Source organism: Macaca fascicularis, chromosome 3 (genome assembly GCF_037993035.2).
Source record: "Macaca fascicularis isolate 582-1 chromosome 3, T2T-MFA8v1.1".
In the NCBI taxonomy this organism is placed as follows: Eukaryota; Metazoa; Chordata; class Mammalia; order Primates; family Cercopithecidae; genus Macaca; species Macaca fascicularis.
In genome coordinates, this window is record NC_088377.1 from 60,467,502 (window position 1) to 60,611,680 (window position 144,179).

Consider the following 144,179-nt stretch of genomic DNA (forward strand, 5'->3'; position numbering starts at 1 on the left):
AAACCCTGTCTCTACTAAAAATACAAAAATTATCCAGTTGTGGTGGTGAGCACCTGTAATACCAGCTTCTTGTTAGGCTGAGGCAGGAGAATTGCTTGAACCTGGGAGGTGGAGGTTGCAGTGAGCTGAGATTGTGCCACTGCACTCCAGCCTGGGCAACAGAGCGAGACTCTGTCTTAAAAAAAAAAAAAGAAAAGAAAAGAAAAAAGAAAAAGAAAGAAAAAAATGTTGGATAGTATCTGTGTCTCTGAAAAAAACAGATCAGGCTGGGCGCGGTGGCTCACGCCTGTAATCCCGGCACTTTGGGAGGCCAAAGTGGGCGGATCACGAGGTCACGAGATCGAGACCATCCTGACTAACATGGTGAAACCCCATCTCTACTAAAAATACAAAAAAATTAGCTGGGTGTTGTGTCAGGCGCCTGTAGTCCCAGCTATTTGGGAGACTGATGGAGGAGAATGGCGTGAGCCCAGGAGGCAGAGCTTGCAGTGAGCCGAGATTGTGCCACTGCACTTCAGCCTGGGCGACAGAGCAAGACTCCGTCTCCAAAAAAAAAAAAAAAAAAAAAAGGAAACAGATCAGGATGCTGATGAATAAGATCTAAGAGTCTATGAATAAGACTTATAGAAATAAGAAGATGCTGGCTGGGCATGGTGGCTCACGCCTGTAATCCCAGCACTTTGGGAGGCTGAGGCTGGTGGATCACTGGAGGTCAGGGGTTTGAGACCAGCCTAGCCAACATGGAGAAACCCCTTCTCTACTAAAAATATAAAATTAGCTGGGCGTGGTGGCGTGTGGCTATTGTTCCAGCTACTCGGGAAGGCTGAGGCAGGAGGATCGCTTGAACCTGGGAGGCGGAGGTTGCAGTGAGCTGACAGCATGCCACTGCCCTCCAACTTGGGCAACAGAGCAAGGCTCCATTTCAAAAAAAAAAGAAGATGCCAAATGATTCCTGAGACCCTTTTGTGATATTTTAAAAATGCAATAAAATATGTTTCCAGCAGTTTGGGAGGCCAAGGCAGGTGGATCACTTAAGGTCAGGAGTTTGAGACCAGCCTGGTCAACATGGTGAAACCCCGTCTCTACTAAAAACACAAAAATTATTATCTGGGCATGGTGGCGTATGCCTGTAATCCTAGCTACTCAGGAGGCTGTGGCAGGAAAATCACTTGAACCCAGGAGGCAGAGGTTTTGGTGAGCCAAGATCGCACCATTGCACTCCAGCCCAGAAAATCAGAGCGAAACTCCATCTCAAAAAAAAAGAGAAAAAGAAAAAAGAAAGAAAGAAAAGAAAGAGGATGTGTCTCTTCTTTTCAGCAGCTGCAAAGTGGTAGACAACATTTCATGTCATAAAATTGATTCAAAGAATCTTATCTGAATAAGGTGTGTAACTGAAATACTCATGAAATTTGTTCTGTTTTCTGTTGCTAAAAATGGTCCTTGGGAACAAGATACTGAAACATACAGGAAATGGATGAATCTCAAAAACATGCTGTGTGGAAGAAACCAGACCCAAAAGAGCATCCCATATAATTCTACTGATGTGACATTCTAGAAACACCAAATCTAATCCGTAGTGACACAGAGCAGATCAGTGGTTGCCTGGGTCAGGGGTGGGAGGTGGATTGACTGGGAGGGGTCAGAGGCAACTCCCTGGAGTAACAGGAAAGTTTTCTTTCTTTCTTTTTTTTTTTTTTTTTTGAGTCGGAGTCTTGCTTTATTGCCCATGCTGGAGTGTAGTGGCTTGATCTTGGCTCACTGCCACCTCTGCCTTCCAGGTTAAAGCAATTCTCCTGCCTCAGCCTCCTGAGTAGCTGAGACCACAGGCGTGCACCACCACACCTGGCTGATTTTTATATTTTTAGTAGAGACGGGGTTTCACCGTGTAATCCAGGCTGGTCTCAAACTCCTGACCTCAGGTGATCAGCCTGCCTCCCAAAGTGCTGGGATTACAGGCATGAGCCACCTCAGAGCCCTAGGGAAACTTCTTTTTTGTTGATTTGTTTTTGTTTTTGTTTTGAGACAGGGTCTCATTGTGTTGCTCAGGCTGGAGTGCAATGGCGCTACTCACTACAGACTTCCCCACCTGGACCCAAGTGATCAGCCTCCCAAGTAGCTGGGACTACAGGCCTTTGCCCACACACTTGGCTAAATTTTAAAATATTCTTTGTAGAGATGATATATCACTATATTGCCCAAGCTGGTCTGGAACTCCTGGGGACAAGCGATGCTCCTACTTTGCCTTCTCCAAGTGTCAGGAGTACAGGTGTGAGCCATCGCTCCTGGCCTTAATTTTTTTTTTTTTTTTTTTTTTTTTTTTTTTTGTGACAGCGTCTTCCTCTGTCACTCTGACTGGTATGCAGTATTGCAGTCACAGCTCACTGCTGCCTCTAATTCCTGGCTCAACTGATTCTCTTGCCTCAGCCCCCTGAGAAACTAGGACCACAGGTGCATGCCACCATACCTGGCTAATTTAAATTTTTTTTTTTTTTGAGATGGAGTTTTGCTCGTCGCCTAGGCTGGAGTGCGTTGATGCAATCTCAGTTCACTGCAACCTCTGCCTCCCGGGTTCGAGCAATTATCCTGCCTCAGCCTCCCAATTAGCTGGGATTACAGGCATGGGCCACCACGCCTGGCTAATTTTGTACTCTTAGTTGAGACGGGGTTTCTCCATGTTGGTCAGGCTGGTCTTGAACTCCCAACCTCAGGTGATCCACCCGCCTTGGCCTCCCAAAGTGTTGGGATTACAGGCGTGAGCCACCGCGCCCGGCCGTTTCTAAAAAATTTTGTAACTGGGTGCATTCATGTTGCCCAGGTTGTCCTGGAACTCCTGGCCTCACGCAGTCCTCCCAATTCAGCCTCCCAAAGTTGAGATTACAGGCATGAGCCACTGCATCTAAGCAGAAAGTTCTATATCTTGATAGTGGCAGTGGGTATTCAGATATATCCATTTGCTAAGCCTCATCAAACTATACAGTTCAAGTGAGATCCTGTCTCAAAACAACCTATACACTTAAAATGAGTGCATTTTATTGTATGTAAACTTCAATAAAGTTTATTTTAAATAATAAAACAATTGTCCATGGAAGTATTTATGCAAAGGGGAGGAGGTCTTTGAAGACACTCATAATTCAGAGATTAGTTTTAGATATTGCCGAAAAAAAAACCCAAACCAAGAAGACTTTAACCTCAAAAACCACGCAAGAGGGCGGCTGAGGCGGGAGGATTGGAAATGCCTGTTATTCTAATTGGGTGTTGTGCTTGATAATTGCTGTCATCGTATTGATATTAAAATATTAAAGTAGCAATTAAAATATCAAGAGTCATCTCTGTAGATATAAAAATATAAACACTTGTATGTATATATATATGGGCCAAACGTGGTGGCTCATACCTGTAATCCAGGCATTTTGAGAGGCAGAGATGGGAAGATCACTTGAGGCCAGGAGTTCGAGACCAGCCTGGTCAATATAGCAACACCCCATCTCTATTAAAAAAAAATCTGACTGGGTGCGGTGGCTCACACCAGTATACCCAGCACTTTGGGAGGCTGAGGCAGGTGGATCACGAGGTCAGGAGATCGAGACCATCCTGGCTAACACGGTGAAACCCCGTCCCTACTAAAAATACAAAAAATTAGCCATGCATGGTTTTTTGGGATTACAGGCATGAGCCACTGTGCCTGGCCAACAAAATGTTTTAAAAATTAGCTGGGCATAGGGCCTGGCATGAAGGCTCACACCTGTAATCCCAGCACTTTGGGAGGCCAAGGCAGGCAGATCACCTGAGCTCAGGAGTTTTGAGACCAGCCTCGCCAACATGGTGAAACCCCGTCTCTACTAAAAATACAAAAATTAGCCAGGCATGGTGACGCACCTCTAATTCCAGCTATTCAGGAGGCTGAGGAAGGAGAATCGCTTAAAGCCGGGAGGCGGAGGTTGCAGTGAGCCGAGGTTGTTCCAATGCACTCCAGCCTGGGTGACCGTCTCAAAAAAAATAAAATAAAATAAAAAATTAAAAAAAAATTAGCTGGGCGTGATGGCATGTGTCTGTAGTCCCAGATACTTGGGAGGCTAAGGCGGGAGGATCACCTGAGCCCAGGTGGTCGAGGCTACAGTGAACTGTGATCCAGCCTGGGTGACAGTGCAAGACACTTTCTCAAGAAAAAAAAGTCTTTGCGAGGCGGTATGGCAGACTGATTTACAGTGACAGCAATAAGCACTTGGAAACAGATTGATTAGGTCAGATCCCCAGTTCTGCATCTTACTAGCTCTGTGGTGTCAGGAAAGTTACTGAATCTTCATGTGTCTCAGTTTCCACATTTGAGAAATGGTAATAGTAATAGTCCCTATCCTGTGGTTTGGTTATGGTTTGTTTGACCCCACCAAGTGTTGTGTTGAAATTTGATTCTCAGTGTTGAAAGTGGGGCCTGGTGGGAGGTGTTCAGGTCATAGGGGCAGGTCCCTCATGAATGGCTTGGTGCCATTCTTGTGGCAGTTAGTGATTCTCACTCCTCCTCCTCTTCCTCCTCTTCTTCTTCCTCTTCTTCCTTCTCCTCCTCCTCCTCCCCCCAGGTTCAAGTGATTCTCCTGCCTCAGCTTCCTTAGTAGCTGGGATTACAGACACCTGCCACCACACCTGGCTAATTTTTGTATTTTTAGTAGAGACGGTGTTTCACTATGTTGGCCAGACTGGTCTTGAACTCCTGACCTCAGGTGATCCTCCCGCCTCAGCCTCCCAAAGTGCTGGGATTATAGGCGTGAGCCACTGAGCCTGGCCTGAATTACTGATTTTTACATACTGTACAAACGTCTGCATCCTACTTTTTCTTACTTTTGTTAAATTTGGCCTAAAGCTGCCTCATAAACAATGAACTGTATCCTAATTTAATTAAGCATGTCAACATTTCACTAATGGAATATAAAAGTAAAATTAAAAAATAAGAAAATATGACAAAAAAAAAAAAAAAACCGTGTAAACATTTGGGAAAAAGCCTTCAGGCCTTGTCAGTTCCTAGAATGTATTTATTTTCACCGCGCTGGGGACTCCATTTCCAGTATTAAGGTCCATTTTCAGAAGGTGGGTTTGGTGAGTGTGAAAAAAGGGGGTGGGGGAGTAATCGTACAAACAATTGTGTCCAGGCCAGGTTCTTAGGACCTGAGGGACACCTCCGTATGGCAGAGGCACCTGACATCCGTAACTGCTGTGCACCCTGCGAATGACTTCATGGTCTAAGAAGAACGTGTGTTCAGGGCCCCACCTAAGGAATCAGGAGTGGCAGTATCCTGGTAGGATGCCAGCCTATGAAACCCCGAGTCTAGAGGTCAAGCTGGGCACTTAGCTTCTTTCTTTTTTTTTGAGACGGAGTTTCACTCCTGTTGCCCAGGCTGGAGTACAATGGTGTGATCTTGGCTCACTTCAACCTCCACCTCCCAGGTTCAGGCGATTTTCCTGCCTCAGCCTTTCCAAATAGTTGGGATTACAGGTGCCCGCCACCACACCTGGCTAATTTGGTATTTTTAGTAGAGATGGGGTTTCTCCATGTTGGTCAGGCTGGTCTCGAACTCCCAACCTCAGGTGATCTGCCCGCTTCGGCCTCCCAAAGTGCTGGGACTACAGGCGTGAGCCACCGTGTCCGGCCAAGGCACTTGATTTCTTAGGTCACTCACTTGGCCCTCTTCCAAGTTATACTTTCTTTCTTTCCTTCCTGTTCTAAAGTTTTTTAATAATTTTTTTTTTCTGAGATGGCATCTCACTCTGTAGCCCAGGCTGCAGTGCAGTGGCATGATCTCAGCTCACTGCAACCTCTGCCTCCCAGGTTCAAGCATTTCTCCTGCCTCAGTCTCCCGAATAGTTTGGACTACAGGTGCCCGCCACCCGGCTAATTTTTGTATTTTTAGTAGAGATGGGGTTTCTCCATGTTGGCCAGGTTGGTCTCAAACTCCTGACCTCAAGTAATCCTCCCGCCTTGACCTCCCAAAGTGCTGGGGTTACAGGTTTGAGTCACTGCACCTGGCCTGCTTTTTTTTTTTTTTTTAGACTGAGTGTTGCTCTGTCGCCAGGCTGGAGTGCAGTGGTGTGATCTCGGCTGACTGCAACCTCTGCCTCCTGGGTTCAGTAGATTCTCCTGCCTCAGCCTCCTGAGTAGCTGGGACTACAGGCGCATGCCACCATGCCCAGCTAATTTTCAGTAGAGACAGGGTTTCACCATATTGGCCAGGCTGGTCTCAAACCCCTGACCTCGTGATTCTCCCACCTCTGCCTCCCAAAGTGCTGGGATTACAGGCTTGAGCCACAGTGCCCAGCGCTGGCCTGCTTTTTAATAAACTTTTACTACTGCTCTGCAACTGGCCTTCCTCTGGCTTTCTGCCTTATACCCTTCAGTGCAATTCTTTCTTCTGAGGAGGCGAGAATTGAGGTTGCTGCTGATGTGTAGGGACTCACCACCTGGAACTCCACCAGTAACAGGATGCTAGTTGAAAATGTTATGTAAGCTGCATGCTTTTTACAAATCGTAGTGGTTCTCATGTCCAGCAATGACCACTGAACCGTCCCTATGTGAAAGTACCCTCCATAAACCTATGTCTCCTTTGCTGTCTCCAGATCTCCTCCTCTACCTCTCCCACACGGTGCCTTCCCTACTGGAGTAAAGTGGGGTCCCGCAGGGCACCCTTTCCCTGCAATTTTTTTTTTTTTTTTTTTTTTGGAGACAGAGTCTTGCTCCGTTGCCCAGGCTGGAGTGCAGTGGTGTGATCTTGGCTCACTGCAGTCTTTGCTTCCCGGGTTCAAGCGATTCTCCTACCTCGATTTTCCGAGTAGCTGGGATTACAGGTGCGCGTCATCACGCCCCGCTAATTTTTTTTTTTTTTTTAATTTTTACAAAATAGGGACGGGGTTTCACTGTCTGTTGGCCAGGCTGGTCTCGAACTCCTGGCCCCAAGTGATCCGCCCCCCCACCCCGCCCCCCACCTCGGGTTCCCAAAGTGCAGGGATTACTGCACCTGGCCTCTCTCCCTGCATCTTTATGTGCCTGCAACACCAAGAGGGAGCTCTTGGCCCCTGGGTTAAGGTCAGGGCTCCAGAATCCCAGGGTCAAGGCTATGGCCGCATCCCAAGGACGGGCATCCCTGCAAGAGGCTGCATCACACAGGCATGGAAGAAGCTCCCATGGGGCCAGCTCAAATTCCTGCTGGGGAAAGCAAGTGGAGGTGCTCCTTGACGAAACAGGGGGATCCCACCGATCTCAGGGGTTCTGTTCTGGCCTGCGACCCTGGATCGTCCAGCCTGGGCCGGGGTGGGGAGCAGACCTCGCCCTTCTTGGCTGGGGCTGAGGGTGAGGGTCCCGTTTCCCCAAAGGCCTAGCCTGGGGTTCCAGCCACAGGCCCCACTGGGCAGCTCCCGGCCCCGCCCCGCCCCTCCAGGCCTGGCACTCGTCCTGAACCAAGATGGCGCGGACGGCTTCAGGCGCGTCACGCCACCGGCGCGTCACGCGAGCCGCCCTACGGGCACCTCCCGCGCTTTTCTTAGCCCAGCAGACAGTGACGGAGAGGGGAGCGGGGGAGTAGGCGAGCGGAAAGCATGGCCCGGGGCTTGGCGGTGGCCTGGGCGGTGCTTGGGCCGCTGTTGTGGGGCTGCGCGCTGGCGCTGCAGGGCGGGATGCTGTACCCCCGGGAGAGCCCGTCGCGGGAGCGCAAGGAGCTGGACGGCCTTTGGAGCTTCCGCGCCGACTTCTCCGACAACCGACGCCGGGGCTTTGAGGAGCAGTGGTACCGGCGGCCTCTGCGGGAGGTGCGATCTCGGGGCAGGGCCGGGAGGCGTCTGGAAGCCCGGCGGTGGGAGTGGGGGATCCCGGGTTCCCGCAGGCTCCTTCCCCTGGGCTTCCCGGAGCAGGGAGCCCGCAGGAGGTTAAAGGTCAACGGGCTTAGGGGGCGCGGGGTTGGGGGACGGGGGAACTGGGGCACTCTGGAGGGCCGGGGTGGAGGAGGCAGGAGGAGGAGAAAAGACTCCTGCCGAACCCCTTCCTGAGGCGAAGGCTGAGCCTGTGCAGTGTCCTTCCTTTTAATATTTATTTTTTATTTAAAAAAAAGTTTTTTGAGACTGGGTTTGCACCTGTCTCCCAGGCTGGAGGAGAGTGGCGCCATCCTAACTTCTGAGCTCACTCGATTCTCCCGTCCCTCAGTTTAGCTGGGGCCACCACGCCTGGCTAAAAAGCAAAACAAAACAAAACAAAAAATCTTACCCGGGCTCAGTGGCTCACACCTGTAATCCCAGCACTTTGGGAGGCGGAGGCGGGCGAATCACCTGAGGCCAGGAGTTTGAGACCAGGCTGGCCAACATAACATGGTGAAACTTCGTCTCTACTAAAAATATAAAAACTAACCAAGTGTGGTGGTTCACGCCTGTAATCCCTGGTACTTGGGAGGCTGAGTCAGGAGAATTGCTTGAACCCAAGAGGTAGAGGTTGCAGTGAGCTGAGATCATGCCACTGCACTCCAGCCTGGGCGACACAGTGAGACTTTTTTTTTTTTTTTTTTTTAAAGATAAAGGGTCTCACTAGTTACCCAGGATGGTCTCGAACTCCTGGCCTGAAGCCATCTTCCCACGTTGACCTCCCAAAGTGCTGATTACAGGCATGAACCACCCACACACTCCCCTGGCACAGCAGCATGCACTGCACAGAGCTGGGCCCGGGGATTGGGAGGAGGGGACAGTTTAGACGTCCTGAGGTCAGCTTTCTGGTTTTTAAGGTTCAGATAGAGGACAGGACGTGACATCAGGCCAAGGACGCCACCCGTGTTCCCCTCCTGACTCGGATGTGGTCAGCAGAGAAGTGGAACCGGGTGAGGTCTGGGCCGCTTTTGCCTGGTCTACATCCTCTTTTTCTGACTTTGCAGCATTCAGTACAGGAGGGAGAGAGGAGGGGGCTGGGTGCCAGTGTGGGCCCCACTCACAGTGTCCTAAGCAAAGCTCCTCCTATCCCCCCAACCAGCCTTCCTCCCTGTGACATGCAATGGGCCATCTGCCTTAGTCATGGGTCTGAACCTTCTTGCCTCTGGCTGGGATGTGGCCCTGGGCTCGCTCCTGTCTCAGGAGATATTGGGCCCCACCCATTCCGAGGAGGAACTCCTGGCTCCCCTGGCCCAGGTGCACGAACTGCCCTGGCAATTGACCTGTTATCAGCAAGTTATCTGTCTGTTCCGCCAAGAGTCCTCACAATGTGTCAGGGCTTTTGCACTAAGCCTGGGACACAGCTGTGCAGCACACTGGTCCCGGATCCCTTTGGGGGCCTAGGAGCTGAGCCCGGCCTTTCTCTCCACAGTCAGGCCCCACCCTGGACATGCCGGTTCCCTCCAGCTTCAACGACATCAGCCAGGACTGGCGTCTGCGGCATTTTGTTGGCTGGGTGTGGTATGAACGGGAGGTGATCCTGCCAGAGCGATGGACCCAGGACCTGAGCACAAGAGTGGTGCTGAGGATTGGCAGTGCCCACGCCTATGCCATCGTGGTCAGTGCGGCCAGGAGCAGGCAGGGCGGGTGGGTGGGCACGGCTGCTGACCAGCATGGGACCCCCAGCTGCCACCCACAGCCTGTCTGCCGGGGTGGGATGGTGGGGGGCCCTGCCCTGCCTTGGGTGCTGTGCCCTGTGTAGGGGAATAGGTAGCCTGATCTACCCCATTGGGATGCCATTCTTCCCGTCTAGCGGGCAGGCCCCAGAGCCCCATACTGTTGGATATGTGAGGGAGTGCCCGACAGCTGGGCACCTCCTCATGCCCTGACCTGCCACCCCCTGCCCATGTCTCCTGTGTCTGCAGTGGGTGAATGGGGTCGACACGCTAGAGCATGAGGGGGGCTACCTGCCCTTTGAAGCCGACATCAGCAACCTGGTCCAGGTGGGGCCCCTGTCCTCCCAGCTCCGCATCACTATCGCCATCAACAACACACTCACCCCCACCACCCTGCCACCAGGGACCATCCAATACCTGACCGACACCTCCAAGTGGGTACCATCCTGCTTCCATTGCACGCACCCACCTTCCCGCCCCACCCCGTGGTCTTCCTGCTAGGGACAGGGTGGCCTTTGCAGAGTGGAGGCCCTGGATCTGGGGAGGCTGGGAAGGCATGTGAGCTGAGGTCAAGGGACCCAGGGCAAGGGCCCAGCGAACCACAGTCCTCCCACCCTAGGTATCCCAAGGGTTACTTTGTCCAGAATACATACTTTGACTTCTTCAACTACGCGGGACTGCAGCGGTCTGTGCTTCTGTACACGACACCCACCGCCTACATCGATGACATCACCGTCACCACCAGCGTGGAGCACGACAGTGGTGAGGGCTTCTGGTAGGATCCTCCCTCAGCGGGGCCCAGGGTGGCTCTGTTTGTTCCCTGTTTGGAAAGCTCTCCCAGGAAAAAGGTGCTCCCAGCATCTCTAAACCCTCACAGGTTCCCATCCACCTACAAAGCTAAATTCCAGGCTGTCTGAGTGGGCACGGGCTCCCGAAATCACCCGTGTGGTTGACCTCCCTTGGAGAAGAGGGGTCTGGCCTAACGTCACACAGCTCAGGATGGCAGTCGTGTCCCTTCGCCACTGTGCTGCTCTCACTCCAGCTCCCCTTGCTACACATCATGCTCAAGGAACAGGCAGCTTCGGGGGGCCGGGCACGGTGGCTCACACCTGTCATCCAGCACTTTGCAAGAAGGCCCTGGTAGGAGGATCTCTTGAGGCCAGTAGTTCAAGACCAGCCTGGGCAACGCAGCAAGGCCATCACCACAAAAAATTAAAAAATTAGCCAGGCATGGTGATGCATACCGGTAGTCCCAGCTGCTGAGGCAGGAGAATCACTTCAGCCTGGGCGGTCAAGGGTGCAGTGAGCTATGACTGTGCCACTGCGTTCTGATCTGGGCAACAGAGGGAGACCCTGTCTTTCTTTTTTTTCTTTTTTCTTTTTTTGTTGAGATGGAGGCTTGCTCTGTCACCAGGCTGGAGGGCAGTGGTGTGATCTTGGCTCACTGCAATCTCTGCCTCCTGGGTTCAAGCAATTCTGCCTCAGCCTCCCAAGTAGCTGGGATTACAGGCACCTGCCACTACACCCAGCTAATTTTTGTATTTTTTTTAGTAGAGATGGGGTTTCACTATGTTGGTTTGACTGGTCTTGAACTCCTAACCTAAGGTGATCCACCCTCCTCGGCCTGCCAAAATGCAAAGGTTACAGGCGTGAGCCACTGCGCCCAGCTGGGGGATACCGTTTTTTTTTTTGTTTTTTTTTTGGGTTTTTTTTTTTTTTGAGATGGAGTCTCTGTTGTCCAGGCTGGAGTGCAGTGGTATGGTCTTGGCTCACTGTAACCTCCGCCTCCCAGGTTCAAGCAATTCTCCTGCCTCAGCCTCCTGAACAGCTGGGATTACAGGCGTATGCCACCATGCCCAGCTAATTTTTGTATTTTTAGTAGAGATGGGGTTTCAGCATGTTGGCCAGGCTGGTTCAACTCCTGACTTCGGGATCCACCCACCTCAGTCTCCCAAAATGCTGGGATTACAGGCATGAGCCACTGGGATATCCTGTATTTATGAAAAATTTTTGTTTTAAGTTTTTTTTTTTTTTAAATGTACATTTTTCAGGTCGGGCGCCATGGCTCACGCGTGTAATCCCAACACTTTGGGAGGCCAAGGCAGTCGGATCACGAGATCAGGAGCTCAAGACCATCCTGGCTAACACGGTGAAACTCCGTCTCTACTAAAAATACAAAAAATTAGCCGGGCGTGCTGGCGGGCGCCTGTAGTCCCAGCTACTCGGGAGGCTGAGGCTGGAGAATGGCGTGAACCTGGGAGGCGGAGCTCGCAGTGAGCCGAGATCACATCACTGCACTCCAGCCTGGGTGACAGAGACTCCATGTCAAAAAAATAAAAAAAAAAACTTATCTTTTTCTTTTCCTGCTATGAGGCCTTGCACTGTCGCCCAGGCTGGAGTGCAGTGGCAAGATTATTGACAGCTGTCATAAGCCTGCAGTTCTAAGTTTAAAAGAATTTAGGTGCTGTGCACGGTGGCTCACGCCTGTAATCCCAGCACTTTGGGAGGCCGAGGCGGGCGGATCATGAGGTCAGGAGATTGAGACCATCCTGGCTAACACAGTGAAACCCTGTCTCTACTAAAAATACAAAAAAAATTAGCTGGGTGTGGTGGCGGGTGCCTGTAGTCCCAGCTACTCTGGAGGCTGAGGCAGGAGAATGGCTTGAACCTGGGAGGGGGAGCTTGCAGTGAGCCGAGATTGCGCCACTGCACTCCAGCCTGAGCGACAGAGCAAGACTCTGTCTCAAAAAAAAAAAAAAAGAAAAAAAAATTTAGGCTGGGTGTGGTGGCTAATGCTTGTCATCCCAGCACTTTGGGAATCCAAGGTGGGTGGATCGCTTAAACTGAAAAGTTTCAGACCAGCCTGGGCAACATAGACCCTGTCTGAGAAAATAAAATAAATGAATAAAAAAGAATTGAAAAAAGAATCACACAGCAAACGCAATGCAACATAGAGCAATTTATTGCCCAGGAAAAGTATTTTGGAAGTAAAGTTTAGAATAGCCTGGGTGCAGTGGTTCATGCCTATAATACCAGCACTTTTGGAGGCCGAGGCGGGTGGATCACTTGAGTTCAGAAGTTCAAACCAGCCTACCCAGCGTTAGCTGGGCATTGTGGTGTGAGCCTGCAATCCCAACTACTCAGGAGGTTGAGATGGGAGAGTTGCTTCAACCTGGGAGGTGGAGGTTGCAGTGAGCTGAGATTGCAACACTGCACTCCAGCCTGGGTGACAGAGCGACACCCCAACTCAAAAAAAATAATGAAGTGCAAAATACACGGTTCACCCTGAGACACAGAATTCAGGACAGGCTGCTCGTAAGGATGAGACAGCGCCGATTATTACTGGGGAAACTCCCTTTCTGGGAGTCTTCCATGATGAATTCCTAAGGAGCTGGGAAGAGGTGTTACTGTAAGCACGTTCTGGGCTGTCCTCTGGGTGCACATGCGCAGTAGCTGTACATGCGTGTCACGTGTCTCAGCGCCGTGGCTGGCATGTCCAAAGGACACAGTCACTTCTTGACTACCTACCCTGCCTCAAGATCATAGCTCACTGCAGCCCCGAACTCCTGGCTCAAGCAGTCCTCCCACTTCAGCCTCCCAAGTAGCTAGGGCTACTGGGACTGCAAGCACGCACCAGCACGCCCGGCTGATTGTGTTTTTAGGGAAGAAGTGGTTTCCCTGTGTTACCCAGGCTGGTCTTGAACTCCTGGGCTCAAGCAATCCTCGCACCTCAGCCTCCCCAAGTGTTGGGATTACAGGTCTGACCACTGTGCCTGGCCGAAAAAATCTTTTTTTAAATTAAAAAAAGCATTGGGTGCGGTGGCTCACACCTGTAATCCCAGCACTTTGGGAGGCCAAGGCGGGTGGATCACCTAAGGTCAGGGGTTCTAGAGCAGCCTGGCCAATATGGCAAAACCCCATCTCTACTAAAAAATATAAAAATTCACCGAGCATGGTGGTGCACGTCTATAATCCTAGGTACTTGGGAGGCTGAGGCAGGAGAATCACCTGAACCCTGGAGGTGGAGGTTGCAGTGAGCCGAGATCATGCCACTGCACTCCAGCCTGGGGAACAGAGTGAGACTCCGTTTCAAGAAAAAAAACAAAAACAATTTAAAAAAAAAAAAAAAAAAAAAAGCAACAGAAACAAATGGCTTCCTGGCAGCGGTGGCTGCAGGGCACTCCCTTTTGTGTGACTCAGGTCATGTCCCTCCCACAGCACTGGTCTTTCTCGTTTCTCGCAGGGCTGGTGAATTACCAGATCTCTGTCAAGGGCAGTAACCTGTTCGAGTTGGAAGTGCGTCTTCTGGATGCAGAAAACAAACTCGTGGCGAACGGGACAGGAACCCAGGGCCAACTGAAGGTGCCGGGTGCCAGGCTCTGGTGGCCATACCTGATGCACGAACGCCCCGCGTATCTGTACTCGTTGGAGGTAATGGTGGTTTGGGGCTTGCCCAAGGGAGGTCTTTTGCCCGCATCTGGTGACCTTGGCTTCAGCAGGAGCCCAGGACAGGTGAACGGGCAGCGTGGTCCTCTGAGCTTTCCGATGTTTCTCACCCTTGGTGGGAGGCCCAGTTTTTTGTTTTGTTTTGTTTTGTTTTTGAGATGGTCTCACTCTGTCACCCCAGCTGGAGTGCAGTAGCCTGATCATAGCTCACTGCAGCCTTGAGCTCTCAGCCTGCAGCAATCCTCCTACCTTGGCCTACTGAGTAGCTGGGACTACAGGCACATGCCGCCATGCCTGGCTAATTAAAGAAAAAAAAATTGTAAGCTGGGCACAGTGGCTCATGCCTGCAATCCCAGCATTTTGGGAGGCTGAGGTGGGTGGATGGCCTGAGGCCAGGAGTTTGAGACCAGCCTGGCCAATATGGTGAAACCCCATCTCTACTAAAAATATGACAATTTGCTGGGCATGGTGGTGCACACCTGTAATTCCAGCTACTCGGGAGGCTGAGGCAGGAGAATTGCTTGAACTCAGGAGGCAGAGGTTGCAGTGAGCTGAGATCACACCACTGCACTCCAGCCTGGGGGACAGAGTGAGACTGTCTCAAAAAAGTTTTTTTTTTTATAGAGATGAGGTCTCAGGCTGTTGCCAGGCTGGTCTTGAACTCCTGGACTCCAGTGATCCTTCTGCCTTAGCCTCCCAAAATGTGAGAACTCCAGGCATGAGCCTCCTTGTCTGGTCAAGGGGAAGACCCCGTTTTGAAGGGCAGGTCCCAGGTTCAGCCAGGGAAGAGCAGAGCCTCTGATTGCTGCATCTCTGCTTACAGGCCCAGAGGCGGCTGCTGGGGTGCACGAGGGGCCTTCCTGGCAGAGGGCTCAGGCTGTTGGGGTGCTCACACCTGGTGCTTTGGTTGTTGTAGGTGCGACTGACTGCACAGATGTCGCTGGGGCCTGTTTCTGACTTCTACACACTCCCTGTGGGGATCCGCACTGTGGCTGTCACCGAAAGCCAGTTCCTCATCAATGGGAAACCTTTCTATTTCCACGGTGTCAACAAGCATGAGGATGCGGACGTGCGTTGGGGCTCCTGGATCCTTGGGGCTGCTTCTGGTCACCCTCCACTTTCACCTTCCCTGTGTCCTGCAGTTAAGGGCAGCTCAGGGCAATGAGGCAAATGGCTCCAAAAGGAGAGGGGACTCGTGGGGTGGCTCTCCAGGGTCCTGGCTCTCAGAGGAAGTGCAGCTTCGACAGGGACAGGGGTCACTCGGCTCTGCTGTCCCGTAGATCCGAGGGAAGGGCTTCGACTGGCCGCTGCTGGTGAAGGACTTCAACCTGCTTCGCTGGCTTGGTGCCAACGCCTTCCGCACCAGCCACTACCCCTATGCCGAGGAAGTGCTGCAGATGTGTGACCGCTATGGGATTGTGGTCATCGATGAGTGTCCTGGCGTGGGCCTGGCACTGCCGTGAGTCCCCGCTGTGCACCTGCTCCGCCTGCCCAGCCCGTGGGCTGCACCATGACCCTCTGTCCCTTCCCTCCTGGCCTGCAGGCAGTTCTTCAACAACGTGTCCCTGCAGAACCACATGCGGGTGATGGAGGAAGTGGTGCGCAGGGACAAGAACCACCCCGCCGTCGTGATGTGGTCTGTGGCCAACGAGCCTGCATCCCACCTAGAATCTGCCGGCTACTACTTGAAGTGAGTGCCCCCTGCCTGCCCTCGGCTAGATTGGGGAGGAGACCCTGGCAGGCGGCTGGCTGGGGTGGACGTGTGCTGTTCGAGATCAGCCTCCCGTCCAGCCCAATGGGAAGGCCGTCTATACCTGGACATTCAGGGACCAAATACCCACCCAAATTTTTTTTTCTTTTTTTTTTTTTTTCACTTTTTAAATTTGAGATGGAGTCTCACTGTGTTGCCTAGGCTACAGTGCGGTGGGGTGATCTCCGCTCACTATAACCTCTGCCTCTCAGGTTCAAGTGATTCTCCTGCCTTAGCCTCCTGAGTAGCTAGGATTACAGGCACCCATGAGCCACTGTGCCTGGCCTGGTTATTATTTTTTTTTTTTGAAACAGGTTCCCAGTCTGGTTGCCCAGGTTGGAGTGCAGTGGTTCAATGTTGGCTCACTGCAGCTTTGACTTCCCAGGCTCAGGTGATCCTCCTGCCTCAGCCTCCCAAGTAGCTGGGATTATAGATGTGTGTCATCGCGACCAGCTAATTTTTTCTTCTTTTTTCTTTTTCTTTTTTTTTTTTTTGGATACAGAGTCTCCCTCTGTTGCCCAGGCTGAAGTGCAGGGGCATGATCTCAGCTCACTGCGACCTCCGCCTCCCTGGGTCAAGCGATTCTCCAGCCTCAGCCTCCTGAGTAGGTGGGATTACAGGCACGGGCCACCATGCCCAGCTAACTTTTCCTTTTTTTTTTTTTTTTCTTGAGATGGAGTCTCACTGTGGCCAGGCTGGAGTGCAGTGGCACAATCTGGGCTCACTGCAGCCTTCACCTCCCAGGTTCAAGTGATTCTCCTGCCTCAGCCTCCTGAGTAGTTAGGACTATAGGCACACACCAACACACCCTGCTAATATTTGTATTTTTAGTAGAGACAGGGTTTCACCATTTTTGCCAGGATGGTCTCGATCTCTTGAACTCGTGATCCACCCGCCTCAACCTCCCGAAGTGCTGGGATTACAGGTGTGAGCCACCGCGCCTGGCCAACTTTTGCATTTTTCAGTAGAGACGGGGTTTCACTGTGTTGGGCCAGGCTGGTCTTGGACTCCTGACCTCAGGAGATCCACTTACCTCGGTCTCCCAAGTGCTGGGATTACAGGTGGGAGCCACCGTGCCCGGCTAATTTTTGTATTTTTAGTAGAGACTGGGTTTCACCATGTTTGCCAGGCTGGCCTGGAACTCCTGGCCTCTAGTGATCCTCCTGCCTCAGCTTCCCAAAGTGCAGGGATTACAGGAGTGAACCACTGCTGGCCCCCTTTTCTTCCTTACAATCGTGCAGTTCTAACTCAGCGTTCAGAATAGGTTTTTCACTTGCGGTAGAGGCAGCAGAGGTGGTAGAAATGCTTCTTGAGGCCGGGCGCGGTGGCTCGAGCCTGTAATCCCAGCACTTTGGGAGGCCGAGACGGGCGGATCATGAGGTCAGAAGATCGAGACCATCCTGGCTAACACGGTGAAACCCCGTCTCTACTAAAAAGTACAAAAAAACTAGCCGGGCGACGTGGCGGGTGCCTGTAGTCCCAGCTACTCGGGAGGCTGAGGCAGGAGAATGGCGTAAAAACCCGGGAGGCGGAGCTTGCAGTGAGCTGAGATCTGGCCACTGCACTCCAGCTTGGGTGACACAGCGAGACTCCGTCTCAAAAAAAAAAAAAAAAAAAAAAGAAATGCTTCTTGACTCATACAGCACACCCCAATTTCATGCAGTGCTTTGGGCTGAGCCAAGTCTGCAGCAGGCAGAAGGCTCTGAGAAGTTGTCGCAGCCTGGGCCGTGGACAATTCAGAGCTCAGGCCACAGGGGTGTGCTCAGCAGGACTGGGTGGACAGGACGTTTGTTGCGAAGGGAAGGGGAAGAGTACAGGCTTCCAGGAGCAGGTGTTTGAGGCTTCCAGACACGCTTCTTTGGGAGGTGGCCAGAGGAGATGCCTGTTTTCTGGGGCAGGATTTGGAGGGAGCCACCCAGGCTGGAGAGGTTCAGCCAGGCTGTCCCAAGACTTTGAAGCATCCCATCTGAGAGCCTGGCTGTTGGAGAGTGTGGGTTTGGAACTTGAGGTAGGGGGTTCTGTTCTGATCTGTGCCAGTCACAGCCTTTGGATGGGCAGAGCAACGATTGGGGAGGGCGTAAAAGAAGAAATGAACTGAGGAAGGAGGAAAACAGGCTTCAACAACAGTCTAGGCTGGGCGTGGTGGCTCACGCCTGTAATGCCAGCACTTTGGGAGGCTGAGGTTGGTGGATCACCGGAGGCCAGAAGTTGGAGACCAGCCTGGCCAATAGATATTGAAACCCCATCTTTACTAAAAGTAAAAAAATTAGCTGGGCGGGGAGGTGGATGCCTGTAATCCCAGATACTTGGGAGGCTGAGGCAGGAGAATTGCTTGAACCCGGGAAGCAGAGGTTGCAGTGAGCCGAGATGATGTCATTGTACTCCAGCCTGGGCTACAGAGTGAGATTTTGTCTCTCAGAAAAAAAAAAGGGCCGGGCGTGATGGCTCACGCCTGTAATCCCAACACTTTGGGGGGCCGAGGCGGGCAGATCACGAGGTCAGGAGTTCAAGAGCAGCCTGACCAACATGATGAAACCCCGTCTCTACTAAAAATACAAAAATTAGCCAGGCATGGTGGTGCGCGGCTGTGATCCCAGCTACTTGGGAGGCTGAGGCAGGAGAATTGCTAGAACCTGGGAGACGGAGGTTGCAGTGAGCCGAGATCAGGCCTCTGCACTCCAGCCTGGGTGACAGAACAAGACCCTGTCTCAAAAAAAAAAAAAGTCTATACTGTGGAGGACTTGGGTGGGTGCTGGGAGCTCTGAGCACGGACGGGTCCCTCTGTTGGGTTTTTCTTCCCTTCATCCCTCCTGGTTAACTCTACTCAGTATAAGGGCCATTTCCTCTTATTTATTTATTTATTTTTTGAGATGGAGTTTTGCTCTTGTTACCCAGGCTGGAGTGCAATTGCGCGATCTCGGCTCACCGCAACCTCTGCCTCCTGGGTTCAAGCAATTCTCCCGCCTCAGCCTCCTGAGTAACTGGGATTACAGGCATGCACCACCATGCCCAGCTAATTTGTATTTTCAGTAGAGACGGGGTTTCTCCATGTTGGTTAGGCTGATCTTGAACTCCCAACCTCAGGTGATCCACCCGCCTCGGCCTCCCAAACTGCTGGGATTACAGGCATGAGCCACCGCACCCTTCCTAAGGGTCGTTTCTTCTAAGAGGCTGTCCTTGACTCTCCGGTCCAAGTTATGTTTATTGTCTAGCAGAGCCCAATTCCTGCCACCACTTGTCACTTCCATTTGAAACATTTCTTTCATTGTTTGTTTTTCAGAGTCAGGGTCTCGCTGTTCCCCAGACTGGAGTGCAGTGGTGCAGTCACGGCTCATTGCCACCTCGGCCTCCTGGGCTTAAGCGATCCTCCCCACTCAGCCTCCCAAATACCTGGGACCACAGGCGTGCACCGCCATGCCAGGCTAAGTTAAAAAAAAATTTTTTTTCCCCAAGATGGAGTCTTGCTCTGTTGCCCAGGCTGGAGAGCAGTGGTATGATTTTGGCTCACTACAACCTCTACCTCCTGGGTTCAAGCAATTTTTCTGCCTCAGCCTCATGAGTACCTGGGATTACAGGTGTGTGCCGCCATGCCCAGCTAGGTTTTTTTTGTATTTTTTTTGTAGAGGTAGAATTTCACCATGTTGGCCAGGCTGGTCTCAAACTCTTGACCTCATGATCCACCCGCGTCGGCCTTCCAAAGTGTAGGGATTACAGGCGTGAGCCACCATGCCCGCCCCTAATTTTTAAATTTGTTGTAGAAACCAGGTCTTGCTATGTTGCCCAGGCTGGACTTGAAATGCTGGTCTCTAGTAAGCCTCCAAAGTGCTGGGATTCTAAGTGTGAGCCACCGTGCCCGGCTCTTGCACCATTTCTCTGTGCATACGTCTCCACTCCCACTGCCCAGGACCTGTGGACTTAGATTTGATCACTGCTGAGCACCTCGCACCCAGCCCCATGCCTACTTTCCAGGGAGTGCCCCTGTTTGCTTGATGCATTAATAAATACCCCACCCAATTCTGCACCCATCCACTCCTGTGTTCAAGAGCTGTTTCAGGGAGTCAACCTCATTTTTAGCAGTGTTCAGCCCAGTGGCCTCGGCTCTGTGTACCTGGAAGGGTGGCTACTCTTCTGGGAGGATAGGATTCAGAGACGGGGGGAGAAAGAGTGATGTTAGAGAGCTCGGTCTAGGACTAGAGGAACATGTGCCCTTACTTAAAATACATCTCCAGTTAGGGAAGAAAGCAGCAGCTCCATGCTTTTTTTTTTTTTCCTTTGTTTTTGTTTGTTTTGAGACAGGGTCTTGCTCTGTGGACTAGGCTGGAGTGCAGTGGCGCGATCTCAGCTCACTGCAACCTCCACCTCCCGGGTTCCAGTGATTCTTGTGCTTCAGCCTCCCAAGTAGCTGGGGTTACAGACACGCGCTACCATGCCCGGCTAATTTTTGTATTTGTAGTAGAGAAGGGGTTTCACCATGTTGGCCAGGCTGATCTTGAACTCCTGACCTCAGGTGATCCACCTGCCTCGGCCTCCCAAACTGCTGGGATTACGGGTGTGAGCCATCTTGCCTGGCCCCTGTTGTGTTCTGGCGGGGGAAGATGGGACAGAGAGGATGGGAGGGTGTCTGAGCCCTTGGACTGACAGAACCTGTGTCTTCTGCCTTTTGTGGACAGGATGGTGATCACTCACACCAAAGCCTTGGACCCCTCCCGGCCTGTGACCTTTGTAACCAACTCCAACTATGCAGCAGACAAGGGGGTGAGCCTGGGGGTCCCCATGCCACTTCTCCCTGCCTTTGCCTAGGCTCGTCCTGAAACCTGCTCATTGGAACAGCTGGAAAGCACCATGCGCTGCCAGTCTGGGTTTTTTTCATTTCGTTTTTTTTTTGAGACAGAGTCTTGCTCTCTCCCCCAGGCTGGAGTGCAGTGGCGCGATCTCGGCTCACTGCAAGCTCCGCCTCCAGGGCTCACGCCATTCTGCTGCCTCAGCCTCCCGAGTAGCTGGGACTGCAGGTGCCCGCCACCACACCCAGCTAACTTTCTTGTATTTATAGTAGAGATGGGGTTTCACCATGTTAGCCAGGATGGTCTCTATCTGACCTCTTGATCTGCCCCGCCTCTGCCTCCCAAAGTGCTGGGATTACAGGCGTGAGCCACCACACCCGGCCAGCATTTTTACTAGAAAGAAGTGTGTTTAGGACACATTAGAAACTAGCCAGTTGGACACAGAAGCTTTTGCTGCTCAGCCGTGAGCACTGCTTTGCTGAAGCTGGGGGTGGTCCTACTCGGTCTTCCCTGCTCTGCTCCTAGGATGGACTCTTGCAAGTCCTCTACAGCCCACAGCGCTGCCTCGTGAAAGCTGTCTCAAGATTCTCTGTGACAGCCGAGCATGGTGGCTTACATCTGTCATCGCAGCACTTTGGGAGGCTGAGGCAGGCAGATCACTTGAGGTCAGGAGTTCAAGACCAGCCCAGCCAACTGGTGAAACTTGGTCTCTACCAAAAACACAAAAAAATTAGCCACGCATGGTGGCGCGCACCTGTAATCCTAGCTACTCGGGAGGCTGAGGCACGAGAAGCACCTGATCATGGGAGGCAGAGGTTGCAGTGAGCTGAGATCGCACCACTAACATTCTAGTCTGGGGGACAGAGCGAGACTATGTCTCCAAAATAAAACAAAAGATTCTCTGTGAGAATGACTTCATCGGCCCCTCGGGTGGGAACGCTTCTCCAGGGCAAGGTGAGGGGAAGCCCAGTGATGGGAGCGCTGCCCGGAGAGGACACAGTTCTAGTGGCGCGGGCCCTGGGCTTTGGCTGAGGACTGTGCGTTGGCAGCTGCTGTGCCTCTCACAGCCCTTCCCAGCTGCGCATGTCGTGAGCATCAACGTGGAGTGACAGGCCTGCCTCCTTTGGGCTACTTTGTGACCATGTTTCCTGCCTATGGAGCAGGGTAATTTCAGGATCTAAATTGGTGTACTTGCATGTTCTCAGCCCCAGGAGACAGCTCTTCCCGTTCTAGGTTGGTTTTTTTTTTTTTGGTAGAAATGGGGTCTTGCGATATTGCCCAGGCTGGTCTTGAACTCCTGGGATCAAGCGATCCTCCCACCTTGGCCTCCCAGTGTGCAGGGATTACAGGCATGAGCCACCATGCCCTGCTAATTTTTTCACTACTATTTTTTGTAGAGCTGGGGTCTTGCTGTGTTGCCCAGGCTGGTCTCGAACCCCTGGCCTCAAGCCATCCTTCTGCCTCAGCGTCACAGAGTGCTGGGATTACATCCCCTTCTTACCTTCTCTGTCAGAGAAGCCCCCACAGTGTGTGAGTGCTGTCATGCTGTCTTGTGGGTGCTAAATGGGCTCTGCCACTCTGGTCCTAGGCTCCGTATGTGGATGTGATCTGTTTGAACAGCTACTACTCTTGGTATCACGACTATGGGCACCTGGAGTTGATTCAGCAGCAGCTTACCACCCAGTTTGAGAGCTGGTATAAGACGTATCAGAAGCCCATTATTCAGAGCGAGTATGGAGCGGAAACGATTGTTGGGTTTCACCAGGTAAGCGGTGTTGAGCTTTCTGTTTGTGTGTTCTCTCGAGGCAGAGATGTCACTCACCTCCCCCGGCCTGCCCTGCGCCCACGGCACTGCTCCCCTCACTTCAGCTTTGGGCTCTCCTCCCGCTGCCTCATCCACGTTCGCCTCGGCCCCCTTTGCTTGGTCCTCAGAGGTGGCCTCCTTACTGGCTTTGTTTCCAGACAGCCTCCTATCACCTGTGCCCAAGTAGTCTTCTTAACAAATCCAAATTTGTATTTGTTTGCGTTTGAGACCGGATCTTTCTTTGTCACTAAGGCTAGAGTGTGGTGGTGTGATCACTGCTCACTGCAGCCTTAACCTCCTGGGCTCAAGTGATCCTCCCACCTCAACCTCCTGAGTAGCTGGGACCATAGGCACATGCCAATATGCCTGGCTAATTTTTTTACTTTTGTAGAGATGAGGTCTTGCTGTGTTGCCCAGGCTGATCTTGAACTCCTGGGCTCAAGTGATCTCCTGCCTCAGCCTCCCAAAGGGCTGAGATTACAGGTGTGAGCCTCTGCGCCAGCCACAGATGACAATTTTGGGAGTCCTGTCATCGGCTCCCCCAGGCCCACAGGACAAAGCCCTAAACCCTGGTCAGGATACTCAGTGTCCTCTGCTCTCTCCTGGGTTTTCATCCTCTTTTCCCCTCACTCCCGGCCACTGATCTGTTTCCACTGCCCTCGTTTGCTCTCCCTCTCTTGCTTGAGCTGTTTCTTCTACTTGGAATTCCCATGTTGGCAACATAATCACCAACTAAAAGATTCTTTTTTAAAAATGTTTATTTATTATTTATTTTTTTATTTTTTGAGACGGAGTCTCGCTCTGTCGCCCAGGCTGGAGTGCAGTGGCCGGATCTCAGCTCACTGCAAGCTCCGCCTCCCGCGTTCACGCCATTCTCCTGCCTCAGCCTCCCGAGTAGCTGGGACTACAGGCGCCCGCCACCTTGCCCGGCTAGTTTTTTTTGTATTTTTTAGTAGAGGCGGGGTTTCACCGTGTTAGCCAGGATGGTCTCGATCTCCTGACCTTGTGATCCGCCCGTCTCGGCCTCCCAAAGTGCTGGGATTACAGGCTTGAGCCACCGCGCCCGGCCGAGGTTTTTTTTTTCATGTGGATTCCTTAACCCCATCCAGCCCCTCATTCCCACCCCAGCCAGCTCACACTTGTTTGTCACAGCTCCTGGGACTCCCGTTGACACACAGGGAATAGCCACCCACAGTGGACTACGCTGTTCTGTTTGCTCCCTTAAATTTATCGTGCTTACAGAATGCCACTTCTGCAAACTAGTTAAGTAGGGAGAGTTGGCTCGTGGATATGCTCGCTTGCTCATCCTTTTTGAAAAGGTAACCAGCTCTGAATTCTTTTTTTTTTTTTTTTTTTTTTTGAGATGAGTTTCGCTCGTCGCCCAGGCTGGAGTGCAGTGGCGCAATCTCGGCTCACTGCAACCTCCACCTCCTGGTTTCAAGCGATTCTCCTGCCTCAGCCTCCCAAGTAGCTGGGATTACAGCCTCGCACCACCACGCCCACCTAATACTGTATTTTCAGTAGAGATGAGGTTTCACCATGTTGGTCAGGCTGGTCTTGAACTCCTGACCTCAAGTGATCCACCCGCCTTGGCCTCCCAAAGTGCTGGGATTACAGGCATGAGCCACCGCGCCAAGCCCCAGCTCTAAACTCTTAAGAAACTCTCGAGAGGGTCTAGGTCAGTGCTGATAGAACCTCTGCAGTGCTGGGCCTGGTGGCTCACACCTGGAATGCTAGCACTTTGGGACGCCAAGGTCAGAGGATCTCTTGAACCCAGGAGTTTGAGACCAGTCTGCGTAACACAGACCCCATCTCTACAAAAAATTTAAAATTAGTTAGGCATGGTTGTGAGTGCTTATAGTCCAGGATACTTGGGAGGCTGAGGTGGGAGGATTGTTTGAGCCCAGTAGGTCGAGGCTGCATTCAGCTCTGATGGCACCACTGTACTCCCACCTGGGTGACCTTGTTTCAAAAAAAAACAAAAACAAAAACACTCTTGCAGTGATGGAAATGTTCTACATTTGCACTGTCTGAAATGCTACACACTAGCTACACATGGCTACTGAGGTCTTGATATATGACTAGGATAACTGAATTGATTTAGTTTAAAAGAATTTTTTTTGAGACAGCCTCACTGTTGCCCAGGCTGGAGTGCAGTGGCGTAATCACAGCTCACTGCTCACCCTCCTGAGCTCAAGCGATCCTCCCTCCTTAGCCCCCAAAGTAGCTAGAACCACAGGCGTGCGCCACCACGCCTGGCTAATATTTAGGCTTTTTGTAGAGACTGGGTCTCACTGTGTTGCCTAGACTAGTCTTGAACTGTGGGCTCAAGTGATCCTCCTGCCTCGACCTCCAAAAGTACTGGGATTAGAGACCTGAGCTACCATGCCCAGCCTGGTTTAGTTTAATTTAATTAAATTAATTTATTTATTTATTTGAGACAGGGTCTTGCTGTGTCACCCAAGCTGGAATGCAGTGTTGTGAACACAGCTCACTGCTGCTTTGATCTCCGGGGCTCAAGCAGTCTTCCCACCTCAGCCTCACAAACTGCTGGGATGACAGGCAAGAGCCACTGCACCTGACCCAAAGACGTATTTTTACCAGTAGTGTAGTGTAGCCTTAAGACTGTACTAGCAGATAGAGGTGGAAAAGTAATGTAAAGTGAATATCAAATTATGTTTATAAATAAAGCAGTTGCTCATTAAGGTTGTTTTGTTTTTAAACCTCCTTTTTTATTCTGGGTTACATCATTCCCTGGCTGTCTTTACTACAGCATCAGTGAGTCCTGCAGTCACTATAGCCCCCTGTGAGGACAGATATTTTGGTCACCATCAAGTGGATCTTTATTTTTGTCCAACTTTACAATTCTGCCAGTTCTGACCCTTACATTCTCTTTGCCTTGAATGCCAGGACCCGCCTCTGATGTTCACTGAAGAGTACCAGAAGAGTCTGCTAGAGCAGTACCATGTGGTTCTGGATCAAAAACGCAGAAAGTACGTGGTTGGAGAGCTCATCTGGAATTTTGCCGATTTCATGACTGAACAGTGTAAGTGGCAGTTTGGCTCATGGGATAAGGTACCCGTCCTTATTTTTTCAGGTTGCCTTGCCAATGCTGGCCATTTCGATTGTAAGAATATTGGAAACAGTGGGGAAGCTGGTTTAATCCATGTAGGTTGCGTTGAGAATTTCGTAGGAAAAGTAAGTTGTGCTTAGGAAGCAGGAAAGCAGTCAGGCCCCCGCCTCCCAAATGTGGTCAAAAAGCAGACAGGAGAGTCAGCTATGGTGAGACGGAAATGGCTAGCTTGCCTTGTTCTTGTCTATTTCATAGCCAAGGAGGAAGGAAAAACGGGACCTCATTATGGATTTACTTTTGGGAAACACTCATTATTCCATAGTAGGGTACAAAGCCTGAGAAGCTTAAGGTATTTCAGGCTGTTGTACATTACTCACTTGCGAAAAGCAGGCTCATCGAATACAGGTGAGTTTCAACGCGTCTTGAATGAGGCAGCATTTAAAAGTCTTTAGGCTGGGCATGGTGGCTCATGCCTGTAATCCCAGCACTTTGGGAGGCCAGGGTGGGAGGATCGCTTGAGGCCAGGAGTTCAAAACCAGCCTGTTCAGCATAGCAAGACCCCATCTCTACAAAAACAAATTAGCTAGGCGTGGTGGTGTGTGCCTGTAGTCCCAGCTGCTTGGGAAGCTGAGGCAGGCGGATCACCTGAGCACAGGAGTTGGAGGCTGCAGTGAGCTGTGATTGCACCACTGCGCGAGAGCCTGGGCAACAGAGCGAGACCTGCCTTTAAAAAACAAAATTGGTCTTCAAAGAGAATAAGATCTGTGTTCTCACATGGGGACAGATGAGGGGCTGCCATGTTCGCAATGAATGTGTCCCATTTCTTCTTAATTTATGGACTTACTGTAAACTCAGGATGGCAGTTTGGTGGGTTGGAGAAGGATATGGTAATGGTGGGAATTATATTACTTACAGAGGAAGACAGGCCTTTGAAAGGTTAAAGCTTAAAAGTGAGAGTGGAAAAGGGATGAATGAATGAACAAGATGAGGTGAGAAGGAAGAGAGAAAGGGAAAAGGAGAACAGGAAGCTCTCCTCTGCGTGGCACCTGCAATAAATGGTTTCTGGGGACATCCGTGATGGCAGTTTTGTGGAGAGGCGTGAGGCTTTATGTGATAAGAAATGAGCTGCAGGCTGGACGCAGTGGCTCACGCCTGTAATCCCAGCACTTTGAGAGGTTGAGGTGGGCAGATCACCTGAAGTCAGGAGTTTAAGACCAGCCTGGCCAACGTGGAGAAACCCCGTCTCTACTAAAAATACAAAATTAACCGAGCATGGTGGCGCATGCCTGTAATTCCAGCCACTTGGGAGACTGAGGCATGAGAATCGGCTGAACCTGGGAGATGGAGATTGCAATGAGCTAAGATCAGACCACTGTACTGTAGCTTGGGCAATAAAGTGAGAGTCTTTTTTTTTTGAGAGGGGGTTTTGCTCTTGTTTCCCAGGCTGGAGTGCAGTGGTGCTGTCTCAGCTCACTGCAACCTCCACCTCCCGGGTTCAAGCAATTCTCCTGCCTCAGCCTCCCAATTAACTGGCATTATAGGCATGCACCACCACACCCGGCTAATTTTGTATTTTTAGTAGAGACAGGGTTTCTCCATGTTGGTCAGGCTGGGCTTGAACTACCGACCTCAGGGGATCCATGCATGTGGGTCTCCCAAAGTGCTGTGATTACAGGTGTGAGCCATTGTGGCCAGCTGACTCAATCTTAGAAAAAAGAAATGAGCTGCATCACGATGGGCAAGTCGCCTAAGCTTATCATAAGCCTGTCCAGTGGGGATAATGCCGCCACCTTGTGGGTGTTGTAAGAGCTGCATCTGACGAAGTACTTGGCGGTGCCTGTGTTCACTCGTGGAAGAAACAGTCTTGAACCTTTTGGTGGGGAAGGCCTCCTTTGCATTTAACATTTCCATTTAGTGGTGGTCTCACTGGGGACAGAGAATGTCCTGAGAGCACAGCCCTGACGGGGTGTTTGCCAGCTGTGTTTCCCACCAGCCTCAGCTCAGGCCTGATGACCACTGGTGGTGGGTGCTGACAAGCTGAACATCGGCCCTGCCCCAGAGGACTTTGAACTCCATGAGTAGGTCCCACGTAGGCACCTGTGGCTGGTCAGGACCCTGGCTCCCACTAGGTGCTATCTCTTCAGAAAGACCCAAGCCTTTTCAAGGGTAACTGTCCCAGATACGCACAGCTCTCTGCCTACCTAGTTACCAGACAGCTGGGAAGCCAGCATGTAAACCTTATTTTTGCAAGTAAAAGATAAACTTTTGGTGCTTTTTTTTTTTTTTTTTTTTGAGATGGAGTCTCACTCTGTCTCCCAGGCTGGAGTGCAGTGGCACGATCTCAGCTCACTGCAACTTCTGCCTCCTGGGTTCAAGCAATTCTCCTGCTCCAGCCTCCTGAGTAGCTGGGACTACAGGCACCCACCACCATGCCCGGATAATTTTTGTATTTTTAGTAGAGATGAGGTTTCACCATATTGTTCAGGCTGGTTTTGAACTCCTGACCTTGTGATCTGCCTGCCTTGGCCTCCCAAAGTGCTGGGATTACACAGGCATGAGCCACTGTGCCCGATCAATTTTTTTATTTTTAATAGAGACGGGGTTTCCTCACGTTGGCCAGGCTGGTCTCGAACTCCTGACCTCAGGTGATCCACCTGCCTCAGCCTCCCAAAGCGCTGGGATTACAGGCATGAGCCACCACACCCAGCCACTGTTTTGGGTTTTTCCCCTCACAGAGTAGAAAACTAGGAATTAACACATCAGGAAACCTGAGTGTTGGGCAGAGCAGTGGTATTTAAATATTTCAACCCATAAATTGTCACTTCACGGCAAGCATCCTGAAACTATAAGAGGACATTTGGCTGAACATGGTGGCTCGTGCTTATAATCCCAGCACTCTGGGGAGGCTGAGGAGGGCAGATTGCTTGAGCCCAGTAGTTTGAGACCAGCCTGGGCAACATAATGAGACCTTGTCTTTACTTAAAAAAAAAAAAAAAAAAATTAGCCGGGCATGGTGGTGCTTGAGAGGCTGAGGCGGAGGATTGCCTGAGCCCAGGAGGTTGAGGCCACAGGGAGCTATGATTGTGTCTCCGCATTCCAGCCTGGGGGACAGTGAGATCATCTCAAAAGAAAAAAAAACAAGACGTTTCTATGTAGTGCCTACCTTGGCTCCAGTGTGGTTCTAACTTGACCCATCAGAAGTCATCTGAGTCACTTTGTGTCTTTTTTTTTGTTTTTTTTAGCACCGACGAGAGTGCTGGGGAATAAAAAGGGGGTCTTCACTCGGCAGAGACAACCAAAAAGTGCAGCGTTCCTTTTGCGAGAGAGATACTGGAAGATTGCCAATGAAACCAGGTATCCCTACTCAATAGCCAAGTCACAGTGTTTGGAAAACAGCCCGTTTACTTGAGCAAGACTGACACCACCTGTGTGCCCTTCCTCCCAGAGTCAGGGCGACTTCCACAGCAGCAGAACAAGTTCATGGCAGACCAGAACTTGTTCTGGCCTGGGTTTTATGCTCATCTGTGCTAGCAGGGACCACTAGAGGTGGAAATAGAAGATTTTCTAGTATGGAAATAAAGAGTTGGCATGAAAGTGGCTACTGAAAAGCATCTGAAATCATTTCTGTGCGTCGTGCTGTTTTCAGAGCCTTAACTATGTGTGGACTTTGGAGAAACTGCTGCTCCAACACCCCCACCATGTTCAGAGCAGCTGGTTCCAGAGGGCATCTGCAGAAATAGCCCCATGGTCCTAGGGCCGCCGTGTTTGTGTAGCAAACCGGGCCAGCCTCAACAGGGAGTGAGTAGAAGACTTTCACAGCTGCTGTTCGACTCCTCAGACGAGCTAAAGTCCCACATGTACCAACAAATTCATAGAAACGCTGTCATGCTGCAGCACTTAGCAGGGTCTGTGAGCCAGTTTCCACATAGTTAAGCTGGCAGTGTCTGAACTGGAAGGTTAGAGGTAACTGGTTCTCCCAGGACATCGTTCTGACCTCAGCCATAGGGTCTTGACAGAAATGGGCAGATGAGTGTAAACGCCCATTGGCTTTATCATAACGGATGCCACTGAGTGTGACAAGACCTCCTTAAACAACTCTGCCTACAAATCAGCATTCCATGGCTTTACACCCCAAAATGACGCCACCTACCCCCTCCCAGAGCACAGTCTTTCCTTAAGGAATCCCTCCTCCCTCTCTTCACGGGCTCCAGTAAGGCAAGGATGGTGCATCAGTTCTGATTTGAACTATATGCTTTGGAAAAATATTCCTTTTGCTGTCCAGTCAGTTGAAAGACAGTGAACCAATACAGTTTTGTTTTGTTTGTTTTGAGACAGTCTTGCTCTGTCGGCCAGGCTGGAGTGCAGTGGTGCAACCTCGGCTCACTGCGACCTTCACCTCCGGGGTTCAAGCAATTCTCCTGCCTCAGCCTCCGAAGTAGTTGGAACTACAGGCAACTGCCACCACTCCCAGCTAAATTTTTAAAAATATTTTTAGTAGAGACAGGGTTTTGCCATGTTGGCCAGGCTGGTCTTGAACTCCTGACCTCAGGTGATCCGCTCGCCTTAGCCTCCCCAAGTGCTGGGATTACAGGCATGAGCCACCGTGCCCGGCCTCCAGTATGGTTCTTGCTATAGAACTTGATTTCCCCCTCTCTTGTGGTTGAGCCCCCTGTCTCCACACAGACCCTCCTTTTTAGCTTTCCTGTGCAAGCTCCATGAAAGAAAGAATAAAGTTAATTTCGCCTGGTTTTATTAGGCATCGTCAGTCCATTTTTAAAAAATGAGAGTGTAGTCAGTTCCAATTAAGAATCTAGGGCTTGTATATTTTTTATCAACCTCTCTTTAGTTTTCAAAGGAATCAAGTTTTGTGTTCCAGTATGTCAAGGTATAATGAATAAAAGTTGACAAACATTAAGAAAAGTTAAATGTAGTAGACACATCTAAATGGTTTACAAATTAGGGGTAGTTCTTTTTTTTTTTGAGATGGAGTCTTCTTCTGTTGCCCAGGCTGCAGTGCAGTGGCATGATCTCGTCTCACTGCAACCTCCTCCCGGGTTCAAGCAATTCTTCTGCCTCAGCCTCCTGAATAGCTGGGATTACAGGCACACGCCACAATCCTGTCTAGTTTTTTTGGGTTTTTAGTAGAGACAGGCTTTCACCATATTGGCCAGGCTGGTCTTGAACTCCTGACCTCAAGTGATCCACCCACCTCTGCCTCCCAGAGTGCTGGGATTACAGGCATGAGCCATTGCGCCCGGTGGGGGCAGTGCCCCTTTCCACAGGTCTTAAGCTCCAGCACAGAACACACTTGTTCTAGTCCATGAAGGATAGCTCAGCTGTATTTCCAATGGATTCATCTTTCTTGCCGATGCTACCTTTTTAGAGGATTATACATGGAGTATTCAAGGTAAGCTAAAGTAAAACTATGGAAAAACAGCTCATTAATACATTCTGAGTGTTCACAGAACAGTAGGCAGTGACACATTTTGTCATTAATTCTTGACAATCACATACATCATAAACCCACAGGAATTCCAAGATCTAGAGGTCTGAGGACTCTGAATCTTCTGCAAGTTACGTATGATTTAAGAGAAAAAGAATCAACCCTGTATACCTTAGAAATGAGGTTACAGTATTGACTTCAAGAATATAAGGCTCCTACCGAGTCTAAAAAGACCTCGTTTCAGCTTTTTTTGGAATGCAACCCTGCAGTTTAAGAATAATAGGAGCACAACTTCCACAGGTAACTTCTACATTTATTTTATACCAAAAAAGTTATGTGCAACAAATAAACATTCTTACATATTTACATTTGGTTTTATTTATCAGTTAGCAAAACGGCGCCTTAAATCTCTGATAAAGAGTATTTCTATCTAGATTAAAGGGGAAACCTGCCCACTGAACTCCATTTTAAATGAATGTTTACTCTGGAGCTTAAAGCACTAGTAAGAAATCTTTCTCATGGAACATTCTAGACAGATCATACACCTAATACTTAGGTCATGCCTAATACAGTTTTATAACAAAACATTTCACCTTTTCTAGGTGAATTTGTAGTAAAAAAATGTTTAGCCAAGTAGCTGGGGCTCCCACCCTTGCCTTTTTTGTTTGATGGAAGGGTAGTTGTCACAATTAGAAACCGTAAGTGCTGCCTGAGGTGTCTGAAATGTTTCACCAATGCTTGTGTGTTGGAGGAAAAGACATGAAGACAGAAACTGTATCATAGGTCATTAGCTCGTCTCCCCAAATAGGTTACCAGAAGTCACAGAGGGTCTCCTTGTTGGCATCTAATACTGATTTTCAAGACAAGATCTCCTGTCACTCTTGGTACCAATCTAAGTTACGAAGAAACTGCTGAAGATAACTCTGTACTTTTGCCAATAGTCTTTTCAAAAACTAAATGAAAAACAATAGTCAACAAATAGTTTTTATTTACTTTTTATTTGAGACAGAGTTTCACTCATTGCCCAGGCTGGAGTGCAATGGCACAATCATGGCTCACTGCAAACTCCGCCTACTGGGTTCAAGCAATTCTCCTGCCTCAGCCTCCGGAGTAGCTGGCATTACAGGTGCCTGCCACCATGCCCAACTAACTTTTGTATTTTTAGTAGCGATAGAGTTCCACTATGTTGGTCAACTGGTCTTGAACTTCTGACCTCAGGTGATCCACCTGCGTCGGCCTCCCAAAGTGCTGGGATTACAGGTGTGAGCCACCATGCCCGGCCAGCAAATAGTTTTAATTTCACTGTAGTCTTGGTCCTCTTTGAATGAAAACAGTCAATGCTTTGAACATCATTTGAAAGTAATGAATTTAAGGAGAGGACACATGTGTAAAGGAACAGTGATTCTGGGCACACAGCCAGTTAACCCTGAGTTATTTCACCAGAAATTTACTTTTACTGAGAGCAACTAGCTGTAATGCAAAACCAAATGAAATCCTCCAAATCACCCAGATTCCCTAGAATTTATCATCTAACCCCAATTCGTCTTTCTTCAAATGATATTTGTGAGCATCAAGTCAATAAATGGCTTCATTTGGAACAAATTACTTAAAAAAGATGAATCATGGAATTACTGCTAAAAACAAATGTTTCCCCTCATCTGTCCTTTAACACTGGTGGCTAGTAATGCTGCAGTGTTCAAATATTCAGTAAATAGGGCAAAACAATCTTCTAATTTTATAACACTGGTGATTCCCCCCTCTTCTGGGCAGAATAGAAGGTATAGAAGGGAATCTGAATTCTCCAGGGCAAAAAACACCCAATTAATACCACCAGGGTTCTGTTACTTACTGAGACACTGGCATTACAATGCTGTTATGACAGGCAGTACGTGTTCCTCTCTCAATGAGGAAAAAAGGTATTAATTAACTGGGCCATAAGAATGTGGCAAAAAAAATCTTATACAACTGAAACAGTGGTTTCCCCGAGCCTTAGAAAAGCAAAGGAAAAACTGAAAGGGTCTGGCTGACCATTTTCCCATGTTTTCTCAGGTAAGAGTTGAAGACATTTGCAAGAATGCAACATCAAGACAAGCTTTAACTATACTCTGCTGATTGATACAAAATAGGATGAAAAACCATTGGATCCTGGGACACGAGGAACTTGTTTAGCACAACCGGTGTTATGTGTACCACAGTTTTAACCATTAGGCCATTTCCACTGTAGCTTAGAGAAAAGAACCAGAGGACTGCCTTGGTAGAGCTGGACGTGCTGCTATAAGACGGCCTCGCTGTACAGCCCTCAAACGTGAGGACTTCTTTCTCCATAGGTACCAGACGGCCAATCAGTGCTTTCTAGAGTTCTTTAACTACTTCAGAATACAAGAACAGTACATCCATACTCCAACAGCCATTGAAAGATTCACATTCATGGGAAAACACAAGTCTTGATGAAATCTTGAGTTAAGCTATCTTTTAAGAAACTGGTTGAAACTGGTGAAAAGTTCATTACAATTCAAGCTTGATACCTGCCTCGAGCCAGAAGACCTACGTTGCATCAATTCTGAGTCAGTGGAAGCTACAGAATTGTTGCTGACCCTACACATTTGAGTTTACAGAGCAGAGCCTGTCCCCTCCCTTCAAAGAGAAGGCAAATAAAGCACTCAAGAGGTACTGGTCTCATTGACTGTTTTTAACATAAAATGATTAATCAGATTGGAAGCAAAAACATTACTGCTGCTTCCCAACCGGAGGAGTGAAATGATCACACAGGACCCTTCTGCAGAGTGCGGGTTTTCTACCTGACGGTGAAGACGGGAGGGCAGGACACTTCTGCCCAAGGTCAACACACAAAATATTTGGTTTGAGATTTAAGACAGAAGGCACTTTTAACATTCTGATATCAGATGTTAACCATACAAACGTCCTGTCACAATTTCATTTGGATTTACTTGAATCCCCTTCCAAAATTCTTCTTACTGCATGTGTGTCATTATGAGAGCAGTGGCGACACGACCAGATTTAGCCTTGAGATGTGTCTACCTGTTCCTATTCTCCCATGAAGCAAACTGCGCAGCATGTCAGCCCTGAAGGTTACAAATCCAGTATTTGACTGCAAAACAACTAAATTACACATCCGAGTGGTTAGTGCAGAAACAATGAGCAAGAACACTGGCTCCCACGCTGGAGCGACGGGGCTTAGACTGGTCTTTTCCATCATAATACTGTTTGGTTGACTGGCACCAACGTTAAGGAAAAATATCTGCATGAAAATTCAACTGGTGGAAGAAACTTTACCTAATAATGCCAGGCTTATATTTCCAGCTTTTCTCCAAAGAAAAAATACCCATTTTCCCATCCTTGGTGTCCTGAAGGCCTTGGACTTGAAGGTCTGGCCACATAACTCATTCTGTAAGGTTAACAATTGGTCCAGTTTTATGACTGGACACAAACAGGACTTGAATGTTCCAATTCAATTTCTTCCTTTCAGAAGAGGGAGATGAAAGGGAACCAACCACCCTATTATTATTTTTTTCACCCTATTATTTGCTGCACCCACAGCTGCCAGTACTTTCCACAAGATGCTGTGTATAGGCTATTTTCACTATCTCCTCAGTCAACGCTCAGCTGACAGTTCTTCAGTGCTACACTCCAACTAAACTGTACAGTAAGTTCTGCAGAAATGGATCTAATATTTCTACCTTTATTTACAAATATCACATAATGGATTCTAGTTGAATCTACATGTTTAAATCCATCAGCTAAAAACATATTACATATTGTAAACATGGCAATATTTAATACAGTATCTATTCTAAAATATTTTCATGTCATGATCACATTTGTTATACCTGAAATTGAATTTATGCACATTAAAGAATTACTAGCAATGGTTGCTGACTTTACAATTGAGGGCAGGGGGCTAGGGCTACATTTTATCATTTCAGAAACATCTTCAAAGTAAAGTTAAAGCTTGTCTTTGATTGGCTCGGCGTATCCTTTTTGTATCCATATTTAAAATGAAGATTGACACAGAAAATAGCGAGGGCCCCTTCTAATTTACAGGATTTTAAAAAATCAGTTTGAGATTCTTAGGGACAGTGTCTGTTGTGAATAATAATAATAATAAAAACCTGCTGCAAAATAAACTGAATGGAAAAGGGGCTTGAGACTGTCAGGGCAGAGTCCGTCGGGCATCAGTCCTGCTTGGGCTGCAGCTGCCGCTTCCAGGCCTCGTTCAAGTAAACTAGTCGTTTGTAGTTGATAATGAGAAGAAGGAAGTTCAGCACGTACGTGACGACGCAGATGATGCAGAACTCCTTCAGCACAAAGTACAGAATGTAGGCCAGGTACAGGGACCCCACGACCGACATGATGGAGGACGTCATGAGGATCAAAGCTGCCACCGCGCTTGCTGTCATGCCTGTAAGAGAAGAGACGCGGGCTCAATCAGGCCTTGGCGCTGCAGAGAGGCTTTCTGAGTGACAAGGACTAACACTGTGTGACTTGCTGCAGTGTTTGAATACTGATCTTCCTGCCAAACTCTGAAAATTGAAAACAGAAATACTGGTCTGTTTCATTAAAATTATACAGGTGGACTCTGCAGATCAAATGCTAGCTTTTCAGGGTTTTGAGATGGGGTTTCACTGTATTGCCCAGGCTGGAGTGCAGTGATACAATCTCACCTCACTGCAATGTCTACCTCCCGGGTTTAAGCAATTCTCCTGCCTCAGCCTCCAAAGTAGCCAGGATCACAGGCATGTGCCACCATGCCCGGCTAATTGTTTGTTGGCCAGGCTGGTCTCCAACTCCTGACCTCAGGTGATCCTCCCGCCTCAGCCTCCCAAAGTGCTAGGATTACAGGTGTGGGCCACCATACCCGGCCAAATGCCAGTTTTATAGCTGCAATGTTTTTGATTTCTCAATCTTTCGGTGAAATGTTACTAATTTCATAAACTAACCTAGTTGAAAATATGCACACAAAGCAAACATGCAGTCTCACAATCACATTACGCAATGAAGCTGACTTGTAACATCAACAGCCCCAAGACACCAAATGAATAAAGGGACATGAGGACCGCAGCCTTTTCCTAAACCGAGCTGCACACATTTGGTGAGAACCTTCTCTGGTTTTCACTACAGCCTCCCCATCTGTGGAAAGTAAAATTTGCTTTTCCATGTTTAGATCAGATTGATTAAAAATCCACAATGAGAGGTGACTACACCAACAAGCTGCTGAGGAGAGAAAAACTCTTGCTAAACATTTCAGGAAGGGCTCACCCTAGTGGATAAGGGAAACCACAGTTAGCTCATTGGCTGTATGTGGGCCAAACCCGATCAAGAAAAATGGTGGACATGTGTGCTAAACCCAGGCTCTCAGTACAAAAAGGCACCTAAAGCCAGGCGCAGTGGCTCATGCCTGTAATCTTAGCACTTTGGGAGGCCGAGGCAGGCAGATCATTTGAGGTCAGGAGTTTGAGACCAGCCTGGTCAACATGGTTAAACCCCCCTCTACTAAAAAATACCCAAAAAAAAAAAAAATTGGCATGGTATTGCACGCTTGCAACCCCAGCTACAAGGGAGGCTGAGGCACAAGAATTACTTGAACCCAGGAGGCGGAGGTTGCAGTGAGATGAGATTGCGCCACTGCACTCCAGCCTGGGGAACAGAGTAAGACTCTGTCTCATTTAACAAAAAAAAAAAAAAAAAAAAAAAAAAGGGTACCTGAATTCTGGACTCTATCTTCACACGTATTGTTTTTAGTTTCCTGTGGCCAACAGTATGGAGAATATGTGCATTTATTTTCAAGGACAGAGAAGGCAGAGCATGTTAAACGGCCCTCCTACCCAATGACTCATGGATAAGGATAACAGAAACAGGAACAAAATAACCGGTGGGAGCAGGTTTAAAGAAGTCAATTAAAGAGCTGAAATCCCGGTGCCTGTTGGCAAAAAGAAAAGCAACAAGAAGACGCCTATGGGCTGGCTGGGCTGGCTCGGCCACAGCCACGGGACTAGATGCTTTCATAGGGCACTTCAAGACTAAGGTGCTGCTGAATTACTGCAGGGACTAGCAAATCTGGCCAGCTACCTGCTTTAGTAAATAAAGTTTTATTGGCACTCAGCCATGCTCATTCATTTATGTAATGTCTGTGACTGCTTTCACACTAGAAGGCAGAGTTGAATGGCTGCAGCAACTGGCAAAGTCAATTTTCTGCCAGGCCCTTTACTGAAAAAGTTTGCTGACTTCACCTATGCTAAACAACTAACATTTCAAAATTAATGCGGTCACAATTTTATCTAAGAAAGTTAATTTCAAAATGAGACGGGCAAGTTATTTCTTCCTGCATGCCTCTCTTTTCTCAACTGTAAAACTGGGATGACAATCATGCTTACTTCCCAAGACTGCTGGACAATTAAATGAGCTGAGATAATGCAGGGTTAAAGCACTTAGAATAGTGTATAAATACCAGCTCTCCGTTAAATACTACCGTAATGCAACTAGGTACTTGTGGCTCAGGGTAAAATTCCCAGTGGAATTTAAAATGTGCTGTAACTCTAAACAAATGATGGTACAATTATGCAATGGATTATTCTGCAGCTGTAAAAAAGAATGAAGACATTTAATAAACTGATATGGAAAAATCCCCATGATATATCCATCAAGCAAAAAAAGAAAAGAAAATGCAAGCTGTAGAACAGTGGGTATAGCATCTGCCTTTTATATTTTAAAAAGGAGGAAAATTAAGATTGTGTATGTGTACTTTCTCGTATATGCAAAAAGAAACTCTAAAACAGTAACAAGCTACCAGTTGGGGCTGAGGAGCAGTGGAAACCAGGGAAAAAGAGAAGCGGTAGGACAGATTTTTCTTTGTGTAACATTTTATATATATATATTTTTTTTTCCTGAAGGAGTCTTGCTCTGTTGCCCAGGTTGGAGTGTAGTGGCACGATGTTAGCTCACTGCAACCTCCGCCTTCCGGGTTCCAGCAATTCTCCTGCCTCAGCCTCCCAAGTAGCTGGGATTACAGGTGCGTGGCACCACACCCGGCTAATTTTTGTATTTTTAGCAGAGACAGGGTTTCACCATATTGGCCAGGCTGGTCTTGAACTCCTGACCTTGTGATTCACCCATGTTGGCCTCCCAAAATGCTGGAATTAATGGCATAAGCCACTGCGCCTGGTCCTTTTTTAAAAGTTTTGAACCATGTGAATGGATTACCAATGAAAAAATTAAATTAAAAATGCTGTATCTCAAACAGCTTAGAAGGGAGTACAGATGTATACATATGTAACAAACCTGCACATTGTGCACATGTACCCTAGAACTTAAAGTATAATAAAAAAGAAAAAAAAAAGTGAGTACAGATGTCCTGCTCTGGAAACTGTTAGGTTAGTTCAAATGTGCCTCACATGAAGACACCAACATTAGAAGGCACGTGAAGCATCCAAATGCAAGTCAAAAAATGCGAATGAAAAAACACATATGATACATATGATTTAAAATATGCATACAGCATGGCATTAAATTAATGGTATAAAAAGAAATTTGGCTGTAGCACCTCTATCTTCAAAAGTTAATCTAGTCAAAGGCTTTTCTTAGGTTCTTTGCCTTTAAGGGAAAACGCCTTGCATTTGGGCTTATATTTCATATTATTCTCTAGAAATCCAGCAAAATGGAAATATGCAGAATACAGTGAAATTTCTCCCTCCTGCCCAACCACCAGACCCCTTTCTATGCATTTACATGCATGTATACAAACATGTTCATCCTATACATATTATACCAAAATTTGCGTTTTTCACTAAATAGTATATTTATCTTTCTAGGATATAAATATAGATCTCCTTTTTCCTTTAATGGCTACATAGTATTTCATACTATTTTCTAATTTATTCAACCATTACGTATTTCTAAGCTAACTCTTTTTTTTTTTTTTTTTGCTATTTCACACTGTACCGCTATGAATATCCGTGTGCACATATCTTTGAACTTCTGCAAGATACACAGATATGGAACTGGGCAAACTCGACAGAACTACTGAGAATGATTTAGATTTATAATTTGCCTCATAACAAATCAATTTCAGATAGAAGAGTTACATGTATTTTTAATGAACCAAATCAAAAGAGCTGACAGATAATGGAATATTAACAATTAAAATACAAAAGCATTGGTATGCAACAAGATCTATAAAAAAGAAGAAAAATAAAATGCAAAGGTAACGATGGATTTAACTCTGAAAGTATAAAAACTTAATAAAATATAAATTCGTAACACTAACAAAAAAAGATAAAGAATGCGTTAAATGTTTGTAACACAATAAAAACGTACTATTATTGGGATCCAATATCTAAATGGACAATAAAAGGAAATTAAAGAGAGTAAAATTTAAATAGGTACTAATGTGTAACTATTAGCAATTTTTCCTGGTGAAGATTATCATTATGACTAAAAAAAAAAAAGAAATTTTACAAAACACATCTTAAAAATAAAGACTGCTAGAGCTTCAGGGAAACCAAAGAACTGAGGGAAAGCAACTTGGTAACACCGATTAAAATAGAAAATATCTGTGTTTTTTGATCCTATGCCTGGAAATTTATTTTGTGGAGATTAAGGAAGGAGTGGGAGGTCTTTAAACAAAGTTGATCAGTGCAGCATTATTTAGAAGTCAAAGGTGTGAAACCTAGATGTTAACAATAACAGGATAAACAACACTATGGTGAAACACAGTTCACATCAAATTATTATTAGTTTTTGAGACAGGTCTTGGTCTGTCCCCCAGGCTGGAGTGCAGTGGTGTGATCTCGGCTGCCTGCAACCTCCATCTCTTGGGCTCAAGTGATTCTCTCACCTCAGACTTTCAAGCAGCGGGGACTACAGGTGTGTGCCACCACAACCTGGCTAATTTTTTTATTTTCTGTAGAGACAGAGTCTCGCCACGTTGCTCCTGGGCTCAAGTGATCTACCCTTCTCGGCCTCCCAAAGAGCTAGGATTACAGGTGTGAGTCACCGCACTGGGCCCCAAATTATTATTATTTATTTATTTATTTTTTGTGAGACAGAGTTTCGCTCTTGTTGCCCAGGCTGGAGTGCAATGGCGCGATCTCAGCTCACTGCAACCTCCGTCTCCTGGGTTCGAGTGAATCTCCGGCCTCAGCCTCACGAGTAGCTGGGATTACAGGTATGCACCACCACACCCGGCTAATTTTGTAATTTTAGTAGATACAGACTTTCACCATGTTGGCCAGGCTGGTCTCGAACTCCCAACCTCAGGTGATCTGCCCACCTTGGCCTCCCAAAGTGCTGGGATTACAGGCATGAGCCATTGCACCCGGCCCCAAAATTATTCTTAAAAGCAGAAGACTGTAGGAATAGTGGATATGTAAAGGTCATGGGATTATGAATATGGTTTCTCATTAATGTCCCCTTAATATATGATATCTTTACAAAGGCTACAGAGTCTATAAAACTAGGAAACACATTTACAGGGAAGATGGGAGTGATAATTTCTGGAATGGGACTGGTTTTTCTGGACATCATGAGATACAGCTCTCCATGATTAAACAGCAAGTGACATAAATTCAACATTAATATAATAAAATCTTAGCGAATCAAGTTTTCACAATACAAAGATGTTGTACATGCTAGTGGCTCTATAAATAACACATGCTTTTATTTAACATCAAGACACTTCAGCGCAAAGACACAAAGTACTAAACGGAATATAACAAACTTATTTTTGTATTGATAAATACTTACCAAGTAATAACTGTAGTATATAAAATATAAGTCCAAAGACACTGTTTGGCTGGTTTAATACACCATCCTTTCCAAAAATGGAACCCAAAAGACCAAATCCTCGACCCCATCTGTAAAATAAGGAAAACCGGTAACCCTATATTGGAATTTCCCTATTTTAAAAAATGTAAAATTATTTGAGAACGTTATCCAATTCTAAAATCAACTAAGCTGTCAAATGTCTTAAATGTCCTGTGTTGAGAGTGATTTACCCCAAAGAGGGAAGCCAGTCACTAGATTTCTGATTAAAAATAATCATCTAAAATGAACATATCTAAAAGTGCCAGTATACCCATCTGAATCTCTCAGTTGCCAATTTCTATGTATTCTCTTTTCCAAAAGGTAGGGCAAAGTATTCATTTTCCAGTGGCATTAGTATTTGCAGAAGGAGACTTCTCTCTGCTTAAGCCAGGGTCTCTTAACAGTGGACCACTGACATTTTGGGCTACGTAATTCTTTGTGCTGGGGAGTGTTCTGTGTATTACATAACTAACAGTACCCTGGGGCTCCCCCAACTAGATGCTGCTAGTACTCCTCCACCCCAGGTGTGACTACCAAAAACACAGTCACAGCCATTGCCAAATGTCCGCTGGGACACAACTGTCCCCGGTTGAAAGCCATAGATGTAAGGGGTGCTATTAATTCACTCAGAGAATACAGATTGAAAAGTTGTTTCTTCACAAATTTCACCAGGATATGCATTAAGCAATACACTGGGAATGTATTTTTTAAATGTAGGGCTGGGCATGGTGGCTCACGCCTGTAATCCCAGCACTTTGGGAGGCCGAGGCAGGCAGATCATGAGGTCAAGATTTTGAGACCAGGCTTGCCAACATGGTGAAACCCCTGTCTATACTCAAAACACAAAAAATTAGCTGGGCATGGTGGCGTGCACCTGTAATCCCAGCTAAATGGGAGGTTGAGGCAGAAGAATCTCTTGAACCCGGGGAGCAGAGCCGAGACTGCACCACTGCATTCCAGCCTGGGCAACAAGAGAAAACTCCATTTCAAAACAAACAAAAAAAAAAACGGGATAATATCAGAAACTGTAGGTCTTTCCTGGACTCCTATATCAGAGGTAAAAAACTGGATACATTATATGCCCTATCAGTTTTTATTTGCAATTTAACTTTAAATCTTGCATTTGACTAAACATTTTTAAAACTTGACTTTCTTTTTTAAATTGTTAATACTTATTTGATAAAACTTGATACAAATATCAAGCTAACATTCATTTTGAATAACAAAACCTTTAAAGATAATGTTAACTCTCGATGGAATGAGAGTGCTTCTTAAATACTAAAAAACATAACCAGTTATGGTGTTAAGTCAGTAGAGAAACACTCTAAATAAAATCTAAACTTTGGTTCTGAAGACAAACTGCCCCAAAGCAAGGATAAATACGTGGTTCTTCACGGGCTACAATAATTTAATGGCACTCAATGCCCAAGATAGAGAATGAAACCCCTGCATAACAGTGATGTTGGGAGAGAAAAATCACCCCGATTTTACAAACAAGTGAAAGCCATGAATATTTTTATTTTTATTGTACAATTATACAATCCTTTTTTTGTTTGTTTGTTTTGAGACAGGATGTTTCTCTGTTGCCCAGGCTACAGTGCAGTTACAATCAGGACTCACTGCAGCCTAGACCTCCCAGGTTCAAGTGATTCTCCTGCCTCAGCCTCCCAAAGTAGCTGAGACTATACAACACTCAACTTTTTTTTTTTTTTGTATTTTTTGTGGAGTTGCAGCTTTGTCATGTACCAAGGCCAGTCTCAAAGTACTGGGCTCAAGCAATCCTCTCACGTTGCCTCCCAAAGTGCTGGGATTACAGGCTGAGCTACCACACCCAGCCTTCAGTTATACATTTCAAAGAACATAAAATAATTTCCATTATATTCATTTCTTCTTTCACTCATCTAAATACTTATTGGGCATGTACTGTGTGCACTGGTGCTAGGTGCTGGGGATGCAGAAGTGAACGAGCCAGACAAGGTGCTGCCCTTGTGGACCTTAAATTCTATTTAGGGAAGAAATAAACAGGTAAACAAACGCCAGGTTACCTGCAGAAATGGACACACCTGGTAACAGATATACAGGAAAATTAGAAGGGGAACCTCTAGATCAGTGCTTCCGAAATTTTAAAAGCGCAATCACTTTGGGGTCTGGTTAAAATGTAAGCTTTTCCTTCAGTGCATCTGTGGTGGGGCCTAAGAGTCTGCGTTTCCAGAGAAAACAACCCAAAATGAAAAGCCTGCAGGTGATACTGACGCTTCTGGTCTGAAGACCACACTTGGAGATCCACAGCTGTGGTAAGAGAAGGGATGCAGGAAGCTCCTCTAGCTCGATGGTCAGGAAGGACCTTTTTCAGGAATTAAGTTTTAAATGAGATCCTGAGTGATGGTAAGCAGTCAGTCTCATGAGCAATGGCAAGTCAAAGGCCTTGAGGTAGGAATGAGCTGTGGGTGTGCCAAGGAAGGTCATCAAGGCTGGGGCATGGTGATCGAGGAGAGTGACAGGAGAACTAGGTGTGAGTCCAATCATTTACATTATTTAGGGCCTTGTGTGTAGGCCGTGCCAAAGAGTTTGAATTTTATTCTAATTGCAATGAAAGACGTTCAGTAGTTTTCAAACTGGAGAGTGAGATAAGCTTATTTATGATTACTCTTTGCTGTGGCATAAAGAACAAACTGCTGGGGACCGGCGTACGGCCAGGGGGAAACTACATGCAATGAAACCTCTGAGCCCTACTCATCCCAGGCAGGAATTCAAATTTCAATCACTGCCTTTGGCAACAGAAATAAGTGGCATACTGCCAAAATGATCATGGCTAAACAGAATTTTTATATATTCAAAGCATTGGTCTATGCCTGATTATTCATGTAAGATCACATGGGTATTTTCCTTGAAAACAATGTGGCATCCACAAATGAATATATTATCAAAGTTATACATGCATAAGGTTTCAAAATAAAAGAACATCAAAGCCTTCTAATACAGAGATGTTCCCTCCTCTAGCCCTCCCCAAGCTCAGTTCTCATCCCCAGAGGCATCCACTTTGATGTCCGTTAACTGTTTTCACTTTTTTTTTTTTTTTTTTTTTTTTTTGCTTTTTTTGAGATGGAGTCTCACTCCTGTTGCCCAGGCTGGAGTGCAGTGGCGCAATCTCCGCTCACTGCAAGCTCCGCCTCCCAGGTTCAGGCCATTCTCCTGCCTCAGCCTCCTGAGTAGCTGGGACTACAGGCGCACACCACCATGCCCAGCTACTTTTCTGTATTTTTAGTAGAGACAGGGGGTTTCACCGTGTTAGCCAGGATGGTCTCGATCTCCTGACCTCATGATCTGCCCGCCTCGGCCTCCCAAAGTGCTGGGATTACAGGCATGATTTCACTCTTATTTACTTCCACATTTCTAAATAATATGTTTACGTTGCTATTTCTTTCTTTCTTTCTTTCTTTCTTTCTTTCATTTTGAGACAGTCTCGCTCTATTGCCCACGCTGGCGTGTAGCAGCGCAACCTTGGCTCAGTGCAACCTTCATCTCCTGGATTCAAGTGCTTCTCCTGCCTCAGCCTTTTAAGTAGCTGGGATTACTGGCACCCGCCACCACACCCAGCTAATTTTTGTATTTTCAGTAGAAATGGGTTTTCACCATGTTGGCTAGGCTGATCTTGAACTCCTGACCTCAGGTCATCTGTACGCCTTGGCCTCCCAAAGTGCTAGGATTACAGGCATGAGCCACTGTACCCAGCCCTAAATATTATCTTTTGACTTTCTAATACGGTAAGCCAGAATGTTGCTTTTTTTTTTTTTTTCTTGAGATGGCGTCTCACTCTGTCAATCATGTTGGAGTGCAGTGGTGAGATCTGGGCTCACTGCAACCTCCACTTCCCAGTCTCAAGCAATATTCCTCCTCAGAATCTTGAGTAGCTTGGACCACAGGCATCCATCACCATGCCTGGCTAATTTTTGTATTTTTGGTAGAGATGAGGTTTCATCATGTTGCCCAGGCTGGTCTCGAACTCCCAAGCTCCGGCGATCAACCTATTTTGGCGTCCGCAAATGCTGGGATTACAGGTGTGAGTTACTGTGGCCAGCCAAATATTGCTTTAAAAAAAAATTATTATATAATAGAAAACTTCAAATGCACATACACAAAGTGAGCACAAGGATGTAATAAACACCCATGTATCTATCATTTCGCTATGGTAAACAGAAAAGGTATTATAAAAACAAAACACACACAAAATATCCAAAAACCCCCAGGTACCCATCACCAGCTTCAATAATTATGCCTTTCTTGTTTCATCTCCACTTTACATTCTCATCACTTGAGAATTACTTTTAGTTCTTTTATTTATTTTTATTGTTTGAGACAGAGTCTCGTTCTGTTGCCCAGGCCAGAGTGTAATGGTGCTATCTCGGCTCACTGAAACCTCTGCCTCCCGGGCTCGAGTGAGTCTCCTGTCTCAGCCTCCTGAGTACCTAGGATTACAGGCTCCCACCACCACACCGGGCTAATTTTTTAATTTTTGGTAGGGCCGGGGTTTCATCATGTTGCCCAGGCTGGTCTCGCCTCCTAGATTCAAGTGATTCTCCTGTCTCAGCCTCCTGAGTAGCTGGACCACAGGCATGTTCCACCACACCTGGCTAATTTTCTGTATTTTTTAGACCTCAAGTGATCTACCCACTCCAGCCTCCCAAAGTGCTGGGATTACAGGCACAAGCCACCATACCCAGCCACAAGTAAGTTAAACTTCTGATTACCTTTATTTACTGATTTGTTATTGATATTTTGGAAATCATTTGCTTTTTTCTTTGTTGTTTAAATTTTTGTTACTAATAAATATGCCATTATCTTGCTTTTACTACTTTATCAACATTTATTCTTTAAAACAATAATCTTAAAATTCTCTTTATTTTTATTTATGTATTTATTTTTGAGATAAGAGTTTTGTTCTTGTTGCCCAGGCTGGAATGCAATGGTGCAATCTCGACTCACTGCAAACTCCACCTCCTGGGTTCAAGCGATTCTCCTGCCTCAGCCTCCCGAGTAGCTGGGATTACAGGTGCCTGCCACTAATCCTGCTAATTTTTTTGCATTTTTAGTAGAAGTGGGGTTTCACCATGGTGGCCAGGCTGGTCTCGAACTCCTGACCATTAAAAAGGAAGAATGGACCTTGGAAAGTCTTAAAAGGTGGAAGGAACATTTACAAGGCTTAGAAGGGTACGTGTAAGATATTCTGAGGAACTTAGTGGAAGATTTGTAAACTTATTTGGTAAGTTGCTGTTTTGTTTTCATTATTTTTAATGTTATTACAATTATACATAATTTTAAAAAATCAGATAGTGCTACAAGACTTGGAACAAAACCCAGCATTCCTCTGACCCTTGAGGTATCCTCCTTAGAAGCAACTCATTTTAGTGGTTTCTCTCAATATTTACCCACAAATTTCTTTTTACAAAAATGCCTTATTATTTTTGCTTTTCAATTAAAAAATTTTTTTTTGTAGAGACGGGGTTTCGCCATTTTGGCCAGGCTGGTCTCGAACTCCTGGGCTAAAGTGATCCTCCCACCTCAGCCTCCCAAAGCACTGGGATTACAGGCATGAGTCACCAGGCCTGGCCACTTGTAATTTTTGGATCATCTATCACTGTATGCTAACCTAGACTGTTTGGTAGACTTTCACTTCCCTTTCCCCCTCCCAATACCATAATTTGTACTTATATCGAAATTTTTGGTTCTATCAGTATATATTGTTTACGTGATTATCACTATATTGTCTGACACAGAGCCCAGAATGATCTGTTCTAACAAGATTCTGTAGAGTGAATCAAGTCACAAGCGATCAGTACATAGAAAATGACAGTAACACAACACCAAGTTGCACAGTCCAGGCATCATTTTCCCCAGCATGTTAAAAGTGCTCACACCTGGTATCCCAGCACTTTGGGAGGCTGAGGCGGGCGGATCATTTGAGGTCAGGAGTTCGAGATCCGCCTGGCCAACGTGGCGAAACCCCCATGTCTACTAAAAATACAAAAATTAGGTGGTTGTGGTGGCAAGCACTTGTAATCCCAGCTACTCAGGAGACTGAAGCCAGAGAATTGCTTGAACCCAGGACGCAAGCCGAGATCGCGCCACTGCACTCCAGCCTGGGTGAAAGAGCAAGACTCCATCTCGGAAAAAAAAAGAAAAAAGAAAAAGAAAAATTCAATGTCTTTTTTTTTTTTTTTTTTTTTTTTTTGAGATGGGGTCTTGCTCTGTTGCCCAGGCTGGAGTGCAGTGGCACAATCTCAGTTCACTGCAAGCTCCGCCTCCCGGGTTCATGCCATTTTCCTGCCTCAGCCTCCCGAGTAGCTGGGACTACAGGTGCCCACCACCACGCCTGGCTAGGTTTTTTTTCCTGTATTTTTAGTAGAGACGGGGTTTCACCGTGTTAGCCAGGATGGTCTTGATCTCCTGGACCTCATGATCCGCTTATCTCGGCCTCCCAGAGTGCTGGGATTACAGGCGTGAGCAACAAGTCTTTAAACTCTGCTAGTAGTTTTACTAGAAATATCATTGCTTTCATCATCTGATAACAAAGTTACATGGATTTTGAGTGGTCTGCCCCATTCCTGTCCCATAACCTCTGGTACTTTTTAGAAATACTTTTTATTGGAGCATCATTATACATCATGAAGTACATAAAGTACATAAAGTTCAGCGAATTTCTATGAGCTGAACACAAGCCTGCACCAGTAGCCGGATCAAGAAACAGAGCAATAAGGCCAGGTGCGGTGGCTCATGCCTGTAATTCCAGCACTGTGGGAGGCCAAAGCAGGTGGAGCACTTGAGGTCAGGATTTCAAGACTAGCCTGGCCAGCATGGTGAAACCCCATCTCTTCTCAAACACATGGTAGCACACGCCTATAGTCCCATGGTGAAACCCCATCTCTTCTCAAATATGTGGTGGCACACGCCTGTAGTCCCAACTACTTGGGAGGCTGAGGCAGAGAATCGCTTGATCCCGCGAGGCAGAGGTTATAGTGAGCTGAGATCACGCTATTGCACTCCAGCCTGGGTGACAGAGCACAACTCTGTCTCAAAAAAAAAAAACCTTAAGAAAAAGAAACATAATACCAGCAGCACCTCAGAGGCACCCAACCCCCATGCCCTTCTTCCAGTTACCCCTCCTCCCCCAGAATAACCACTCTCCTGGGGTCTTTCTAAAAAATATTATATTTAACATCATAATATACCAAACAATATAGTAAATGTAAAATGAAATAAGCATACAAAAATAAAATACATTTAATAATGTATTTTTAAAAATTATTTTTTACAAGGCACATACCCTTATAGCCACACCCACATCGAGAAACAGAACTTTGGCAGGGCATGGTGGCTCATGCCTCTAATCCAGCACTTCGGGAGGCCAAGGTGGGAGAACTGCTTGAGCCCAGGAGTTCAAGATCAGCCTGGGCAACATAATGAGACTCTGTCCCTACCTAAAAAAAAGAAGAAAGAAAAAAAAAATTGCTGGGCGTGATGGCACATGCCTGCAGTCCCAGTTACTCGGAAGGCTGATCACTTGAGCCCAGGAGTTTCAGGCGGCAAGCAGTGAGCTATGATTGTGCCACCATACTGCAGCCTGGGTGACAGAGTGAGAGCCTGTCTTAAAAAAAAAAAGAAAAAGAAAAAAGAAAGTAAATAGAACTTTGCTAGCCCCTCTCTGTGCCCCAATGCAATCAAACACCTCTTCTTTCCTCTAAAACCACTATCTCAACTTTCACCCTTGAGTTTCTCTAAGGATTTATGACAACTGAGCATTCCTAGACACTATATAGTTTAACCCCCACTCTCATTCTCTTTTACTTGATATGTTGTTTAGGACTCTCTTAAGCTATAGGTTCCTTGCCCTAGTATTTTTAGGGCTCAATTCTGTAGAAAATAAATTTTTCCAGGGACATGTTATACTATCCATCACAAAAATATCTATAATTAACTGTCATCATATTTCCTTTTGAGCACAAATTGCTTTTCATGGAGTTACGAATTTATATTTTGTTTGCTTAGTTTTCTATGTCACTATTACTGGTTTTCTGAACCCCTTGTGAGCAATACTTTAAACAAGATCAGTCATGTGAAGAAATCTATGATTTTCATCTTTCTCTGAAGACATCTCTGTTGGAGCCCTCGCCTTCCTGGTGCTCTCTGGATGACATGGTTTGGGCTGACTACTCACTAGGCCTGCTGCAGCTGTCGTCCTAAGACTTCCAATCTCTTCCATATAATGGAAGAAATACAAGAATCTTCCATTTCTTATATTTGCTGTCTCCCATTTCTCCCTGGTTTACTTTACTTGGTGGCACAATCCTCTAACAGTTTCTTTCCTTGAGAAAATACACACAGGAGGTCAAATTTCTGGATGCTGGACATCTAAAAATGTCTTTCTTCTGCTATCATAATTGGTTGATAGTTTGTTTGGGTATATAATTATACATTAAAAATAAGTTTCTGGCTAGGTGTGATGGCTCATGCCTGTTATTGCAGAACTCTAGGAGGCTCAGGATTGCTTGAGGACAGGAGTTCAAGACCAGCCTGGGCAACATGGTGAGACCCCATCTCTACAAAAAATTAAAACATTAGATAGGTGTGGTGGCACACACCTGTAGCCCCAGCTACTTGGGTAGCTGGGGTGGGATGACTGGGTCCAGCAGTTCGAGGCCACAGTGAACAAGGATCACATCGCTCCATTCTGGCTTGGGTGACAGAGCGAGACCCTGTCACAAAAACATAAAAACTAAAAAAAGTAATGACAATTTTCCCTCAGAATGTTTTAAAGACACATTTCTTTAGTGTCATGATCAGACTATTACAGTTGGCAATCAACAGCATGGGTGCAAAAAAAGTCTACATTACAATTCGTTGGATTGTTTTAGTTTCCAGAGAACAGAAACTAAAATGCCCTGTTATACAATTACAGCCCAAAGACACCCCTCAAGTCTTTTGCCCATACACGAGTATTGTCTGAAGCATATCCCTGAAGCAGTTAGGCCCCCACCACCATGCCTGGTTGAGTTCGCAAATCTGTTGTAACCTGAGGCTTCCCTGTCGCTGCTCTGGCTAAGCCTTATTTCTCTTGCTAAGCCTTGTTTCCTGCAGTAATTAATGCCCTCTGCCTCTGCCATAGCTACTGCTGCTACTGCAACCACCGCAGCCACCTTGGTTTCAGGGTTTGGCAAAATATTGGCTTCTACCACCATAGGGGCCAGAGCTTCCGCCTCCAAAGGTTTTTCTCTTTATGGGTCCAAAATTTGAACACTGACTGTTGTAACTGCCAAAATCACTGTCACTTCCACCACATCCAAAATTGCTTCCATTATTACCAAATCCATGACAGTCATCCCCACTGCCACCATATCCACCACCATCATTGCTGGCACCAAAGCCATCATGACCAAACTTGTCACTCCCACCAAATCACTTCCACGACCACCACCAGTTTCTAGGACCCCTTTGACCTCTTTGGCTGGATGAGCCACCAGCCATGTCTTGCTGCAACCTGGGCTTTCCTTACTTCACAGCCATGGCCATTTACAGGATAATATTTCTGAATGACAGTCTTAGCCATGGAGTCATGGTCATCAAAGGTTATAAAAGCAAAGACCCTTTTCTTGCTACTGCCTCAGTCAGTTGTGATTTCAATCGCTTCAATTTTCCTATCCTGTTTAAGGATAGGAAATATCTTTTCCACAGTCACATAGGCACCCGGTCTTTGAGAATCTTCTCTTCAGACAGCTCTCTGAGGTTCCACAGCTCTTCTATCCACCTGGTATGGCCTTGATTCATGGCTATATCCATCTCCTCCACAGTGGCAGATGACCAACCCAAAGCCCCCAGAGTGCTTAAAGTCTAGGTCTCAGGACCACACAGTCATGAGCATGGTTCAGAAGGGCTCCCCAGACTCAGCTGTTTCAAGGCTTCCGCAGCTTCGGGCTCTTTAGGAGACTGGCTTAGACATGCCCGCAGTGGGAAGAGAGGCTTGAACGATGCTTCCTCGGCAGCATTGAAGGCCACAGATCCCTCAACAGTTTTAAAGATACTGTTCCACCATCCTGCTTTCAGAGTTGGTTTTTGAAAAATCTGATGCTGTTCTGAGCTTTGAATGTGACCTGTTTCTGCTCTAAGAATCTTCTTTTTAATCTGGGTATTCTCGAATTTCACAAAGGATGTGCCTTGTTGTGGGAGTTGAGTGTTGAAGGGCTCTTTCAATGCAGAAATTCACATTCTTCAATATTAGGAAATGTTCATACATTTCTTAGCCAAATGTTGGCCCTCTAATTTTCTTTGATCTTTTCTTCTATTTTCCCTCTTTTTCCTTTTACTCCATTTGTAGGAGATTAGCATGATATATTCTCCCAAACCCATTAAATTCATTTATTAAACTTATTGCTAACTCATGTTTAATTTTATGTGTTCTCTCTTAGTCTCTGATTATTTCTTTTACATAAATAGCACTTTTTTTTTTTTTTTTTTTTTTTTTTTTGGAGATGGAATCTTACTCTGTCGCGCAGTGGTGTGATCTCTGCTCACTGAAACCTCCGCTCCCGGGTTCAAGCGATTCTCCTGCCTCATCCTCCCAAGTAGCTGGGATTACTGGCACCCACCACCATGCCTAATTTTTATATTTTCAGTAGAGATGGGGTTTCACCATGTTGGCAAGGATGGTCTCGAACTCCTGACCTCAAATGATCCACTCACTTCAGCCAATGTGCTGGGATTATAGACATGAGCCACTGCACCCGGTCAAGGATATCACTTTTTCTTAGATCTAAGGAGATCAAATGATTTATGTTTAAGTTTATTTCTGGCTACTTCAATTTTTGGTTGCTCTGAGTTCCTTGGACATACATCCATATGTGTCTGTCTCTTATACCAGAGACTTCTCAAATGTTTGAGGACCACTAATTGTCTATTCATTTGTAAGATCAAGGCATTAAAAATCTGAGTGTCAGCCAGGCACACTGCCTCACGCCTGTAATGCCAGCACTTTGGGAGGCTGAGGTTAGAGGGATTGCTTGAACCTAGGAGTCTGAGACCAGCCTGAGCAACATAGCGAAACCCTGCCTCGACCAAAAACAAACGAAAAAACAAAAAAAAAATGCCAAAAAAATATTAGCTGGATGTGGTGGCACACGCCTGTAGTCCTAGCTACTAGGGAGGCTGGGGTGGGAGGATCAGTTAAGCCCAGAAGTCAAGGCTGCAGTGAATTGTATTTGTGCTACTGCATTCTAGCCTGGCAGAATGAGATACTATCATACTATCTCAAAAACAAAACAAAACAAAACAAATCTGGATGCCAATTCCAGTGCTGGATAAAATATAATATGCCCACTACAAGCTGTTCTTCCTGACAGATTACAATTAAAAATTGGACAACACAAAAAGCAACTGAGGATTCTGAAAAGGAAAAATAGCTGGTTGATAGAGAGGAGGAGTAAAAACTGGAAGATGAACTAGTACATTGGAGTTTCTTGGGTTCTTTTCCCCTCTTCTTTGCAGAATTGCCCAAAGGGGTAAGGTGTGTGAGGGGTCAGACAGCAAACAAACAAACAAACAAACACAAAAAAACCCACAAAACTTTCTGGCCAGAGGAGGAGGACAAGAGATCCATGTGGGCTGGAGAGCATGATGATAGCGTACTTTCACATTCATTATTTTTTCCCTCTTGGCCTTGCCTAAAGGTTGGCCAGCAGTCCAGGCACCTCAAAGCCTGAGAAAAGCCTGTCTCCTTCCCTGGAAGAAATGAGAGAAGGGGTCTCTGTGGCCCTAAGTATGTAAAGGGAATCCTGTTGTTTATTCTCTTTTCTTTGACTGCCTCACTCTTCGGGTGCCAGTCACATGGAACTGTGTGACAGTGAAGGAGGTTAAAACTGTCTGAGAGAAACCTATCTTTCTAGCAAGAGAAACGGAAAGGGGTGCCTGGGAGCCAGAGACAGGGAAGAAAATTCCAGCAAGGAAAGGACCAGAGAAGGGAATCCCTTAATTCTGTGTAGGAACCATCACAAGTCCCAGACTCACCCAAGTGGCACATGCATGGAATAGACCCCAAAGGCATAGCAAAGTCTCTCAGAAATAAACTATGATATAAACCATCACTCAAATTGCAGACAAATCACTGAGAGGCACACATGAGGGCAAACTCAAACAGGATAGCAAACACTTTTAAAATAAAACTGGCATTGAACCCATCACCCACAGAAGGAGAGACAGAGCTTGTGGAACTGGATTGCCTGTTAAAGCAAAATCATCATTCTCCAAATGTTAACAGCACCCAGACTCTTACAACATAATCTTCAAAATACATTAATGATGCACTCCAAGCTTATATGACATACAAAGAACCAGAAGAATGTTACCAATTATCAAGAGAAACAAACTATGATGAACAGATGTCAACCCTGAGATGACACAGATTCTGGAATTATCAGAATAAGATTTAAAACAGTTGTTACATCTATGTTCCACAAATGAAAGTAAAGAGAAATGACTGGGAAGAAGGAAGTTCTCAGCAGAGAAAAAGTAACCATTAAAAAAAAAAAAAAAGGTCCGGGCATGGTGGCTCACACGTGTAATCCCAGCACTTTGGGAGGCCGAGACGGGCGGATCACAAGGTCAGGAGATCAATACCATCCTGGCTAACACGGTGAAACCCCGTCTCTATTAAAAATACAAAAAATTAGCTGGGCGTGGTGGTGAGCGCCTGTAGTCCCAGGTACTCGGGAGGCTGAGGCAGGAGAATGGCGTGAACCCGGCAGGCAGAGGTTGCAGTGAGCCGAAATTGTGCCACTGCACTCCAGCCTGGGCAACAGAGCAAGACTCCATCTCAAAAAAAAAAAAAAAAAAAAAAAGGGAACTATAGAACTAAATAATATAAGATCTGAAATTAAAAATCCACTAGATGAGGTCAATAGCAGAATGGAGATACCAAAGGGAAGATTCAGTGAGTTGAAAGATTAACAGAAATTATCCAATTTGAACAACAGAGAGGAAAAACATATTTAAAAAAAAAAAGAATGGAGACTTAAAGAACAATCTTAAATATCAATCTGAAATACAGGACAATATTTTGGTAGTGTCCTATATTTAACAATCTTAAATACAGGATAGTATCAAAAGGTCTAATATTTATTTCATTGGACTTCTGGAAGGAGAAAGATTGGTGCACAAAAATGTATGAAAAAATAGTGGCTAACAACTTCCCAAATTTAGCCAAATATAAAAATTTATAGATTCAAAAACTCAGTGAACATTAGAGTTGATTAAACTCAAAGAATGCCACATCCAGACACATCATAACCAAACTACTAAAAACCAAAGACAGAAAAGCTCTTGAAAGCATCCAGAGAAAAATGACACATTATATAAGCAGACAAGAATTCAAATGCCTACCAATTTTGTATCAGAAACCATGGAGGGGGCCGGGTGCAGTGGCTCATGCCTGTAATCCCAGCACTTTGGGAGACCAAGGCAGGTGGATCACGAGGTCAGGAGATCGAAGACCATCCTGGCCAACATGGTGAAAACCCGTCTTTACTAAAAATACAAAAATTAGATGAGTGTGGTGGCACGCGCCTGTAATTCCAGCTACTCGGGAGACTGAAGCAGGAGAATCGCTTGAACTCGGGAGGTGGAGGTTGCAGTGAGCCAAGATCACGCCACTGCACTCCAGCCTGGTGACAGACCAAGACTCCATTTCAAAAAAAAAAAAAAAAGAAACCATGGAGGCCAAAATCTTTAAAGTACTGAAAAGAACTGTCAACTGAGAATTCTACATCCCTCAAGATCTCTTTGAGGGATCAAGAACACTCAGACACTTCCAGAAGCAAGAAAATAAAGAGAACTTACTACCAGCAGACTGGCACTATGAGAAATGCTGAAGGAAGTTCTTCACATTGAAGGAGAATGACACCAGAGGGAAATATGAAATTTCAGAAATGAAGAAAAACAGAAATGGTAAATATCTGGGTAAATACAATGGACTTTTTTCTTTTCTTTTTTTGAGACGGAATCTCACACTGTCGCCCAGGCTGGAGTGCAGTGGCGCGATCTCCACTCACTGCAACCTCCACCTCCCGGGTTCAAGTGATTCTCTTGCCTCAGCCTCCTGAGTGGCTGGGATTACAGGTGCCCGCCACCATGCCCGGCTAATTTTTTGTATTTTTAGTAGAGACGGGGTTTCACTATGTTGGCAAGGCTGGTCTTGAACTCCTGACCTCGTGATCTGCCTGCCTCAGCCTCCTAAAGTGCTGGGACCACAGGCATGAGCCGCTGAGCCTGACCTAGACTTTTTTTTAATATCTAAAGTGCTTTAAGATTGTTCGGCCTTTAAAACGAGGCAAATTCTGTCACTGGTGACGTGGATGGAATTGGAGAACATTATGCTGAGTGAAATAAGCCCAGCACAGAAAGACAAATACTGCATGTTTTCACTTACATGTGGAAACTAAGACAATTGAACTCATAGAAGCAGAGGGCAGAATGGTGGTTACAGAGGCTGGGGGAGTGGGAGGAATTAAGAACGGTGGTCAAAGGATACAAAAATCTCAGACAGGAGGAATAAGGTTTATTTTGAGATCTATTGCACAGCATAGTGAATACAGTAAATAATAGTGTGTTCTGCATTTCAAAGCTGCCAAGAGAATAAATTTGGAATGTTCTCAACCACAAAAAATAAGTATTTGAAGTGATGGATATGTTAATTAGTTTGATTTAACTATTCCATATTATACTGGTAAATTATAATATCATGTTGTACTCCATAAATATATACAATTATTGACTGTCAATTTATAATAAAATGATTTTTTTAAAGAAATGGGGGGTCTCACTATGTTGCCCAGGCTGGTCTTGAACTTCTGGCCTCAAGTGATCCTCTCACCTCAACCTCTCAAAAGTGCTGGGATTACAGGCATGAGCCACCACACCCAGCTAATTTACATTAAAATTTTTAGAAAACTGACTAAAGATGTATCAAAAGATTTTTTTCAATTTAAAAACTTAAGATTGTTGGAAGCAAATGTAACATTGTGGAGTGGGGTTTTCAATATATGTAGATATAACACAAATGACAATTATAACATAAGGCGGGGGAGGATTAAGGAATCTTTATATTAACAGTTGTAAGATTTCTATATTATCCTTAAAGTTGTTAAATATAAAATATGACTAGAATATGAAAGGCTATGTGTGCATACTGTAATCTCTAGAGCTACCACCTAAGAATTCACAGAGATAAAAGTAAAAAGTCAATAGATAAAATACTAAAAACTACCAATATCTAAGAGGCATGAAATGGGGGAAAGGACAAACCAAAACAAAGAGGTTGACCTAAATCTGAACATACTAACAATTATATTAAAAGTAAATGGTCTGAATATACCAATAAAAGACAGACACTGTCAAACTGAACTAAAGAGCAAAAAAGACCCAAGTATATGCTATTTACAAAAAACTCACTTTAAATATTATAACATAGGTTAAGAGTAAAAAGATGAAACAAGTTACATCATACAAACACTAATCAAAAGAAATCCAGAAAATGGTTAAAATGTAAATTTTATTTTATTTTATTTTATTTATTTTTTATTTATTTATTTTTTTGAGATGGAGTCTCGCTTTGTCGCCCAGGCTGGAGTGCAGTGGTGCGATCTCGGCTCACTGCAAGCTCCGCCTCCCAGGTTCACGCCATTCTCCTGCCTCAGCCTCCAGAGTAGCTGGGACTATAGGCACCCGCCACCATGCCCGGCTAATTTTTTGTATTTTTAGTAGAGATAGGGTTTCACCGTGTTAACCAGGATGGTCTCAATCTCCTGACCTCGTGATCCACCTGCCTCGGCCTCCCAAAGTGCTGGGATTACAGGCGTGAGCCACCACGACCGGCCGTAAATTTTATTTTGTATAAATTTTGCACAAGAAAAAAAAAGGAACTGTGGTTGTATTAATACCAGAAACTGTAGTCTCCAGAACAAGGGAACTTACCAGGGAAGAAAGAGACATATAACGGTAAAAGGATCAATTAACCAAAAGAACAAAACAATCCTAAATATATAGGTATCTAATAAGAGAACTCCCAAATAAATGAAACAAAAACTAACAAAACTGAAAGAAAGAATAAATCCACAATTATACTTAAAGACTTCAATCTCTCTCTCTCAGTAATGGACAGAACAGGTGGGCAGAAGATCAGAAAGGATACAGAAGGCCTGCCAAGAGAGCCATCAACCAGCCTGACACCTGACATTTACAGAATATTCTGCCCAACCAACAACAGCAGATGCTTTTTTTTTTTTTTTTTTTTTTTGAGACGGAGTCTCATTCTGTTGCCCAAGCTGGAGTGCAATGGTGCAATCTCAGCTCACTGCAACCTCCACCCCCGGGTTCAAGCGATTCTCCTGCCTCAGCCTCCTGAGTAGCTGGGATTACAGGTGTCTGCCACTGTGCCTGGCTAATTTTTGCATTCTTAGTAGATATGGGGTTTCATCATCTTGGTCAGGCTAGTCTTGAACTCCTGACCTCGTGGCCTCCCAAAGTGCTGGGATTACAGGCATGAGCCACTGTGCCCAGCTGTACACACATTCTTTACAAATACACGTGGAAGTTTCATCAAGATAGACCACATTGTAAACAAAACATAAACATATCATAAACAAACTTCAAGTTTAAAATAACTGAAATCGTACAAAGTGTGTCTTCTGACCATAATGGAATTAAACTAGAACTCATACAGAAAGATATCTGTAAAATGTTCAACTCTTTGGAAATTGAACAAGAGACTTCTAAAAAAAAAAATTCATGGATCAAAGAGGAAGTATCAAGGAAATAATAACAAATTTTGAACTGAATAAAAATATGACAAATTAAAATTGGTGTTACATAGCTAAAGTAGTGCTGAGAGAGAAATTTATAGCATTAAAATGCTTATATTAGAAAAGAAGGTCTGAAATTATTACTCTAAGCTACCACCTTAAAAAACTACAAAAAGAACAGGCCAGGTGTAGTGGCTCACCCTGTAATCTCAGCACTCTGGGAGGCCAAGGTGGATGATCACTTGACCTCAAGGAGTTTGAGACCAGCCTGGCCAACATGTGAAACCCCGTCTCTACCAAAAATACAAAAATTAGCTGGAGGTGGTGGCGGGTGCCTGTAATGTCAGCTGGTTGGGAGGCTGAGGCAGGAGAATCGCTGGAACCCAGGAGGCAGAGGTTGCCATGAGCTGAGTTCATACCACTGCACTCCTGCCTGGGCGACAGCGTGATACCCTGCCTCAAAACAACAACAAAACCCAAAGAACAATTTAGATCTAAAGCAAGCAGAAGGAAGGAAAACAAAACAAAACTTAGAGCAGAAATAAATGAAATTTAAAACAGAAAAACAATAGAGAAAATAAATGAAACCAAAAGCTGGTTCTTTGAAATGATCAAGAAAATCAATAAACGGGCTGGGCATGGTGGCTCATGCCTGTGATTCCAACTCTTTAGAAGGCTGAGGTCAGGGGATCACCTGAGGTCAGGAGTTTGAGACCAGCCTGACCAACATGGTGAAACCCTGTCTCTACTAAAAATATAAAAATTAGCCGGGCATGGTGGTGGGTGTCTGTAATCCCAGCTACGTTTACAGTAGCTTTATTTATAATTGTCCCACACGTAAGCAACACAACTGTCCTTCAATGGGTGAATGGATGAATACACTGGTACACACCATGGACTATCACTCAGCAATAAAAAGGAATTGTTTCATGTACTGATACATGAAACAACATGGATAAATCTCAAATACATTATAAGTGAACAAAGCCAGACTCAAAGGCTAGACACTATAAAATTCCACTTAAGTGATATTCTGGAAAAAATAAAACTCTGAGGGTAGAGAATAAATGCATGCCAGGAGTTAGGGATGGGGAAAGGTTGACTACAAAAGGGAACTGTTCTACAGGAGCACATGCCTGTAATCCCAGCTAACAGGGAAGCTGAGGTGAGAAAATCGCTTGATCCCAGGAGTTCAAGGCCAGCCCGGGTATTACGGTGAGACCTCATTACCCCATTTGGAAAAAAAAAAAAAAAAAAAGGTAGTGGGAGGGATTGTTCTGATGTTGGTGGTAATAGTGCCTACATGACTATACACATTTCTCTAAACTCAACAAATTATAAACCAAATAGTGAATATCACTGTATAGAAGCTTAAAATTTTTTTCCCATTAAAAAAAAAAAATTCAATAGCTCTTGGGGCATGTAGAAAATCACCTGTATGTGGCAGTCCACTTTCAATTCTAAGTGCCTTAGTATAGGTTTAAACAGGCTACACAGAAATAGAGATAAAGAAGCAGAGGGTAGTGAGTCATCACTGCCCCCTCCTTCTTCCTGCCTTCCCTTTCACTCAGTGGCCAGGTGCCTATCGGTTGGGGCCCCTTAACTACCCTCTCCCCATCTCACCAAAGAATTCAGTTTAGGCTATTTTGCAACATAAATAATTGTACCCTTTCTTATCAGCTAAGTGCAGCCACTAGGGCCGTAAGACAAAAGTTTGGAGAGTTCTGAGACAGTTGCAATGCATGGTGGGCTGCAATAAAATGCAGCAGAAAGATCCTAAAGAACATACTTGAAATCTTAATCCAACTACCAATACGTGACATCTGGGAAGATTGTAACCCCGCAGTACTCAGCAACTGGAGGAGGGACCTGCGCACTGGGGGATAAATGGCTTGTGACTGTGCTGGGTGTGCCTGCCCACCAGACACTTTATCTTGCAAGGCTGTCATTCAAAGTCTCACTTTTCGCTGTTCTCCTGGTCTCTGAGTCCATTGTTTGGGTTTGGACAGGTGAGTTTGTTTCTCACAGGTACAAGAGGTTTTTGGTTAACACGGATGAATTATACAATATATAAAATCCCAGAATTCACTATATATAGCGAATCCATATCCATCCTACATATAGTGAATTCTGGGATTTTAGTACACTTGTCATCCAATCAGTGTACACTGTACCCATTATGGATCCCCCCCCCCCCCCGCCTTTTTTGAGACATGGTTTCACTCTTGTTGCCCAGGCTGGAACGCAGTGACACAATCTTGGCGCACTGCAACCTTTGTCTTCTGGGTTCAAATGATTATCTTGCCTCAGCCTCCCGAGTAGCTGGGACTACAGGAACCCACCACCACACCCAGCGAATTTTTGTATTTTTAGTAGAGACGGGGTTTCACCATATTGGCCAGGCTGGTCTCAAACTCCTGGCCTCAAGTGATCCACCCTTCTCAGCCTCCCAAGATGCAAAGATTACAGGCATGACCTACTGTGCCCGGCCACACAATATGTTTATTATCCCTCACTTTTCTTCCAACCTCCCACTTTTGAATCTCCACAGTATAGTATATTACTCTGCTTTTGGGTACTCATAGCTTAGCTCCCACTTATAAGTGAGAACATATTGTTTTTGGTTTTCCGAGTTACCTCACTAAGGATAATGGCCTCCAGCTCCATCCAAGTTGCTTCAAAAGACATTACTTGGTTTCTTTTTATGGCTGAGTAGTATTCCATGATGTATATATACCACATTTTCTTTATTCACTCATTGGTCCAATGGACACTTAGGCTGGTGCCATGTCTTTGCAATTGTGAATTGTGCTGCTATAAACATGCATGTGCAGGTGTCTTTTTCATAGAATGACTTCTTTTCCTCTGGGTAGACACCCGGGAGTGGGACTACTGGATCAAATGGTAGTTCTACTTTTAGTTTTTTAAGGAATCTCCATCCTGTTTTCCAAAGAGGTTGTATTAATTTACATTTTCACCAGCAGTGTGTGTTTCCTTGAAGCTTAAAAAATAATTTTAAAAATTAATTAGGCTGGGCACAGTGGCTCATGCCTGTAATTCTAGCACTTTGGGAGGCTGAGGCAGGCAGATCACAAGGTCAGGAGTTTAAGACCAGCCTGGCCAATATAGTGAAACCCCATCTCTACTAAAAATACAAAAATCAGCTGGGCGTGGTGGCGGGTGCCTGTAGTCGCAGCTACCCTGGAGGCAGAGGCAGGATAATCGCTTGAACACAGGAGGTGGAGGTTGCAGTGAGCCAAGATCACGCCACTTCACTCCAGCTTGGGCGACACAGTGAGACTCTGTCTCAAAAAAAAAAAAAAAAAAAAAATTAATTAAAATTTAAAGGCAGAATAGAATTATCGTTGGGTGTGGCTTTGTCAACACCCAATATATGTTACCATAGATGAATAATTACATATGTTACCATAGGTGAGTAATTAAGCAGAGAGTTAATTATATCATTAGTGGTCCCCAAAGGTCAATATATGTACATATTTTTTTCTAGAAAAAATGTTTCTTTCAGAAAAATCATTTCCACCAGCCTCCTACTTCTGGGGTACAGATGGGAATGAAGATGCTTGGCTGCCAGTGTTCTTGCACTCTGCCTATTTTCTCATTCTTCTTGTCCTGTGGTTTTATACAATTTATTGTATTCCTTTACTCTCATCTCCTTGGGGTTTCCTAAGGGTATAGAAATAAGCATGTGCATTAAATCCATTATATTTATCTGGAAATCTAAAATACACTTACTCAAATTTTATTAAATACCTATATAACAAGCAATAGGTGTTAGAAGCAGTAAAAGCTTTGAAGTTTTGCACTAACCTAACATATAACCTCAAAGCCCTTACTGCTTCCAACACCTATTGCTTGTGACTGAATAACAGTCCCTACCCTCAAGAAGCTTAAAGAACAGGGAGAAACATCATACTCTGAAACACAGTATAATGTACTAAATACTGCAAAGCACCTATGGACTCAAATGAAGAGGCTGAATTTTGCCTGAGGGGGTTAACAGTCACTGTGGCATTGGCATACAGCGCAGATTGAAGGGGTCAGAACTGGCAAGAGTGAGACTAACTCAGAGACGGTAACAGTTTAGAGCACTGAAGATGGATCTGAAGATTGAAGAGTTAAGACTGACAGGATCTGATAACTGCTGAATTGAGGAAGAATGACTGACTCCCGGGTTTCCAGGATGACTGAGTAGATCGTGAGGCCATTCATGGGACAAAGAACATAGGAGGAAGAATAGATGATTGAGTTGAGTTTTGACATGTTGAGTTTTCACATACCTCCAAGTCACACAGATAACTCCGTCCAATAAGCAGCCCAAAATAAAAACCTGAAGGTTTTTAGATGGGTCTGAAATGCAGATTTAGAAGTGTGGTTCTAAACACAATAGCCATGAAGAAGAATGTTCAGGGAGAATATGAAGGAAAGGGAAGATTATGGATGGAGTACTAGGGAACACCAAAAGTTAAGTGAGGGACCAACCAGGAGGGAAAGCACCCATGAAGGTGATGGAAAACGCTGGAGTCAGGGGAGAACCAGGAGAGAGAATGGTAACAGGAAGGTACCGGAGAATCTAAGGAAGAACATAATATTCTATATCAAATGCTGAGAAAAAGATTCATAGAATACAGAGTAACAAATATTTATAATCCATATAAAAAGTAAGCACTTCATCATTTGTTACCATATCTGCAAAAATTACTAGATAGATTTTCACCCAATCTGAAGACCACCTGTCACATAAAAAGTTTACCTTGAAGTGTACTGTCAAAGTCTAACAGTGGTGCCAGTGAGGCCCTGGAGGTTTTACTTGACCAGAGGTTGGCAAACTACAACTCATGGCCAAATCTAGCCCACTGCATGTTTTTGTAAATAAAGTTTAATCAGAACAAAGTCATTCACATTTGTATTATTCTGGCTGCTTTCAAACTATAATATTATAGAATAGTCATGTAGTTAGTTTGGGCAACGATCCTATGGCCCGTGAAGCCTAAAATATTTGCTTTCTGGCTCTTAACAGAAAAACCTGGCCAACTGCAGTATAATGTCACTATCGATAGAGTGTGCCACTCTAGGATGAAAAGGCAGCATCCAGGTTAACAGAAGGCAAAGAGGAGTTTGCTGCTAAATGGCTAACTGGCCACTAAAGGCCTCACAACGGGTGTTTAACTTGGTGCATTCAACCTGGTCCAGGGTCTAGCTTTGGGTTTTATAATCTCAAAACCTCGAAAAACCTTGGGAAGCTGCTATGCCCAACCTCAGTAAAGCCATGTATGAAGATATGAGAACATACTGATCTCACAGTCCTTACTGGGAATCCTACCTTGGCTAGGTCACCCTCTGCTACAGGCTCTAAGTCCCAACACATTAAAATCATAGGGTGGTACCACCTCATGCACTCCTATACTGGAAGAGGAAGCCTATGTAATCAGGGTAGAAATCCAACTACCCATCCATATCCCAGAAACTAACAGAACTGATCCTGTTAGCTTCACAGCATCCCTTCTACCTGTCACTGCCGGAAGGTGAGGCTTCCTAAGTCACACTGCTCTGTACTTTCCATTAAAATCCAATTTTTCATTCCTCTCCTATCCCGAACCTCTCAGCTCTGTCCTCTGAAATCCCTGCTCATTGATCGATAAGCTATTAACTTTAGAAAAGTATTTCTGCCTTTTCTCTTGCAGCCCATTCAGCTGGAAACACTTTTTGGTCTCACACTCCTAATTTGTCAAGGCCAGGAAGGAAAATACCCTCCTTCCTTTACATTTTGCTGTCAGGAGTTTGCACCTCTTTCTCTCTTGCAAATCTTCCTGCTCCTTGGAGGTATGTTTCCATATAACTACATATGCTCCAGCCACCACTCTCTGTTGCCACCTACCAACTTAATAATCACACTTACAGTTACTGCCTTACACGCTCTCATTCAAGGAAGCTGTTTCACTCCTGGCTCATCAGTCTTTCTCTCCTCCCCAATTACTATCATCTTTTTTTTTTTCTTTTTGAGACAGGGTCTCACTCTATCACCCAGGCTGGAGTGCAGTGATGCAGTCACAACTCACTGCAGCCTCGACCTCCCCAGGCTCAAGTGATCCTCCTGCCTCAGCCTCCCAGGTAGCTGGAACTACAGGCATGCACCACCACACCCGGCTAATTTTTGTGATTTGTGGAGAGACAGGGTCTTGCTATGTTGCCCAGGCTGGTCTTGAACGCCAGGGCTCAAGCAATCCACCTGCCTTGGCCTCCCAAAGTGCCACTATGCCCTGATCCTATCATCTAAGAAATGTCAGCCTCACACAGATGAACAAGCACATCAAGTACATCCTTAATAACTCCAACTCAGTTACTTTTCCTATGATCAAATGCTCTACTTTATCATCAGCAAAAACAGAGGAAGAATAGGACAAAAGCAAAATTTGGAGAGGGAGAGAGATAATGGTTAAAACTTCCAAAATTGAAGAAAGACACACTAAGCCATAGATTCAAGAAATGTTGAACCCCAGGCAGGACACATAAATACTTATGCAAGCACATCACAGTAAATTTTCCGAAAACAAAAGAAAATTAACCATCTTTAAAAGCAGCCAGAGAAGCGAGGAAGAACACAGCACTCAAAGCAGCAAAACTAAGACTGACAGCTAACACCAACAGAAAGAAAGGAAGTCAAAAGACAGTGAACTGCTAATCCACAATTCCAGATGCAAGTTCACATTTTGGCTGAAAATGAAGGTTAAAAAATTTCTTCTCCAGAAGAATAAAAACTGAATTTGTTCACACCAAAGGAAGTTCTTCAGGCAAAAGAAACATGATCTGGCCAGGAGCAGTGGCTCACGCCTGTAATCCCAGCACTTTGGGAGGCTGAGGCGGGCGGATCACCTGAGGCCAGGAGTTAGAGTCCAGCCTGGCCTACATGGCGGAGCCCCGTCTCTAGTAAAAATACAAAAATTAGCCAGGAGTGGTGGTGCAGCACATCTGTAATCCCAGCTACTTGGGAGGCTGAGGCAGGAGAATCACTTAAACCAGGAGGCGGAGGTTGCAGTGAGCTAAGATTGCGCCATTGCACTGCACTCCAGCCTGTGTAACAGAGCAAGACTCTGTCCTCTGTTTCAAAAAAAAGAAAAAGAAAGAAAAAAAAAAAAAGAAACATGATCCTAGACAGAAGCACTGCAAAGATAGAGGGGGAATAATGATTGAAAGGAGAAATATAAGGGAGACTAGATGAATACTGACTATGTCAAGCAAAACGTCTTGTGGGGTCAAAAATATGCAGAATTAAAATAAATGACAATAATGACACAAAAGGTATGCAAGTAGTAAATGAAGCCTAAATATCCAAAGGTCCACGCACTGATAGAAAAGTGATACAACTATTAATTTATATTAGACTTCAATAAACAAGGAGGCACGGTATAACCTGTGGGGTGATGATTTAAAAGAAATGAGGTGGCTCATGCCTGTAATCACAGCATGTTGGGAGGCTGAGGTTGGAGAATCCCTGAGGCCAGGAGTTTGAAATCAGTCTGGGCAACACAGTGAGATCTGTCTCTAAAAAAAAAATTTCTTTTTTTTTTTTGAGACAGAGTTTCACTCTGTCACCCAGGCTGGAGTGCAGTGGCATGATCTCCGCTCACTGCAAGCGCCGCCTCCCGGGTTCACACCATTCTCCTGCCTCAGCCTCTTGAGTAGCTGGGACTATAGGTGCCCACCACCATGCCTGGCTAGTTTTTTTGTAGTTTTAGTAGAGACGGGGTTTCACTGTGTCAGCCAGGACGGTCTCGATATCCTGACCTAGTGATCCGCCCGCCTCGGCCTCCCAAAGTGCTGAGATTACAGGGGTGAGCCACCGCGCCTGGCCTAGCCACTGTTTGTATTTTTAAAAGATCACTCTGGCTGTAGTACTGAAAATAGACTATGAGGAAAAAGGATGGAAATAAAACTCAGTCCACTACTCCAATGATCCCAGCAGAGAGCATCGTAGCTGAGACCAAGATGGCCGCAGTGGAGGTGGTGAGAACTGAGAACTGGTTGGGCCCAGTGTATATTTTGAAGGTAGAGCCACCAAGACTTGCTCACAGACTGGATGTGCAGCGTGAGACAAGAAAATGGTCTAAGATGACACAGAGGTTTCTAACTTCACTAGCTGGGAAGAAAAGTTGCTCTTTTCTGAGTTAGGAAAGAAAAGGCTTCAGAGAGCAGAAACTCAGGATCAGGAATTCAGTTTTGGATACAAGTTTGAACTACCTTTTAAGTGGAAATGTCAGAGAGGCAAATGGATATATGAATTTGCAAGTTAAGTTAGAAATAAAAATTTTGGGGTGGTTAGCATATAGCTTGGTATTTAAAGTCAAGAGACTGAATGACATCAGTCATTAAAGTCATCAAAGGTTAACAAGTAACCTTTGATAAATGCATCAAACCATTAATCAATGACTAATAAACATATGCCTATTAGCCATCAGAGCTGTCAAGGATGAACAGGTAGTGTAGGACTATGGGGACCTGAGCTTCTGTTGGAGTGGAACACAGCTATGCTGTTGTTTTAGTTTATTATTTATTCCTATTATTTATTTATTTATTCTTTTGAGAAAGGGTCTCGCTCTGTCACACAGGCTGGAGTGCAGTGGCGCGATCACTGCAACTTTCTTCTCCTGGATTCAAGCAATTCCCATGCCTCAGTCTCCCGAGTAGCTGGGATTACAAGCACGTACCACCACAACTGGATAATTTTTGTATTTTTAGTAGAGATGGGATTTCACCATGTTGGCCAGGCTGGTCTTGAACTCTTGGCCTCAAGTTATCTGCCTGCCTCAGTCTCTCAAAGTGCTGGGATTACAGATGGGAGCCACCACGCCTGGCCTGTTGTGTTAGTTTTTAAAGAATCTTCCTTTGCCTTCAGATAATCTCATATACCACCTTTGAGAAAAAATTGCATAGCCAACATGAACGCAACATGTATTTTCTCAGTTACCTCTTATTTGATCTCCAAATTTGGTGGCTTTCCCCTTAACTGACACCATAGGTTACCTGCACTGAAGCAAGAAAGCACCTTGAGATGGACGCTGTGCATGTCTTACCAACACCTGGCTGAGAAAGGTGCCCTTTGTGGCAAGTGAAGATCATCCCAACTATTCATTTCTCTAGGTTTGACTCTTAAATCAGCCCAGACCACCAGAAAGCTATGTCTTTGGACAATATTGTCTCTCTGATGTAAAAGCGCTTGCAGGAAATTTCACATCAGCATTATGTCTTAGTAATTTCAAAAGGAAACGGTCACATGAATGCCTTTGTTTCATTTGCTCTAGCAAGGTTGCTGAAAATATTATCTATATATCTCTGTATCCTTTACGTGAAACCCTCCAAGAGATTTCTTTTATAATCCATGGAAAAACTTTGCATTCCCTGAAGAGTTACAGGCAATGTTTCCCTTTTTAGGCAATACTGCCATGAAGTATACAATGTTTGATTCCATTTATATGACCTTCACAGCCACATGCACAGCAGAACGGAAGGATAGGAAACCTAGAAGAACGACGAAGGCTTAAATCAACACACTGAGAAAATGTGGAGGGAGGGGCTGGAGATGAGAAGCATTAAAGTAAAATCAATAGGACTTAAACACCAATTGGATTAGGAATGTGAGGATAAAGAAAAAAGAGGTGTGAGAAAGTAACCAGGACACTTTTTTGTCTCGTTGGGGTTCTTGGTGCATGGGAGAAAGTCTCACTTTGTAAAATGAGGAATTAAGTAAATGATTAATTATGTGATATTCTAATACTATCATCTAACATCCTTGAGACCTGAAACTCATGGTGTAGAAGAAAAGGGATAAGACACAGGAGATAAAATAAACACTCTGAAGTCCTGAATTTGAATTGGGAGTGTTTTAAAGATAACCATGTACTGTTATCTTAAAAAAAGATATTTCAGGTCAGGCATGGTAGCTCATGCCTGTAATCCCAGCACTTTGGGAGGCCGAGGTGGGCAGATCACCTGAAGTCAGGAGTTCAAGACCAGCCCGACCAACACGGAGAAACCCCATCTCTACTAAAAATACAAAATTAGGCAGGCATGGTGGCACATGCCTGTAATCCCAGCTACCCAGGAGGCTGAGGCAGGAGAATCGCTTGAACCCGGGAGGCGGATGTTGCAGTAGGCTGAGATTGCGCCATTGCACTCCAGCCTGGGCAACAAGAGCGAAACTCTGTCTCAAAAAAAAAAAAAAAAAAAGATAGTTCCTATATCTCTAACAATGACCAATCTATCACAATAAGACCTAAGTTGTGATCTTTTAATTCCATTTCCCCCTACAAGAATCTAGAACTCCTCAGAGAAATGGCTAGTTTCAGGTAGGGGGCAGGAAATGCACAAGATGAACCAAGAACATCTGGTCATACCAGACAACAGGAAGCTATCGAAGGCGATGGAAGTCAGGGGAAAAGGACTTAGAAAAAGGCAGAGAAGTCTGGGTGTCAATAAGGATAATAACCATGATGGATTGAAGCACATCAAACATGTTTAAATCCTATGACTTTCTAATAATGCAAACTAATTGGTCAACATGGGAAATGCTAGGGAACCAACTCATTTATTTCAAAACTGGCAAATAAAGAGGAAAAAATCAGGCACATAACCTGCCTTTTCTATACAAACTGTATCACTGGGTAATTAAGTAGTAGACAAAAAGGATGTTTCCTTTTTTTTTTTTAATTTTAGACAGTCACAGTCTGTTGCCCAGGTTGGAGTAGAGTAGCACGATCTCAGCTCACTGAAACCTCTGCTTCCTGGGTTCAAGCGATTCTCCTGCTTAAGCCTCCCAAGTAGCTGGGATTACAGACATGCACCACCATGCCCAGCTCATTCTTGTATTTTTAGTAGAGACGGGGCTTCACCATGTTGTCCAGGCTGGTCTTGAACTCCTGACCTCAAGTGATCTGCCTGCCTCAGCCTCCCAAAGTGCTGGGATTATAGCTGTGAGCCACTGTGCCCGGCCAGGAGGTTTCTTCTTATACAAGTATTGCAGCTAATACATGAAGAATGAATGATGGAATAGCACCATTTTGCAACACCTAATAAATTAGTGGATTTAGGCATTGAACATAAATAGCCTCGCCCCCCATCATGCCCCTACTATCAAACCTCCAGATCTAACTACCAATTTCCCAGATGGTGGGAAACTCTACTAAACCAAAAAAAAAAAACTGGTTTCTTTAATAAACTGCAAGGGGTGGAGAGACAAAGGGAAATACAGATTAAAGGTATCACCAGGCCGGGAACGCCTGTAGTCCCAGCTACTTGGGAGGCTGAGTCAGGAAAATCACTTGAACCTGGGAGGTGGAGGCTGCAGTGAGCCGAGATCACAGCACTGCACTTCAGCCTCGGTGGCAGAGCAATACTCCATCTCAAAAAAGAGAGAGAGAGAAAGAAAATAAGCTCACAAAGGCCAGGCGTGGTAGCTCACGCCTGTAATCCCAGACCGAGGTGGGCAGATCATGAGGTCAGGAGATCGAGACCATCCTGGCTAACATGGTGAAACTCCATCTTTACTAAAAACACAAAAAATTAGCCAGGCATGGTGGTGGGCACCTGTAGTCCCAGCTACTTGGGAGGCTGAGGCAGGAGAATGGCGTGCATCCGGGAGGCAGAGCTTGCAGTGAGCGGAGATCGTGCCACTGCACTCCAGCCTGGGCAACAGAGCGAGACTCTTATCTCCAAAAAAAAAAAAAAGAAAAAGAAAATAAGCTCACAATCACAAATCACACACCAAAGAGTGGGGATTTTTGTTTTTTGAGACACGGTCTTGCTCTGTTGCCCAGGCTGGAGTACAGTAGCACAATCATGGCTGACTGCAACCTCGAACTCCTAGGCTCAAGTGAGTTTCCCACCTCAGCCTCCCATGTCCCTGGGACCACAAGGCATGTGCCACCACACCCAGCTAATTTTTGTTGTTTTTTGTAGAGACAGTCTTGCCATGTTACCCAGGCTGGTCTCAAGCAATCCTCCCACTTCAACCTCTCAAAGTCCTGGACTTACAGGCTTGAGCCAAAACACCCAGCCAGAGGGAGAGTAAGCAGATCCTAACAAGAGAATCCTAAGAATGTAAATAATAAAACAATATGAGGGTGGAAAAGAATTAGCTTGAAAACAGCAAGGGGAAGCAGAAAGAATGCTGTCACCCTCTTTTGTACTCCATGGTATGTGGGCTGTGAGAATTTGAATGTGTACTTGCCATTAAAAAGCAGTGCTGGAAGAGGTGAGTTTCATTGAGGTAAAACTGCAAAGGGAAAGACAGGGAGGTTAAGGATGCAGGACAATTTATTTACAGAGGATACAGAGGGAAGGGATAGGAGAGATGTGGCAAAAAAGAAGTGCCTGGGTTGTGTGCGGTGACTCATGCCTATAATCCCAGCACTTTGGGAGGCCAAGGTGGGAGGACCAACTTGAGTCCAGGATTTGGAGACCAGCCTGGGCAACAAAGTGAGACCTCACCTCTACAAAAAACTTTAAAATTAGTTGGGCATGGTGGTATGATGGTGCACACTTGTAGTTTCTGCTACTCAGGAGGCTGAGGTGGCAAGATTGTGCAACTGCACTCCAGCCTGGGTGACAGAGACCCTGTCTCAAAAAATTAAATTAAAAATAAAATAAAGGCACCAAAGACTTAGCGTCTCTATATTAATACACTGTACCAAATTTAAGACACATTTTAATTTTTTTATAATGCTTATAAACTTAAGAAATAAGGGCTGAAGTCTTAAGTTGGGTCAACGGGTCATTCCAGTTCCCACTTGTAGTCATTCCAGTTCTGTGTTTTGGCAGCTTTGGAAACTCTCCCATATACCTAGTATTGGAGGGAGACCCTAAAAGTTTCTTTTGGTACAAAAAGCCACATCAAAAGAACTACCCAGAAATTTTCCTTAGTGATTTCATCCATATAACTTCAATCAGACCTCTGAATGTTCATCCTGGTAACTGAATATTCTCATTCCACTCCCCAACACCTCCCCCCCCTTTTTTTTTTTTTTTTTTTTGAGACAGAGTCTCACTCTGTCACTCAGGCTGGAGTGCAGTGGCCCGATCTTGGCTCACCACAACCTCCAACCTCCCAGGTTCAAGTGATTCTCCTGCCTCAGTCTCCCGAGTGGCGGGGATTACAGGCGTCCACCACCACACCCAGCTAATTTTTGTATTTTTAGTAGAGATGGGGTTTCGCCACATTGGCCAGGCTGGTCTCAAACTCCTGACCTCAAGTGATCCGCCTGCCTCGACTTCCCAAAGTGCTGGGATTACAGGTGTGAGTCAGCATGCCTGGCTCTTTTTTCCCTTCTGATGGCAGAGAATGTTATGTGAGTGAAGATCTGGGTGGAGGAACATCCCAGCTCCTATTTGACTGCTGTAGTACAATGAACAGCAGGCCCAGATCTCCTTCCATAAGGACACGTTACATGAAAAAAAACAAAGGGTCTAGCAACAGTGCTAAAGAAGGGAACCAGGAATGTTCCCAGGACTCAGAGAAGCAATCTGCCTCTAAGGAAAATTCACTATCAGAATAAAGAATATGATTTATATTTCATCAAAATTTAACTTTTCATAGTTATAGCAGCCAAGATGGGCTCTGACATGTACATTTCAGATCTTTGGAGGAAGCAGCCCCACAGGATGCTCTATCGTTTGCAGTTCTGCTGCTGACAGTATTACCAGCTCTCTAAGATACCCACAGCTCCCTACCCAATCTTGCAGTAACACAGACTGATTGGCATGCAAGGCTCAGTAACTACCACGGTGCTACTCAGAGAGGGTTCCATGGACTGGTGCTGCTCCTGTAACTGTTTACTAGTCCATGATGAAATACATACAGAAATGGAAAAGAAAAACTTTCCTATGTTGTAACATTTACTAAAATGTAATTTTATATATTGAATCTATTAATAAAAATGTGGTATATACTTTTTACATTTTATATTTTTATCTTTTAAAATGAACTTTTCTAGTACTTTGTTTCAATTATATTTTACAAAGTATAGCTCCCCACCTGATGGGTGGGGGGAGTATTTCCTCATCACAATGTGAGAAGCACTGATTTACTAGATTCTTATACACTAGGCCTTAAGCGCCCAGTTTTGAAGGGTACAAGCGATGGCATGGTGTCAGTAAAGCTTCTTTGGAGCCTTCAGTCAGCTGTTGAGGAACATACTGCCTGCTACATGGGGCCTTTGTGCATTAAGATTTAACATGCAGATCCTTCATGAGGTTATTCTCACTAATCCATTACATGAATCAGAAGAAACTGACACATGATGGAGCCAGCTGAGAAACACAGGATGTTACATGCACTGAAATGCATCAGCTGTCAACACCGTGAGCTCGGAAAGAGCCACAAGCTCCACCACACAATATATGGTTCCTGGTGGCTTCCTGTAGAAGAAACAATATTCTACAGCTCCACTAATACAAGCTACTTTTGTAAATTCACACCTCAGAAACATTTACGCACAGCTCATGCCTACTTTAAATGTTCTGAAATTCTAGTTAAAATAGCAGACGCCTATAAATGAATGCATTGTCAAGCTTTTGAAAATTAAAGTGCAATATGATGAAATATAAAGTTAGAGCATTTCTCTTTTTTGTTTTTTCCCTGAGATGGGGTCTCGCTCTGTCACTCAGGCTGGAGTACAATGGTGCGATAGAGGCTCACTGCAACCTCTGTCTCCCAGGTTCAATCAACCCTCCTCCTTTTACCTTCATATTGTATTATGGGATTATATGTCAATAGTGGGTAATGTGCCCTGTTGTGTGATATAATAGTTATCAAATAAATCCTTTAAAAAGATGTAATGAAACTAGCTATTTTCTGTGGACTTAATGCATGTGAAGCCTATAACTTTCTTAAGAATGATACAATCATCCAATCACAACAAAATGCCTACCAGAGCAAAACCACAAACCAGTGCTGGTCTATGAATTATTTGTTATGAATCCACGATGGGGTCAGTTCAGAAACTGAGAATAAGCATTTAGAAAGTTGTATAGGCCAGGCACAGTGGCTCATGCCTGTGATCCCAATACTTTGGGACACTGAGGTGGGAGGACTGCTTGAGCCCAGAAGTTCGAGACTAGCCTGGGCAAAATAGAAAGATGCTGTCTCTATTAAAAAAAAAAAAAAAAAAGTTTTATACACATTCAACAATGCCATGACATGCAAGGGCACGACCAGTGATTTGTCTTGCTGAACAGAGAGTAATAACCGATCCAGGTGCTGTCAAGCTTGCGTGGGGAGGTGCATATGGCATGACATGTACTAGGCAGGTATGGCAGAATCAAGTTACATGGGATATGCTATGGCTGTTTTACCAACTACCTAAATGTATACAAAAATCTGAGAAAATGTACGGGTTTATTCATTTTTATAACTACTTAATTTTGCAAACATTTTCATCTTAAGCCTGTATTTAAATCTGTAATTTAACATGAGTTAAACTAGAGAAATGAAGTTTACATTCTTTTTAACCAAATTTACATATGGATAAACAAGCTTCAGTTGATTGTGCAGCATCTTTTCACTGGAAAAGACATGCCTCTGAATATAGTAAACCACAGGACGGTGAAGGAAGTGAATTCAAAGAGATGAAGACCAAAAGACGCCTCACATACTGAGTTCAGGGTTGTAGCCATAATTAATGGTGAAGTGTAACGTCACAGTTTGTTAACTGCAGAGATATACAGGTTAATGGAGCAACAAAATCATCAAAATTTAAGGGGCACTTATAAACCAAATGTACAGACATAAGCTCAAAACAGAGAGAATTCTTTGAAAGAGTACTACATTTTAAAGGTTAACAGAAGCAGATGATCAGTATTTTATCCATAAATGTTTTAGATGCTTTCTGTCCCAACACTTTGGATTGCTAAAATAAAAATGCTATTGTCAAGAAACAAGTGAATATTACGTACGCCAAAGGGCAAATCTGTACTTTCCAATGAAAGCGCAGCTTGCTACCTTTGGAAACTAATGATACAGAAGACCAATTTACAAAAAAAAAAAACTTGCAAAGTGCTTTTCATTGTACCTTGACAAGCACACAGATACTCCTAATGTGCTACCCGAAAATGATGGTAATGTGAAGGAAGAATTCTTTTTCTCAGTTTTACATCCAACAAACACACTAGTTCTGAACTGGGTAAAACGAGAATTATGTTGGCAACAAAACTGGTCTGGAATTCTGTATACAAGAATGTTCTGATAGCACAGCTGCAATGACAAGAAAACATTCTGGAGTAGTTCCCCAGATTAAGCAGCTTGCACCAGAAAGAAAATCACCGCTTAGTGTGTGTGATCTTGGTACAAAAAATGTCAGTTGAACTAAACAGTATGTGTGTAGTGTCATAATAAAAATCATGAGAATGCAAATACACATTAATGATTATTCTCTTTATTATGTGCTAATAAAAAAAGGATACTGCTAGTGAATTAATGTTAAAACAATGTTTATGTTAAAACAAAGGTACTGAGGAGAAATTTGAATTACAGAACAGACTCAGATTCTGCAAGGTAAGAAACAAGTTTCGTCTCTAACTTTTAAAAGATGTGAACTGGTTAGCCAATTTGTTACTTTTAATTATCTTAACACTTCCTTACAAGGAAGGAAAGCAACATGCTTTTTAACAACAGGTAAGATTAAAAGGCAAAAACAAGGCGGGGCATGATGGTTCACGTCTCTAATCTCAGCACTTTGGGAGGTCGAGGTGGGTGGGTCACGAGGTCAAGAGTTCAAGACCAGCCTGGCCAAGATCCTGAAACCCTGTGTCTACTAAAAATACAAAAATTAGCCTGGCATGGTGGCACATGCCTGTAATCCCAGCCCCTTGGGAGGTTGAGGCAAGAGAATCGCTTGAACCCAGGTGGCAGAGGTTGCAGTGAGTCGAGACTGTACCACTGCACTCCAGCCTGGGCGACAGAGCAAGCCTCCGTCTCACACACACGAAAGGCCTGTAAACCCCAGCACTTTGGAAGGCCGAGGCGGGTAGATCACCTGAGGTCAGAAGTTTGAGACCAGCCTGGCCAAAACCCCTGTCTCTACTAAAAATAGAAAAATTAGCCAAGCATGGTGGCACACACCTATAATCCCAGCTACTCAGGAGCTGAGGCAGGAGAATTGCTTGAACCCGGGAGGCAGAGGTTGCAGTGAGCCGAGATCTTGCCACAGCACTTCAGCTTGGGAGACAGAGCGAGACTCCATCTCAAAAAAATAAATAAATAAATAAAAGAACAGAGATTTATTCAAGATTGTCTGGATTTAATCTGTTCACACAAACTCAAAATGTAAGTAGCTACTTACGGCTAGCCTGGTATTTCTCAAACCAGTGAAGGCAGAGTTTTTAAAATTTCCAATCCAGGCCAGCCATCATGGCTTATGCCTGTAATCCCAGCACTTTGGGAGGTCGAGGCAGGCAGATCACGAGGTCAGGAGATGGAAACCATCCTGGCTAATACGGTGAAACCCCATTTCTACTAAAAATACAAAAAATTAGCCGGGTGTGGTGGCACACACCTGTCTTCCCAGTTACTCAGAAAGCTGAGGCAGAATTGCTTGAACCTAGGAAGCAGAGGTTTCAGTGAGCCAAGATTGCACCACTGCACTCTAGCCTGGGCGACAAAGCAATTCTCCATCTCAAAAAAAAAAAAAAAAAAGATTCCAATCCATTGTAGACTGATATGTTTGCAAAATGAAGTATTAAAAAATAAATAAAAACATCAGGCATGTAAAATACAAGCTCATGTAATTTATTCAGCTGAATTATGTTTTAATAATATCAATAAATACAATACAGGCTGGGTGTGGTGGCTCACGCCTGTAATCCCAGCACTTTGGGAGGCCGAGGCAGTCAAATCACTTCAGGATGGGAGTTCAAGATCAGCTTTACCAACATGGAGAAACCCCATCTCTACTAAAAATACAAAATAAGCCGGGTGTGGTGGTGCATGCCATGCCTGTAATCCCAGCTACTCAAGAGGCTGAGGCAGGAGAATATCTTGAACCCGGGAGGCGGAGGTTGTAGTGAGCCAAGATCGCGCCATTGCACTCCAGCCTGGGCAACAAGAGCAAAACTCCATCTCCAAAAAAATAAAAATAAATACAATACAAAGAATTATAAAAACTGGACATAAAGAATCATATACATAGTAATTTTGCAATTGTAACTGAATTAAAAGTGACAAAATAATGTGATAGATGAGCTTACCTCATTAAGCTCATTAGGCTGGATTGAAGACAGCATCACTTTCTTTTTTTTTTTTTTTTTTGAGGCAGAGTCTCTCTCTGTCGCCCTGGCTGGAATGCAGTGGTGTGATCTCGGCTTACTACAATCCCCACCTCCCAGGTTCAAGTGATTCTCCTCCCTCAGCCTCCCGAGTAGCTGGAATTACAGGCCCACACCACCACCACACTCGGCTAAATTTTTTTTTTTGAGATGGAGTCTCACTCTGTTGACCAGGCTGGAGTGCAGCGACGCTATCTTGGCTCAACACAACCTCTGCCTCCCAGGTTCAAGTGATTCTCCTGCCTCAGCCTTCCCAGTAGCTGGGACTACAGGCATGCACCACCACGCCCGGCTAATTTTTGTTTTTAGTAGAGACAGGGTTTTACTATGTTGGCCAGGCTGGTCTTGAACTCCTGACCTCCTGATCCACCCACCTCAGCCTCCCAAAGTACTGGGATTACAGGCGTGAGCCACCGCACCCAGCCTAATTTTTTTTTTTTTTTTAGTAGAGATGGGGTTTTGCCATGTTAGCCAGGCTGGTCTCAAACTCCTTGCCTCAAGCAATCCACCCCCCTCGGCCTCCCAAATTGCTGGGATTACAGGTGAGCCACCGCGCCCGGGCACAGCATCAGTTTCAATTGACAATATAAGACTAAGCTTTGCTATGTTTTGATTTAATAATACTCTTAAGCAGAGAAACCATTGTTACTGAGATGTCTTGATGGAATGGAAGAAGAGATCTTAAAAACAATTTCACCAAGTTCAGGATATGCACTTCCAATTTTATCCAAAATAAAGCAAGTCTCCTCAATCCTTTATCTTTCAGCATTAGCCAATTCTAACAGTTTATGCCATGAAGAGTTTAATTATCTTTAGGTGAAGGAAATAGATTTGGTTCTATTACATTTCCTGTGTGTGGATCTCATTGGTTGAAAAATTAAATTTTAGAATATTCTGTTTCATTTATAAGGTATTTGGTGATAATCTGTCGAAACTGTTCTTTGAAGCTAGTAACTTTTGTTTTTGCTCCCCGTCCCGCACCCCCCCCCCCCCACCGCCTTTTGTGTGTGTGAGACGGAGCCTTGCTCTGTCACCCAGGCTGGAGTGCAGTGGTGCAATCTCAACTCACTGCAACCTCTGCCACCCGGGTTCAAGCCTCAGCTCCTGAGTAGCTGGGATTACAGGTGTGTGCCACCATGCTTGGCTAATTTTTCTATTTTTAGTAGAGACAGGGGTTTTGGCCAGGCTGGTCTCGAACTTCTGACCTCAGGTGATCCACCCGCCTTGGCCTTCCAAAGTGCTGGGATTACAGGCATGAGCCACCATGCCCAGCCAAATAAATCTCTATTAACTGAGATTCTACTAATACAAATTTGAAGGGTATAGGAAAATGTCTTAACTGTCAATATTCATGGGCACAGCAGTTGTAGCCTCTGCGTATCACAGGAGTTAAAAGATCTGACATACTGCTTGCTTGTTTTCCTGGTAAGCAATTTAAACTGGGACCAGAGCACATTTTCATACTTAATCCAGTGTTCGTTCCATTGAAACTGCTGTCTTTGATAAGGGAAAAAAAACTGATGAAGATCTTGAAAACAAAACCTATCTCGCTTAGATTAACCAGCTGAGTAAAACTGTTATTGGAAATAACCAAATGTTCTGATTGTAATCTCAGACTCCCTGAAGTTCAAGTGAATTTGAACTTGAAAAATTATTAAACACCTGCTCAAAGATCTGTAGATCATTAGCCTACCTAGTCGCAGAGAAAGTATTAAAACCTTTTCTCGGGCCGGGCGCGGTGGCTCAAGCCTGTAATCCCAGCACTTTGGGAGGCCGAGACGGGCGGATCACGAGGTCAGGAGATCGAGACCATCCTGGCTAACCCGGTGAAACCCCGTCTCTACTAAAAAATACAAAAAACTAGCCGGGCGAGGTGGCGGGCGCCTGTAATCCCAGCTACTCGGGAGGCTGAGGCAGGAGAATGGCGTAAACCCGGGAGGCGGAGCTTGCAGTGAGCTGAGATCCGGCCACTGCATTCCAGCCTGGGCGACAGAGCGAGACTCCGTCTCAAAAAAAAAAAAAAAAACCTTTTCTCTATGATTGAAACAAAATGAAACAAAACAGTAGTATTCACAGTGGCATTTATTGACAGTAATCACAACTGAACAGCGGGAGGCCCAGGGAGGGTCATTCTGGACTATGAAAGCAGTCTACATTTCTCTTCCTAGCCAGTAACAAAAGGATGCCAGGGGCTGTCAGAAATACTGCTACCATGAATAGTTTTTGGTATGAGGAAAGATATTTAAATTCTCCATTTTTTTTTTTTTTTTTAGACAGAGTCTTGCTGTGTCGCCCTGGCTGGAGTGCAATGGCATGATCTCGGCTCACTGCAACCTCCGCCTCCCAAGTTCTAAGCAATTCTCATGCTTCAGCCTCTGTTGTAGTTGGGATTATAGGCACACGCCACCACACCTGGCTCATTTTTGTATTTTTAGTAAAGACAGGATTTCACCATGGTGGCCAGGCTGGTCTTGAACTCCTGACCTCAGGTGGTCTGCCTGGCTCCGCCTCCCAAAGTGCTTGGGATTACAGGCATGAGCCACTGTGTCTGGCCAAAAACCTCCAATTTACATTATAAATTGGAAGTTTATTATAATGTAAATTATATTTACATTATAATGTGAAAAGTAACGATTCTCTAGCAGTCTTATCCTGAAAACTGGGGCTGATTATAAAGCACTACTTTGCTCCATCCCATTTTCCTTCAAGTCACCTATTTTGAGTAAATACACTAGTTTCATTTTCCAACCCTGTATAGGCGCTGTAAATACTACTAGGAAAAAACCCATAATTAGCACCAGTACAAGTTCAAGGTTTCCAACCTGAGCGTAAGCACTGCTTTATAATTTTTTTACCCATCCCAGGTTATAGCCTCCTATGGCCCCAAAATGAAATCTCAAATGTCCTCCATTCTGCATAAAACCGATGCTGGTCCCTCAGTGGAAAACGTCAACCATGAATTATTGATCTCTTCCCCTTTACCTTCACGCCACTGATTTCTGTTGCACGGACTGTGCTTATTACCATGTACGTCTAACATTAAACTGGACTCCTAGAGAAGAGGAACTCACATTCATTTCTGGGTCCCTAGGGCCAAACTCCAAAGTGTAATTAAGGAAAGGAGTAACTCCAATTGTTTCAAGTTCTAAATTTGTGTTCCCCTCAAAAATAGGCAGTGTGTATTCAAGCTCTGCTTCTTTCCCTGATCCAGTTCTCCAACTTTGGGGGTCTTACAAAATAAGCCAGGAAGTAAAAAATGTCTAGGGATTACTCCCACATGGTAATCTTTGCAAATAAAACTCTTAGACCTAACTTTATACCACTAAAAATTTCACCATAACTTTTTTTTTTTTTTTTTTGGGACAGTGTCTTGCTCTGTCACCCAGGCTGCAATGCAGTGGTACTATAGCTCACTGCAGCCTCATCCTCCTGAGCTTGAGCAATCCTCCCACCTCAGCCTCCCAAGTAGTTGAAACCACTGGCACCAGGCTGGTCTTGAATTCCTAACCTCAGGTGATCCTCCTCCCTTGGCCTCCCAAAGCGCTGGGATTACAGGCATGAGCCACCACGCCTGGCCTTTTTGACAAATTTATTAAGCATCTAATATACTATGGCCACGATACAACAGAAAATATGGGAGATATGGAATGTGTCTTCAAAATGTTCACATTCTAGAACCAATGAAGCTGAAGTAGTAACCAAAGAAGTGAATGAAGAAAACTATGCTGATGAAGAAAAGGGGCAGGAAGAGAAGGAAAAGAAAAAATAAATGTATACGTTTTATGTTTTAGCCAAATTTAAGGCAAAGAGATTTTGGTAGAATTTCAAAGATTTCAGAGATAAAGTAAGTATCCTACAAGCACAGTAAGGATTGGGTGTCTGGGGTAATTTTAAAAAATCTGGGTGGAGGCCGGGCGCGGTGGCTCAAGCCTGTAATCCCAGCACTTTGGGAGGCCGAGGCGGGCGGATCACAAGGTCAGGAGATCGAGACCACAGTGAAACCCCATCTCTACTAAAAATACAAAAAATTAGCCGGGCGCGGTGGCGGGCGCCTGTAGTCCCAGCTACTCAGGAGGCTGAGGCAGGAGAATGGCGGGAACCCGGGAGGCGGAGCTTGCAGTGAGCCGAGATCGCGCCACTGCACTCCAGCCTGGGCAACAGCGTGAGACTCCGTCTCAATAAAAAAAATAAAAAAAAAAAAAAAAAAAAAAATCTGGGTGGCAACGTTTTTAAACTAATACCACACGTGGACCAAGGATAAGGTTAAATTGGCATTTCCATCCATCTGTAATGGAAACATAAATTGTTTTAATTTTCTAGATGTAAATTTGACAATTCCACTTGTAGGAATACAGCCAAAAAATCAATGATGTAGGCCGGGCGCAGTGGCTCACACCTGTAATCCCAGCACTTTGGGAGGCAGAGGCGGGCGGATCACGAGGTCAGAAGATCGAGACCATCCTGGCTAACATGGTGAAACCCCGTCTCTACTAAAAATACAAAAAATTAGTCGGGCGTGGTGGCGGGCGCCTGTAGCCCCAGCTACTCGGGAGGCTGAGGCAGGAGAATGGCGTGAACCCGGGAGGTAGAGCTTGCAGTGAGCTGAGATTGCACCACTGCACTCCAGCCTGGGTGACAGAGCGAGACTCCGTCTCAAAAAAAAAAAAAAAAAAAAAATCAATGATGTAAAGATTTACACAGAAGTATACAAGAATACTCAGCCCTATTTAAAATGGCAAATTTGGCCAGGCACGGTGGCTCACACTTGTAATCGCAGCACTTCTAGAGGCCAAGGCAGGCAGATCACGAGGTCAGGAGATCAAAACCATCCTGGCTAACACGACGAAACCCCATCTCTACTAAAAATAAAAAAAATTAGCCAGGTGTGGTGGCAGGCACCTGTAGTCCCAGCTACGCGGGAGGCTGAGGCAGGAGCATGGCATGAACCCAGGAGGCAGAGGTTGTAGTGAGCCGAAATCGCACCACTGCACTCCAGCCTGGGCAACAAAGCTAGACGCCATCTCAAAAAAAAAAAAAAAGGCCAACATAAAACAAATTATATGACAAATTATCTAGAATGAAACAAGTTATAAGGTGGCACTTGGTGGAACACTATACAGACATTAAAAGCTGTTTTCAAATATTTTATTACAGGTCCAAATGTTCACTATTAAAAGTTAAAGGAAACAAAAAGCCTGATTCCAATTTTGTTTCTTAAAAACTGCACATTATTTATGTGTATACACCTGCATTTGTACGCATATATGTATGTATATGTATACCTATACATACCTATATACATATATACAAACATACCTATATGTATACATATACATATATACAGGCGTGTATGTATATGCACATGTATGTATACACATATATGTATACAATGTGTATAACATACATATATACATATATACACAGGTACAAATGTATATACACATATATACATACAGACAAAAATCAACTGGAAGGAAGTATACTTGATGGTGAAAATGGAGATTTTTATCTTCTCCTGTATTTTTAACCTGAATGAATTTTTCAAGACCATTTACATTTAATGTAATAATTGATCCATGACTCTGTTGAAATGTACCATTTTGCTGTCCTTTTCTATTTATCCCATCTGTGCTTTCTTTCCCTATATGTCTTGCATTCTTTTAGATTAATTATTTCTTTAGAATTCTATTTATCTCCACTATCAGTTTGTTAGCTATACTTCTTCAATTTTTCTGGTAGTTGTTCTAGGTTTTAAATTATACATTGTTAACTATCAGTCTGCGATGTACAGCTTAAGAACCTTACTAAGGTTTCTGCCAGGCATGGTAGCTCACGCCTATAATCCCAGCACTTTGGGAGGCTGAGGCAGGCAGATCACTTGAGGTCAGGAGTTTGAGACCAGCCTGGCCAACATGGTGAAACCCCATCTCTACTAAAAATACAAAAATTAGCTGGGTGTGGAGGTGCACAACTGAAATCCCACATATTTGGGAGGCTTGTTGAACCTTGTTGAACCCAGGAGGCAGAGGTTGCAGTGAGCCAGGATTGCGCTACTGTACTCCACCCTGGGCAACAAAGTGATACTCTGTCTCAAATAAATAAATAAATAAATACATAAATAACCTGACTAAGGTTTCTTATACCTTTCCTGTCCCCTTCCATTCTTTGAGCTAATGTCATAACTTTTACTCCCATGTGTTATAAAACCTATAATGCATTATTATTTGTGCTTTAAGCAACTATCTTTTTAAAGCTACTATTTCTTTAATTCACAATGTTGTGCAACCATCACCACCAATTGCAGAACATTTCCATCATACAAAAAGGGAAATCCTGTACCTGTTAGCAATCACCTTCAATGTAGCCGTCTTTTAAAGAGATTAAAAAAGAAAAAAAAAATTGTCTTATTTTTACTCCCACAGTTACCATTTCTAGCACTTTTCAATCCTTTATGAAGATCTAAATTTCTATTTTAAACCATTTGCCTTCTGCCTGAATAACTTCAACATTTCTTGTGCAGGTCTGCTGGCAACAAATTCCAGTAGGCCTTTTTTTTTGAGACAGGGTCTTGCTTTGTATTACGGCTCACTGCAGCCTCTGCTTCCCGGGCTCAAGTGATCCTCTAACCTCAGTCTCCCAAGGAGCTGGAACCTCATGCGCGCGCCACCATGCCTGGCTGATTTTTGCATTCTTTGTAGAGATGGGGTTTTGCCATGTCACCCAGGCTGGTCTCAAAATCTTCCTTCCTTGCCTCCCAAAGTGCTAGGATTACAGGTGTTGGCCACTGCACCCAGCCCCAGCAGTCTTTTTTAAAAAGCACTTTAAAGATGTCTCTCCAGGCTGGGCATGGTGGCTCACACCTGTAATGCCAGCACTTTGGAGGCCGAGGCAGGCAGATCACAAGGTCGGGAGTTCAAGATCAGCCTGGCCAACATGATGAAACCTTGTCTCTACTAAAAATAAAAAAAATTAGCCAGGCATGGTGGCATGCGCCTGTAATCACGGCTACTTGGGAGGCTGAGGCAGGAGAATCACTTGATCCTGGGAGGCAGAGGTTGCAGTGAGCTGAGTTCGTGCCACTACACTCCAGCCTGGGCAAGAGTGAGACTCTGTCTTGAAAAACACAAAAATGAAGGCCAAGCACGGTGGCTCATACCTGTAATCCCAGCACTTTGTGAGGCCGAGGCAGGCAGATCACCTGAGGTCGGGAGTTCGAGATCAGCCTCACCAACATGGAGAAACCCCATCTCTACTAAAAATACAAAATTAGCCAAGCATGGTGGTACATGCCTGTAATCCCAGGTACTCAGTAGGCTGAGGCAGGAGAATCACTTGAACCCGGGAGGTGGAGGTTGTGGTGGGCTGAGATTGTGCCATTGCACTCTAGCCTGAGCAATAAGAACAAAACTCCATCTCAAAAAAAAAAAAAAATTAAAGATGTCTCTCAATTGTATTTTGATTTGCTAAATTTCTGATGAGAAGTCTGCTATCATCCTTATCTCTGTTACTCCGTACATGATGTGTATTTTTTCTCTGCCTGCTTTCAAGATTTTCTCTTTATTATGAGTTGTCAACAGTTTGACGATGATGTGCCTTGGTGTGGTTTCCTTTACAGTTATTCTCCTTGGGATTCTTAAATATGTGGGCTTATAGTTTTCATCAAATTTCAGAATTTTCTTGTCATTATTTTTTACAATCTTTTTATCTGTTCTCCCCTTTCCCTCTTTTCTGGGGCTCCAATTACATATGTTAGATTGTTCCTATCTCTAACAATTGTCCTTGTTACAGTCATTGATGCTCTATCAATTTTTCCATTTTTCTTTCCGTTCTCATTTTGGACAGTTTCTATTGCTGTCTTTAAGTCCACTGATCTGCAGTGCCTCAACTGCTGTTAATGCCATCACTGCATTTTAAAATTTATTTCCAACTTTAGATGTTCTGTTTGGGTCTTTTTAAAATATACCTTCCACTTCTCTTTCCAGTATGTTAACCATTTCCTCTGTTTTTTTGAATCGAGAGCATATTTATAATTGCCGTTTTCATGTCTTTGTTAATTCCATCATCTCTGTCATTTCTGGATCTAGTTCTGTTGATTGTTCTCCTGATTATGTCATATTTTCCTGGTTCTTTGCATGCCTGGTCATTTTACTGAATGCCAAACATTATGAGTTTTGTGTTTTGGGTGTTGGATTTTGTGTCTTCCTTTAAATAGGGCTGGACTTTGTTCTCACACACAGGTAAGATTCTTTAAATTGGCTGGATCTTCCCAGACTTGCTTTTTCATTGTGAGAGTAGGTCCAGAGTAGCCTTTAACTTAGGGCGCATTTAGCCTCATTACAAAGGCTCTTTTGATGTCCTTGCATATACTCTAGCTAATGGGAACATAGACTATTCCCAGCTCTGTGTGAGTTCCAGGAATTGTTTGGCCTGCTCCTTTCCAGTGGGGTTCTTTCTCAGGTCTCAGGTGCTCTCCTCTCATGCACGTGTAGATCAGGACTCAACCAGACTTCAGGAGACTCCTCCGCCTATCTCTGGAGTTCTGTGTACAACTCCCACCTCTCTGGTACTCTGTCCCATGAATGATGACAACCTTCCCTCCCTGCCAACCCCCATCTTGTCCTCCCAATTCTAAGACACCAGGCTCTATTTGGCTTCCCCATCGCTGCTCTGCAGCCTGAAAACTACCTCCAGATAATAAACTGGGGCAATCATAGAGCTCAGTAGGTTTGTTTCCCACCTTTCAGTGACCACAGTCTTGCTTTGCCTGTTACCTAATGCCTACAAATTGCTATTTCACATATGTAAATCCAGTCCTTGTTATTCTATCACTGCTGGATGAATATATATTGCAAATCAAGTAATAGTTTCTCAATTTGTATCTTGTTGTTGTTGATGTTTTGAGACAGGGTCTCACTCTCACCCAGGCTGGAGTGCAGTGGCTCATAACTCACTGCAGCCTCAAACTCCTGGTCTCAAGGCATCCTCCCGCCTAGGCCTCCCAAAGCACTGGGATTACAGGCACGTGCAAGCCACTATACCCTCAATTTAGTATTTAAATGCTTAGTCTTCATCCAGCTCTCCCTCTTTATAACATCAAACAAAATTTTTCCTCCATTTTTCTTGGAATTTGCTCTTCTTAGTTTGACACTAAACTCTTAATTCTCCTACCTCTTTGATTATGATTTCTGATTCTTGAATCCTGAAAGTTCTTGGCAAGTTTCCAAAATCCTATTCTTGCCGCATTTTCTTCTCCATTTGTGTAGGATCTCAACTGCGAAATTTCAACAAGTCCTACAGATTCATTCATGACCTCTTTTGCAGAAGTACTAAGCGACTGGCCTTGGACTTCTTCATTCACAGAGGGAAAAAGGGTGAATACAAAATATAATTTCTACTACATTTTAAAGTTTATATATGTACTTTTATTATTATTATTATTATTATTTTTTTTTTTTTTTTTTTTAGCAGAGTCTTGCTCTGTCACCCAGGCAGGAGTTTAGTGGCACAATCTTGGCTCACTGCAACCTCTGCCTTTGGGGTTCAAGCGATTCTCATGCCTCAGCCTCTCAAGTAGCTGGGACTACAGGAATGTGCCACCACACCCGGTTCTAATTTTTGTATTTTTAGTAGAGATGGGGTTTCACCTTGTTGGCCAGGCTGGTCTCGAACTCCTGGCCTTAAGTGATCTGCCAGCCTCAGCCTCCCAAAGTGCTGGGATTACAGGCGTGAGCCACCACACCCAGCTATATATGTACTTTTATACACATACAACCAGAGGAAAAAACAGCAGTTAATTCACTTAAGGTATTAAGAATGATGACCTGTTTTGTGAGTAACACTTTCTTTTTTTTTTTTGAGACAGAGTCTTGCTCTGTCACCCAGGCTGCAGTGCAGTGGCACAATCTCGGCTCTCTGCAAGCTCCGCCTCCTCTCCTGGGTTCATGCCATTCTCCTGCCTCAGCCTCCGAAGTGGCTTGGACTACATGTGCCTGCCGGCATGCCTGGCTGATTTTTTTGTATTTTTAGTAGAGACGGGGTTTCACCGTGTTAGCCAGGATGGTCTCTATCTCCTGACCTCGTGATCCACCCACCTCGGCCTCCCAAAGTGCTGAGATTATAGGTGTGAGCCACTGCACCCGGCTATTTTTCTGTATTTTCAATACACACACACACGAAGCTTTTTTTTTTCTTTTTCTTTTTTTTTTTTTTTTGTGACGGAGTTTCACTCTTGTTGCCCAGGCTGGAGTGCAATGGCGTGATCTTGGCTCACTGCAACCTCTACACCCCAAGTGATTCTCCTGCCTCAGCCTCCCAAGTAGCTGGGATTACAGGCATGCGCCACCATGCCCAGCTAATTTTTGTATTTTTAGTAGAGATGAGGTTTCTCCATGTTGGTCAGGCAGGTCTCAAACTCCTGATTTCAGATGAACTGCCCGTCTCCAGCCTCCCAAAGTGCTGGGATTACAGGTATGAGATACCACGTCTGGCACGAAGCTCTTTTTTAAGTCCCCATTTCTAGCTCATAACTCCAGCTGTTTTCACAGGCCAGAATCTCACACCACTGTTTTCAAAAGCAAGTCACATATCTTCCACCTACAGCCTGCCTTTCTCCCTCTGTGCCAGTTAATGATACCCAGTCCTCCCATAAACTTCAGAGTCATTTCAACTTGTCCTTCTGTTTCCACATCTAGTCAAAAATCCTACTGGAAACAATGAATTTCAATCCATGAGAAACAATACTACTGCAGAGGGCTCTAAAATAATGATCTCATAGCAGCACTAAAAAGTTAGCAGAATGAAAAAAAACCCTTTTTTCCAGGTCAGAGATATGAGACAATCTGCAAAGAGGAAGCCATGCCCTTGGCATAGAAGCAGCTTGTTCCTGGGATAAAGAGGTGGATTTGGAAGAGCAGGCCAAAGTTGGACAATAAGCCAAGGGGGGAAACTGTGGAACACAGTCAAGAGGCTGGGGCCTTGAGCCTGCAATTTGGGTGGCACCCAAAGATGACAAAAGGCAAAACATGTCATAAACCAGGCTTCAAATGGCGCTTTGGCAGAAAGTTGTTTTGCTGCGCAAACTGGCATTTAGTATTGGTTGAAATGAGTAAGACACACCAGCCATCAACTTTTTACCAGGTAATTAACCAGCTCTGAATAAGGTCATGTCTTTTTACTTTAATGCTCTTTTGAAAATGGGTAATAAACAAAATATTCAAAAGTCACAAAACCGTATGGACCTTGAGAACACTGTGCTAAGTGAAACAAACCAATTACAAAAGGACAAACACTACATGATTCCACTTGCATGAGCTATCTAGAGTAGTCAAATTCATAGAAACAGAAAGTAGAATGGTGACTGCCAAGGGTAGGGGAAGTATTAAGTACTTGTTTAATGGCTATGAAAAAGTTCTGGAGACTGGTTGTACAACAATATGAATATACATTACCGAACTGTACCCTTAAAAATGTTTAAGATTGTAAGTTTTGTTATATGTATTTTATCACAATTAAAAATTTTTAAAAATTTTAAGCCACAAATTAGTATAGAAAGTGTCACCCAATTCTGCCTTCTAGCCACTCAGTTCCACTCCTCAGAGACAGCCAGTGTTAGTATATCTTCCCATCTTTCCAAATATATTCTAATTATATAAGCTTGCAAATATACGCCTATTGAGATAAAACACACCCACACACAAACAGTGGCATACTACACGTACTGTTCATGCACTTTGGTCTTTTCATTTAATGTATCTTAGAGACTTTTCTAAATTAGTTCATATAAAACTGCCTTACTCCTTTCAGGAGCAGGTACCTGGCTGGGTGCAGTGGCTCACGCCTGTAATCCCAACACTTTGGGAGGCCAAGGCGGATAGATCACGAGGTCAGGAGTTCAACACCAGCCTGGCCAAGATGGTGAAACCCTGTCTCTACTAAAAATACAAAAATTAGCTGGGCGTGATGGTAGGTGCCTGTAATCCCATATACTTGGGAGGCTGAGGCAGAGAACTGCTTGAACCCAGGAGTCGGAGGTTGCAGTGAGCCGAGATTGCACCACTACACTCCAGCCTGGGTGACAAAGCGAGACTCTGTCTCAAAAAAAAAAAAAAAAAAAAAAAAACCTGCTACTACTTTACTGTATGACTATATCAATTATTTTACCAGTTCTCTATTTATGGGTAATTAGGTTTTGTACGAGCTTTTGTGCTTATAAACACAGCAATGAATACCTTCATGCTATTTTTAACCCCCACATATACAAGTGTGTGTGTAAATATATGTTATGCCTAGGATGAAACTGCTAAAACAAAAGTTATGTGCATTCTTTATGTGTGACTGTGTGATGCATGTGATGTGTGACTTGATGTATGCATACTATTTTTATTTACATTAAAATGTGTATTGAAGTATAGCATACATTCAGAGCAGTACATAATTCTTAAGTTCATAGCTTGATGAATTTTCTCAATATAACTCCACCTAACAGAGATTAAAAAAAAAAAAAAAAGATGATAAGCCTCCAAAAGCCCTTCATGTCTCCATCCAGTGAGCTCCCCAAGAATAATACTACCCTGACTTCTAACACCAGAATTTTGTCTTTTTTTGAACTTATATTTGTGTTTGGCTCTTTCACCCAACATTATGATTGCGAGTCATTCATGTTGGGTGAATTGTAATTCATTCATTCTTATTGCTCTATAATATCCCATTGTGTAAATACACCACAACTGATCTAAACTACTATACTACAAAAGGTATGTGCATTCTTGAATTTTAGTGGATATTATTCAACTGCTTTCCATAGAGTTTAGAATCTTACCATTAATATACGGAAGTAGCTATTTTCCTACACCTTAGTCAATAGCTAATCAAACTTCTTAATCGTGTTAATCGGTTATTTTTAAAATGCTTTCAGTATAGTTTCAATTTGCTTAACTCTTATACTGACTGAAACTGAGGATCATTTCATACATTTAGGAGTCATTTGTCTTTCCTTTGAACTGTCACTGAATGTGCCCACTTGTCTACTGAGTTGTTGGTGTTTTCTATCAGCAAGTGATCCTGCTTTTTAAAGGAAATGAGCCCTTCGAACATGCTGCATGGCAACTACTTTTTCCCAGCTTATCACTGGAGTCCCAGTTTTGTTTATACTAGTTTTTGCCATGTCTAGGTTGTCTGTTTATTTATTTATTTATTTTTGAGATGAGGAGTCTTGTTCTGTTGCCCTGGCTGGAGTACAGTGCAATGGTGCGATCTCGGCTCACTGCAACCTCTGCCTCGTGGGTTCAAGCAAATTCTCCTGCCGCAGCATCCCAAGTAGCTGGGATTACAAGCATGTGCCACTACACCTGGCTAATTTTTGTATTTTTAGTAGAGACGGAGTTTCACCTTATTGGCCAGGCTGGTCTCGAACTCTTGGCTTCAAGTGATCTGCCCGCCTCAGCCTCTCAAAGTGCTGGGATTACAGGCATGAGCCACCAGGCCCAGCAGCTTGTCTGTTTTTATGCAAATTCATCAACTTTTTTTCTGTATGTAAGGGCTCAAGTTGAATGATGAAGAATCGTAAGAGAGAGGAAGAGAAAGAGGAAGAAGAAAAGGAAGAGGAAGAGGAAAGGAGGGAGGGAAGGAAGGAAGGAAGGAAAAGGGGAAAGGAAGAAGGGGGAAGGGGGAAGGGAAGGAAGGAGGTAAGGAGGGAGGGAGGGGAACCTATTACATTGCTGGTAGGAGTGTAAGCTGTTACAATCATTCTGGAAAACTGGCAATATATGCCAAAACAAAACAAACATACATCCTATGACCCAGCAGTCCCACTCAATTCCAACAGAAAATGAATATTTATGTCCACTAAACATGTACAAAATGTTCTTAGCCGTTTTATTCACTTTAGCCAAAATAAAGAAATAACCAAGGCCGGGCGCGGTGGCTCAAGCCTGTAATCCCAGCACTTTGGGAGGCCGAGACGGGCGGATCACGAGGTCAGGAGATTGAGACCATCCTGGCTAACACGGTGAAACCCCGTCTCTACTAAAAAATACAAAAAACTAGCCGGGCGCGGTGGTGGGCGCCTGTAGTCCCAACTACTCGGGAGGCTGAGGCAGGAGAATGGCGTGAACCCGGGAGGCGGAGCTTGCAGTGAGCTGAGATCCGGCCACTGCACTCCAGCCTGGGCGGCAGAGCGAGACTCCGTCTCAAAAAAAAAAAAAAAAAAAAAGAAATAACCAAAATTTTCATCAATAGTAAAACAGATAAAATGTGACACATTAACACAATATAATCCTATACAATAAAGAAGAACTGCAATACACAACATAAATAAATCTCACAGACATGTTAAACAAAAGAAGTGAGATTGTGGCTGGGCATGGTGGCTCGTGCCAATAATCCTAGCACTTTGGGAGGCTGAGGCGAGTGAATCACTTGAGGTCAGGAGTTCAAAACGAGCCTGGCCAACATGGTGAAAGCCCCGTCTCTACTACAAAGAAAAAAAAAAGTTGGCTGAGCGTGGTAGCGGGCGTCTGTAATCCCAGCTACTTGGGAAGCTAAGGCAGGAGAATCGCTTGAACCCGGGAGGCAGAGGTTGCAGAGAGCCGAGATCACGCCACTGCACTCCAGTCTGGAGGACAGAGGGAGACTCCGTCTCAAAAAAAAAAAAAAAAGAAGTGAGATAGCAAGATAATTCTCTTTTTTTCCCAATGGCTACTCAGTTCATCCAATACTATTTACTAAGGAATTCCTGATTTTCATCACATATACCACTGTTTACCACATAAAATATTTCTATAGATGAAGCTACTTCAGTGCTCTCAACTGTGTGTCAGTGATCTGATGTTCAAATTGGTTTGGCTTCGACACACACTTTAATATTTCACAGCACTAATACCTCCTTCATGAACAGATTTTCATAATTTTTGTAAAAAGTTTCATTTTTGTTCTTTCATATAAACTTTAGAGTCAAGTTTTGAAAAGCCTATTGAGATATTAATTGGGATTACTTTAAATTCACAAATTATATGTGTGTGTGTATACATATATATATATATATATATATATATATATTCCCCCCCCCCCCACAGATGGCATCTCACTATATGGCCCAGGCTGGTCTCCAACTCCTGGTCTCAAGTGATCTTCCCACCTCAGCCTCCCAAAGTGCTGGATTATAGGCGTGAGCCACTGTGCCTGGCCAATTTCACTAAATTTAAGACATTTTCAATGTAAGATGCACAGTTATTTTACGCCAATTGAAATAGCTTCCTTAGACTTAAATGTTTCTGTTTTCATATCCCATCTAACTTGTGCTTATAATGAAAGTAAAGTTATGTAAAATAAGTTGGTTAAGATGCTCCTAACCTAACTTCATAATTACCACATGGCCAGAAGCACCTGGAAGATGTCATTAGCTTTAAGGTGTATCTTAACTTTAGAAATCATAAAAGGTTTAAAAAAAAAAAAAAAAGTATTTTTCTAACAATACAAAATATAGCAACTTAGAGCGGATACTGACATCTTAAAAATGTGAGAGCTATCCTATTCAAGAACAAAATATGTTTTAGCATTTATTCAATTCTTTTATGAGCTTCAGTAAAGTTTTGCAATATTTTTCAGAAATATCTTACATTTTCTTGTTAATTGTTAAGTTTCTCTTACTTTTTCTTTGTAGAGATAAGGTCTCACTGTGTTACCCAAGCTGGTCTCAAACTCCTGGACTCAAGTGATCCTCCTGCCTTGCCCTCCCAAAGTGCTGGGATGGCAGGCATCAGCCACTATGCCTGGCCAATTGATTTCTTTCATTTATTTATTTATTTATTTATTTATTTATTTATTTATTTATTTTTGAGACGGAGTCTCTCTGTGTTGCCCAGGCTGGAGTGCAGTGGCGCGATCTCCGCTCACTGCAAGCTCCGCCTCCCAGATGCACACCATTCTCCTGCCTCAGCCTCCTGAGTAGCTGGGACTACAGGTTCCCGCCACCACGCTCGGCTAATTTTTTGTATTTTTAGTAGAAACGGGGTTTCACTGTGTTAGCCAGGATGGTCTCAACCTCCTGACCTCGTGATCCACCTTCCTCAGCCTCCCAAAGTGCTGGGATTACAGGCATGAGCCACCGTGCCCAGCCCCAATTTATTTCTAAGTAGAATTTTTTCCTTCAAAAATTCTGTTTGGAAAATGTGCAAACCTTTATACAGAAAATTATATAACAATATTGAGAAAAAAATTAAAGTTCAAAACATATGGAGAAATAATGTTTATGAATCAGAGGATTCAATAGTATAAAGATTTCAAATTCCCATTACGGCAGGTGTAGATTAAAAAAAAAAAAAAGAAAGAAAATTCTGGCCGGGCGCAGGTGCAGTGGCTCATGCCTGTAATTCCAACACTTTGGGAGGCTGAGGCAGGTGGATCGGCCTGAGGTCAGGAATTTGAGACCAGCCTGGCCAACATAGTGAAATCCTATAAAAATATAAAAATTAGCTGGGCATGGTGGCGCGTGCCTGTAATCCCAGCTACTTGGGAGGCTGAGGCAGAAGAACTGCTTGAACACAGGAGGCGGAGGTTGCAGTGAGCTGAGATTGCATCATTGCACTCCAGCCTAGGCAACAGAAGCAAAACTCCGTCTCAAAAAAAAAAAACAAAAAAACAAATTCAATTATTCCCAGACTGATTCAACACAATTCCAATCAAAATCCTAACAGGTATTCTTGTGGAACACCACAGCTGATTCTAAAATGTATATGGAAATGCACAGGGCCCAGGGCCACACAAAACTAAGATTTATTATCCACTGGATATTAAGACATAAAACTAGATGAGTGATTCTCAAACCTTTTGGTTTGACATTCCCGCAAACTATTGAGACTCTAAAATGCTTTAGTTAACATGCGTTATACCTATTATATTTATCATGTTAGAAATTAAAACAGGAAATTTATTTATTTATTTTTACTTTTTTTGAGATGGAATCTCCCTCTGTCACCCCAGGCTGGAGTGCAGTGGCATGATCTTGGCTCACTGTAACCTCCACTTCCCAGGTTCAAATGATTCTGCTGCCTCAGCCTCCCAAGTAGCTGGGATGACATACATGTGCCACCACATCCACCTAATTTTTTATTTTTAGTAGAAACAGGATTTCACCATGTTGCTCAGGCTGGTCTTGAACTCCTGACCTCAGGTAATCCGCCCGCCTCAGCCTCCCAAAGTGTTGGATTACAGGCGTGAGCCACCGTGCCATGCCCAAACAGGAAAGTTTTAAATATCAATTCATTCATTTAAAAATAACAAGAAATCTATTATATGCTAACATAAATAACACTTTAATGAAAAATAACTGTTTTCCAAAACAAATTTTAAAAATGAGTGAGAAAAGTGGTACTGTTTGATATTTTTTGGAAATCTCCTTAATGTCTGGCTTGATGGGAGACATCTGGGTTCTCCTATCTGCTTCTGCATTCAATCTGTCGCAACACTGCACTTCATGCGGCCTCTGGAAAACCCTACTGTACACTTGTGGGAGGATGAGTGTGAGGCAAAAAACCACCAAGTGTTACTATGAAAACAGTTTTGACCTGGCCTCTGAAAGGGTCTCAGGAAACCCCCATAGTCCTGGGACCACACTTTGAGAATTGCTGAAATACAGTACTTAAGACAATGGGTCACTGGCAGAGGACAAACAGACAGGAATAGAAGAGGCAGGCAAATCCTGGTATACACAACCACCTGACTTATGACCAAGGTAGCTCTACAGAGCAGGAGGAGATGGCCTTTTCAATAAATGGAACTAAACATCATCATCATCATCATCATGACATCTAGTAAAACAAACTGACCCAATCTCATACCACACACACAAAAATTCCAAAGATCGTTGATCTAAATGTGAAAGGCAAAACAGTGACAGAAAATAATGTAGATTACCTTCACATCAGGATACAAAAACCTCTAATTACAAAGGAAAAGGCAGAAACATTCAACTACATTAAAATTAAGAATTTCCATTAATCAGAGAAATGCAAATCAAAACTACAATGAGATATCATCTCACTCCAGTTTAAACGGCTTTTATGAAAAAGACAGGCAATGAGAGATGACGGCGAGGATGTGGAAAAAGGGAAACGCTCGTACACTGCTGTTGGGAATGTAAATTAGTACAATCACTATGTGGAGGTTCCTCAAAAAAACTAAAAATAGAACTACCATGTGATCCAGCAATCCCGCTACTGGGTATACACCCAAAAGAAAGAAAATTGGTGTATCGAAGAGATTTCTGCACTCCCATGTTTACTGCAGCACTATTCACAATAGCCAAAATATGGAATTAACCTAAGTGTCCATCAATAGATGAATGGATACAGAAAATGTGGCACTTATACACAATGCAGTACTATTCAGTCATCAAAATGAATGCAATCCTGTCATTTTCAACAACATGGATAAAACTGGAGGACATTATGTTAAGAGAAATAAGCCAGGCACAGAAAGATGAACATTGCATGTTCTCACCCACATGTGGGAGCTAAAGAAAAAAAAATTGAACCCATGTAGATAGAGGACAGGAAGGGAAGTGGAAAATAAAGAGGGATTGGTGACTGGGCACAAAAATATAGTTAAAAAGAATGAGTAAGTCTAGTGTTCAGTACCACAATAGGGCAACTACAGTTAACGATAATTTATTTTATATTTCAAAATGACTAAAAGACGAGAATTGGAATATTCCTAACATGAAGAAATGATAAATGCTTCAGGTGATGGGGTACTCTACCCTAATTTGATAATTATGCACTATATGCTTGCATCAAAATACCGCATCTACCCCATAAATATGTATGGCTATTATGTATTCATAATAATTAAAAACAAAAACAAAAAAAATTGTTAGTGAAGAGATACCTTTAAGAGAATAAAAAGGAAAGGCTAGCCACTAGCTAGTAATAAATATCTACAACACAGATATGGGGCAGGGAGGGGAGGGGATCAATACATTTATCCCTTATACAAACCAATAAAACAAAGAACACCTACCAGAAAATCAGCCAAAAGACTTCAATGAGCTCTTCACAGAGAAGTTATCCAAATGGACAAAAAACATATAAAAGGATGCTCAACCTCATTAGTAATCAGGGAAATGCAAATTAAAACCAAAGTGGAGTGTTAATTAGTACAACCACTTTGGGAAACTGTTCTATCGTTTTTAATAAAGTTAAACACTCACCTATCCCATAACCCAGAAATCCACTCCTAGATATACACACAAGAGAAATGAGTATATATGAGAATGTTCATAGCAGCTTAATTAGCCAAAACCTAGAAACAATCAATAAGAAAATGAATAAACAAAGGGTAATATAACCACACAACAGAACTCAGCAAGAAAAAAAGAGTAACTGATAAAACCAACAAGTTAGATAAATTGGAAAAAAAAAAACATTATACTGGGCAAAAGAAGTCAGACACAGCAGAGTCTATACTGTCTGAGCCCATTTATATGAAGTTCAAAAACAGGCCAAATGCATGTATAGTGGCTGAAGTCAAAACAGTGTGGTTAGAATAGCAGCTTCTTTCTGGAAATTACCATGAGAGAACTTTCTGGGGTGATGAAAATATTCTATATCTTCATCTGGGTAGTGGTTACCTAGATATATTTATATGTAAAATATTCTTCAGGCTGTATATTTTTGTTTTTATTGTGTATGACATCTACCTTAGTTACACACAAAAACCCATTATGTACCTACCAGAATGGTGAATAAAATTTAACAGATTGACAATTCTAAGCCTTGGCAAAGAGGTGGATAAACAGGAATTCTAACACATTGTTGGTAGGAATCTAAACTAGTGTAACCACTTTGGAAAATAGTCTGGCATTACCAAGTAAAACTGAAGATATACAAAAATGTTTATAGCTGCAGTATTCCTAATTGCTGCAAACTGGAGACAAATTTCCATCAAAAAGAAAGTAAAGGTTGGGTGTGGTGGCTCACATCTGTAATCCCAGCACTCTGGGAGGCCAAGGCAGGTGGATCACCTGAGGTGAGTTCGAGACCAGCCTGGCCAACATGGTGAAATGCCGTCTCTACTAAAAATACAATTAGCCAGGTGTGGTGGTGTGCAACTGCAGTCCCAGCTACTTGGGAGGCTGAGGCAGGAGAATTGCTTGAACCCAGGAGGCAGAGGTTGCAGTGAGCTGAGATCGTACCACTGCACTCCAGCCTGGGCGACAAGAGTGAAACTCAGTCTCCGAAAAAAAAGAGAGTGAATATAATATCAATTGTGTTATATTCATAATAGAGTATTATTCAGCAATGACTAATGAACAAACTACAGTTCCATAAAACACAGGTGAATCTCACAAAATAACACTTGAGTGAAAGCAGTCAAGTAAAGAAAACAAACTAAATGGTTCCATTTATATAAAGTTCAAATAGCAAAACTAAATTACCAAGTTTGGGTGTGATCTTAGAAAAGTAAGAAAATGATTCTCATAAAAGTCAGGACAGTAACTTTTGAGAAGGAGGATACATATAGTTGATTAGGGGGAAGTTAAGGGAGGGCTTTCTGCAGTGCTGACATTGGTGTATTTAACGACTGGAATGTTGGTTACAGGGTTATGCTTTGTTGATTACAACAACAAGAAGACGCACTGCTCAATGCTTTTTCTGTATATTATAGTTCACAATAAAAGAAGGTTGAAAACAATCAATGGGACCTGGTGATTGATTAAATTTGGTGGGGGAGGGGAGGAGAGAGAAAGAATCACGAACAAGTCCCAGGTTTCTGACTTGCACAATTGCTTAGGTGGCGATGCCTTTCACTGAGATAGGAAACAGCATTTTCAGAGGAAGAGTATGAAATAAATCTTGGACATACTGATTTTATTACTTTTGGGACATCCAAGTAAAGACAGCTAGTAGGCAATTAGATATTAGCAAATGGAGTACTCAACAGCAGAGGTTGGGGTTGAGATAAAAATGTTGGATTCACCCATGTGTGAGACCATGGACATGGCTGTGACTGTTAAGGGAAAGAAGAATGACAGAAAGGCCTAAGGCTGCTTGGTGGGACATCAACATTTAATGGCCAGATACAGGAGAATAAGTCAGCAAAAAAAAAAAAAATTGAGTGGTAGGAGGAAAATGAAGAACTGTCATGAACCATTAAGCAAGAGGAAAGAGCGTCTCAAGAGTAAGAAGTCACTCTCTGCAGGTTGATGCGTAGTTGGGAGGTGGGGTGGGGGACATGGATTATGTGTACTACTCTGCAGGCCAGTTTTTACTCCACTTCTTTCTGGCTGACTTGACACAAGCAACAACCCAACAGAAAACCAATGCTTCTGAGAATGGCTGCAAGTTTTTATGTGCTGTCTTTTGAGGTAAGAAATCAAGGCTGAGCTCTTCTTTCTCCTAATTCTCAGGAAGGAGGAAGGCAGATGTGAGAACATCTGTGCTACTGGGCAGCATCACTGTTAAAAGGTCAGCACACAGATGCGAGATCACTTTTCCGCTTCTTTCATGTGACTGAAGTGGTTGAGAAGGTTGTCACTCCCCCCTGCACCCCCCACACCCCCGCAGTAAGGGAGAGCCAGGGCCAAACCTACAGCTTGGGCAGAAGAGGCCAGGGCAGGTGTCCAAGGCCAGATCAGCAGTCAGCCAGGGCAAATGGGCTCGCTCTGGTTACATGACCTGGGGCAACTGACAGAAAGGAGTGAAATGTGGGGAGGATCTCAGTGTGTTTGAGAACTGGGGAGATGAAAAGGGTTCATTCTCATGGCCTACTTTAGTTTGAAATAATTTAAGCTTAACTAGATTCCAAAAAAACAGTATTTCCACCTGAACCAGCTGGGTTAATTCCAGTCTTCTACCCTGGAGTTTGGTGCACAAGTCCTAGTTAAGAATCAAATGTAGAGTCCTTTTGTCGTCCATTTGTCAGTGCAAATATTCAATATAAATATTTCTCCCAGGGACCCTGTAGACTTGAATCAAAACAGTGGCTATAGATTGAAGACAATTTTGATATTCCAGGGATCCCTGACCAGGATAATAAGAAATTACCATAATTTCTCAATTTCTAGCACCACACAAATTGCATCTCACACACACAGACACACACACAGGTGCGGGCTTACCTACTTCTCAGAAAATTGCACAGATTCAACAAGAAAAGAATAAATAATAATTAATATGTTCCTTAATGGCTGGCTGGTGAATAATAATAAAATGTTAACTAAAACATAAACAATTTTTATATTTAAAACCACTATCACCCCTCACCAAATATTTAAGTGATAAAGTCTAAACTGACAGCACAGCAAATTAGTACAGTCCTTTGGGAGGGAAATATGGTGATACATATTAGGAAACCTCTTATTTGTTGCCTTTTTTTTTTAATGACAGAAAAAAACAAAATTTAAAAAGGCTATGTTTCATAAATCACAATACATTCTTACAATGAATACTATGTAAACACTTTAAAAATGAGATGCTTGTGTGAGAACTAACTTTGAAGGAGGCGCAAGGTATTTACAAATTATTCTATTGAATCATAGCTAGTATTTGTGCAACACCTAGGTACTAGGGCTGTGTTAACTGCTTGTACATCTGCTGTTTTAATTTTACAATAACCTTACAAGGTAGGTGGCATACTAACCTCATTTAACAAATAAAATGGAAGTGGAGGCTTAAGTTTATTATCTATTATCACTGAGGGAGGACATAGCAGAATTAGGATTTAAAACCACAAAAAACCTTGATTTCAGAACCTACACTTCCACTCACTGTGCCAGTGTGTCATAAAGTATACATACTTTTGAAAAACTCATTTATTTAATATGCATCAATGTTACATTTCTTTAATATACAGCAATGTACATAATATCAACATTATGTATTGAATATACATCAATGTATGAGTTCACAGCTCTTATCACTAAGGATTTTTGGGTTTCTTTAGTAAATTTTAAGGAAACTGTTATGAATTAACAGTACAGATGATACAAACATATGGCAAAAGTAACAAGAAGGCACTCCAATGACTGAAAGTTTGGACAACAAAACTCTCACCTTCTCGGCCGGGCATGGTGGGTCATGCCTGTAATTCCAGCACTTTGGAAGGCCGAGGCAGGCGAATCATGAGGTCAGGAGATCGAGACCATCCTGGCTAACACGGTGAAACCCCGTCTCTACTAAAAATAAGTAAAATTAGCCAGGGGTGGTGGCGGGCACCTGTAATCCCAGCTACTCGGGAGGCTGAGGCAGGAGAATAGCTTGAACCCGGGAGGCAGAGGTTTCAGTGAGCCAAGATCATGCCACTGCACTCCAGCCTGGGTGACAGAGTAAGACTCTGTCTCAGGAAAAAAAAAAAACAAAACCTGGGCTGGGTGCGGGGGCTCACGCCTGTAATCCCAGCACTCTGGGAGGCAGAGGTGGGCAGATCACAAGATCAGGAGATCAAGACCATCCTGGCTAACACGGTGAAACCCCATCTCTACTAAAAATATAAACAATTAGCTGGGTGTGGTGGCGGGCACCTGTAGTAGTCCCAGCTACTCAGGAGGCTGAGGCAGGAGAGTGGTATGAACCAGGGAGGCGGAGGTTGCAGTGAGCCAAGATTGCACCACTGCACTCCAGCCTGGGCGACAGAGCAAGACTCTGTCTCAAAACAAACAAACAAAAAAAACTCTCACCTTCTCAAAAGGCACTTTCTTCTTTATATGCTGCAATACTGTATGAAATTTTCACAACAATTACATATTACCTCAAAGAGGTTTTTTGAAAAAATAAAACAACCCCTCCTGAAACATTTTTCAAATAAAACAAGAGTAAAAACACTATCTTAATGTGTACCCTCAGAAACTGGAAACATCCTTCATATCTAACAATAAGAGTTAAACACAGTTATCAACTTGATTAAGTGGTCCTTAATCATTAAATTAATGACTATAAGAAAAAGAGATCATAATATACTGCTGATTATTACAAGAATCTGAGTATACATACACCATATACCACGATAAAGTCTCTTTAGACCCAAAAGTAAAGGTGAAAAAAGAAATGAAAACAGGGATAGATGATATAAGGCTTTGCCCTCAACTAATTTACTCTAATACTATCTTTGTAATACATGTGTTTAGAACAAAACAATGCCATAATGAGCATCTAGGTTAAAACCATTATCAGACAGGCAACTCTAGAATAAACAGATACAATATGCTCCTTGATGGAAACACCTGCTAGTGAGAACTGACTCCTTCCCATATTCATCTATAAATTTAGCACAATTCTAATCAAAATCTCAGTGGGATTTGTCTTAGAACTCAACAAAATAATTCTAAAATTCACCAGAAACAGTAAATTCATGAGAATAACTAAGAAAAATTTGAAAACGAGCATATTTGCCCTATCAGATATCAAACTTCTATAAAAAGCCATGGGGGAGGGGTGGTAATGGAATAAACACAGACAGACCTGTCACTGGAACAGAAATGAGAATCCAAAGAGGCCTTATGTATGCAGGAAAGCCTTGTGGCATTTGAAATATGAACAAGTCAACGAACTGAGAGAGGCAAAAGTCTATCCATTTAGGAAAAATTTAGATCCCCACCCTTACACTAGACACAAAAGGAAATTCCATACAAACTAAAAGAGCTCAGTGTGAAAAAAATTTTTTCACATAAAATACATGAAAAATTTTAAAAGATAATCTTGGGATGGTAGAGATTTTGCTAAACCAGAAAACAAAAAAACAAAAAAACAAAAAAAAAACCTATTTTGTGAAAGATAGGTTTCACAGTGAAAGATTTTCAAGTTGAACAATGAAGAATTTTTTTAAGTGAAAGATCTGACCACCTAAGTTAAAACTTCTATATAAAGACACCATAAACAAAATTAAAAGACTAATAACAAATGAGAAGAAAATGTGTAACACATATAACAAAAGATTAACCATTGTGATATCTAAAGAACTCCTATAAGGCAATAAGAAGAAAAGATAAACAACCAAGAAAGGGAAAAAAATGGGCAAAGGTATGAATAGGCAATATCCAGAGGAAATGCAAAATTTTTGTCTGTACAAAATTATGTTGTAGACTCATGTAACACCCAGTAAACTACATTCTAGGAGATTAAAGAAGTCATGTTTTTCAAGACTAACAAACTACATACATTTACACGATATCAGAATGGGAAATGCCTGTCTGAACTTGAATCTACAGACAAAAATTACCAAGAAAAAATCATTGAAATTATCATAGACTTGAAAAAACCTGGCCGGGCGCGGTGGCTCACGCCTGTAATCCCAGCACTTTGGGAGGCCGAGGCGGGCGGATCACAAGGTCAGGAGATCGAGACCATCCTGGCTAACACTGTGAAACCCCGTCTCTACTAAAAATGCAAAAAATTAGCCGGGCGAGGCGGCGGGCGCCTGTAGTCCCAGCTACTCGGGAGGCTGAGGCAGGAGAATGGCGTGAACCTGGGAGGCGGAGCTTGCAGTGAGCCGAGATCGCGCCACTGCACTCCAGCCTGGGCGACTAAGCGAGACTCTGTCTCAAAAAAAAAAAAAGAAAAAACCTTTGTACTAGCATTTGTCTAAATCAAGGTGAAAAATTCTAAAACTTATCCAGGCAGGAGAAGAAACACAGTTAATAAAAACATGAAAACCTCATTATTAAACAAGGTGATTATAAATTAAACGATAAATTATTTTTAATGTGAAACCATCAAATCTTGCTGATGCTTGGGGAAAATGCAAATCAAAACAATAACATGACAGTTTTCATAAATTATATTGGCAAATATCTAATAAATGAGAATGCCCAATTTGGCAAGGGCACAGGGCACCCAACATTCTCTTCCATTACTGGTGGAATTTTTAACAACATGGGAAAACAGTGGTAGTATTTTCTTTTTTTTTTGAGACAGAGTTTCACTGTGTCGCCCAGGCTGAAGTACAATGGCATGATCTCGGCTCACTGCAACCTCTTCCTCCCCAGTTCAAGTAACTTTCCTGCCTCAGCCTCCCAAGTAGCTGGGACCATGGGTGTGCATCACCACGCCTGGCTAATTTTTGTATTTTCAGTAGAGACTGGGTTCACCACGTTGGCCAGGCTGGTCTCAATCTCCTGACCTCAGATGATCCACCTGCCTCAGCCTCCCAAAGTGCTGGGATTACGGCCACTGTGCCCAGCTGTGATATGTTAAGTGAGGAAAAGACATATTAAACACAGAGCAAGGGCCGGGCGCGGTGGCTCAAGCCTGTAATCCCAGCACTTTGGGAGGCCAAGACGGGCGGATCACGAGGTCAGGAGATCGAGACCATCCTGACTAACTCGGTGAAACCCCATCTCTATTAAAAAATGCAAAACACTAGCCGGGTGAGGTGGTAGGTGCCTGTAGTCCCAGCTACTTGGGAGGCTGAGGCAGGAGAATGGCGTAAACCCAGGAGGCGGAGCTTGCAGTGAGCTCCGGCCACTGCGCTCCGGCCACTGCACTCCAACCTGGGCTACAGAGTAAGACTCCGTCTCAAAAAAAAAAACGTACAGTAAGATCTCAACCATGTTCTAAAATAATAGTAACTATGTTTTATGAGTACCTTTACGCCAGACACCAGGACTGTTTACATGTACTGGTACACTTCATATTGACAATAATGCTATGAGTTAACACTATTATTACCCTCATTTTATGGAGAAAGAAACTGAGACAACAAGAGATCAAGTGATAGAGCCAAGATTTCAACTCAGGTTGACTCTAGAGTCCAAGATCTTAACCACTAGGCACAATGTACAGAAATTAATCAAACTCTTCAAACACAGTGGAGTTGAGTATAGTGTCTACTGTAATTCCCGATTTTGTCACAGATTTTCTACTACTTTACTTCTCAAATATAAGTTTTTAAAAGGATCAGTAATCACAAGACAGCAACAGTGTCCCTGAAATTCCCCTAGAGATGCTAACTACAAAATAAAACTTATAAATCATAATTCAATATCTTTAAATATTGTAGCACAAGAACATTTTTCTAAATTAAATTTTATGTGCATCTATAACATAAGAAACAGATTAGGCTGGGCATGGTGGCTCACGCCTGTAATCCCAGTACTTTCAGAGGCCGAGGAAGGCAGATCACGAGGTCAGGAGGTCAAGACCAGGCTGGCCAACATGGTGAAACCCTGTCTCTACTAAAAATACAAAAATTAGTCGGGTGTGGTGGCGGGTGCCTGTAATCCCAGCTACTCGGGAAGCTGAGGCAGGAGAATCGCTTGAAACTGGAAGGCAGAGGTTGCAGTGAGCCGAGCTCCCACCACTGCACTCCAGCCTGGGTGAAAGACCGTTTCCAAAAAAAAAAGATTAAAGTAGTATTTTATTCTATCAATGCATTTTAAAGCTCAAATGTGGCCAGGTGTGGTGGCTCATGGCTGTAATTCCAGCAGTTTGGGAGGCCAAGGTGGGTGGATCATTTGAGGTCAGAAGTTCGAGATGAGCCTGACCAAAACGGTGAAACCTCATCTCTACTAAAAATACACACATTGAAAAAATTAGCCAGGCATGGTGGCACATGCCTGTAGTTCCAGCTACTCAGGAGGCTGAGGCAGGAGAATCGCTTGAAGCTGGGAGGTGGAGGTTGCAGTGAGCCAAGATGGCACCACTGCATTCCAGCCTGGGTGACAGAGTGAGACTCGATCTCCAAAAAAAAAAAGCTCAAATGTATAACATGTATAATGAGAACAATAAAATTCTTCTGATGAACACCAACTTTAAATTATGGATGACTGGGCAGTCTTACGTCAAATTTGTTTTGTTTTGATTGCATGGTATCAAGAAAAACCTGATTCACAAAGATGAATAGATGATAAAGCATGTTTTGCAAATAATAATGTTTTGTGTGTGTTTTTTAAATAGTACATTAACGCCATCTAAGGATTTAATTACATCTGTCCAGAGGTTTTAAAAGTAAAACATTTCTAACTTAATTCTGTAATAGTGTTAAGGAATGAATACTTTGTAGTCATAAACTTTTTGGTAAAAAATAAAAACTTTACAATATGTACTAATCCTGATATATGCATTAAGCAGTCACGTTATTGCATAATGCAATAGTTCTAATACTACTGAATGTGCTTATATAATGTTGCATGTACAAACAAGCACTAGCCTAAAATTTCAAAGTATCAACATAAAGCTACAGTTTTACTAGTCAATAACATTTTTATCCTTTCTAACTCTAAGGAGGAAAAAAAAGGAAAGAAAAAATTTTAATCAAAAAATAAAATGGCATTTTAAAAGTTTCAGTTCTACACACAAAGTGAGACACTCTATTCTAAGGATTGTTGTCCTGGGTGTGAGCATTACAGATAATTTACATTTTCTTCCTTTTGCTTATTTTCTCTCATATATTCTAAATGCACTGCTTTTTTATTTTATTATTATTTTTTTGAGACGGAGTTTCACTCTTGTTGCCCAGGCTGGAGTGCAATGGCGTGATCTTGGCTCACTGCAACCTCTGCCTCCTGGGTTTAAGCAACTCTCCTGCCTCAGCCTCCCTAATAGCTGGGATTACAGGCATGCACCACCACGCCTGGCTGATTTTGTAATTTTAGTAGAGATAGGGTTTCACCATGTTGGTCAGGCTAGTCTCGAACTCCTGACCTCAGGTGATCCTCCCGCCTCGGCCTCCCAAAGTGCTGGGGTTACAAGCGTGAGCCACTGTGCCCAGCCTTTTTTTTTTTTTTTTTTTTTTGGTTTGAGATGGGAGTTTGCTCTGTCGCTCAGGTGGAGTGAAGTGGCATGATCTCAGCTCACTGCAACCTCTGCCTCCCAGGTTGAAGTGGTTCTCCTGCCTCAGCCTCCCAGGTAGCTGAGACTACAGGCACCCATTACCATGCCCAGCTAATTTTTGTATTTTTAGTAGAGACAGGGTTTCACCATGTTGGCCAGGCTGGTCTTGAACTCCTGACCTCAGGTGATACACCTGCCTCGGCCTCCCAAAGTGCTGGGATTACAAGCGGGCGCCACTGTGCCTGGCCAACTTTTTATTTTAAAATTACTATAATTATAAACCACAGGAATTTACAAAAAAGTACACAGGGAGGTCCCAAGTACCCTCACCCAAATTCCTCCAATGTTATATAACTTATGTAACTCTACTAAACTCTACTAAACTGTCACCATCAGGAAACTGACCTTGGTACAATCCCTAGTTTCTTCAGGTTTCACCAGTTTTGTATGCAAAATGGGACTTGAGTATGCTAGGATTTGTATGCAGTATGTGATTGGTTGTATGAAATTTTTATCACATTTGCAGCTTTGTATAATCACACCTGAGATACAGAACTGTTCCATCCCTACACAGCTCCCTCATGCCACCACTTTATAACCACACCACCCCTCACCTCCCATTCCTAACTCCTAGCAACCACTAAATCTGTTTTCCACCTCTGCAGGTTTGTTATTTCAATTACGTTACATAAATGCAATCATACAGTATGTAACCTTTTAGGGTTCTAACTTGTTTTCACTCAGTAGAACTCTCTTGAGATAACCTGGTGGTACAAATCAGTTGTCTCTAATATATTAAAATTTAGCATGAGATGCATTTGAGTGTGTATAAACATTCATAATATTTCAAAGTTTAAGACATTAAAATGTGAATCAAAGGTGTATAAAATCCCTGTTTCATTGACAGAGAACAGGGATTCTGAGATACAAATTTTGAAAACTGATAATCTAATACAAGCCTAGTACAATGTAGTACAGGTTGAATATTCCTTATCTGATACACTTTGAAGCTGAAATACTTCGAATCTGTGATTTTTTCAGATTTGGGAATATGTGCATTTAACCGGTTGAGCATCCCAAATCTGAAAGTCCAAAATCCAAAATGGTCCAAAATCCAAAACTTTGAGTGCCAATATGACACTCAACAGAAATGCTCACGGAGGCACTTCAGATTTTGGATTTTCGGATTAGGGATCCTCAGCCTGTACAAGAACTTTATAGAAGAAAAGCCCAGGACTCAGTGCTCCGTCTTATCACTGTTTACAAGAGTACATGGTTTAGGCTGGGCGCGGTGGCTCAAGCCTGTAATCCCAGTACTTTGGGAGGCCGAGGCGGGTGGATCACGAAGTCAGGAGATCGAGACCATCCTGGCTAACATGGTGAAACCCCGTCTCTACTAAAAATACAAAAAACTAGCCGGGCGTGGTGGCGGGCGCCTGTAGTCCCAGCTACTCGGAGGCTGAGGCAGGAGAATGGCGTAAACCCGGGAGGCGGAGCTTGCAGTGAGCCGAGATCGCGCCACTGCACTCCAGCCTGGGTGACACAGCGAGACTCCGTCTCAAAAAAAAAAAAAAAAAAAAAAAGAGTACATGGTTTACAAGAATGCCTAGTTTTGTACTTGTTATGACCAACATCTAGATTCTGGTTCTTTCCCAACCCAGTTGAGTATGTTACATTCAAATATGACCACTTGCTATTCTTCTCAAATGACCACAGTTTGCTACCCTTTCAAGTTCTTCCTAATGACAGAGGAAACAAACTCCTCTTAAATTCCCAGATCTATGTGGTGCTTTAGCTAGCACCACACCTCAGGTCCAATTCTCCTGTCTTTATATGCAGCAGGTCCACACAACAAGGCCTCCCTCAGAAAAAGCTACCCCAACCTAGGACAGATTCAAACAAACTCTTCTCCCTCCCCCTCCCTCCACGTGCCCAGAACCCCTTTCTCCTTCCTCCCTAGGCTAACCTGGTAAGTCTTCCGGATAGCTCACTCCACTGTCTATCTGTTAGCTAACTGGGTGTGACAAACCACGTCCACACACCTTAAAAGGCAAACACTCCAGGAACTTACTTCTCGAATACCAACACCTTAACAGTAATTTCCCTGCCTTTCCAAAAAGTGCTCTAAACAGGTAAAAGCTATAATACAAACTCTATATATTTTTGCAATACAGATACAAAAGCTGGCACTATTATTTGCATATTTTAAAAACCTGGTTGATATGGTTATCACTCTATCAGTATTAGATCTAAGTGGAATTTAAAGTAGTGGTAAAAGGCTGGGTGTGGCAGCTCAGACCTGTAATTTCAGCACTTTGGGAGGCCAAGTGGGAGGACTGCTTGAGGCCAGGAGTTTGAGACCAACCCAGGCAACAAAGTGAGACCTCGTCACTATGAAAAATAGAAAAAATTAGCCAGGCATGGTGGTGGGGTGTGCACCTGTAGACTCAGCTACTCAGGAAGCTGAGGTGGGAGGATCACTTGACCCAGGGAGGTTGAGGCTACAGTGAGCGATGACTGCACCACTGCATTCAGCCTGGGGAGACAGAGTGAGACAATGTCTCAAAAAATGAAAGAAGAAAGAAAAGAAAAGAAAGAAAGAAAAAAGGAAAGGAAAGAAAAGAAAAAGAAAAAGAAAAGGAAGGAAGGAAGGAAAGAAGGAAGGAAGGGAGGAAGGAAGGAAAAGGGGAAAGGGGGAAGGAAGGAAAAAGAAAAGAAGGAAGGAAGAAAAGAAAAGAAAGAGAGAGGGAAAGGAAGAAGGAGGGAGGGAGGGAAAGAAGAAAAAAAGAAGGGAAGAAAGGAAGACAGAAAGAAAGAGTAGTGGTAAAGAGCGTGGACTCTTGAGCCAGACTGCCTGGGTTAGAATCAGGCCTCTGCCACTGTACTACCTGGATCAAGAGTTAGTCTCTGCCTGGCTCAGTTTTCTCATCTGTAAAATGGTGATAAAAGCTACCCGCCTCATGGGACTATTGTGAGACTTCAATAATATAGGCAAAACATTTAGAACACTGCCTAGCACATAGTAAGCATTATCTGTAAGTATTAACATTTATCTCTACTACAGTCCAGATTCACTTCCTTGTGATATTTCTCTATTCCTCTTAGACTCTTTTCAGTTCAACTTGCTTCTGAAATTTCCATACCAAGAAACAATGATAATGTTAAGAATTTTATTTCTGAAATTCATCCTAGTTAGTCAAAACTACTAGAACAAATTCTCTAACACTTATTAACTAATAACTAACAGTTATTAACATTTCACTAAATATGAATATAAGCATTTAAAATATGGGAGCAATGGAACAAATGCCAAGCAAAAAGCAGGCTATCAATCAGGACACATACGTGATACTCCCATGTTAAAAAAAGGGAGGAATCATATGGTCATATGGATGTTTGTCCATGCGTCAAACGGCTCTGAAAAGTTTCACAGCAGTCTACTGAGAGGGAGAACTGTCTGTTTGGTGGAAGGGATAAGAAGGAGACTTTTCACTGTACATGCTTTTTTATTTTTTATATTTCAAATCTGAAGCAGTGAATGCATTACCTAGACAAGAATTTAATTTTTTTTTTTTTTTTTGAGACAGTCTCACTCTGTCACCCAGGCTGGAGTACAGTGGCATGACCTCGGCTCACTGCAACCTCACCTCCCGGGTTCACGCCATTCTCCTGCCTCAGCCTCTCGAGTAGCTGGGACTACAGGTTTGTGCCAACACGCCTGGCTAATTTTTTTTGTATTTTTAGTAGAGACGGGTTTTCACCGTGTTAGCCAGGATGGTCTTCATCTCCCGACCTTGTGATCCACCCGCCTCAGCCTCCCAAAGTGCTGAGATTACAGGCGTGAGGCACCGCGCCCAGCCAAGAATTTAATTTTTTAAATGGGGGTGCAAAGGAGACTTTAAATAAGTACTCTGGAAGCCAAGTGTCAAAGTCTCAATTTGCTACTACCTGTGTTATCTTTGGCAAGTCACTTAACCTCTGAGTCTCAGACAGAGCAAGAAGCAGTAAATACTTCTAGGTTCTTTTAAGACAGAGTTTCCCTCTCGTTGCCCAGGCTGGAGGGCAGTGGCATGATCTCGGCTTACTGCTACCTCCGCCTCCCAGGTTCAAGCAATTCTCCTGCCTCAGTCTCCCGAGTAGCTGGAATTACAGGTGCCCACCACCATGCCCGGCTAATTTTTCATATTTTTAGGAGAGGGGGGGTTTTGCCATGTGGGCCAGGTTGGTCTCGAACTCCTGAACTCAGGTGATCCACCCACCTCAGCCTCCCAAAGTCATGGGATTACAGGCGTGAACCACCATGCCCAGCCCTGGGTTATATTATAATTATAAAAGTTTTATTATCTCAATGGGGTAGTAAATAGATGGTACTTTTTTTTTAAGATATGGTAGAGGTAGTAATCCAACATTTTGTAAAACAAGGCAACTTTTTTGTGGACTTGATTTTCAAATGCAGTGGATCCTTGAAGAACATGGGTTTAAGCTATGTGGGCCCACTTATATGTGCATCTTTTTCAACCAAATGCAGACTGAAACCTGCATTTATGGAGGCCCAACATTTCACATTCAGGTTCTGCAGGGCCCACAGTGGGGACTTGAGTATGCCAAGATTTCAGTAGGAACAGGGGTCCTGGAACCAATCCCCTATGGTATACGTCATACCATATGTATGTACATGTATAGGACATATACATATACCAGAGGACAGCCGAACTATTTTTACAGTTTTAAGAAACATAGATTTGTCAAGCCCATTAACCTTTCCAGATTATTTGTACTATTCTTACAAAGAAACCCTTCTTAGAGGAGGTCTAATATATAGAAAATACCTACATAGAATATTCTGCATATTAGGGCCGGGCGCAGTGGCTGATGCCTATAATCTCAGCACTTTGGGAGGCTGAGGCGGGCAGATCACCTGAGGTCAGGAATTCAAGACCAGCGTGGTCAACATGGCGAGATCCCGTCTCTACCAAAAATACAAAAATTAGCTGGGCATGGTGGTGGGCGCTTGTAATCCCAGCTACTTGGGAGGCTGAGGCAGGAAAATTGCTTGAACCCGGGAGGTGGAGGTTGCAGTGAGCTGAGATCACGCCACTGCACTCCAGCCTGGGTGACAGAGCGAGACTCCATCTCAAAATAAAAAATAAAGGCCGGGCGCGGTGGCTCAAGCCTGTAATCCCAGCACTTTGGGAGGCCGAGACGGGCGGATCACGAGGTCAGGAGATCGAGACCATCCTGGCTAACACGGTGAAACCCCGTCTCTACTAAAAATACAAAAAACTAGCCGGGCGAGGTGGCGGGCGCCTGTAGTCCCAGCTACTCCGGAGGCTGAGGCAGGAGAATGGCGTAAACCCGGGAGGCGGAGCTTGCAGTGAGCTGAGATCTGGCCACTGCACTCCAGCCCGGGCTACAGAACAAGACTCCGTCTCAAAAAATAAATAAATAAATAAAAATAAAAATAAAAAATAAAATATTCTGCATATTAGTTTCTCTTGCACAACTTCAAAATTCTTTTAAATGAACACGTCTTTATACTATGCCATGAAGTCAGCAATAAACTACATTAAAACAATGTTTAGGCCGGGCGCGGTGGCTCAAGCCTGTAATCCCAGCACTTTGGGAGGCCGAGACGGGCGGATCACAAGGTCAGGAGATCGAGACCATCCTGGCTGACACGGTGAAACCCCGTCTCTACTAAAAAAAAAATACAAAAACTTAGCCGGGCGAGGTGGCGGGCGCCTGTAGTCCCAGCTACTCGGGAGGCTGAGGCAGGAGAATGGCGTAAACCCGGGAGGCGGAGCTTGCAGTGAGCTGAGATCCGGCCAGTGCACTCCAGCCTGGGCGACAGAGCAAGACTCCGTCTCAAAAAAAAAAAAAAAAAAAAAAAAAAAAAAAAAAAAAAAATGTTTAAACATATGAGTATGTACAAGAAACTAAAGGCATTTATTATCAAACACTGAAAAAAAAAGAACATCTCCAATCAATGGTAACAGCTATAACTGAGGACAGGCTTTATTTCAGGAACATACATGTATCACTTTTCATCATAACACTAACCTGGCAAAGTAGGTTTTTTTGTTTATTTTTTCTTTTTTTGAGACAGAGTCTCTCTCTACCACCCACGGTGGAGTGCAGTGGCACCATCATGGCTCACTGCGGACCTCAGCCTCTCTCTCTCAGGCTCAAGTGATCCTCACACTTCAGCCTCCCAAGAAGCTGGAAATACAGGCATGTGCCACCATGCCCGGTTAATGTTTGTATTTTTCGTAAAGACTGGGTTTCACCCTGTTGCCCAGACTGGTATGAAACTCCTGAGCTCAACAGATCTGCCAGGTGTCAGCCTCCCAAAGTGCTGGGATTACAGGTGTGAGCCACTGCACCCGGCCCTAAGTAGGTGTTAAAATCCCTATTTAACATAAGAAACTGAAGCACCATGAAGACTAAGTCACAAGTCTAAGAACTGGGAGAGGTGGAAGCCCACCCAGATCCCTTAGATTTGAGCTCAGTGTACCAAACCAAGGGAGCAGAGAGTGCTAACTTAATGTTAGCTGGCAGGCAGATGCAGGTTTGCAGCAGTTTTCACCGATTTATGGGAAAATGGGAAAAAGTAAGGACACGAAAGTACAGACGAGGTTTCACCATGTTGGCCAGGCTGGTCTAGAACTCCTGACCTCATGATCCACCCGCCTCGGCCTCCCAAAGTGCTGGGATTACAGGTGTGACCCACCATGCCTCAGCCTTCCACAGTGCTGGCTTCCCAAAGTGCTGGGATTACAGGCATGAGCCACTGCACCCAGCCAAGAAAAGTCAATTTTAAGCACTTAAGCAGGCCAGGCGCGGTGGCTCACGCTTGATTCCCAGCACTTTGGGAGGCAGAGGCGGGTTGGATTACCTGAGGTCAGGAGTTCGAGACCAGCCTGGCCAATATGGTGAAACCCCATCTCTACTAAAAATACAAAAATTAGCCGGGCATGAAGGCAGGTGTCTCTAATCCCAGCTACTCAGGAGGCTGAGGCAGGAGAATCACTTGAACCTGGGATGCGGAGGTTGCAGTGAGCCGAGATCATGCCATTGCACTCCAGTCTGGGCGACAAGAACAAGACTCCGTCTCAAAAAAAAAAAAAAAAAAAAAGGAACTTAAGCATACAGTAAGTACTCTTTCCATGCTCCAATGTTAAAAGGTCCATTTATTACAGACTACTTGTTTCGAAAACAAATCTAAAATTGGTAATAATTCTGCTTAAATTCCATATTAAACTAGGATCAAAAGTTATTTTTAGTTCTTGTTTCTTAAATACTTGAAATGTGCTGCTGCATAATGTTTTCCTTAAATATTTATTCATTCAACTAACTTTGGGTGGAAGGTACTTGTAAGTTTAAAAGTCCTTTCTGAAAGTGGAAATAACATAACAATGTTTGCATAAAAGACACTCAGTGGTTTTCAAAGGGTATCTGGGAGTCTAATCAGCCTATTAACTTTGTTCTGAATAACCAACAACAAATGTGAGCTTTTTGTCACATCTACGTATCTTCCCCTGTAAACTGATACCTACATTTGAAATGCATTTTTAAAATGTTTCATTTGGCCCTATGATAATTATTTCTCCTCTAAAAAGCAACAGGATTTTGGTTTAAGAGCAAATGAGACAGAGTATCTGGTCCATGAAAAAGGCTAAGTGGAAAGATCAGCTCCCTGAATTTTGTAATCAATAACAAGACAAACTCCAATGCTACCTTGTTCATATAATTAACAATATGTGAGTTGAAATAAACTAGTGAGCTACACATTTCTGATACATACCAATTTACCAATCAAAAGGAGAGGAAGAAATCGCTCAAATGTGACTACTGTTAACAAACATCTAAATATCAGACATATTCTCTATTAAAATCGTAACCTATACATTTTGAAATCATTCCTTCGACTTATTTTTTTAATCGCCCCATTTAAAAAAACAACAAAAAAAAAACAGCAGCCACTTTTAAAATGTAAATTCCCCCTTTTTCAAAGTAACTTGCCTAGGAAAATTTAATGCATTAAAATAAAACGTAACAGACAAACCAATTACAACATTTAAAAAAAAAAAAACTAAAATGATTAGTAACACAAACCAATCGCTCCAGTTTAGCAAAGGGTGTGTTTTTAATCTGTTGTGGGTATCCTATTATACTAATAGGCAACAACGTTTAAAAGTCGTCCCAATGCCTAAAACACCACCATACACATAACATACTTGCCCTTTACTCCAATGAAGCTTGAACTAGACCCAAACTCAGACCATTTTCCCCTCCTGGCACACTGAAATATACGAGGGAGAATCCAAGAAATCAGATATGTTAAGTGCTGGTATCTTCTTCCAGAGTAGGGCCAAATTCGTGTTTGCCAGCAAATGTCACCGTCCCAATAAGTCTGCAAATTCTCACTAGCGCTGGAGTACAAAGAGGCCTGACCACGGAAACACCTGTCCTAGCACCAGGAAGACAGTGGGAAACGCAACCCCCCTGTCTCCGCGCCGGCCCCAAAGCCTCGGCTGCAGCGATCGGGGGAACAAGAGGTGGCCGCTGGTCTTGCGGGTGCGGCGGACAGGGTCCCACATCCCCGGCCCGCCTCCCGAGAACCAGGAAACCTGTCAAGCCGGCCTGGACCCACCCTCCGCAGCCCCCTCGCGCTCCTGCCCAGCCCGGCCCCAGCCCGCCCGACCGCTCCGCGTCCGCCCCGGCCTCCCGGCTGCACTCTGCCACCTCATCCCTCCCGGCTGCCTCGCGGCCCCGCCACCTCCTCCCCGCGGCCTTGGCTGAGGCCGCCCCCCGGGCAGGAGCGCCCTGCAGCCGCCCCTCGCCCGGCCCCGACCCCGTCCGTCCCCTCAAGGCCCGGTCCCCGCCGCCCCCAGGCCTGAGCTCCCGCCGCGCGCTCCCCACCCCCAGACTCCGCCCTCGCCCCGCTCAGCCGCTCCCGGCCCACTCCCCCAAGCCGGTTACCTGGAGGCAAGGGCGGCGGAGCACTTCACCCAGGGCCCCAGGTCGCAGAGGGCCCGGTGCTCGGGGTCCCGCTCCTTCTCCCGCTCCACGTGGTAGGCGTAGATGGAGAGCAGAATCCCGGCAGCGCACACTGCATACCGGGCCACCCGCTCCCACCGCGGCACTGACACTCTCAGCAGGACGGGCGCCGCCATCTTCCCCCCGCCGCCGCCGCCGCCACCTCCTCCCTCCGCCTCCACCTCAGCCGCCGCCGCCCGTCGGGGCCCGACCCAGCCGCCGCCGCTGCCGCCACCGCCTCCGCCGCCGCCGCCACCACCGCCGCCGCCGCCGCGCCCCATTGGCTCGGTCGCCTGCTCCGGGCCCCGCCCCCACAGGAGCGCGGCCCAACCGCCCCGAAAGGAGTGAGGCGGACGGGGCGGGGAAGGCGCGCGCGGGCGTGGAGGGAGGGGGTGGAGTGCGCAACCGCCGGGGAGGCCGGATCGGCCGGCGGAGGCTGAGGCGGCGCGGCGCGGGGCGGCGGGCGCGAGGGGTGGAGCCCGGGGCAGAGAGGGGCGGGGCAGGGGAGGAGAGGGGCGGGGCAGGGGAGGGGCGGGGCTGAGCGGGTCCGCGAGGGAGGGGCTTAGAGGAGCAGTGTAAGAGGAGCACATTGCAAGGATGCCACTGTGGGTGACTGGGCGAGCCGTGGGCCCCTCCTGAGGATGGCAATCAATTGCCATCCTTTTCTCCTTTTTCGTCGTTATCACTTGATATTTCTGACCCAATCTAAATCAACCCTGGCCAATGCTTGGAGCTCCAGAGCCACACTCCTATGAGCTAATCTTCCCACCACCACCTCTGTGGGACTCTGTGTTCGACCTGTACAAAACTTTTTTTTTAATGTGCAAAGCTATGTTTTAAATTTAAAAACTATTTTTTAAAAAATGATTTATGGACCGGGTACATTGGCTAACACCCGTAATCCCAGCACTTTGAGAGGCCGAGGCAGGTGGATCACCTGAGGTCAGGAGTTCGAGACCAGCCTGGCCTACATGGTGAAACCCCGTGTCTACTAAAAATACAAAACACAACAACAAAAAAATTAGCCGTGTGTAGTGGTGGGCGCCTGTAATCCCAGCTACTGGCGAGGCTGAGGCAGGAGAATCGCTTGAACCCAGGAGGCAGAGGTTGCAGTGAGCCGAAATCGTTCCACTGCACTCCAGCCTGGGCGATACAGTGAGAGTCTCAAAAAAAAAAAAATTTACGATTGTCTTGCTTCTCTGTAAGCTGAATTTGAGGTGGCTTACCACAAGTCATATAATATAGAACAATATAAAGATGAGCTAATACAATCAGGACGAAGAAAAAGAAAAGTCAGAATAAAATGAAAGGCCAGGAATAAGAACACAGATAAGCAGGCCATAGGGGCTTACACAGTTATTAAAATTGCATCATAAATTTGGCTCTGAGCTTCCCAGTGGCCAAAATTAAAAGGAAAACAGATGTGTGTACTTTTCTCACTGTCTTTAAGAAGAAACACAGTGTTCTTAGAGATTTTCAGTTTCCCTGGTTGCAGCTTTCAATTTTTCAGGGGCATTATATAGTGATTTTGAGTAATAAGCAATATCTTTGTATTCGTTATCTATTGTTGGGTAAAAATCACCCCAAATTTAACAGCTTAAGAAACAATAAATTATTTTTTTCCTCACAGTTTCCATGGGCTAGGAATCTGGGTGAGGTTAGCTGTGTCCTCTGGCTCAGGCTCTCACGAGGATACAATCAAGCTGTCAGCCAGGGCTGCAGCTCTCCCAAGGCTTCAGATTCCTCTTTCAAACTCACTTCCACGGCTGCTGGCAGGCCTCAGGTCCTCTCTGGCTGTTGGCTGGAGACATCATTTCCTGTCCACTTGCACCTCTTGTTGAGAAGCGGCAGGCTTACCCCAGGGAGAGGGAGGGGAAAGAGGAAGAGACAGAAAAAGAAAATGAGAGTGAGATCACAGTCCTTTTTTGAAAACTAATCCCAGAAGTGACATCCCATCACTTTTACGTAGTCTATTGCTACTTAGAAAATAGTCCCTAGGTCCAGCCAGGCGCGGTGGCTCACACCTGTAATCCCAGAATTTTGGGAGGCCAAAGTGGGTAGAGCACCTAAGGTCAGGAGTTCAAGACCAGCTGACCAACATGGTGAAACCCCATCTCTACTAAAAATACAAAGATTAGCCGGACATGGTGGCACATGCCTGTAATCCCAACTACTTGGGAAGCTGAGGCGTGAGAATCGCTTGAACCTGGGAGGTGGAGGTTGCAGTGAGCTGAGCTCACATCATTGCACTCCACTTGGCTTACAAGGAGAAACTCCATCTCAAAAAAAGAAAAAAAGAAAGAAAAAGAAAATAGTCCCTAATCCAACCCATGCTCAAAGGGAGAGGATTACACAGGACATGAATATGAGGAAGCTATCTACCACAGTCCTCAAAAACATCCTCACTCTGCCTGGGTGGGGTGGCTCACAACATTTTGAGAGGCTGAGGCAGGAGGATTGCTTGAGGCCAGCAGTTCAAGACCATCCTGAGCAACATATGGAGCCCTGGTCTCTGCAAAAGATATGCAAAACTAGCAAGGTGTGGTGCATGCCTGTTGTTCCAGCTACTTGGGAGGCCGAAGAGGGAGGACTGATTGAGCCCAGAGGGCTTGGGGCAGGAGTGCGGATTGAGGCTGCAATGAGCTGATATTGTCCCACTGCACTCCAGCCTGGATGACAGAGTGACACACTGATTAAAAAACAAAAACAAAAACCCAAAAACCTCACTCTACATCCCTAATGGTTTTAATAAATTTAAGTGGACTTCTGCAACCTCCCTTCTTATAGATTCCTTTACTCAGTTGATGGGATCTCTTGATCATCGGGATTCTTTCATCAATAGGTCTGGGAGGTTTACCCATGCTATTGCAAATAGTGATTGTTAATTTTCATTACTGTGTAATAGTCCATTATATTAGATATCCACAATTTTACTTATCCATTCTACTACTGATGGACATCTGGCCCATTTTTAGCTATCATGAATTAAGTTGCTATGAACTTTTTTTTTTTTTTTTTTTTTTTTGAGACGGAGTCTTGCTCTGTCACCCAGGCTGGAGTGCAGTGGCCGGATCTCAGCTCACTGCAAGCTCCGCCTCCCGGGTTTACGCCATTCTCCTGCCTCAGCCTCCCGAGTAGCTGGGACTACAGGCGCCCGCCACCTCGCCCGGCTATTTTTTTTGTATTTTTTAGTAGAGACGGGGTTTCACCGTGTTAGCCAGGATGGTCTCGATCTCCTGACCTCGTGATCCGCCCGTCTCGGCCTCCCAAAGTTCTGGGATTACAGGCTTGAGCCACCGCGCCCGGCCTAAGTTGCTATGAACTTAATGACCTTTGATGCCTCATAAGCCCTCATTTTTTTTTTACTTTTAAATTTGAGACAGAGTTTTTGCTCTTGTTGCCCAGGCTGGAGTGCAATGACGCAATCTCGACTCACTGCAACCTCCATCTCACAGGTTCAAGTGATTCTCCTGCCTCAGTCTCCCCAGTAGCTGGGATTACAGGCATGTGTCACCAAGCCTGGCTGATTTTCTTTTGTTTTCTTTTTTTTTTTTTTTGGTATTTAGTAGAGATGGAGTTTCACCATATTGGTCAGGCTGGTCTCAAACTCCTGACCTCAGGTGATCCACTGCCTCGGCCTGGATCTACAGGCGTGAGTCACCATAAGCCCTCATTTATTCCTTCCTTCCTTCCTTCCTTCCTTCCTTCCTTCCTTCCTTCCTTCCTTCCTTCCTTCCTTCCTTCCTTCCTTCCTCCCTCCCTCCCTCCCTTCTTCCCTCCCTCCCTCCCTCCCTCCCTCTCTCTCTCTCTCTCTCTCTCTCTCTTTCTTTCTTTCTTTTTTTTTTTTTTTTTTTTTTTGAGACGGAGTCTTGCTCTGTCACCCAGGCTGGAGTGCAGTGGCCGGATCTCAGCTCACTGCAAGCTCCGCCTTCCGGGTTTACGCCGTTCTCCTGCCTCAGCCTCCGGAGTAGCTGGGACTACAGGCGCCCGCCACCTCGCCCGGCTAGTTTTTTTGTATTTTTTAGTAGAGACGGGGTTTCACCGTGTTAGCCGGGATCGTCTCTCGATCTCCTGGCCTCGTGATCCGCCCGTCTCGGCCTCCCAAAGTGCTGGGATTACAGGCTTGAGCCACCGCGCCCGGCCCTTTCTTTCTTTTTGAGACAGAGTCTCACTCTGTTGTCCTGGAGTGCAGTGGCATGATCTCGGCTCAGTGCAACTTCTGCCTCCCGGGTTCAAGTGATTCTCCTGCCTCAGCCTCCTGAGTAGCTGGACTACAGGCACATGCCACCACACCTGGCTAATTTTTGTATTTTTAGTAGTAACAGGGTTTCGCCATGTTAGCCAGGCTGGTCTGGAACTCCTGACTCAAGTGATCTGCCTGCCTTAGCCTCCCAAAGTACTGGGATTACAGATATGAGCCACCATGCCTGGCCTGTTTTTTTCTTTTGTTTTGTTTTTGTTTTTTTGAGATAGGGTCTTACTCTCTCACCCAGGCTGGAGTGCAGTGGCACGACCATAGCTCACTGCAGCCTCAAACTCCCAGGCTCAAGTGATCCTCGTGTCTTAGCCTCCTAAGTAGCTCCTGGGACTATAGGCATGGACCACTAAACCCAGCTAATTTTTTTTCTTTCTTTCTTCTTTTCTGCTAGAGATGGGGTCTCTTTTTTTGCCCAGGCTGGTCTCAAACTCCTGGACTCAAGCAATCTTCCCGCCTCAGCCTCCCAAAGTGCTGGGATTAGAGGCATGAGCCACCATGCCTGGCTGCTCCTTGTAGTTTTTAAATCACCTTTCTCTAATGACTAATGAATTTGAGCATTTTTTCCATGTGTTTTTTGACCACTTAGATGTTCTCTTTTGTGAAGTGCCATTCAAGTCTTTTGCTCACTTTAAAAGATAGGTTAAGCCTGAGCAACATAGTGACCTCATCTCTACTAAGAATAGAAATTAGCCAGGCCTGGTGGTGCACACCTGTGGTCCCCCCTACTCGGGAGGCTTAGGCAGGAGGATTGCTTAAGCCCAGGAGTTAGAGGCTGCAGTAAGCTATGATCACGCCACTGCACTCCAGCCTGGATGACAGAGTGAGACCCTGTCTCAAAATAAAAAATAAAAAAAGAAATTTGAATATAATTCTATTTTTTTAAAAAAGGTAATGGATTCTGTTATTTCATTATTGTCAGTACAGAGAAAATGCTCAGTTTTAAAAACCTGGAGGAGGTGTGGACCAGTAAACATCATTTGTACACACAGGACCCCTGCTGACCCATCAGGCAAAAAAGAGGCCTCCACTGAGCAAGTCTACCTGTCAGTTGCTATGTCATATTTAAACTTCATGAGATCTGGCCAGGCACAGTAACTCATGCCTGTAAATCCCTGTCGGTCGAGGCAGGGGGATTGCTTGAGGCCAGGAATTCAAGGCTGCAGTGTGCCATGATTGTGTCACTGCACCCCAGCCTGGGTGACCGAGTGAGACCTTGTCTCCACAAATAAATAAATAAACATCATATGATCTACCAGGGTACAGGTAGGTGTTATCCCCACTTTTCATCCTCAACTCTGAGTTGAGTCACACATCAACTCTGATGATCTTTGCTCCCACTCCCCTTAAGCCATCCACAGGAACAGCTACTTTATATAGAGAAGTCAATCTCAGAGGATTGAGTAACTTGCCCAATTACTGTAAAAGGTAGAGCTTCAATTAGCACCCAGGCCTGTCCGATGCTAGTATTTCCTCCCCACCCCTCTGTGTGGTTTCCCTTCATTTATTTTAATTTTTTTTGAGACGGAGTTTCACTCTTGTTGCCCAGGCTGGAGTGCAATGGCATGATCTTGGATCACTGCAACCTCCACCTCCTGGGTTCAAGCAATTCTCCTGCCTCAGGCTCCCAAGTAGCTGGGATTACAGGTGACCGCCATCACGCCCCACTAATATTTTGTATTTTTAGTAGAGACAGAGTTTCACCATGTTGATCAGGCTGGTCTTGAACTCCTGACGAGGTGATCCACCCACCTTGGCCTCCCAAAGTGCTGGGATTACAGGCATGAGCCACCGTGCCCGGCCTTGGCTTCCCTTTAATAAATCACCACTCAATTTGATGTGGAGGCTCTGTTCATTCCCAGGATATAATGAGTGGATTATTTCCCAACCCACCTCCTCTGTTTTATCTATCAGTGTAATCAAGGGCCAGGGTCTTCCCTTGTTCTTGCCTCAAAGTGAAACAGAGGTGGCTTCCCTGTGCTCTGCAGCAGGCTAGACCTAGGCTTAAATCCTGAAGTGTGCTGAGACTCCGCTGCACACTGCCGTCCTGAGGCCCCTGTGATGTATCTCGACTGGGGTCCTCTCCTTCCAAGCTCCGTGAACCCCACCGCTGGGACCCTGGCCACCAGCCTAAACTTAGTCTCAGAGCTCAGTAACCTGCAGGAACTCTGAAGCCCATGACTTCTCACACCCCTGCCATCCTATTCTTAGTTCTTTGTCTGTATTAACTCATTTAATCATGATAACAACTTTTGATGTAGAAACTATTGTTTTTTATGTTTTACAAATGAGGAAACTGAGGCTTAGAGAGGCAATATAGCCTGCCCAGAATCACGTGGCTAATAAGTTGCAGAACTAGAATTCAAACTCCAAGTCTACCTCCTGGACCCCAGCTCTTGACCCCTGTGCTATGAGCTAATAACACATGGAGGATTTTGATTATTTTCCTTAGCATTTACCACCATATAACATAATATGTATTATACTTATTTATCTTGTATATGCTCGTCTCTCCCACTAGACTAGAAGCCCCAAAGGGCAAAAATCTTTGTTTTATTAACTGTGTCAGCATCTAGAATAGGCCCCAACCACAGAGTAGGTGCCCAGTACATATACACACACACACATATATACACACACATATATATACACACACACACATATATATATATAATTTTATTTATTTATTTTTTTGAGACAGAGTCTCTCTCTGTCACCCAGGCTAGAGTGCAGTGGCATGATCTCAGCTCACTGCAACCTCCTCCTCCCAGCTTCAAATGATTCTCCTGCCTCAGTCTCCCGAGTAGCTGGGACTACAGGCACACAACCCACGCCCGGCTAATTTTTGTATTTCTAGTAGAGGTAGGGTTTCACCATGTTGGCCAGGCTGGTCTCGAACTCCTGACCTCAAGTGATCCATCCGCCTTGGCCTTGGGATTACAGGTGTGAGCCACCGTGTCTGGCCCCCGTATATATATTTTGAATGAATGAATGAATGGACGCTCAAAAAATGTTAGCTACTAGTATTTTTACAGAAACAATAAGCCCACAGCAAATATCTTTTCCCAAATGAAAAGGAAGTCCTCACCACAGAGATTATTTAACCACTCCAGAAAAACAGACAAAAGCTTTTAAAAGAGTGTTTTGAGGCAGAGCACAGTGGCTCACACTTGTAATCCCAATGCTTTGGGAGGCCAACGTGGGAGGATCACTTGAGGCCAGGAGTTACCAACCAGCCTGGGCAACATAGCAGACTCCATCTCTACAAAAAATAAAAATACAATATTAGCCAGGCGTGGTGGCACACACTGTAGCCCTAGCTATTCAGGAGGCTGAGGCGGAAGGATTGCTTGAGCCCGGGAGTTCAAGGCTACAGTGAGCTATGATCACGCCACTGCACTCCAGCCTGGGTGACAGAGAAAGAGCCTGTCTCTAAAAAAACAAAAGAATGAAATCGTGTTTTGCCCTCTGTTATCTGAAGTCCTTCTGCTTTCCTGAGGATGTCAGCGTCCACGTGGATGAGCATGCAATTCGCCTGACTCATCATCCCACGTCTTTCTCAGCTCTGACCTTTGCTTCCACTCCCCAAAGCCGCCACAAGAATGGCTCTTGTGATCCTTTCGGATGGCTAGATTTCTGAAATCTTAAACTCTGACATTCTTTCTACTTCCCCTCTGTGGCAGATTCTCTATTCCAAGGTGGCTGCAACAAGTTCTGCTATCCTGTGTGCTCTTCTTTTATTTATTTATTTATTTATTTATTTATTTATTTATTTATTTATTTTTATTTTTATACAATAAAATTTTTTTTTTTTTTAGTTCTGTCACCCAGGCTGGAGTGCAGTGGTGTGATCTCAACTCACTGCAACCTCCATTGGCCAGGTTCAATAGATTCTCCTGCCTCAGCCTTTGAGTAGCTGAAATTACAGGTGCCTGCCACCATGCCTGGTTAATTTTTGTATTTTTAGTAGTGACAGGTTTTCATCATGTTGGCCAGGCTGGTCTTGATCTCCTGACCTCAAGTGATCCGCCCGCCTTGGCCTCCCAAAGTGCTGGGATTACAGGTGTGAGCCACCGCACCTTACAACTTACTCTTGAAGTAAAAGAAATACATTCAAAACCAAGGGAGAACATTGACTAATTGATTGTATGAGACTTCACAACTGGACCGGGGCAAATATTGTGGAGTGCTATATGCATATACTGTGGAGTGCTGAGGTCTGGGCTTCGTGTGTAGCCATGATTCAAATAGTGAACACTGTACTCAGTAGGAAAATTTTCAACCCTCATCCTCCTCCCATCCTCCCATCTTTTGGAGTCTCCAATATCTATTGTTCCCCATGTGTACCTATTGTTTAACTCCCACGCGTGAGAACATTCAGTATTTGACTTTGTTTCTGAATTATTTCACTGAGGATAATGGCCTCCACTTCTATCCACAGTGCTGCAAAATACATAATCTCATTCTTTATGTGGCTGAGTCATGTTCCATGGTGTACATGTACTGTATTTTCTTTATCCAATCATCCGTTGATGGACACTTAGGTTGATTCCATATCTTCGCTACTATGAATAGTGCTGTGATAAACGTATGAGTACAGGTACTTTTTGATATATTGATTTATTTCCCTTTGGGTAGATACCTAGTAGTGAGATTGCTGGTTGGATGGCAGTTCTATTTTTAGTTCTTTGAGAAATCTCCCTACTGTTTTCTGTAATGGTTGTACTAATTTACATTCCTACCAACAGTATATAAGCGTTCCCTTTTCTCTGAATCCTCGCCAACATCTTTTTTTTCTGACTTTCAATTTTTTTATTTTTATAGAGATGGGGATCTCATTATGTTGCCCAGGCTGGTCTCGAACTCCTGACCTCAAGTGATCTGCCCACCTTTGCCTCCCAAAGTTTGAGGTTACAGGCGCGAACCATCTCACCTGACTGTTTTCTGACTTTTTACTAAATAGCATGTGCTGGGTGTGGTGGCTCACACCTGTAATCCCAGCACTTTGGGAGGCCTAGGCGGGCAAATCAACTGAGGTCAGGAGTTTGAGACCAGCCTGGCCAACATGGTGAAACCCCAACTCTACTAAAAGTACAAAAATTAGCTGGGCATGGTGGCGTGTGCTACTCGCGAGGCTAAGGCAGGAGACTCACTTGAACCTGGGAGGCGGAAGTTGCAGTGAGTCGAGATTGCACCACTGTACTCCAGCCTGGGTGACAAAGCAGACATAATAATAATAATAATAGCATGCGATGTTCTTCAACATAACTTTAACATTGCTCCCATGGTGAGGTTGGGTCTGTGCTCCTCCCCCTTGAATTCAAGAAGGTCTGTGACTGGCAGAAGTGATTTAAGGTAGGTCATAAAAGGTGACACCATTTCTCTGTGGTCTTCCTGGGATGCTTGCTCTTTGAACCCAGTCACCATGCTGTGAGGAAGCCCAGATCACAGGGAGAGGCCACATTTTGATGTTCCAATCAACAGTCCCAGCACAGGTTTCAGATGACAGCCAACATCAGTTGCCAGATATGGGACTGAAGAAGGCTTTGCGAAGACTCCAGCCCCAGCCACTGCAACAGCGTGAGAGACCCCAGTGAAAATCACCTACCTGAACCCATCAGCTCCCAGAACCATGGAAAAAAAAAAAGATTGTTATTCAAGTGCCTAAAGTTTTGGGGTTATATATTATGCAATAAGATTAACTTAAATATCCTCCTTTCCTTCTAGCTTTTCGAATCTCTTACTCATCAAACCTAGTCTCTCTCTGAATACCTGCTCTGCTTTAATCAATATTTTCCCCATAGACCCAGCGAGGGGTAGGTTGGGTTATCTTCCTACTCTTTGTGGCTGCTCAGAGACCATTTCTTCTTCTTCTTCTCTCTCCTTCTCTTTCTCCTTCTCCTTCTCCTTCTTTCTCCTTCTCCTTCTTCTTCTTTTTTTTTTTTTTTTTTTTTTTGTGACGGAGTCTCACTCTTGTCACCAGGCTGGAGCCCGGTGGCATGATCTCAGCTCACTGTAACCTCCAACTCCTGGGTTCAAGTGATTCTCCTGCCTCAGCCTCCCGAGTAGCTGGGACTACAGGCTCCCACCACCACACCCAGCTAATTTTTGTATTTTTAGTAGAGATGGAGTTTCATCATGTTGGCCAGGATGGTCTCGATCTGTTGACCTCATGATCTGCCCGCCTTGGCCTCCGGAAGTGCTGGGATTACAGGCATGAGCCACCACACCCAGCTCTTCTTCTTCTTCTATTTCTTTTTCCTCCTCCTCCTCTTTCTTCTTCCTCTTCCTCCTCCTCCTTGACAGGGACCCACCTCCCCAGGCTGAAGCAATTCTCCCACCTTAGCCTCCTGAGTAGCTGTGACCACATGTGCATGCCACCGTACCCAATTGATTTCTTTTTATTTTTTTGTAGAGATGGGATCTCACTATGTCACTCAGGCCAGCCTCAACCTTTTGGACTCAAGTGATGCTCCTGCCTCAGCCTCCCACAGTGTTGGGATTACAGGTGTGAAGTACCACGCCCAGCCTAATTTTTCATCTTCTTTAGTTAACCTGTCTCTGTGTTCTCCAGCATTCTATTCCCTTGAATACTCAATATCCTGTGTGGCTGCTGCAAGTCCTGGAATCTTTTTAGAATTTCCTCTCTAAGGGGCATTCATAATGTGGTGAGGTAATTTGCCCACAGTCCACAGTCCACATTGCAGCCAACAGCAAAGCCAAACGCCAGCCGTGCCTAGATCTCCCTGCAAACCACATTCATCCTTATCTTGCACACATTTCCTTCACTATGTGAGGACAAGAACACTTTTGAGCTAATGAATGTGCACGTTCTCTGTTCAAAGTAAAACACATAATAACCCCCACCAAGATGCTCACTTCCTGGTGGGTCTGCGTGTTAAAAGCAGTTGTCTTCAAATCTAACTCCTATGAATGTTTATACTTCTGTTTATTCTAAAACTCCCTAATTAGAGACTTCCCAGTATCTTGCAATTCCTCAACAAGTCATAGGGAGCCCAGGAATAATTTTTTTTCTTTTTTTTCAGATAGAGTCTCACTCTATCGCCAGACTAGAGTGCAGTGGCACCATCTTGGCTCACTGCAACCTCTGCCTCCTGGGTTCAAGTGATTCTCCCTTCTTAGCCCGCCAAGTAGCTGGGACTACAGGCGTGTGCCACCACACCCAGCTAATTTTTGTACTTTTAGTAGAGACAGGATTTCACCATGTTGGCCAGGATGGTCTCGATCTCTTGACCTCGTGATCCTCCCACCTCAGCCTCCCAAGTTCTGGGATTATAGGCGTCAGCCACCGTGCCCGGACAGGAATAAATTATTCAAAAATAATTAGCAAAAGGCTTTACCTTGTTTTATCATTTAGTTGGTGATCTTTTCCAGTTTAATTAGTCTCACCAATATAGAAAACATTTTTAGAAGAGGCCTCTTTGGGTTAAGAACAAGTGTCTTTCTTTCTAGCTGCTCTAGAGAAGAAGAAGAAGAGAAAAGAACAAGGCCCATTTTAGGAACCTTTTAGCCATGAGTAGAACACAGCACAAGGAAAACTTTCTCTTTTATATAAGAAATATATTTTGGCCAGGTGCAGTAGCTCACGCCGGTAATCCCAGCACTTTGGGCGGCCAAGACAGGCAGATTACCTGAGGTCATGAGTTTGAGACCAGCTTGGCCAACATGGTGAAACCCTGTCTCTACTAAAAATACAAAAATCAGCTGGGCTTAGTGTTGGGCACCCATAATTGCAGCTACTCGGGAGGCTGAGGCAGGAGAATTGCTTGAACCGGGAGGCGGAGGTTACAGTAAGCAGAGTTTGCACCATTGCACTCCAGCCTGGGTGACAGAGAGAGACTCCATCTAAAAAAAAAAGAAGAAAGGAAGGAAGGAAGGAAGGAAGGAAGGAAGGAAGGAAGGAAGGAAGGGAGGGAGGGAGGGAGGGAGGGAGGGAAAGTTATTTCACAAGAGCGCATTTAATGCAGGCAACTTTTGAGCATCAGAGAAATTGGTCTGGATTAAGTCCAGAGATGCAGTGTTGGCATTGCTTACAAGAATGGTTTGGAATCCCAGCTCTACTGTGTTAATAACTGCCTGTGCCTAGCAAGGTACTTAACCCCCCTTTGCCTCAGTATCTTCTCCATAAAATGGGGATGGCAGTCCTACAGTGGTCCATGCCTCAGAGGGTTTGAGGAGAATCAGTTACATGGTGATGGGCACATAGTTGTTGTTTTTTTTTTTTTTTTTTTTGAGACGGCCCAGGCTGGAGTGCAGTGGCCGGATCTCAGCTCACTGCAAGCTCCACCTCCCGGGTTCACGCCGTTCTCCTGCCTCAGCCTCCCGAGTAGCTGGGACTACAGGTGCCCGCCACCGCTCCCGGCTAATTTTTGTATTTTTTTAGTAGAGACGGGGTTTCACGTGTTAGCCAGGATGGTCTCGATCTCCTGACCTCGTGATCCACCCACCTCGGCCTCCCAAAGTGCTGGGATTACAGGCTTGAGCCACCACGCCTGGCCACTGGGCACATAGTTAATGCTCAATAAATGCTATAGCTATTATCTTCATTCTTGTCTCTATGGGTGAAAGAAAAATGCAACATTACATCAGATTAAATTCTTCCGGAAGCAATGGCTTAAAATAAACTGCTATTCAAAAACTAAAATTATCATATTGAGCTAAAGCTATTCAAAATTTAACTGATCTATATTCCAGTAATTCCACAAAATAGATAAATGTGTACGTAGTTACTTAGAAAAACATTTAACAACTGCATTTAAATGCAAATTCTTGGCTGGGCATGGTGGCTCACACTTGTAATCCCAGAAACTTGGGAGGCCAAGGATGGTGGATCACCTGAGGTCAGGAGTTCGAGACCAGCCTGGCCAACATCGTGAAACCCTGTCTCTACTAAAAATACAAAAATTAGCAGGGCATGTTGGCAGGCACCTCTAATCCCAGCTACTCAGGAGGCTGAGGCCAGAAAATCACTTGAACCCAGGAGGTGGAGGTTGCAGTGAGCCGAGATCGCACCACCGCACTCCAGCCTGGGTGACAGAGACTCCATTTCAAAAAGAGCAAATAAATAAATGTAAATTCTTGGGCTTTGTTTCATTCATGAGTCCCACCAGCAGAGAGACCTAAGAATGTATATTTTTATCAAGCCCTCTAGCGACCTTTATGATCAGGCAAACTCAGGTAATAACATCAAACAGTTGGTGAGTGCATATTTTCCAGTTAAAATGATATCGGGCATAGAGCAGCGGTTCTCAAATTTTAATGTGCTTAAGAATCACCAGGAAAATTGTTAAAAATTACGTATCCAGAGGTTTAGATATCCAGAGATTTAGATTCAGAGCTCTGGGAGACACTAAAAAATCTGCATGTTTAAACCAGCTTCTTCTCTCCAGGGTGAATCATTCAGAGGTACTTGTCTTCATTCTGGGCTGTAATTTATAATGAACAGAAATGTATTTGGCTCAGGGTTCTGGAGGTTGGGAAGTCCAAGTAGAGGGGCTACATCTGGTGAGGGCCTTCTTGCTATATCGGACAATGGCAGAAAGTATCACATGGTGAGAGAGAGCAGGAAAGGGGCGGAACTCATCCTTCATAAGGAACTCGCTCGCATCATAATGAACCCCACTCCCACAATAACAACATTAATCCATTCCTGAAGGCAGAGTCTTCATGACCTAATTACCTCTTAAAGGTTGCACCACTCAACATTGTTGCATTGGAGATTAAGTTTCCAACACATGAACTTTGGGGGATACATTCAAACCATAGCATTCTGCCCCAACCACCCAAATTCACATCCTTCTCACCTGTAACATACATTCATTCCATCCCAATGGCTCAAAAAAATCTTAATTTGTTTCAGGACCAACTCAAAAGTTTAAAGTACAGAGTCTCATCTAAATCAGATATGGCTGAGACCCATGGCGCAATTCACTTTGAGGCAACACCTGTGAGCCTGTGAAATTTTAAAAAAAAAAGTGCTTCTAAAATACGATGGTAGGACAGATATAAGGTAGACATTTTCTTTCTTTTTATTTTATTTTATTATTATTTTTTGAGACGGAGTCTTGCTTTGTCACCCAGGCTGGAGTGCAGTGGCGCGATCTCAGCTCACACTGCAAGCTCCGCCTCCCGGGTTCACGCCATTCTCCTGCCTCAGCCTCCCGAGTAGCTGGGACTACAGGCGCCCGCCACCACGCCCCGCTAATTTTTTGTATTTTTAGTAGAGACGGGGTTTCCCCGTGTTAGCCAGGACAGTTTTGATCTCCTGACCTGGTGATCCGCCCGCCTCGGCCTCCCAAAGTGCTGGGATTGCAGGCATGAGCCGCCACGCCCAGCCACTTTTTTTTTTTTCTTTCTTTTTTTGAGACGGAGATTTGCTCTTGTTGCCCAGGTTGGAGTGCAATGGTGCAATTTTGGCTCACTGCAACCTCCACCTCCTGATTTCAAGCGATTCTCCTGCCTTGGCCTCCTGAGTAGCTGGGATTACAGGTGCCCGCCATCACACCCAGCTAAGTTTTTTTTTTTTTGATATGGAGTCTCACTCTGTTGCCCAGGCTGGAGTGCAGTGGCTGTATCTTGGCTCACTGCAAGCTCTGCCTCCCGGGTTCACGCCATTCTCTTGCCTCAGCCTTCCAAGTAGCTGGGACTACAGTCGCGGGCCACTACGCCCCACTAATTTTTTGTATGTTTTTTAGTAGAGATGGAGTTTCACCATGTTAGCCAGGATGGTCTCGATGTCCTGACCTTGTGATCCACCCACCTCGGCCTCCCAAAGTGCTGGGATTACAGGCGTGAGCCACCGCATCTGGCCAGTTTTTGTATTTTTAGTAGAGACAGGGTTTCACCATGTTGGCCAAGCTGGTCTTGAACTCCTGACCTCAGGTGATCCATTCACTTCGGCCTCTCAAAGTGCTTGGATTATAGGCATGAGCCACCATGCCTGGCAGATGTTTTCATTTCAGAAAGGAGAAATAGGCCAAAAGAAGTAACAAGCCCAAAGTAAGTCCAAAACCCAACAAAGCAGGCAAATTAAATCTTAAGACTCCAGAATAATATTTTATTTCCTGTGCTGCTACCTGGACACATTGGGAGGATTGAGACCCCAAAGCCTAGGGCAGCCCTGCCCCTCTAGAGCTAGCAGTATAGGACTGCTATACTGCTGTGGCCACTGGGCTCAGTCCACTCAGCAGCTCTCATGGGTTGAAGTATCATGCCTTCAGCTCTCCCAAGCTGGAGTTGCACATTATCAACTCTTCAGTTCAGCCAGGCATGGTGGCTCACACCTGTAATCCCAGCACTTTGGGAGGCCGAGGTGGGTGGATCACCTGTGGTCAGGAGTTCGAGACCAGCCTGGTCAACATGGTGAAATCCCATCCCATCTCTACTAAAAATACAAAAATTAGCTGGGCATGGTGGCACACACCTATAATCCCAGCTACTCGGGAGGCTGAGGCAGGAGAATCACTTGAACCCAGGAGACAGAGGTTGCAGTGAGCCGACATTGTGCCACTGTACTCCATCCTGGGTGACAGATCAAGACTCTATCTCAAAAAACAAACAAAAAACTACAGTTCTTGGATCTCAGTGGTGGCCGCACTCTCACAGCTCCATTGCTCTGGTGGGGACTCTCTGCAGTAGCTTCACCTCTGTGACAAACTTCTGCCTGGGGCTCCCAGCTGTTCAATTCATGTTTTGAAATCCAGGTGGAGGGCCAGGCGCGGTGGCTCACGCCTGTAATCCCAGCACTTTGGGAGGCCGAGGTGGGTGAATCACGAGGTCAGGCGATCGAGACCATCCTGGCTAACACGGTGAAAACTACAAAAAATTAGACGGGCGTGGTGGCAGGCGCCTGTAGTCCCAGCTACTCGGGAGGCTGAGGCAGGAGAATGGCGTGAACCCGGGAGGCGGAGCTTGCAATGAGCCGAGATCGTACCACTGCACTCCAGCCTGGGTGACAGAGCAAGACTCTGTCTCAAAAAAAAAAAAAAGAAAAAAGAAAAAAAAGAAATCTAGGTGGAGTCCACCATAGCTCCACAGCTCATATACTGTGCACATATGCTGAGTTAGCACTGTGTAGATGCCACCATGGTTTATAATCCTGTATCTTCTGGAGTGGTGGCTAGACCACTTAAGTTATTGAAGCTTATTGTATTTGTCTATTCTCATGCTGCTAATAAAGACATACCTGAGACTGGGTAATTTATAAAGGAAAGAGGTTTAATGGACTCTCTGTTCAGTATGGCTGGGGAGGCCTCACAATTGTGACCAAAGACAAAGGAAGACCAAAGGCACATCTTCCATGATTGTAGGCAAGAAAGCATGTGCAGAGGAACTGCCCTTTTATAAAACCAACAGATCTCATGAGACTTATTCACTACCATTAGAACAGCGTGGGAAAAACGCACTCCCATGATTCAGTTACCTCCTACTGGGTCCCTGCCACAAAATGTGGGGATTATGGGAGCTAAAATTCAAGATGAGATTTGGGTGGGGACACAGCCAAACCATATCATTGGTTTTTCCCCAGGTTCCCCCATATAAGTCGGTGAATGTAGATGGATACTTGTGACAAAGGGCACCGTTGTGGTCCAGACACTGAATACACTGAAGTCCCAGCTGCTGCTCTGCCAGGATTCCCTGTCCCACCTGCCAGGACCTCCCCTCAACCACCTCCCTGTTCAGGAAGTGCCCATATATTCAAGAGAGAGTGTTCATAATTTTCTTTTTCTTTTCTTTTTTTTTTTTTTGAGACAGAGTCTTGCTCTGTCATGCAGGCTGGCGTGCAGTGACATGATCTCGGCTCACTGCAACCTCCACCACCCAGGCTCAAGCGATTCTCATGCCTCAGCCTCCTGAGAAGCTGGGATTACAGGCGCACACCACTACGCCTGGCTAATTTTTTCTATTTTTATTAGAGAACAGGTTTTGCCATGTTGGCCAGGCTGGTCTTGAACTCCTGACCTTGAGTGATTTGCCCCCCCTCAGCCTCCCGAAGTGCTGGGATTACAGGCATGAGCCACCGTGCCTAGCCAATTTTCATAATTTTCTTTACTTCCACTGTGGTGGGAGAACTGGCTTCAGGGAAAGCCATCCTGGGCAGGTGAGGTAGCCCCATCAGGAACAGGTTTCAATCAAATGTTTTGGAGGCAGTGATGCCTGTGAACCCTGGTGAGAAGGAGCGTGGCGTGAACATCAGGAACCAGACTTCACCCTGGAGGAAAGGCCACAGGTGGGGCTGAAGAAGCAGTTCTCACAAGTGATCCTGTGGGCACTGGGGACCCACCACGCACCTTGGTGCACAAGTGTCAATGTGGCTTAGAGTGGGGTAGAGGACTCAGGGTATTAAAAGCATCAAGGAATCCAGGGGAGAGCCACCGCACCCAACTTTACTTTTACCCACAGGCTGATGCAGCTCAAGGAAATGTTACTCCACAACGACCTCAATGATACACACGGAACCTGTTTGCCAGGCCCTTGCCACAGGCAGTAATTTCAAAATGGGGGCTGTCAAGGCTTGTTAGAATACCTGGGACTGAGAGGAAAAATAATATATATATATATATATATATATATTTTTTTTTTTTTTTGAGACAAGGTCTTGCTCTGTCACCCAGGCTGGAGTGCAGTGGTGTGATCATAGCTCACTGCAGCCTCGATCTCCCAGGCTCAAGCCATCCTCCTGCCTCAGCCCCTGCAAGTAGCCAGGACCACAGGCGCACACCACCACACCCAGCTAAGAAAACAATTTAAACATTTTATTTATATATTTATTTTTATTATTATTTTTATTTGAGAAGGAGTCCTACTCTGTCACCCAGGCTAGAGTGCAGTGGCATGAACTCAGCTCACTGCAACCTCCATCTCCTGGGTTCAAGTGATTCTCCTGCCTCAGCCTCCTGAGTAGCTGGGATTACAGGTGTGTGCCACCAAACCAGGCTAATTTTTGTATTTTTAGCAGAGACAGGGTTTCACCATGTTGCCCAAGCTGGTCTCAAACTCCTGACCTTAGGTAATCTGCCTGCCTCGGCTTCCCAAAGTGCTAGGATTACAGCTGTAAGCCACTGCGCCCGGCCTAATTTAATATTTTAAAATCTTGCTTAAATTTTGAAATAAAATCTCAATTTGGTTTTTATTTTTATTTTTTTATTATTTTTTTTGAGACAGAGTCTGGCTCTGTCACCCAGGCTGGAGTGCGGTGGCGCGATCTCGGCTCACTGCAGCCTCTGTCTCCCGGGTTCAGGTCATTCTCCTGCCTCAGCCTCCCGAGTATCTGGGACTACAGGCGCCCGTCACCACGCCCGGCTAATTTTTTGTACTTTTTAGTAGAGACGGGGTTTCGCCGTGTTGGACAGGATAGTCTTGATCTCCTGACCTCGTGATCCGCCCGCCTCGGCCTCCCAAAGTGCTGGGATTACAGGTGTGAGCCACCGCGCCCGGCTCAATTTGGTTTTTGAAGAAACTCTGTCCAGGTTGTGGTGACTCACATTTGTAACTTCAGCACTTTGGGAAGCTGAGGTGGGAGGATCGCCCAGGAGTTCAAGACCAGCCTGGGCAACATAGGGATACCTAGTATTCCTAAAAATAATAATACAAAAATTAGCCAGGTGTGATGGTGGGCACTTGTGATCCCAGCTACTTGGGAGGCTGAAGCTGAAGGATCAGTTGAGCCTGGGAGGTCAAGTTTGCAGTGAGCTGAGATTGCACAACTGCACTCCAGCCTGGGCAACCAAGTGAGACCCTGATCTAAAAAAAAAACAGTGCTTAGTGCCACATGCCAGGAACCACAGTGACAACAAGTCAGAAGTGTGTTGAGTCAGGGCCCACTGGGAGTTGATGGGGTGTCATAATGTGGGGACCCTGCCCTTTTCCAGAAGGTGGAGGTGCAGAGGGGCTCATAAGAATCACAGCTTCTTACTGTGGCCCTGAACCCACTCACATCAGCAGCTCTCTGCACCGCCAACCAGACAGCTCGCACCAATAAATTAAACCTTATTTTTTGCTGGGCGCAGTGACTCACACCTGTAATCCCAGCATTTTGGGAGACCAAAGTGTAAAAGATCATTTGAGGTCAGAAGTTCAAGACCAGCCTAGGCAATATAGTGAGATCCTGCCTCTACAGAAAATTAGGTGGGAGTGGTGGCATGTGCCTCTGGTCCCAGTTACTCAGGAGGCTGAGGCTGCAGTGAACTATGGCAGCACTGAACTCCAGCCTGGAAGACAAAGCAAGACCTTGTCCTCATTAAAAAACAAAAAAAGAAGCAAGCCAGCAGGTCTAATCCAGACTTAAGAGGAAGGTATTGTCCAGGAACAGTGGCTTACACCTGTGATTCCAGCATTTTGGGAGGCTGAGGTTGGTGGATCAAGTGAGATCAAGAGTTCAAGACCAGCCTGGCCAACATGGTAAAACCCCATCTCTACTAAACATACAAAAATTAGCTGGGCATGGTAATGGGTGCCTGTAATCCCAGCTACTCAGGTGGCTAAGGCACAAGGATCACTTGAACCCAGGAGGCGGAGGTGGCAGTGAGCTGAGATTGCACCACAGCACTCTAGCCTAGGTGACAGAGCAAGACTCCATCTCAAAAAAAAAAAAAAAAAAGAAAAGGCCTTGCAAATCAGCCATCTGCACGATGCCTGAATTCCTGCTATAGCCCTGGCCAACTGGCTTTTCATTCTGTCTGCACAGTAGCATGGATAGGAATGGTATCCTGGTTATCCTGCAATGAAAAATGTCTACCTGTAACATTGACTATTTCTTGCAGGCACCTATAACCTGTGGAAAGGGTGAAAAGCTCAGAAGATTCTATTGTCTATTTGATTTGATTTATGTATTTTTGAGGCAGGGTCTTACTCCATCATCCAGGTTGGAGTGCAGTGGCACGATCATAGCTCACTGCAGCCTCAAACTCTTGGGCTCCAGCAGTTCTGCCTCAGTCTCCGAAGCAGTTAGGACTAAAGATTTGAGTCACGATGCCCGGCATATTTTTTTTTTTTTTTTTTTTTTTGTAGAGATGGGGTTCTCGTTATGTTAGCCATTTAGGCTAAGGTCTCAAACTCTTGGCCTAGAGTGATCCTCCCACCTTAGCCTTTCAAACAAATGGGATTACAGGCCTGAGCCACCATGCCTGGCCATCTACTCTCTAAATGCTAGTTAACTGCTTTGATGGGCCGGGTGCAGTGGCTCATGCCTGTAATCCCAGCACTTTGGGAGGCTGAGTGGGTGGATCACCTGAGGTCAGGAGTTCGAGATTAGCCTGGCTAACATGGTGAAACACCATCTCTACTAAAAATACAAAAATTAACTGGGTGTGGTGGGGGGTGCCTGTAATCCCAGCTACTCGGGAGGCTGAGGCAGGAGAATTGCTTGAACCTGGGAGGTGGAGGTTGCAGTAAGCCAAGTTTGCACCACTGCACTCCCAGCCTGGGTGACAGTGCAGGATTTCGTCTGAAAAAACAAACAAACAACAAAAACTGCTTTGATGAAAGCTAAAGAGTAAACTGTAAATACAGACTAGGCCTAACGTTTTTTGTTTTTTGTTTTTGAGACTGAGTCTCACTCTGTCACCCAGGCTGGAGTGCAGTGCCATGATCTCGGCTCACTGCAGCCTCTGCCTTCCAGCTTTAAGTGAGGCTCATGCCTCAGCCTCCTGAGTAGCTGGGATTACAGGTGCCTGCCACCATGGCCAGCTAATTTTTGTATTTCTAGTAGAGACAGCCTTTCATCATATTGGCCAGAGTGGTCTCCAACTTCTGACCTCAAGTGACCACCTGCTTCGGTCTCCTAAAGTGCTGGGATTACAGGCGTGAGCCACCATGCCTGGCCAAGATTAGGTCTAATTTTTAAAGTAATCGGGAACATAGAAAATGGTTCTGCAATTATTAATCTACCTTTTTTTCTTTTTTCTTTTTTTCTGAGACAGGGTTTCACTCTGTCACCCAAGCTGGAGTGCAGTGGCATGATCATGGCTCACTAAAGCCTTGCCCTCTTCGGCTCAAGCGATCTTCCTGCCTCAGCCTTCCAAGAGCTGGGACCACATGCATGCACCATCATGCCCAGCTGATTTTTTAGTTCTTGTAGAGACAGGGGTCTCACTATGTTGCCCAGACTGGTTTTGAACTCTTGGGCTCGAGAGATCCTCCCACCTTGGCTTCCCCAAATGCTGGGATTATAGGCATGAGCCACCACACGTGGCCTCACATATTTTGACATATAAAACAGCAAATATTTTTTTAAAGAGCTAAAGAAACCAGTAGTTTTTAAAGAAAGAAGTAGTGGGAGTGTCTAGTACAACCAAAACCAGGCATCAAAGTCAGCTGTTAAACATTCCAGGCTCGGCACAGTGGCTCATTCCTGTAATCTCGAAACTTTGGGAGGCACAAGTGGGAGGATTGCTTGAGCCCTGGGGAGTGGAGGTTGCAGTGAGTCATGATTATGCCACAGTATTCCAGCCTGGAAAACACACTGAAACCCTGTCTCAAAAATCAATCAATCAATCAATCCAGAACCAGTGCTCACTTCGGCAGCACACATACTAAAATTGACATGACATGGAGAAGATGAGCATGGTCCCTGTGAAAGGATGACACACAAATTCATGAAGCATTCCATATTTAAAAAAATATTTCAGAACCAATGAAATAAATGAATCAAAAGAAAGGGAAGACCCTGGTGGTTCCTTTGATATCAGAAAAAATCGACCGGGTGCAGTGGCTCATGCGTATAATCCCAGCAATTTGGGAGGCTGAGGCTGGCAGATCATTTGAGGTCAGGAGTTGGAGACCAGCCTGACCAACATGGTGAAACTCCGTATCTACTAAAAATCCAAAAATTAGGCTGGGTGCAGTGGCTCATGACTGTAATCCCAGCACTTTGGGAGGTCAAGGTGGGTGGATCACTTGAGATCAGGAATTTGAGACCAGCCTGGCCAACATGGTGAAACCTTGTCTTTACTAAAAAACAAAAATTAGCCAGGTGTGGTGGTGGGCATTTGTAATCCCAGCTACTCAGGAATCAGAGGCAGGGAGAATCGCTTGAACTTGGGAGGTGGAGGTTGCAGTGAGCTGAGATTGCACCACCGCACTCCAGCTGGGGTGACAGGGCAATACTCCATCTCAAAAAAGAAATAAATAAATACATAAAGTACAAAAATTAGCTGGACATGGTGGTTCATGCCTGTAATCCCAGCTACGTGGGAGGCTGAGGCAGAAGAATCGCTTGTACCCGGGAGGCGGAGGTTGCAGTGAGCTGAGATCACACCACTGCACTCCAGCCTGTGTGACAGGCAAGACTCTGTCTAAAAAAATTAAATAAATAAATAAAAATTTAAAAAGTTTTCATTTGCAATTCTGAATTTGGCAAGAAGAGTGAACTGTGGCCCAGTGACCGGCACACAGCATTTTAGAGTTCATGGCGTGATCCCTGGGAAACTGTTTTTGCCAAAGTTGTGGCATCATCTCTGGCCACTCACTTTATTCCAAAGACCTGGCTCAAAATGATTATTTATGGAAATCAACTCTAGCCTTAAAACACAAAATCATTGCAGTTCTAAAGATATTCAAAAGAAGATAATTAAGATGATTAAAAAGCAATGAAAGGCCAGGCACAATGTCTCATGCCTGTAATCTCAGCACTTTGGGAGGCTGTGGCAGAAGGATCACTTGAGGCCAGGAGTTTGAGACCAGCCTGGGCAACATAGTGAGACCCTGTCTCTACAAAATAATTTTAAAAATTAGCTGGGCATGGTGGTGTGAGCCTGTTGTCCCAGCTACTCCAGAGGCTGGGATGGGAGGATCACTTGAGGCCAGGAGCTGGAGGTTGCAGTGAGCCAGGATTGCACCACTGCTCTCCAGCCTGGGTGACAGGGAGAGATTTTGTCTCTAAAAAGGAAACAAAGGAAGCAAGGAAGGGCTTCTCTCCAAATACTTCCACTTTGTTTGGAGCAATTACAAGATTCCAGGAAACCCGGAAAACCTACCCTGAGTACCTTTTTGGATGTATGCTAATGGGAAAACAAATCTCATTAATTAACTCACAGAACAGCTAAGAGAAAAGGATCTTAGGGGACATGTGGTTTCACTCCCTAAGTTTAAACATGAGGGAACTGGGTACCAAAGAGACTCACCAGGTAGAGAGAGAAGAGCCTGTCTTACCACAAGGGGTCTCTCATTGAAAACCCAGCAAAACTCGTCCCCTGCCTGCATTCTCCAAGATCATATCCCAACACAGGATAGAAATGTCTCCACTTCAGAGGACAACCGGTTTGTCCTTTGCCTTTTACACTCCTTTCAGCAAGGAGTATTTCTCAACTTTGTATTTGTGCAAACTCTTGAGCAGCACAAACTTCTGAGCTAAGAGACACTTCACTCTGTTTGCAATTGAGGGCAAAGGCTGGGATGCTTGGGCACCGCTCCAGGCTCCTTTCCCAAAAGTCTGGGGTGGCAGGAAAAAAAAAGCATTTATTTTTCACTCACTGAGTAGAGACTTGCAGTGAGCCGAGATCTCACCACTGCACTCCAGCCTGGGTGATAGAGCAAAACCCTGGCTCTAAAAAAAATTTTAAAGATTGCCCTTGGAATTAAGATTAATATGTATTCCCTGTGGTTTCCAGGGTATCAAGAAAAAAAAAAAAAGAAAAAAAAAGGAGGCAGAAAGACACAGAAGAAGAAAAGGAAAATTTGAGCAAGAATGGAAGAAGGGCTGGGCACGGTGGCTCATGCCTGCAATTTCATCACTTTGGGAGGCCTAGATGGGCGGATCACCTGAGGCCAGGAGTTTGAGACCAGCCTGACCAACATGGCAAAACCCCATCTCTACTAAAAATACAAAAATTAGCAGGGCGTGGTGGCAGGTGCCTGCAATCCTAGCTACTCGGGAGGCTGAGGCAGTAGAATTGCTTGACCACAGGAGGCGGAGGTTGCCGTGTGAGCTGAGATTGCGTCATTGCACTCCAGTCTGGTGACAGAGCCAGGCTCTGTCTCAAAAAAAAAAAAAAAAAAAAAGTTTTCTGAGGCCGAGTGCGGTGCTTCATGCCTATAATCCTAGCACTTGGGGAGGCTGAGGCAGGCAGATCGTTTGAGGTTAGGAGTTTGAAACCAGCCTGGCCAACATGGTGAAATCCCATTTCTACTAAAAATACAAAAATTAGTTGGGTATGGCTGTGGGTGACTGTAATCCCAGCTACTCGGGAGGCTGAGGCAGGAGGATCGCTTAAGCCTGAGAGGCAGAGGTTGCAGTGAGCAGAGATAGTGCCATGGCACAATCATAGCTCACTGCTGCCTCAGATTCCTGGGCTCCAGCAATCCTCCTGCCTCAGCCTCTTGAGTAGCTGAGATTACAGGCATGCACCACCATGCCCAGTGTGAGAAACAAACTCACCTGTCCAAACACAAAGAATGGACTCAGACACCCAGAGAACAGCGAAGGTGAGACTTCTAACAATGGTCTTGCAGGATCAGGTGTCTGATGCCTATCATCAGACACACCTAGCAGTTTCAACAAGCAATTTATCCTCTTGTGTGCAGGTACCTCCCCTGTTTCCTCATACATAGGCTGAGTACTATGGGGTCACAATCTTCTTGCACGTCGCCTATTGGTTGTTGAATAGGGGCTTTAGGTGTTTTTTCTTTTTTTTTTTTTGAGATGGAGTCTTGCTCTGTCACCCAGGCTGGGATGCAGTCGTGCGATCTCGGCTCACTGCAAGCTCCTCCTCCTGGGTTCATGCCATTCTCCTGCCTCAGCCTCCCGAGTAGTTTGGACTACATGCGCTCGCCACCATGCCCGGCTAATTTTTTTGTATTTTTAGTAGAGATGGGGTTTCACCGTGTTAGCCAGGATGGTCTCGATTTCCTGACCTTGTGATCCACCCACCTCAGCCTCCCAAAGTGCTGGGATTACAGGCATGAGCCACCGCACCCAGCCATGTATATCCTGTTTCTTCTATAGTTTGCTGACCTAATCTGATTTAAGGCACTTTGTCTTGGAAATGGATCACTGTATACATTATTTCCTTCACCCAGCTAATTAAAAATATTTTTCGTAGTGATGGGGGTCTCACTCTGATGCCTAGGCTGGTCTTGAACTCTTGGCCTCAAGTGATCCTCCTGCCTCAGCCTCCCAAAGTGCTTGGATTACAGGCATGAGCCACCTGTTCAGTCATCTTTGTTTACAAAAGAGAGTTTAAAGGACTCCAACTAGGAACTATTGCAGTAATCTGGGCCAGATATGATTCTAGCTGGGTTGAGATAATGACCAAGATAAAAAGGAGGAAGACGGGAAAGGCTGGGAGGGACACAACAAACAGGACTTGCAAGTAAGCAGTGACAAAAGTCAGGGAAACCAAAGAAGACTCCCAGGTCTCCAGGTGACGAGGCCAGACATGGTACATGGTAGTGCCGGCAGACGGAGGGGGAGTGCATGCATACCCCCACACAGCTGGCCCACACACTCCGGCTGTAAAAGGCCAGGAATCGCATGCTCTCCAGCTTGCTGCCTGAATTTGGACAACTCGCTCACTCTCACTGCCTGTCTTCACAATTTCAATATGAAGCTAAAAAAAACCTTCTCTAACTTGTTTTGCTTCTCATTTTGTCACCTAGGCTGGAGTACAGTGGTGCAATCTCGGCTCACTGCAACCTCTGACCCCAGGGTTCCAGCGATCTTCCTGCCTCAGCCTCCCAAGTATCTGGGATTACGGGCCTGCCACCATGCCCAGCTAATTTTTTTTTTTCTGGAAAGACGGGGTTTCGCCATGTTGGTCAGGCTGGTCTCGGACTGTTGACCTCAGGTGATCCACCCTCAGCCTCCCAAAGTGTTAGGATGACAGGTATGAGCCACTGTGCCCGGCCGGCCTCCAGCTTGTTTTAAGAATCCAGTAACATCCCTATGTTTAACAATTGGTTTAGATATTCAGAAGCTGCTGATGTGAATGTTTAATGAATTTTATGAGTAAAGAAATTAGATCAAAGTAAATGGATTCCATGAAGCCGAGAAGCTGAGAATGATGTCTTCTGGATATGCCACCTGGTAACCCCTCCTTCAGTGCACTGTGCCCCTTGACAAACATCATGGGGAGCAGGGACAGAGGAGGTGGGTGGGGAGCACAGGGACACAGGCACGGTGACATCTGCCCCTGCCTTGCCCCCATCCCATTCACTGCTTTCTATAATGCAATCATTTAACAATGGTTTCCCATGTGTAAAATATTTGCTTCATTCAATCACAGAATAGACACTTGATGTTCATATTTACTGAGTAAGAAACTGTTCACTTGCCAAGTAGGAACTTTAAAAAATCAACAACCCTTAATTAGCTGCATCACTGAAGTAAAACCAATGTAAGGGATTTAGTTTATCCAGGCAAGCCTGGTTGGCTTCTTGGCTTCCCGTCTTCTCCATTTATTCCTCCTTCTCAAAGTATGGATTTTATTTTCAAACTGGGGAAAAGGGGTGTTCCAGGTGGAAGGTGGAGGCAGGATGGCTTTAGACTAGGAGTTCAAGATCAGCCTGGTCAGTATAGTGAGACCTTGTCTCCAGAAAAAAAAAAAAAAGAAAGAAAAAATTCTCTTTTTTTTTTTTTACTTAACTGGGTGTGGTTGCATGCCTGTGGTCCCAGCTTCTCAGGAGGCTGAGGCAGGAGGATCACTTGAGCCCAGGAATTTGACGCTGCAGTAAGCTGTAATCATGCCACTGCACTCCAGCCTGCGTGACAGAGCAAGACCCTGTCTAAAAACAACGATAACAACAAAAAAGGGCCAGACTCAGTGGCTCACACCTGTAATCCCAGAACTTTGGGAGGCTGAAGCAGGAGGATCTCTTGAGGTCAGGAATTTGAGACCAGCCTAGACAACATAGTAAGACCTTGTCTCTCTTTTTTTTTTTTTTTTAAAAAGAGGTGTTTGGGAACTTCCACTATGTAGACGTCCACTGCTGAAGGGCTGTTTTGGGTCATAACCAAGACACGTGGCCTGAGAGCCCGTGATGATTATTTGTGTTTGTGCAAACTCCACAGCAGCCCAAGCTCCTAGACTAAGACATACTCCACTCTGTAACAGTCTTGAGCAGCCAAATGAGGAGAGACAGGTCATTGTCTCCAGCATCAAAGGAATGAACCAAGATGTTGATTTTAGAGCCAACACTTTCCCAAGAAACCTCCATACTGTGACCTCACAGGGACTCCAGCGGCACTGAGTGTCAGAATTAAGGCATCTGAGGCTGGGCCACATTCTTGCAGAGGCCTCACTCAAAACGTGGCCTGGTGTGATCAAAAGATGTTGATGTGGCAGCTCCTCACCAGGTGTTCTGCTCCCACTATTGCCCCTCCATGTCCAGTCTCTTGACAAGCAGCCGGAATGTTCTTTTTAGTGTTTTTGTTTTGTTTTTCTTTGAGATGGAGTCTCGCTCTGTTGCCCAGGCTGGAGTGCAGTGGTGTGATCTCTGCTCACTGCAACCTCTGCCTCCCAGGTTCAAGCAATTCTCGTGCCTCAGCCTCCTGTAGCTGGGATTACAGGTGCCTGCCACCATGCCCAGCTAATTTTTGTATTTTTTAGTAGAGACAGGGTTTCACCATGTTGGCCAGGCTGGTCTCGAACTCCTGACCTCAGGTAATCTACCTGCTTCAGCTTTCCAAAGTGTTGGGATTACAGGTGTGAGCTACCACACCCGGCCTTTTTTTGTTTTGTTTTGTTTTTTGTTTTTAGAGGTAAGGTCTAGCTCTGTTGCTCAGGATGGAGTGAGGTGGGGCAATCATGGCTCACTGCAGCCTCTATCTCCTGGGCTCAAGTGATCCTCCCACCTCAGCCTCTGGAGGTGGCCACTGCGCCTGGCACACCTGGTTTATTTTTTAAAAGTTATTTTTGGCCGGGCGAGGTGGCTTACACCTGTAATCCCAGCACTTTGGGAGACCAAGGCAGGTGGACCACACAAGGTCGGGAGTTCCAGACCAGCCTGACCAACATGCAGAAACCCCATCTTTACTAAAAATACAAAATTAGCCAGGTGTAGTGGTGGATGCCTGTAATCCCAGCTACTCGGGAGGCTGAGAGAGAAGAATAGCTTGAATCCGGAAGGCAGAGGTTGGTAAACTGAGATCATGCCACTGCACTCCAGCCTGGGCAACAAGAGTGAAATTCTGTCTCAAAAAAAAAAAAAAAAAGTTATTTTTACAGAGACAGGGGTCTCTGTATGTTGCCCACGGTGGTCTGAAACTGCTACCCTCAAGTGATCCTCCCCCTTCAGCCTCCCAAAGTGCTGGGATTACAGGCATGAATCACCATGCCCAGTCTTATTCTTTTTTAATTAGCTCAGTTTCAATTTCCTACTATAAAAATACCATCAGGCCGGGGGTGGTGGCTCACGCCTGTAATCCCAGCACTTTGGGAGGCTGAGGAGGGCGGATCGCGAGGTCAGGAGATCGAGACCATCCTGGCTAACACGGTGAAACCCCATCTCTACTAAAAATGCAAAAAATTAGCCGGGCGAGGCGGCGGGCGCCTGTAGTCCCAGCTACTTGGGAGGCTGAGGCAGGAGAATGGCGTGAACCCGGGAGGCGGAGCTTGCAGTGAGCCGAGATCGCGCCATTGCACTCCAGCCTGGGCGACTAAGCAAGACTCTGTCTCAAAACAAAACAAAACAAAACACCATCAAATAGAAAATGTCAATGTTAAGTAGGATTTCCATGTAAAGGTGGCAAATCACAGGGGATGCGATGGCTTGACTTGGGCTCAGAGGCCTGACATTCCTGCCTTCTTATATTAATAAGAAAAATAGGCCGGGCGCGGTGGCTCCAGCCTGTAATCCCAGCACTTTGGGAGGCTGAGACGGGCGGATCACGAGGTCAGGAGATTGAGACCATCCCAACATGGGCTAACATGGTGAAACCCGGTCTCCACTAAAAAATACAAAAAACTAGCCGGGCGCGGTGGTGGGCGCCTGTAGTCCCAGCTACTCGGGAGGCTGAGGCAGGAGAATGGCGTAAACCCGGGAGGCGGACCTTGCAGTGAGCTGAGATCTGGCCACTGCACTCCAGCCTGGGCGACAGAGCGAGACTCCGTCTCAAAAAAAAAAAAAAAAAAAAAGAAAAAAAGAAAAATAAAACAAAATAGTGTGAAGTGTTGCGGTGGTGAAAATTTTCCGGGGGTGGTATGGAGAGAGAATGGGCGATATTTCTCAGGGCTGCTTCAAGCAGGATTGGGGCGGCGTGGGAACCTAGAGTGGGAGAGATTAAGCTGAAGGGAGATCTTGTGGTAAGGGGTGATATTGTGGGGTTGTTAGAAGAAACATGTGTCGTATAGAATGATTGGTGATGGCCTGGATAAGGTCTGAATAAGAGAAGGAGAGAAAACAGGTATTAAAGGGCTAAGAACTGGGAGGACCTAGGACATCTATTAGAGAGTGCTTAAGGAGGCTCAGCATAGCCTTGCTAGCAAAGATTATTTACTTTAAGAGGGAATTTAGAGTGGCGGTTTGGGATAGCACCAGGAGATATTAGCTGTGATGGCTTGGAGAAACAGTGTAAACCAGCAGTGTAAACATGAGCAGGGCATTTATGAGTAGCTGAGAACGGTGAATAGGAGTATGACTAGACACAAGATAGTAGGGATGACAAATTTTTGGGGGTGCAGTCTAAGTTGGTCTGGTGTCTGGAATGAGACTGGGACATAATAAAAAGTGTCCACACAGGAGCTCAAATGGGCTGGAACCTGTAGCATTCTGAGGACAGGCCTGAATTCTGAGAAGGGAAAGTGGTAAAGGTATTGTCTAGTCCTTTTTAAGTTGGTGACTGAGCTTGGTGAGGTGTGTTTTTAAAAGACCATTAGTCCATTTTGCCTTTCCTGAAGATTGAGGACAGTAAAGGATATGAAGGTTTCACTGAATACCAAGAGACTGAGAAACTGCTTGGGTGATTTGACTAGTAAAAGGCTGGTCTGTTATCAGACTGTATAGAGGTGGGAAGGACAAACCGAGGAATTATGTCTGACAGAAGGGAAGAAATGACCGCGGTGGCCTTCACAGAGCCTGTGGGAAAGGCCTCTACCCATCCAGTGAAAGCGTCTACCTAGACTAAGAGAAATTTTAGTTTTCTGACTCGGGGCATGTGAGTAAAGTCAATTTGCCAGTCCTGGGCGGGGGCAAATCCCTGAGCTTGATGTGTAGGAAAGGGAGGGGGCCTGCACAATCCCTGAGGGGTAGTAGAATAGCAGATGGAACACTGAGAAGTGATCTCCTTTAGGATAGATTTCCATGATGGAAAGGAAATGAGAGG

The 144,179-nt window shown here is 44.8% G+C and overlaps 2 protein-coding genes, 1 long non-coding RNA gene and 1 other non-coding gene across 10 annotated transcripts; 3 read left to right on the top strand and 1 right to left on the bottom strand.

The window, feature by feature from the left end:
* Window positions 1-7,537: 7,537 nt before the first annotated feature.
* On the top strand, window positions 7,538-29,025 carry LOC102142959 (beta-glucuronidase). Of its 6 annotated transcripts, none has more exons than XM_005549441.4 (12): window positions 7,538-7,788; window positions 9,320-9,505; window positions 9,813-9,997; window positions 10,183-10,325; window positions 13,807-13,994; window positions 14,926-15,078; window positions 15,290-15,468; window positions 15,553-15,699; window positions 20,430-20,514; window positions 22,129-22,305; window positions 25,255-25,390; window positions 28,660-29,025. In XM_005549441.4, the coding sequence occupies exons 1-12, from the start codon at window positions 7,579-7,581 to the stop codon at window positions 28,824-28,826; spliced, it is 1,956 nt and encodes a 651-aa protein (XP_005549498.3). In that variant the 5' UTR covers window positions 7,538-7,578; the 3' UTR covers window positions 28,827-29,025. The 6 variants fall into 6 exon arrangements, 4 of the variants coding, with proteins under 4 accessions (XP_005549498.3, XP_065397929.1, XP_073890981.1 ...); XM_065541857.2 differs by having other exon boundaries at window positions 9,813-9,890; XR_012432358.1 differs by lacking the exon at window positions 20,430-20,514.
* A 727-nt stretch (window positions 29,026-29,752) lies between these two features.
* LOC141409847 (uncharacterized) lies at window positions 29,753-31,226 on the top strand. Its single transcript, XR_012432360.1, has 2 exons — window positions 29,753-30,824; window positions 30,947-31,226. It is a non-coding gene; the product is annotated as an uncharacterized lncRNA (long non-coding RNA).
* Window positions 31,153-113,909, bottom strand: VKORC1L1 (vitamin K epoxide reductase complex subunit 1 like 1). 2 transcript variants are annotated; one of them, XM_005549443.5, is made up of 3 exons: window positions 113,590-113,909; window positions 40,620-40,729; window positions 31,153-35,280 (listed from the first exon to the last, which is right to left on the bottom strand). In XM_005549443.5, exons 1-3 carry the CDS (start codon window positions 113,781-113,783, stop codon window positions 35,054-35,056), a joined length of 531 nt encoding a protein of 176 aa, XP_005549500.1. In that variant the 5' UTR covers window positions 113,784-113,909; the 3' UTR covers window positions 31,153-35,053. The 2 variants fall into 2 exon arrangements, with proteins under 2 accessions (XP_005549500.1, XP_073890982.1); XM_074034881.1 differs by having other exon boundaries at window positions 31,153-35,401.
* Window positions 113,910-135,429: 21,520 nt separating this feature from the next.
* LOC123572565 (U6 spliceosomal RNA) lies at window positions 135,430-135,536 on the top strand. The gene has a single exon (XR_006697136.1). It is a non-coding gene; the product is annotated as a U6 spliceosomal RNA (small nuclear RNA).
* The last annotated feature ends 8,643 nt before the right edge of the window (window positions 135,537-144,179 follow it).

Excerpts from the sequence above, each read along its gene's own strand:
- LOC102142959 (XM_005549441.4), top strand. The coding sequence starts at position 7,579 with ATGGCCCGGGGCTTGGCGGTGGCCTGGGCGGTGCTTGGGCCGCTGTTG. Across the intron at positions 15,079-15,289 it reads ACAAGCATGAGGATGCGGAC|ATCCGAGGGAAGGGCTTCGA; the intron begins GTGCGTTGGGGC and ends GCTGTCCCGTAG. Across the intron at positions 15,700-20,429 it reads TCTGCCGGCTACTACTTGAA|GATGGTGATCACTCACACCA; the intron begins GTGAGTGCCCCC and ends TTTTGTGGACAG.
- VKORC1L1 (XM_005549443.5), bottom strand. The coding sequence starts at position 113,783 with ATGGCGGCGCCCGTCCTGCTGAGAGTGTCAGTGCCGCGGTGGGAGCGG. Across the intron at positions 40,730-113,589 it reads TCCGCCGCCCTTGCCTCCAG|ATGGGGTCGAGGATTTGGTC; the intron begins GTAACCGGCTTG and ends CTTATTTTACAG. Across the intron at positions 35,281-40,619 it reads TATACTACAGTTATTACTTG|GCATGACAGCAAGCGCGGTG; the intron begins GTAAGTATTTAT and ends CTTCTCTTACAG.